This window comes from Dreissena polymorpha, chromosome 6 (genome assembly GCF_020536995.1).
Source record: "Dreissena polymorpha isolate Duluth1 chromosome 6, UMN_Dpol_1.0, whole genome shotgun sequence".
Lineage (NCBI taxonomy): Eukaryota > Metazoa > Mollusca > Bivalvia > Myida > Dreissenidae > Dreissena > Dreissena polymorpha.
Window position 1 is genome coordinate 71,945,989 of NC_068360.1, and position 107,500 is coordinate 72,053,488.

The 107,500-nt window shown below is 34.1% G+C and overlaps 2 protein-coding genes and 1 long non-coding RNA gene across 3 annotated transcripts in view; 2 read left to right on the forward strand and 1 right to left on the reverse strand.

Moving 5' to 3' along the window:
• LOC127835795 (uncharacterized) overlaps nucleotides 1–424 on the forward strand; it is a 563,233-nt gene extending 562,809 nt beyond the window's left edge. The window contains exons 5-6 of the mRNA XM_052362231.1: nucleotides 1–236; nucleotides 400–424. The exon at nucleotides 1–236 is cut by the window's left edge and continues 704 nt beyond it. Of these exons, the coding sequence (XP_052218191.1) occupies nucleotides 1–236; nucleotides 400–424 (261 nt within the window). The remainder of the gene's footprint in view (nucleotides 237–399) is intronic.
• A 26,532-nt stretch (nucleotides 425–26,956) lies between these two features.
• Nucleotides 26,957–29,589, reverse strand: LOC127836587 (uncharacterized). Its single transcript, XR_008028832.1, has 3 exons — nucleotides 29,508–29,589; nucleotides 28,848–28,940; nucleotides 26,957–27,119 (listed from the first exon to the last, which is right to left on the reverse strand). It is a non-coding gene; the product is annotated as an uncharacterized LOC127836587 (long non-coding RNA).
• An 11,458-nt stretch (nucleotides 29,590–41,047) lies between these two features.
• Nucleotides 41,048–71,967, forward strand: LOC127836583 (uncharacterized). Its single transcript, XM_052363244.1, has 5 exons — nucleotides 41,048–41,222; nucleotides 57,573–58,220; nucleotides 61,317–61,475; nucleotides 62,216–62,480; nucleotides 64,043–71,967. Exons 2-5 carry the CDS (start codon nucleotides 57,645–57,647, stop codon nucleotides 67,807–67,809), a joined length of 4,767 nt encoding a protein of 1,588 aa, XP_052219204.1. The 5' UTR covers nucleotides 41,048–41,222; nucleotides 57,573–57,644; the 3' UTR covers nucleotides 67,810–71,967.
• The last annotated feature ends 35,533 nt before the right edge of the window (nucleotides 71,968–107,500 follow it).

Sequence of the window (107,500 nt, forward strand, 5' to 3'; positions counted from 1 at the left end):
AAGCAATTAGTAGTCAGTCTTCAGACTGGTAATAAAATGACACACACTGATTTTATGACGTACGTTAACGAACATCACTTTATGCATTTTTTTACGTCGCCCTGGCTGCAGGAGTTGATAGTCAATGTATGGATGAGCAAAACGGATGTTAAGGGTTCATTGTGTGAAACAAATTGTATTCTGCTAGACCTACTTTTTAAGAAGGCAAATGCGACAGAGGGATCTTTTAAAAACGGGTGCTCGATTGAGTGTTTATCAAGTACGAGATATATAAAGAAACAAATGAAAATATTTGATGCACTTGCAAATGCTGCGTTTCAATTTACATTTTCATCGAACACATCTCTAACGTTCACTGAACAGGAATTAAGGAAATATTTATCTAAAAAACATTTGCAGTTTTGCCTCAAGGCTGGTGTCTTAACAGCAAGGTTCCACTCCGCAAAAGTTGCACAGGGTTCGAAATATTCATTTACGCACGAAACAGTCCAGGAGTTTCTGACAGCATTTCATATAGCAAATTCACAGCAAGACCTGATAGCAAATTTCAAACCTGAACATAAATATAGTGTGTTAGAAATGAGCCAGACGATTATTTATCTGTACGGACTTCAGTGCGAGACAGCTAATAAACTACTAAACCGTTTAGTAGACGATGAATTCTTCAACGACATAAGAAACGGACTGAGTTTGTACATTAAGCACTATTCGGTAAACTTATCAGCATTTCAGAGAGACAAATACACAAAGGAAACCGTTCTAAAATCAAAACGTAATGATATGAATTACGATGCACGTTGTCTTGCAATATCAGTCTTGTTCCAGCACATGGTTATAGCTGGTTTCAATGAGGCAAAAATCAGTGGTCAGAAGGACATCTGTCTATATTGTATGGATTTCACATTTAATACATATCTACTTGATTCGGAGACAAGAGCATTAAAGGAACTGCTTAGTTTCAACAAGTCAAATGTTCGGTCACTTATATTAGAAAGCAATGCTTTGGAATCAAGCGAATTACTGTCAGTCATGCAACAGTCAAAAAATAGTCTTGAACGTTTAAAGACTACAGTGACCCCGGAAATTTATAAAGCCTTACATAATTTGAAAATACAGCAGCTCCATTTTATCGGACAAATCGAAGAATCATCATTGTCCAATGTTCTTCCGTCCTTGTCTAACTTAATTTATTTATGCATAGAAGATTCAAATCTTTTGGAACGAACATTTCTTCCTGGTACAATACAACATATTTATTTGCTAAAATGCACTTGTTCGGCCGTGTTTCTTCGTCGTCTACTCGTGTATTTAGTATCAGTACAACATGGTGTTGAATTGGTTTTGGAAGCTGTAACTGTTACGGATCCCAATACGCTAATTTTCCAGTCAGAATTATTGTTAAGCGATATGACAAATATCGAACTATGTATTAAACACGGCAATCATGCTTTATATGATACACTGCGTTGTACATCTATCAGAAAACTGAGCCTGCAAACTACTGATGATGTCTCATTAGCGTCAAAGATTATGTACACTCTCAAGAAATTGACAAATCTTTATTTGTGGGGTAGTTATAGTGAGCGATGTACTTTACAACTGCCTGCTACATTACAATGCATATCCTTGATGACAGTTGAATGTTCAGCTGAGTGGCTGTGCAGCTTGTTGATCTCGCTTTCTTCATTAGATCATTCTGTAAAGTGTGTGCTGTGGGATGTTGTATTGCAGCCATGTGCAGAAGAGTGTGGAGACGATTCCCAAGCACGGATATCTGATTCGCGGTCTAAAATACCGTTACATGACATGTCTGAAATTGAGCTCTTTGTTAAAAATGGCAGTGTTGAACTGTTTGAAATATTTCGAGGTACAACTATTGGAATCTTGAATCTGAAAGCAGCCGAGTGTGCATCTTTAGCATCAAAGATTCTGTATACTCTCAAATCATTGACAAAGCTTGTTTTGTGGGGGACTTATAGTGAGCGATGTACTTTACAACTGCCTGCTACATTACAATGCATATCATTGCAGGAAGTTGAATGTTCAGCTGAGTGGCTGTGCAGCTTGTTGATTGCGCTTTCTTCATTACATCATTCTGTAGAGTGTCATCTGTATGATGTTGTATTGCAGCCATGTGCAGAAGAGTGTGGAGACGATTCCCAAGCACGGATATCTGATTTGCGGTCTGAAATACCGTTACATGACATGTCTGAAATTGAGGTATTGGTGGAAAATGGCAGTGTTGAACTGTTTGAAATATTTCGAGGTACAACTATAGAAATCTTGACGCTGAAAACAGCTGAGTGCGCATCTTTAGCATCAAAGATTCTGTTCACTCTCAAGAAATTGACAAAACTTTATTTGTGGGGTACTTATAGTGAGCGATGTACTTTACAACTGCCTGCTACATTACAATGCATATCATTGCAGGAAGTTGAATGTTCAGCTGAGTGGCTGTGCGGCTTGTTGAGCTCGCTTTCTTCATTAGATCATTCTGTAGAGTGTGATCTGTGGGATGTTGTATTGCAGCCATGTGCAGAAGAGTGTGGAGACGATTCCCAAGCACGGATATCTGATTCGCGGTCTGAAATACCGTTACATGACATGTCTGAAATTGAGGTATTGGTGGAAAATGGCAGTGTTGAACTGTTTGAAATATTTCGAGGTACAACTATAGGAATCTTGACGCTGAAAACAGCTGAGTGCGCATCTTTAGCCTCAAAGATTCTGTATACTCTCAAGAAATTGACAAAACTTTATTTGTGGGGTACTTATAGTGAGCGATGCACTTTACAACTGCCTGCTACATTACAATGCATATCCTTGCAGACAGTTGAATGTTCAGCTGAGTGGCTGTGCAGCTTGTTGATTGCGCTTTCTTCATTAGATCAATCTGTAAGGTGTGAGCTGTATGATGTTGTATTGCAGCCATGTGCAGAAGAGTGTGGAGACGATTCCCAAGCACGGATATCTGATTCGCGGTCTGAAATACCGTTACATGACATGTCTGAAATTGAGGTATTAGTGGAAAATGGCAGTGTTGAACTGTTTGAAATATTTCGAGGTACAACTATAGGAATCTTGACGCTGAAAACAGCTGAGTGCGCATCTTTAGCATCAAAGATTCTGTTCACTCTCAAGAAATTGACAACACTTTATTTGTGGGGTACTTATACTGAGCGATGTACTTTACAACTGCCTGCTACATTACAATGCATATCATTGCAGGAAGTTGAATGTTCAGCTGAGTGGCTGTGCAGCTTGTTGATTGCGCTTTCTTCATTACATCATTCTGTAGAGTGTGAGCTGTGGGATGTTGCATTGCAGCCATGTGAAGACGCCTGTGGAGACGATTACCATGTACATGTATCTGATTTGCGGTCTGAAATACTCAAATGTGACATGTCACTAATTAAAATATATCTGATAAATAGCAGTGTTGAACTGTTTGAAATATTTCGAGGTACAAATATAGGAATTTTGAAGCTGAAAACAGCCGAGTGTGCATCTTAAGCATCAAAGATTCTGTATACTCTCAAGAAATTGACAAAACTTTATTTGTGGGGTACTTATAGTGAGCGATGTACTTTACAACTGCCTGCTACATTACAATGCATATCCTTGCAGAGAATTGAATGTTCAACTGACTGGCTGTGCAGCTTGTTGATCTCGCTTTCTTCATTAGATCATTCGGTAAAGTGTGAGCTGTGGGATGTTGTATTGCAGCCATGTGAAGACGTCTCTGGAGACGATTCCCATGTACATGTATCTGATTTACGGTCTGAAATACTCTCATGTGACATGTCACTAATTGAAATATATTTGAAAAATGGCAGTGTTGAACTGTTTGAAATATTTCGAGGTACAAATATAGGAATCTTGACGTTGACAACAGCTGAGTGTGCATCTTGAGCATCAAAGATTCTGTATACTCTTAAGAAATTGACAAAACTTTATTTGTGGGGTACGTTTAGTGAGCGATGTTCTTTACAACTGCCTGCTACATTACAATGCATATCCTTGCAGAAAGTTGAATGTTCAGCTGATTGGCTGTGCAGCTTGTTGAACGCGCTTTCTTCATTAGATCATTCTGTAGAGTGTGAGCTGTGGGATGTTGTATTGCAGCCATGTGAAGACGCCTCTGGAGACGATTCCCATGTACATGTATCTGATTTGCGGTCGGAAATACTTTCATGTGACATGTCACTAATTGAAATATATTTGATTAATGGCAGTGTTGAACTGTTTGAAATATTTCGAGGTACAAATATAGGAATCTTAAAGCTAAAAACAGCTGAGTGTGCATCTTTAGCATCGAAGATTATGTATACTCTGAAGAAATTGACAAAGCTTGTTTTGTGGGGGACTTATAGTGGGCGATGCACTTTACAGCTGCCTGATGCATTACAATGCATATCCTTGCAGACAGTTGAATGTTCAGCTGAGTGGCTGTGCAGCTTGTTGATTGCGCTTTCTTCATTAGATCATTCTGTAGAGTGTGAGCTGTGGGATGTTGTATTGCAGCCATGTAAATTCTCTTGCGGAGACGATTTAAAAACACAAATCTCTGATTTGCGATTAGAAATGCTGTCATTTGATATGTCCAACATGACAATTTTTGTAAAAAATGGCAGTGTTGAACTGTTTGAAATCTTACATGATACAAATATAGGGACTTTAAATCTGTTTACGGCAGATTGCGCCTCATAAGCATCAAAAATTGTGTACACTCTTCAGAAATTAAAATAAACTTATTTTGTGGGGAACATATAGTGAGCGATGTACTTTACAGCTGCCTGATACATTACAATGCATATCAGTGCACAAAGTTGAATGTTCAGCTGAGTGGTTCTGCAGCTTGTTGATTGCGCTTTCTTTATTAGATCATTATGTAGAGTGTGAGCTGTGGGATGTTGTATTGCAGCCATGTGAATTCTCTTGCGGAGACGATTCCAACACACATATCTCTGATTTGCGATAAGAAATGCTGTCATTTGATATGTCCAACATGACAATTGTTGTGGAAAATTGCAGTGTTGAACTATTTGAAATCTTACGTGATACAAAAATAGGGACTTTGAATCTGTTTACGGCAGATTGCGTCTCATTAGCATCAAAGATTATGTACACTCATGAAATTAAAAAAGCTTATTTTGTGGGGGACTTATAGTGAGCGATGCACTTTACAGCTGCCTGCTACATTACAATTAATATCATTGGATAAAGTTGAATGTTCAGCTGAGTGGTTCTGCAGCTTGTTGATCGCGCTTTCTTCACTAGATTATTCTGTAGAGTGTGAGCTGTGGGATGTTGTATTGCAGCCATGTGCAGATGGGTGTTAAGGCGATTCCCATACACACATATCTGATTTGCAATCTGAAATGGTGTCACTTGATATGTCTCAAACTACAATATTGGTAAAAAATGGCAGTAGTGAACTGTTTGAAATCTTTCGATGTACAAATATAGGAATACTTACGCTTAAATCGGCCGATTGTGAATCATTAGCATCACAGATTCTGCATACTCTGAAGAAATTGACAAAGCTTGTTTTGTGGGGGACTTATAGTGGGCGATGCACTTTACAGCTGCCTGATACATTACAATGCATATCATTGCAGGAAGTTGAATGTTCAGCTGAGTTGCTGTGCAGCTTGTTGATCGCGCTTTCTTCATTAGCTCATTCTGTACAGTGTGAGATGTATGATGTTGTTTTGCAGTCATTTGAATACTCTTGCGGAGGAGATTCCCAAACACATGTATCTGATTTGCGATCTTAAATACTGGCACTTAATATGACACACATGACAATTTTGGTGGAAAATGAACGTGTTGACCTGTTTGAAATATTGCGTGATACAGGTATAGGGATCATGTCCCTGAGCAATGCAGAGTGTGCCTCGTATGCGTCGAAGATTCTGTACACTTTCAAAAATTTAACTAAGCTGTGACAATACAATGCATATCATTGCAGAAAAAGTTGAATGTTCAGCTGAGTGGCTCTGCAGCTTGTTGATTGCGCTTTCTTCGTTAGATCATTCTCTACTGTGTGAATTATTGGATGTTGTTTTGCAGCCATATGAATACTCATGCGGAGACGATTGCCAGACTTATGCATCGGATTTGCGATCCGAAATACTATCACTTGATATGAGACACATGACAATGTCGGTGATAAATGGCAGCGTTGAACTGTTTGAAATATTGCGTGATATAAGTTTAGGGATCCTGGACTTGAAAACGGCAGATTGCGCCTCATCTGCGTCAAAGATTTTGTACAATATCAAGCAACTGACAACGCTTCATTTGTGGGGTACTTACAGTGAACGATGTACGTTGAAGCTTCCTGCAACATTGCAATGCATATCATTGCAGAAAGTTGAATGTTCAGCTGAGTGGCTCTGCAGCATGTTGATTGCGCTTTCTTCATTAGATCATTCTGTACAGTGTGAGATGTATGATGTTGTATTTCAGTCATTTGAATACTCTTGCGGACGAGAATCCCAAACACATGTATCTGATTTGCGATCTGAAATACTGGCACTTGATATGACACACATGACAATTTTGGTGGAAGTGTTGAACTGTCTGAAATATTGCGTGATACAAGTATAAGGAACCTGGACCTGAGAAATGCAGAGTGTGGCTGATATGCTGCGAAGATTCTGCACACTCTCAAGAATTTAACAAAGCTTTATTAGTGTGGAACACTGCAATGCATATCATTGCAAAAAGTTGAATGTTCAGCTGAGTGGCTGTGCAGCTTGTTGATTGCGCTTTCTTCATTACACCATTCTATACGGTGTGAGCTGTGGAATGTTGTATTACAGCCATGTGAATAAGACTATGGAGACGATTCTCAAACACATATATCTGATAAGCGAACTGAAATAATGACACATAACATGTCCTATATTCAAATTATTGTTAAAAATGGAAGTGCTAAACTGTTTGCGTTAGTTCGTGGTTCAACAATTTGGATCCTGGACCTGAAAACAGCCGACTGTTCATCATCAGCATCAAAGATTTTCTACACGCTCAGGCAGTGAACAGAGATTAAGTTTTGTGTGTGATTTGGGCACTTGACCACTGCCTGCTAAATTGCAATGCATACATGTATCATTGTAGACAGTTTAATGTTTAGCTGAGTGGCTGTGCAGCTTTTTGATCGTGCTTTCTACATTAGATCATTCGGTAGTGTGAATTAATGGATGTCGTATTTCAGCCTTTAACCATCAAAGATATTTTTCATTAAATTAAAAAGGTTGTATTTTGTGGAAGACTTATAGTAATTGATGAACAATGTACCTGTCTTCCATTGTGCAACGCATATCACTTAATGAAGCGGAATGTTCAATTGAATGGTTGCACAGCTTGTCGACTACGCTTGCATCATTATATCATTCTGTAAAGGGTTCGCTTTTGGATTTTAGATTTAAGGCGCCTCAGGTTGTCTGTGGCAAAGATTCCCATACATTCTGAATTGCGATCTTATACACTGGCACTTGCTATGTCCGAAATAAAGATATCGATGGAAATTGGCAGTGTTTAACTCTTTGAAATCTATCCTAAAGGAGTATAGGGATATTGAGCCTAAAACGGCAGATTGAGTCTCAATAGCATCAAGCATCCTTTAAATGATCAACGTGCTTATAAAGTAAATTGTGCGGAGGTATTATATTAATCAATTTACTGCACAGCTGTCTGCTGGTTACAAATACACACACCTAAAGTCCTTGGATAAATTTAACATCATATTTGTTGGATAATACATAAAAAAGTTTTGGTGCGTTATGTACTTTTACCTATGTATTTATGCTTAACAACAACAACATGTCTGAAGAACCGTGTTGATATCTCAAACATAAGCTTTCTTTATTTGTTGCGCGTGTAAAATTGTTATGTCTGTTTTGTTAATATGTATTTTACATAACATTCTGTAATATTGAATATATATATATATATATATATATATATATATATATATATATATATATATATATATATATATATACAGTTTATAGTTTGTTCAGGTTTGTATACATGTTTGTAGACATTTAGAAAATATTGTTCATCTGAATTTATACAGATATCACAAAACTATCGATGTTGATAACGATTCCTAATTTAGTAATATGTACAATATGTATTAATATTCTTTGGTAAAATTGAGTCAATGTTTTATTTTTACTGATTATTTAAACAGTATGGCATGAATGTGAATTATGTTTTACCTTCACAAGGCTTAGGTAAATAAATCAAAATTGGTATCGGGTTTTGGGAAATGAATATTGCGAGTATAGTACGTAATTTTGCTTATGTAATATATTTCCCGCACATGTTATAGGTGCTGAATTGCACTTGTAATTGTTTTCTTGTTGTAGAATGATAAAGATCTATACATTGGGTTTGAATACAGCAGCTCTTTTCTAGTGGAATGTATTGTTTACATTATTATTTTTCGAATTTCGTCATTAATATATATATTTATATGTATGATGTATATTCTTCACTGACCTGAACTACGTCTGTTTTACTATGTGAAACTGTTGTAAGTATTGTGTATGTTATGAACGTATAAAACACATGTTTATTGATATTCAAATTATGTGCTAAAACGTTAATGTTACAATATATATGCATTATGTACATATCACTGTTATGTCTAGCCTTCCTCATGTAGTCGACTGATGCTAACAGTAACATTTATTTAATGATAAAATGTTCGAAATTCGTCAAATATCCATGAGCTCAGCAGTCGTTTCTAGTCAGATTTTTTATAAATAAATGCTCCGTACTATTTGATTAATCATTTTTCAGTGTATTGGCAGAATAAATATATTAATGCCTTTGGCCACATACAACAATATACAAAAAAACAATCTCGCAAATCAATACAAGACATCAATCATGGCACAAAATAAGAGGTACTGTACTTATAGTTCTGAAATGATGCGCTTGTCTATCTATAAGTATTGCTTAAGCAATTATGTACTTAAATAAATCATAGTGTATTGAGTTCTCTGTGTGCGTAAGTTGAATTGGTTACACATTTTAATTAGTTTAAGGAAAGTGTGCCTATTACACTTATAAATGTGTGCAAAATATAAAATGCGTTATTTGAATGAATTCATTGCATATAAAATTAGGCTGAGTGCTACTTTTCAAACATAGACTTTTGATAAATGGTCTACAAATGTGGGTTTGTCTTAATTGTGTTGTTCTGTTACCTGTCCCATGCCATGACATGGTTTATCATTTACGATGTCATTTTCAAACGTGACGAATGCATAGCTTGTATTGGCAAGCATTCAATGTGCAATTTATAAATTGCAAGTTAATTATACTATCAAATAGTAACTGTCAATTATTTTGAATTGTTGTAACATAAACTGCTTTCAGTATATCATATAAACTGTCTCATGTACGATTAATACTTCTATTGCGTTTTAAATATCGTTGCATCGAGTGATGTTATAGATTGCTTAATCAATCAAATGTATGTGCACTCCGAATTCTTATTGATCGCACTTTTATGCATATGCAGTTTAAATTTCTTTTGAAATTCTGTAACTGCAAACGTTTATGTAGTACAATGTGTTACAATGTGAATAGTTTTGGTTGAAATAACATTCAACGGTGTACTGAATATTGGTTGTAAATGCGTTGGTCTTAAAATTATTCATTTTAATTAAAGTGATATTATGGGCATCTTACAGTATATACTATGTTGATAGGTGTCTATCGCAAACCTTGTTTATTTTTGGTGTTTTCACTTCAGTGTATACTTATATTTGTTAATGCAGCATCAACATACTAAAGCAATATCCCGGAAATAGAAAAATAATGCATTTGAATATCAACCGTACTTTCGTTTTGACAACTGACGACAGATATGATTCGATCTACGATGTGAGTCTAAATGTAGTTTTCATGCAGTTTCGTTCATAGGACACAAAGACATAATTTTGTTTTACGGATCTTTTCGGCTTAGATGACTGGGTGAATCATGTAAAATATCGATTATAATATATATTTCTTATAAAGAACTGGTAGCAAGATTAGTTGTAGATAAGAAGTCAGGTACCAAATTTTAACTAACTATTTTGACCTGTTAATTCTTTTCAGCTCAATTAAACAGTGAAAAATGCGCATAATATCACTTTAAGATACAAGATTTGAGAGTTACGCTTTTTATAAGGTTTATGATACAAATATGTAAAACGAACATACATATTTGTATGAAATCATACGCTTGTAAATATTTGTGTTACGCTGCATCGTTTATTACTATAAAATATGCATTGATATAATATCAATAATATGCTGTTTGCACAAGTATTGGATTGTCTTAATTACATAAGGCCATTTACAATTCCATATTTCACAATTGTATCCCACGGCTAGCATAACTGACTTTGGTAGAATATGGCATTAATGAGTATTAAAGGGACATTATATTTATGTTAATGACTGTTTATGTAGATTACTATTTACTCCCAATTACAAATCATGTATATGTTTTCGACTATTATTTGTATTTTATACTTTAACATTTTAGTTTTCTATGACAAGACAAACAATATGTTGAAATGACAACTTACAAGTAATACTTGTGCAGCAGTTTTATTCATTTAATTTTAATTAACAAGTTGCTATTGAATAAAACCAAGTATATAACAGTCATGTTTTATTCTAACATTTCTTTTCTTTTGTGCATGTTGAATGTATTTTAAAAGTAAATAAGCGTATTTATTTTCTTACGCAACGTATGTCTTATTTATTTGTAGTCAGTGTTGTTAATAATTAGAGCAATATTGCTCAGTATAAAGGATTTTGATGTCGTGTCGCACTGTACGCCTGTGTCCGGATGTCCGTTCGAAAATTGGGTAACACCCGTCTACACGCTTAAGGGTGAAGGTCAACATAAAGGTAACATTTGGCCATAAACCAGCTGTAAAATTCCTTTCTCAGCAATACATTCACAATACACAGATATATTTTTAAATTACTTGGAAAAAAATTAAACCATTAGCAGATGACTTGTTGCGTGTTAAATCCGTCTCCATACCTCACAGGTTTAAGTCAAACTTACAGATCAAATGTAAACGTTGGCATTTAACAGTGACTTTAGAAACATTCCTCGTATTACATATGTATTTTGTTCTACGTGTTATGTGTGGCTTTTTGCTGTAGTTTCCATTTTCATGATTGGAGGGTACTTTACTGGTAACTAGTCCTTCATACACATACTATCACTATGTGATATAAGGTCAAGTAGCTAATTTAACTTAGCGATTCAACAGATTCAGCGCCCTAAAATAACACAAAATTAATATAATATTATTTGTTTACCTATGGATATTTTAAAGAAGCTGAAACCCATTTTATAACACTTGTTTTGAAGCAGAAGTACTGGTTGTCGTTAACGATATCCGCCAGATATTCATTCATTTACAAATAATGAAGAAATGTCGAATATTTGTATTGTTGTTAAACCATGTACACGGTATTAACAATAAATGCTATACATGAAAACGCCCCCTCTTGTCTTGTTTTACTAAATTGTAGTTTGCATACTACCTCAGTCGTTAGAGAGATAGACCACATGTTGCACATGCTTCTCACCAATGTGACCCAAGTTTAATCCCCGTTCCCGGCGTATGTAAACTGGGTTGACAGTTGCCTTACCGGTAAAGAGGAGTTCGTCATCATAAATGAAATAGTTAAAGAGGACAGATGAGAGCAGACATCTTTGGCGGACGCCCAATTATGCCCTTCAGAAGTCCCTTTCTGTCCATTTAGAAGTACTGCGCTGCTAGCGTATCCGTAGAGTTATTGTATGACTTGTACCAGCCCTTTGTCCCTTCCTTACATGTCATTGGCCATCATGCAACACCTAGGAGACGCATGCCTGAGGCCAATTGACCATAACATTTCCGTAATCGAGTAAATAACCATGTATACCGGTAGAAAACAATCGCTTCACCCAACAGCATTTTAAATGTTATTTTCCTTTTAAGGAAGCAGTATGTTTAATGTTTGTACTTTTTTTTCTATATTATTTAAGGCAAGATTAAGCAAAGCTGTGAAGTTGTAATTATTGCAAAGTAGAAATACGATTGTGCGTTATTGAGTAATTGATTTTATATCAATATACATTTGTATTTATACTTTTCGGATACTAAATTTGTGTCTCGAAATTTTATGACACCTGTAATTGTTTAATATTTTACGTATCTACATTTTCGGAAACGAAAAAACGTAATTAATTTTAAGTGTCCGAACATTTATAGTTATACCGGATTTAACTGTCATTTTAATCCTGGTCAACAATAACAACAACAATGTTTCTATAATCGCATTTGTCTATGTCAACTACAGGTATCGGAAGCGCAACGTGATCCCCAATTTCACCTTCGTTTTGCTCTAGTCAGGATTGACCATTCTTTGGGCTTGAGATGGTTGTGGCTGTCTTTGTTAACGTCGTTCTCTGATGGCCAGTTGTCGTTGATGTCGTGAAGCGAAGTAATTGACAGTGGCTGGTTGAAGTAATTGACAGTGGCTGGTTGATAACAGCTGTAATATGTGGCAGTGGCTGGTTAATAGAAGCACTGATATGTGACAGTGGCTGTTTGGTACTAGCAGTGATATGTGGCATTGCCTGGTTGGTAATTGCAGTGATATGTGTCAGTGGATGGTTGATAGAAGCTATGATATGTGGCAGTGGCTGTTTGGTAATAGCAGTGATATGTGGAAGTGGCTGGTTATTTATAGCAGCGGTTTGTGGCAATGGCTGGTTGGTAATTGCAGCGATATGAGGCAGTGGCTGGTTGATAACAGCAGTGATATGTGGCAGTGGCTGGTTGATAGAAGCAGTGATATGTGGCAGTGGCTGGTTGGTAATAGCAGTGATATGTTGCAGTGGCTGGTTGGTAAAATCAGTGATATGTGGCAGAGGCAGGTTGGTTATAGCAGTGATATGTGGCAGTTGCTGGTTAGTGACAGCAGTGATATGTGTCAGTGGATGGTTGGTAATTGCATTGATATGTGGCAGCGAATGTTTGATAACAGCAGTAATATGTGGCAGTGGCTGGTTGGAAATGGCATTGATATGTGGCAGTGGACGTTTGATAACAGCATTGATATGTGGCAGTGGCTGGTTGGAAATGGCATTGATATGTAGCAGTGGACGTTTGATAACAGCAGTTATATGTGGCAGCGGCTGGTTGGTAATAGCAGTGATATGTGTCAGTGGCTGGTTGATATAAGCAGTGATATGTGGCAGTGGCAGGTTGGTAATAGCAGTGATATGTGGCAGTGGCTGGTTGATATAAGCAGTGATATGTGGCAGTTGCTGGTTGGTAATAGCAGTGATATGTGGCAGTGGCAGGTTGGTAATAGCAGTGATTTGTGACAGTGGCTGGTCGGTAGTAGCAGTGATATGTGGCAGTGGCTGGTTGGTAATAGCAGTGATATGTGGCAGTGACTGGTTGGTAATAGCAGTTATATGTGGCAGTGGCTGGTTGGTAATAGCAGTGATATGTGGCAGTGGATGATTGGTAACATCAGTGATATGTGGCAGTGACTGGTTGGTAATAGCAGTGATATATAAAAGTGGATGATTGGTAATAGCAGTGATATGTGACATTGGATGATTGGTAACATCAGTGATATGTGGCAGTGACTGGTTGGTAATAGCAGTGATATGTGGCAGTGGCTGGTCGGTAGAAGCAGTGGTATGTGACAGTTGCTGGTTGGTAATAGCAATACTATGTGGCAATAGCAGGTTGATAACAGCAGTGATATGTGGCAATGACTGGTTGGTAATAGCAGTGATATGTGGCAGTGACTGGTTGGTAATAGCAGTGATATGTGGCAGTGGCTGGTTTGTAATAGCAGTGATATGTGGCAGTGGATGATTGGTAACATCAGTGATATGTGGCAGTGACTGGTTGGTAATAGCAATGATATGTGAAAGTGGATGATTGGTAATAGCAGTGATATGTGACAGTGGATGATTGGTAAGATCAATGATATGTGGCAGTGACTGGTTGGTAATAGCAGTGATATGTGGCAGTGGCTGGTCGGTAGAAGCAGTGGTATGTGACAGTTGCTGGTTGGTAATAGCAGTGATATGTGACAAAAGCAGGTTGGTAACAGCAGTGATATGTGGCAATGACTGGTTGGTAATAGCAGTGATATGTGACAGTGACTGGTTGGTAATAGCAGTGATATGTGACAGTGACTGGTTGATAACAGCAGTGATATGTGGCAGTGGCTGGTTGATAATAGCAGTGCTATGTGGCAGTGGATCGTTGGTAATAGCAGTGATATGTGGCAGTAGCAATGTGGTAATAGCAGTTATATGATGGCAGTATCTGGATGGTAATAGCAGTGATATGTGGAAGTGGCAGGTTGGTAATAGCAGTGATATGTGGCAGTAGCTGATTGGCAGTGTCAGTGATATGTGACAGTGTCTGGTTGGTAATAGCAGTGATATGTGGCAGTAGCATATTAGTAATAGCAGTGATATGTGACAGTGGCTGGTTGATAACAACAGTCATATGTGGCAGTGGCTGGCTGGTAATTGCAGTGCTAGTTTGGGTTGGCTGGTTGGGGATAGAAGTTGATGGTGGCTGGTTGGTGGTAGTTCTTGTTGCCGTTTGGTTGGCAGTAGTAGCATATCCATTTGAGCTTACCTTGTTGGGAAGACTTCATGTCTTTCAGATCTACCTGGCTAAGGGCGTCGAATTCTCTAGCAAGAATTGGTTTGACCCCTCCATCCTTTCGTCTTTTAGCCTGTTTTATTCTTTTGGTAGATTTGACAGTATGCCTTGAATAGTTCAACTGAATCTTGGGTTATGTTGGTGTATTTCACGTTTAAATGTTTCAGCATTCTGTCTCTGCCCTCAATGCCCAGTAGCTATGTGAGCCTTTTTGAAAACATCAAAAGTATCTTCTATAGTTACATAGATAGGTTGATCAGTAGAAGACTGTCTTTTTTTGATAAGCTTCTCGACGTCACGACACTTCATGTTCTTGTATTTCTTCAAATTGTATTAATGATGACGTGAGTGTGTGTAAAACGTGTCAGGTGCGATTTCGGTGCGACCGGAAGGTCACGGGTTCGATCTCCACTTTGGACGCATTCTTTAGATCTCCCTAACAGACACCAAGTACTGGTCCTATGCCAAGGAAACGGACTCGAGAGCGTTTCAAATAAGAGCTATAATAATTAGGTTTAAACTAATCCGTCTTTTGCCTTATGTATTTATTTATTAACATTCTAGGTCAAACGCATAAAACAATATCACAATACATAAAAACATAGTTACACCAATTTCATTCTGACAGCTGTTATAATCAAATAGTATATGAATATTTATATAGGTTAGATCTATATCTTTATACCAGTTGTAAAAATTAGTTGCCAATTGAAATGCTATATTTAACCCATGGACAACCCATTAAGCTGAGAGCTTATTTCCAATGAGGTCCATAAAAAGTACGGAAAAGAGTGATCAAGTTGTAATATGATCTAACGTTCACTCATATATATTTTGATGTTTGATTGAGAGAAAACATGTGAATTATTTAGCGTTTTGTCTCAACCCGACAACTAAATCAATATTAACAAAAATGTATAACATTACCAAACATGAGGCTTAATAAAATTAAATAGTATTGCAAATATGGAAACATTTTCATTCAAATAGTATATATCACAGATTCCAATTGATTCTATATCACAGTCATAGACATTTTTCGGGATAAGATGTTTCTCAATTGTTGAATACGTTTTATGTCGTGCTTCTCCGAATTGTATCTCATTGTTTATTTTATCCATGTTGTTGGTTTGAAATCGTTTAGGGAAATACACTCTTTTCATTTACTTACTGTTGTATAAAACAGATGTTTGCAATTTGTGCACATTGACTGTCACATCTACCAAAACGCCCGTGACAGACACCACTACGACAGCTTGTGTATTGCAATAAACATAATCCAGTCCGTATATTAACCCGTTTATGCCTAGTGGATTCTCCCATCCTTCTAAATTGGATCAATTTATTTCCAAAACTAGATTTGGGATGTCTAGTATATTTATTTCTATATTTAGAATATTTCTTACAGAAATTCCTTTAAGCAAACAGCGCAGACCCTGATGAGACGCCGCATCAGGCGGCGTCTCATCTGGATCTCAGCTGTTTGCCAAGGCCTTTTTTCTAGACGCTAGACATAAATGGGTTAATATCTAAGCATTTAATTGAAAGGGGCCTCTTCTATTTAGGGTTGCTCAACTAGAAGTCGACAATATATAGTTGCATCGCATTCTGTCATACTGATACCTTTCATTTTATTAAATATGTTCTTAAAATAAAGATTCACATCGAGTGCGCAAATTCTTCAATCAATTTGTCAAATAACGTTTCCAAGCGCTTGTACACATATCAAGATCTGTTTTACCTGCACTACAGTTTTTTAATGGAATTAAAAACGCCCACGTTTTCAATGCTGTGTACAATTAAAGTTTGTTTTATGAATTAAAATATTGTGAATATAAAGATAATATTTAATTTATGCGTTAACAGTGAAAAAGATTGACATTTTAAATAATAAAAAACTCCTGTATACGGATTGGTCGAAAATTTGAAGCAATTGTCATTAACCCTTTGCATGCTGGGAAATTTGTCGTCTGCTCAAATGTCGTCTACAAAATTTCTAAAATTAGCATTTTCTTCATTTTTTTTCAAAGAATACTATTAGAATAGCAAACAGTTTGGATCCTGATAAGACGCCACGTTCTGTGGCGTCTCATCTGGATCCAAACTGTTTGCAAAGGCCTTCAAAATTCGGTTCCAGCACTAAAAGATTTAACATAAGAATTCATTGTACAATACAATGAGCCTGAAAGATAACTTTCATATGAAATTGAATTGCCAGCAGTTTTGTGAGTGAACGTGAGTAAGCCAAAAAATTATTATAACTTTCTAAATTGATTTAACAAAATGTCTTCCTCATCACACTTAACACATTTAAACAGCCAAATAATTGAATTTGCATTGTTATTAAGCCACTAATACAGACTAAACAATATGACCTGCGCCATGCGAAAATGGGTCGTATGTCATACGCGGCCAGAATAGTCCCAAACAAGCCTGTACATCCGCAGAGTCTGGTTAGGAGCTACACTGTCTGCAAACGAGACCTCGAATAGCACAGGCTGGTCTGCAGCTACGCCGGTCTCATATGGCACTAGTCCCATTTCCTCATACCCGGTCCATATGTCAATAATTATAAGATCATATAAAAACAAAACAACTAACACAATAATCAATATACGTCCCCAACTAGTCATTACACACGAAAATCCCGAATCGTTTCGATTATTTCGTGAAATTCATAGTTTCACAGAATACCGATAACTGTAACATATATTTCATCAATAGATTGCAGCATACTGTTATTATTCCACCAATTGAATGCAGAATTATTTCTAAACGGCTTATCATTGTTTATAAACGGATACGCAAAATCATCGAAACAATTTGGATGTTTATTGCACTATCAATACTTATATTCTTAAATAAATTAAATTAAGAAAATATATGTAAATAATTGTTTCCCTCAATTCTATTTCTTAATATTGCTACGTATGCGATGGAACCGGAAACGGCGATCCTTGCAGCGACGGCTTCTTTGACTCCAATTCCTCTGTGGTTGTCTACATTCCCGGATGTGTCGTCTGCGCCGCTTACACTGCCGAGGCCTTTGGTTCCGATACTATCGTTTGATCCCCCCCCCAAAAAAAAAACAACAACAACAAAGTATGTATATATACATATGACCCAATTGGTCATTGTTGGCTTGGGTACTACTTAAAAGTACCTCGGGTTAGGAAAATGTACTCAAACCTAACTAGAGATGCCTTGTCAAATCTACGAAAGAACGAATGACTACCTTGTCAAAATAAGCGTTGGAACGATTGTCTGTGGGAACGATTGACCGGTATAGGTCCGTTACATTTTGCAAATAGTGCGTTGCATACAATGTTTTGAATAGCAAATTGTTGTGCCTTCGGCGTCTTGACTTTGATTACGGTTGAAATCCCACCCTTAATTCTTATATGTTTCAGGCCAATATTTCTAAAGGAATGGACTATGCTAACATGAGGAAGTATCGAATTCTTATTATATTTACGGACTTGGTCTATAATTTGTGATCGAAGATAATCGCAAAAGTCAATACTCGATAAACAGTGTGTTTTTTATTTCCATTAATTAAGACATAACATATAATATATAATAGGTTTTCGTTCAGAATAAATAAGACTTTAAGTCCACGAGTACACATTCATATACTATACAGTATAATCAACAATGATCACTGGCATACAGGTATACAAATATACTATTTAAACAATATAGATTTAAAAACGTATCATAAAATAATTGTCAACTCTATAGACATGCATATTTAAATTAAACAGCTATGTTTATCATGTATCTATATAAAAATATATATAGCACAGTTCACTGGTACGTACTAATTTAAGGTAAGGTAATATATAATATGCATTTTTTAGAGTCGTATCAAATAAACCTGAATGTTCTAAGAATGTGTATGCATATAGATATTATTGCTATGACTAAAATTGACAGTTACATATGGAAAGAAACTATTGATAATTTAATTCAATTCTCATTTAAGCTGCTTAAAAATGTTAAAAGATTTTAATTGCTTTGACGTTATCAGTTTGCAAGAATTCGTTACATTTGATCATACTTGTGTGATTCCAATAATATCTGTGTATATACTGTTTTCTACGACTATTAAACAATGAACATTCGAGTAGCAAATGGAACTAATAATATAACAAGAAATATATTTTAAAAAAGATATACGGCGTTGATTGCGGTTGGCGTTTGTGAAAGGTAAAGAGTTCAATTAATGAGATCAAAGATAGTGAATGTCTTTTTCTGGCAGTTCTTAGCTGCATCACACTCAGTACGGGATGTTACGCGGAGTGTTCGCGACTTTTTTTACATTATCACATATTGCTGGCCATAAACCTATAGATACAAAACAAAAAACCAAAAGAAGAATGGAAGTTAAATTCAAACATATGAGTCAAGCGTACATATGTTAAATATTTATACGCGCGTTCTTCGAACAAACATGTTTTAGTGGTTTGTCGGGCATTGCTATTTGATTCGACTATAAACAGTATCGAGAATCATCGCGCTCATGCTTAATACATTAGTCAATATGGTGGAATAATTCTTGTTAAATTAATCAAAAATATTATTTATCATGGTATTGTTGAAAACATCATTAAGAATCTATTATTGACATACCATAATTATATCGCTGAATTTCTTCATTAAACATATTTCTGGTCTGAAGAAAATTCCAGTTCACCTAGTTCACGCGATAGCGTCTATATTATATAACGATTATTTTACTGGCCGCGAACTGACCCTGATAAATTGCGGGTTGGAATGCAATGCATTAAAGTGAGGCCACGCTTCAACTGCTGGAACGACGGCTTGTTTTAAACTTTATACTTTCACATGTTTAATGTTCGATTTCGAAAACAATTTGAAATGGTTTGGCCAAAACAAATATCAGGATAGGGAAAAACTTAAAACTTATGACCTTAAATATACTAGTACACAGACAGGAATATGGAAGAAATTACTAAATATGAGAACAAAGCCTTTAAGTATAAACGCTCTTGCGCTGGCAATCCTCTGAAAATAAAAGTTGCACGCACAAACTGTATTGATGTCAAGAGTTGAGTTTGAAACTGTTATATCTATCAAGCCTTTTCGTTAGAGATAAAATTGTTTCATGCTGAACACGCAGTAAAACAGTGTTACAAAAACGCGGTCATTTTTCCAATGTTCTGGTGGTATGCTCAAATCAGCCAATGGAATAAATGAAGTGTATTCATTCGTGTCTAGCCGCGGGAAATTTTATTTGAATTTTATTGGACACTTACAAAGGTCAGGTAAGGTCAAAAGTGCCGTTTAACAGCTACGCCGAAAAAATGACTGCTCGAGTAGACCTTCACGAAAACCATTGAAGTTCAGAGCAACAGTCCGATGACAAATAAACAAAACAACATATCTATTTAAAAAAAATGCATATTGATTATTTTTAGATTTTTTTATCCAATAAGTTTATCATAAATACGTACTAATATCTACTATTTATACCCATTTATTGTTGAAACGTTAAGAACACACATACAATGCCTAATTATATGTTTTTAGACACACGATTCCAGTTTTACAAATCGCACACGTCTATGAAACGCTCACAACTTACTGTACCAACTAATCATTATCAATACTGCGCATGCTCAAATGTTTCTTCGATGGTTTATTGCTATCTTACGGAGAATTCCGGTGATAGTCGATGTATCACGATTGGTTCTTCGAGTAACGATAACGATAAAACTTCTTCTAGTCATAGACGTATGTCGTCACTGTAATCCATCTATCTATGTGTACTGCCAAGCGCCCTTCGAGCATTATAGGCAGATGGGCATTATCGAGTCCGTTTCCTGGGAAGAACCAGTACTTGGTGTCTATGGAGGAGATAATGAGAACGCTCCCCGAGAAGGGAGCGAACCCACGAACTCCCGATCGCTAGGCGGACACCTCATCCACTACACCACCGCGATCCTCCGATGTCTGTACTTAAGTATACACTGCGCATCTACTAAATAAAGTCTTCGGAAGAATGAAATAATTTTCGAAGACTCGAAATATTCGTTTACTGGTTGTTGTCAATCGCTTGCACGACGGTTACATTACATTGTGTGTGTGAGAGCATGGAACGACAACTCTGCGTGGAGATTGTGTTGTTGTATCTATTTCACACATGAAAACTGTACACTGATTGCTTTTAGTTCTTATTATTTACGTAACAAGACCAGTTGACCTGCTTTAATATTAAGAATTAGTGAACTAGGACAAAGAGTGGTCAAACAGGTTAAGTTAAAAGAGACACTTGTTAAAACAGTGAATGTAATAGTTTATCGCTCTAAAGTTGTTAATTACCCAACTTAAAACTATGTACTAAACATGTGTGTTTAGTTGCAAAATAGTTACTACAAATCGCATAAATAGTAATGCCGACATATCATTCTAATGCGTGTTTGATAGAGTTCAAATACTCCAGCGCCGATATCTCGTTATGAGCGGTCGTGCAAATAAGTGCAGTGTATTCCCCAAAGCTGGCTGCCACAAATACACAAATATCTTTCAAAGCTATTCCCGAAACTTTTCTATGAGAGTTACGCTTATTTTCATCACGACTGTTAACTCCGCCAAAACTCTTGAGTCGAGTGATTTTTTTCTGCAGCTCCATATTGTCCGTATTTTGGCCTGCTTCATTAACCCACTCTGTGGTGTCGTTAATAGTGATCTTTGGTACTGACGAAAATGTTTCTTGCATATGTCTTTGTCCGTCAGTATGACAGTTTGATTCGTAAGATGATACACTTCGTCCCTCATTTATACTATTTACCGCCTTGTTAGACATTGATTGTTCCACATGAACAGTCGGCAAGTCTTCAGCCAAATTAGCAAGGTCAAATCCAGCTCTGTCCTTTTCAAGCACATCAATTATTTTGTGTTTGAAAGAGTTGCAATATGCCGTATTATCGACAACCCTTTGACCTTTTATTCCAATGTCGTTGTTTGACGTAATTTCTCTTGTTTGTACATAGTTCATACCCGGCGTGATACAAATACCCACAGGCTTTTCTATCGCTCTTGATCTTCGAGCGTTTCCGATCCGCTTCTCCCCCATTACCTTTTGTAAACTTTCGTATGTTGCTATTGCCTCTTCATTGTTGCAGCTCGCTTCGCCGTTAGAATACGCTTTCTCTGTGGTTGCATCCATCTCTGAGACTTCATCATAACTTGTTTCCCTTACATGCGCGTTCAGTTTACCTATTAATACGCCAGCAACTGTAAGCCGACAAACAAACTGATTACCGAAGATGTTCAGATCCAAAAATCGACCCCTTTTCTCGCGAAGTAGAGCCTTGATTACGCTCAACTCTGTGTCGGTGACTTTTATTTGTTTATTTGCTCTTCCATTCGTGTCAACTTCTATCCCATTTTCATGGAACACGTAAACATTCGGATCCAAAAGTTCTTTTGTAAGAACAGTTTTTAATTGCGTATTCCTGTCAAACCGCGCATCCATATATGCTGAAATATGTTTGCGCAATACGTACACATTTGATGTTCATTAAATTATGGCCTCTTATAAAAACACAAAAACGTTGTCTTGATTATTTCGGTTATCGGATGAAAGGTTCTCAGAAACACGGCTGCGTTTAATGACGAATTATTAATACGCGAGTACATGTCCAATATGCATGTTAAAGGAACATGCTCGCTGCTGGACAAAGTCAATTATTCATATAAAGAGGCGTTATGGACACCCTGTAATGTTATTTATCTGACGATGTACAAAATCGCAATTGTCGTTTTCGTTGAATTTGTGGACAGTCATGTAGATTGTCATGATAACGATACAGAGACAAAGTGTTTAGATGTGTTGAAACGACATGCAAAAATGTTCAATTTATTATTTCAAACTTAAACAATAAATACGATAATATCCCTTTAAGATGGCTTATGTTGAAGATGCTGGTAAGAATACACAAAGTTTTCACACCATCTGTCACCAATTTATGTCGGTAACACATTTTACCTTGATGTATATGAAGGACAAATTCTATCGGTAATTATTTAGTGCCCAGCTCAAATAATATCACACATTTGTCGAGAAGCAAATCATCATAACTGTTTACTAAAAGTTACGTTTATTCAAGAAGATACATGTGTTTAGATCGCGATCAGTAGGATTAGTATTCAGACACATGCAACCTATTCCTGATTGGACCATTTTCAACCTGGGTTCAAATGGTGGTCAATCCGTTGACTTGCAAAAATAATACAATTTATATTAGAAGTTATATGCAGTCAAATTGAAGAAATGACACATTAATTTTATTTATTATAAGTACAATTTGAAATGCACAATTGCTAAAAGTTAGTTACTTTAATCTTGAATCTCAAGACAGCGAACATGTAAGAACCGTAATGATTATACAGTAAGAGTCGTTATGATTATACAGTAAGAGCCTTTATGATTATACAGTAAGAGCCGTTACGATTATACAGTAAGAGCCGTTATGATTATACAGTAAGAGCCGTTACGATTATACAGTAAGAGCCGTTATGATTATACAGTAAGAGCCGTTATTATTATACAATAAGAGCCTTTATGATTATACAGTAAGAGCCGTTACGATTATACATTAAGAGCCGTTATGATTATACAGTAAGAGCCTTTATGATTATACAGTAAGAGCCGTTATTATTATACAATAAAAGCCGTTATGATTATACAGTAAGAGCCGTTATGATTATACAGTTTGAGCCGTTATGATTATACAGTAAGAGCCGTTATGATTATACAGTAAGAGCCGTTATGATTATACAGTAAGAATCGTTATGATTATACAGTAAGAGCCGTTATGATTATACAGTAAGAATCGTTATGATTATACAGTAAGAGCCGTTATGATTATACAGTAAGAGCCGTTATGATTATACAGTAAGAGCCGTTATGATTACAGTAAGAGCCGTTATGATTATACAGTAAGAATCGTTATGATTATACAGTAAGAGCCGTTATGATTATACAGTGAGAGCCGTTATGATTATACAGTAAGAGCCGTTATGATTATACAGTAAGAGTCGTTATGATTATACAGTAAGAGCCGTTATGATTATACAGTAAGAGCCGCGTTCTGCGAAAATGAAGCTTGTGCCATATATGTAAAAAACATATTAAACATATATTTCAATATAACTTAAAATAAAAGTTCAAAAGAACATGTGTCGAAAAATTCGAAATAAGCCAGATATTTAATTCTGAAATCGAAAATGTCTGTAAAGTCGAATTTGCCAGCATGTAAATCATGCATGTACGATGTGTATCTAAATTTAGTTTAACGGTTCATTTTAAGTTCCCGCAACGATATTTATTCGTACGACACACGGACACTTACTTAAAAGACGAATATTTTGGTTATTGTAAGAAAATATGTACGAAATATCTTCGTCACAATCGGCTCGGGCGCTTATTTGTCTTTGCTGCATTTTATGAAATTCGTCTTCAATGTATAATTTGTATCGCCTATTTTGTGTTATTGTAACATATTTTTATCAATATATTACAATTTAACACATATATAAAAAGTCGTATAATCTCGCTTTAAAGCGAGAATATACGATTTTGTCAAATATTTATTAATTAATATAAAATGTGTAAAAAACTTATTAAACATATATTTCAATATAAAATAAAATAAAAGTTAAAAAGAACATGTGTCGAAACATGCGAAATAAGCCAGATTTTTAATTATGAAATCGAAAATGTCTGTACAGTCGAATTCGCCAGCATGTATATTAGCATGTACCATGTGAATCTAAATTTAGTTTAACGGTTCATTCTAAATTCCTGCAACGATATCTTTTCATACGACACACGAACACTAACTAAAAAGACGAATGCTTTGGTTATTGTAGGAAAATATGTACGAAATATCTTCGTCACAATCGACTCGGGGCGCTAATGTGTCTTCTTTGCTGCATTTTATGAAATTCGTCTTCAATGTATAATTTGTCTTGCCTATTTTGTGTTATTGTAACATATAATATCAATATATTACAATTTAACACCTATAACAAATCGTATAATCTCGCTGTAACAGCGTACATTGTAAGTAACGACCAGAATGCGCGGATTTTGTTTATTTATAGCTAATTTAACGAATATTATCAACTGAAGCAGAATATATCTCGTTAATTATTAATAAGTATTTAGTTACTGTGTTGAAATTGATAAACATGATCAATCTGGAACACGAAGCTAAAACGGAATACAATCGGTACGAAACATAGAGTATGTGGGGTAAGTGGAAACAGACAACGTTCTTAACGCCTATTGTTAAAAGCATACATGAAGAGAGAACACAGTGTTTTAAGCATGAACATTGTATCAATCTTTTAATACACCATTAATCCGAGGTCCAATTTGCAAGTTGTTGAAATAGGAACTATCAACAATTTGGAAACAGAATAAAAAAATTCGTTAAAATTATTCCTGTTTTTTTTCTGATATCCAAATCAAGGTGCCTGAACCACGTGACTTTTTCGGCTATGTGTGGGACAATCGGATGTAAACAAAACGTCGCTTCAGGTAACGTTTTTGATAATCTCTTCCTTATTTCAAAATCATTTTCAAAAAAACAAAGACGAGTGCCCGGTCATTGTAAAAAGACACAACTTTGTTAAGTTTGCGCTAAATTAATTAAGTATTTTTTCCAAAAAGTGCAACCGCGTGTTTGAAAACACATGAAGTGAAATGCTATGTGTGGTATATTTTTTGTTCAATCAACAAAAACATTGATTATAATATTTTAGGGTTTAAAAAATAGGGCGGACATTGTTATTCTTCATAGATAAGCTACTTACATTGTATGTTTGCGCAAATACATCTAATTCGGAGTGTGTGTATATAAATGTTATACTGCTATGTGTGGGACACATTTTTTAAATGCTATGTGTGGTATACAAGAATTTGCCCGTCAGTTCTGCATTTAATCTGAACACAGTTTTGTAAGAATCTAGAACATAAACTTTAGTCTGTCCTGAAAATATATCAAATTAATCAAATGTTACATTATTGAATACTGAAGTAATCGTGTAATGATTAAACAATTTATGTTTAACGGAACATAATTCTTATAAAAGCATACATGTTATGTTGAAAAATAATATTTCTTTTGTTTTACTTATTGTCTTTAAATAAATATAATGATTGATATTTCTGCCTGATTATTGAATTTGGTCAATTTTTTAATGAATGACAAAGAAAATAAGATCACATGCTTTAAAATGGGTTTTACTTCTATTGTTTTTCAGACTTCAAAAGGATTAGTCGAACGATCTGTAACGCTTTTAAGGTTCGAAGCTGTGTAAGAACTACATGAACACCATCAAACCACACGGAAGGTGATATGTGGCAAGTTAATTATCAAAACCACAGTGACAGAGACAGGGGCCCCGCTTCATTCTGTGATGTTTTTGGAAAGCTATTTCAACTAACTATGCAAACATACCATTTAACATGTATTTTTGCATAAGCAAAACAAAGTGTGTGTATTGATTTGTGTGTATATTTATGGGTTTTGTATCCATGTTATTACTAAAATTGATTAGATGAATATAAAATCTGATTATGTGTGTTAATAAAACAGGTGTTTCAAAACAAATAACAATTTAAATCCAATGATGCTTGTTTGTGGTCTATTCCAATATCATCTCCATATGAACATCTTCGAATCCATTAATGCTTGTTTGTGGTCTATTCCAATATTATTTCCATATGAATATCTTCATTATATCAAAATAAACACGTCATTAATAATAACATTACTTTATAACTAGCATGCACATGTAACAATAGAAATTAAAGCACCAAAATACATAAAGAAGTGCATTAGAATTCACAAAGAAATTGTATCAGTCAATTTATGAATTTGCAAATCTTGCTATTCAAACATATGAATGCTCCAATTAAGTCATAACAAATGATAATCGCCAAAACGTTTTGACTTGTGGGGGTTATTATACCAACAAACATATTGAATTGCATCAATACTTCATTTACTTAAATTCAAATAAAATCTGAATAACTGAAGATAGTTTGAGATGTTTCATGAAAATACTCATTCGCCCCGGTCATGAAAAGGCGCTGCAAAGTCTTGTTACCACTGCACTAAGTAATTAACATTAAATCATATAATGTTGTTCAATTTGTTGAGATGTCAAATTTTTATGTAATGTTTACTTTGGTTGTTTTCTTTCCCTGCAATACTTGCACCATCTGGTAATAAAACAAACAGTCATTTAAACTTTTGAACATTTACTATACATGTTTGTATATGACAACTTTTCATTGATCAAGATATCAGTACGTTTCTTGAAGGTGCTTCCAAAAATACTTTAATCTCCCTGAAAAGAACAAAATACAAATGAAATAAACTGTTAAACTAAAAAAAATTAGCATGCGTGATTAGGGCTGCAACAATATACCGGTATATCGGTATATATCGCAATACGCAATCCGCATATTGTATTGCGATATGATTTTCATCATACCGGTACGAAAATTTTACAAAAATTCATTCACATTTCGTCCAGAAAAGCCATCCGAAATAATGACAAAAAGGTAAACAAAACAAAGCAGTGTAAATTATTTTTTACGTAAAAATGGCATTCTAAAAAGTGTATTATACGGAGTAGCGTTGTTACATGGGAGCATTCATTCGATGCTTTTGAACAGATAATCGTTGAATTAATTGCGCACAGCTGTAAATGTTTCGTTTGATTCTGATTTGAGCATTATTTGTAATCCGAATTTCGGAAACACGCTTCCAAATTTGAATGCTAACGCGACAATAAAAAATTATAGCATCAAATAAAAAGTGCTTTATCCTTTGTCTCAATAAAAAGCGCGCGAAAATTATACAGACATGTAGAACGTCGCATGGAAAGTATGGGTGTATTTTGTGTTGTATAAAAACGGGAACATCACGTCAGCTGAATTACGAGTGTTCAGTGGGAAAAACGCCCCGGTTGGACGTTATTTCATCACATCTTTAAATAGTAACAATTGCAAAAATGTATTTGATACTTAAGAAAATTTGCGAATGTTTGTGTTTCTTATTATTCTTGAGCACATTTATAGTAAATATTTACCTGAATTTGCTTTAAAATTGGAATTTATGGGATTATCGGGTAATTGGCAAGTTATAATTTTGGTACAAGTTAGCAATATATTGCGATATATTGCAATACAGGTTTTTGAACTGACAATATATTGCAGTACGGTTTTTGGCGTATTGTTGCAGCACTATGCGTGATATATCAGATAGCTCAATAGGATTTAGATACAAATACATGATTTTCCAGAAAAAATGTTATTGATCCTAGTGTCTATTTGTTTAAAAATGCTGAATGATCCAGGGGTTTTTCAGCACTGTCTGCGCCTCCGAAAAACCGAAATTATTTTTTTTTCAATTTCCCAAAAAAAATAATAATTTATTTTTATTTTTTTTTAAGAATGAAGTGTCTTATAACCTGTGTGACTAACCAGTGTTTGTTTTGGTAAAAAAATATCTGCTATAAGGATTTGACTTCACAGGTCTTATCTCAGATTGTAACTGTAACTGAAAAACAAAACTGCAATACTTGAATAAACGTTGAACAGGCCCAATATTGCGTCTGTTTATATAAAGAAGACTGAATAACAAATAAAAACTACTTTATTTGTTAAACCACTGAATTATTTGAGCAAAATGAATTCAAAAAAAATTCCCAAATGAGCCGTTTCATCGAAGCAACAATTCCCATAATGGCCAATTTTGTCGATAAAAAATTCCCAATGTTGTCAGACTCCTTTTCCCAAATTAGGCAGAAAAATCCCTGTGATCTCTTTATGCTTATTTAATAACTATCATTACAGTCAAAAATGCCTACACATTCCTGCTAAAAACATACAACTAACACTTTTTGTAGTTTTGTTGCAATAATATTCACATGACATCTTGCACAAACAATCCTTACGATATTGTGTATTAAACAAGTGCATTAGTTGGCAGTAACACTTCACTGAAAATTCTACATTTTGTAACAATCAATTTTATAGAAACAAACAAGAAAACGTTTGCCCTACGGAACTATTTTCCTGTCCGTGCGTGGGTGGCTTTGTGTTAGGAGATCCCCGACCGTGTTTTGACCTCTCTGCCACACTGTTCGCAAACAAATGGCATTCTAAAAGTAAACAAAACATGAATATAAGTTATCGACGATCATGATAATTTGTAGTAACATGAACGTAGGATTATCATATTTAAGGCGCTCAAAACACTACCAACAATGTTTATTGACCAACTTTTGTTATTCAGACAGACTTTAAATATTATTGACGTTAATGTCAATCTTTCGATTCTCTAGTTTAGTTTGTATACCACACATAGCATTTAAAAAATTTGTCCCACACATAGCATCATTACATTTTCATACACACACTCAGAATCAGATGTATTTGCGCAAACATACAATGTATGTAGCTTCTCTATGAAGAATTACAATGTCCGCCCTATTTTTTAAACCCTCGACAACATTGTAATCAACGTTTTTGTTGATCGAATAAAAAATATACCACACATAGCATTTCACTTCGTGTGTCTTCAAGCACGCGGTTGCACTTTTTGGAAAAATTACTTAATTAATTTAGCGCAAACTTAACAAAGTTGTGTCTTTAGACAATGACCGGGCACTCGTCTTTGTTTTTTTAAAAATGGTTTTGAAATAATGAAGAAATTATCAGAAACGTACCTGAAGCGACGTTTTGTTTACATCCGATTGTCCCACACATAGCCGAAAAAGTCACGTGGTTCAGGCACCTTGAAAATGTTTATCGGGTAATTTAAAGCATGGCGTCACTGCCGTGTTTGTTATTTTGAATGACAGTAATTGAGTGTGTTGATGCGTTAGATGCATTATAATTTAGTCTCAATGAGAGTTGGTAATATTTTAAAGCCATATAAGCATGTATATCTTTGAGTATAAACAGGGGCCTATACAGACAAATAAAGTTTGTATAGCCTAATAATAGGTCCCTGGTATAAGCCATTTAGAGTCATGCGTATTGAGTTATTGCCACTTTGTCTTACTATCAGGGTATTTGTGCACCTGACCTGTTCTACTTTAGCACCTGAGTCAAGGTATTTTGAAAATCTACCGACAAGTAGTATTATTGCAATTTACGCAGTGTAATGTCTCATTTTTGTATTTTATTTTCCTGATCACATACGATATGTATTGTGTTATTAAGGGCCTGAAAGGCCCAAAGTCGCTCACCTGAGATACAAAGGAACTGACCTGTTTTGTGAAGCCCCAAGATATTATTTGAACAAACGTTCTGACCAACTTTCATGAAAAGTGAAATATAAATGTTACTGTTAGATTGCTACCAAGGTCTAACTATAGCCATATTAGGATAAATTCCCTGATCCGTTGCGGCCATGTTTTTTTACAGACCGGAAATATTTTTAAACTGATTCAAGATATCATTAAACCAGAACTATTTTCAAACTCGTCAAAGATATTGTTGTGATAAATCTTCTGACCAAGTTTAATTAAGATCAGGCAATAAATATGGCCTCTAGAGTGTTAACAATGTTTTACTAAAGTAATATATAGACCGCCCCATTTAGGTCATGTTTTTCAATAAACTAGAACCATTTTTGAACTTGTTCAAGATATCATTAGAACAAATGTACTGACCATGCTTCATGAAAATTGGATTATAATTGTGACTTTAAGTGTGTTAACAAGTTTTTACTATAGCCATAAAAGGAAGCAAGGGACAAAATTGTCACAAAACCAGGTTTTCAAATTGAAAAAAAAGTCTGATAAAGGGAGACTACTCAAATTGAACTGATTGTTTATAATTAACCCCCCTTTGTTTCAAAATATATCTATTTTTAGTCGTGGCGACCTTGACCTTGAATATATTGACGTAATTCTTTCGTGCGACACACCGTCCATTGATGTTGAACAAATGTGCAAACGATTTTAAAATCTCACAATGAATGACATAGTTATCGCCCGGACAAGCTCATTTATGGCCATTTTTGACCTTTGAACTCAAAGTGTGACCTTGACCTTGAAGATATCGACGTAATTCTTTCGCGCGACACACCGTCTAATGATGTTGAACAAATGTGCAAATAATGATTTTAAAATCTCACAATGAACGACATAGTTATGGCCCGGACAAGATATTATTTAAACAAATCTTCTGATCAAGTTTCATGAAGATGTGAAATAAATGTGGCCTCTAGAGTGTTTACAAGGTTTAACCATATAAGGCAAAATGCCCTGCCCTCTGGTGGCCATGTTTTTCAACAGACCAGAATCATTTTGGAACTCAATCAAGATGTCATTAGGGCGTATGTGGTAACCAAGTTTCATACATATCAGACCATAAATTTGGCCTCTAGGGTGTTAACATGATTTTACTATAGCCATATAAGGAAAAATGCCCCGCTGAATGGCGGCCATGTTTTTCAACAAACCGGAACCATTTCCGAACTCATCAAAAAATCTTTGGGACGAATCTTGTGACCAAGTTTCCTGAAGATCGGACGATAAATGTGGCTTCAAGAGCGTTAACAAGGTTTAACTTTAGCCATATAAAGCCATATAAGGAAAAATGCCAGAACCCCTGGTGGCCATGTTTTTCAACCAACTGGAACCATTTTCAAACTATTTCTAGATAGTATTGGGAAATAATCTTCATGACCAAGTTTCATGATGATCGGACAATGAATGTAGCTTCAAGAGTGTTAACAAGGTTTTACCATAGCCATATATAGCCATATAAGGAAAAATGGCCAGCCCCTTTGCGACCATGTTTTTCAAACAACTGGAACCATTTTCGAACTCGTCCAATATATCATTGTGACAAATCTTATGACCAAGTTTCATGAGGATTGGACAATAAATGTGATCTCTAAGGTGTTAACAAGGTTTTACTTTAGCCATATAAAAAAATGGTCCATTACCTGGGGGCAAGGTTTTTTAACCAACCAGAACCATTTTCAAACTCTTCTGACTAACATTTATGAAGATCGGACAATAAATGTTGCCACTATAGTTTTAACAAGGTTTTACTATAGCCATATTTAGCTATATTAGGAAAAATGCCCCGCCCCCTGGGGGCCATATTTTTTCAAGCAACTGTAACCATTTTTTTAACTAATCCAAGTTATCGTTTAGGCAAATCTTCTGACCAAATTTCATGGAGATTGGACAATAAATGTGGCATCTATAGTGTTTCCAAGGAAAATGTTGACGCCGCACAATGGAAAAAAAGCGATCACAAAAGCTCACCATGAGCACATTGTGCTCAGGTGAGCTAAAAATATACCTAATGTGAGGAAAATGCTTAACCTCACTTACATAGCTCAACTTCATTTGGGCTGTGCTCTACAAAAGGGTGTTTAATTGACTGCGTCAAGTGTCAGCACGGACTAATCAGGAATGACACTTTTTGCTTTTATGATATTTTTTCATTTAAAGAAAGTCTCTCTTTAGCAAAAATCCAGTTAAGGCGGAGAGTGTTGTCCCTGATTAGCCTGTGGGGACTGCGTTAAACACCTTTTTCACAGAGCGAGGCTCATTTGTATGAGTTTTCAGTTAGGAACTATGTATAAAATAAGTTTTACATTGAAAGGTATGAAATCAGCTGACAGGAGGAGAATACACCCTCGCGAAGGATGAATACATACAGGTAAGTGTAAAATAAAGGACTGCTATATTTATAAAACAAGAGCATCGAATAACGGGTGCCAACGCTTGGCTGCGGGTTCATTTTTGTCATAAATGAAAACTTTTTTTTTTAGAGTTCCGTGACCTTGACCTTTGACCTAGTGACCTAAAAATGGGTGTGGTGTGTAGAACCCCCCCCCCCCGAAAGATAATAACAATTACAGGTAAGTTTCAAAACAAGAGGCCTGAAAGGCCAAAAGTCGCTCACCTGAGATAAAAGTGAACTGACCTGTTATATGTGGCCCAAGATATAAGCTCAATTATTGTTCTTACCAAGTTTCATGACAGGTGAAATATAAATGTAGATTTTAGAGTGCTAACAAGGTTTGACTATAGCCTTATAAGGATAAATTTCCCTCCCCTGGCATCAATGTTTTTCAAGCAACCAGAACCATATTTAGAGTGATATCAAGTTTTTACAAAAGGCATATTAGGAAAAATGACCCTCCCCCTGGTGGCCATGTTTTTCAAGCAACTGGAACCATTTTCGAACTTGCCCAAAATATTACCGGTATTGGAAAAATCTTTTCACCAAGTTACATGATGATCAGACAATAAATGTGGCCTTTAGAGTGTAAACACTGTTTTACTATAGCCATATAAGGAAAAATGCCTGGCCCCTTTCGACCATGTTTTCAACAGACCAGAACCTCTTTTGAACTCTTCGAAGATATCATTAGAACAAATCTTTCGACCAAGTTTCATGAAAATTGGACAAAAGATGTGACTTATAGGGTTTTACAAGTTTTTATTATAGCAATATAAGGAAAAATGCCCCCCCCCTTGCAGCTATGTTTTTCAATCAACCAGAACCATTTGCCAATTCGTCCAAGATATCATTGGGAAAAATCCTCTTACCAACTTTCATGAAGTTCGGACAATAAATGTAGCCTTTAGAGTATTAACAAGGCTCTACTATATCCATATAATGAAAAATGCCCACCCCCCTGGTGGCCATGTTTTTCAAGCAACCACAACCACTTTCGAAATGGTCCATGATATCATTGGATCTTCTGACCAAGTTTTATAATGATCGGACAATAAATGTGGCCTCTAGAGTGTTAACACGGTTTATCTTAAGCCATGTAAGGAAAAATGCCCCGCCCCCTGGTGGCCATGTTTTTCAAGCAACCACAACCATTTTCGAACTGGTCCATGATATCATTGGATCTTCTGACCAAGTTTTATGATGATCGGACAATAAATGTGGCATTTAGAGTGATAACAAGGTTTATTTTAAGCCATGAAAGGTTAAATGCCCCGCCCCATGGCGGCCATGTTTTTCAACCGACTGGAACCATTTTTTAACGCATCCAAGATATATAATTAGAACAACCAGAAGATTCATGAAGATCAGACAATAAATAGAGCGTCTAGAGTGTTAACAAGGGTTTACTATAGCCAAATATATCCATTTAAGGAAAAATTCCCTACCCCCCGGCAGCAATGTTTTTCAAGCAACTGAAACCATTTTCAAACTGGTCCAATATATTATTAGGACAAGTCTTCTTATTTAATTTCATGATGATCGGACAATAAATGCAGTCTTTAGAGTGTTAACAAGGTTTTACTATGGCCATATAAGGAAAAATGCCCCACCCCCTGATGGTCATGTTTTTAACCAACCGGAACCATTTTTGAACGCATCCAATATATTGAGACAAATCTAATGACCAAGTTTTATGGAGATTGTACAATAAGTGATTATGTAGTCTCTAGAGTTTAAACAAGGTTTTATTATAGCCTTATATATCCATATAAGGAAAAATTCCCCGCCCCCTGTCAGCGACCAACCGGAACCATTTTCATTCTCGTCCAAGATATCATTTGCACTTATCTTCTGACTAAATTTCATTAGGTTCTGACAATAAAAGTTGCCTCTAGAGTGTTAACAAGGCAAATGTTGACGCTGCACAAAAGGCGATCGCATACGTTCACTATGATCAACATCTGCTCAGGTGAGCTAAAAAGGGCTGCTATATTTATAAACTAAATTTTACATTGAAAGGTAAGATATCAGCTGAAAGGAGGAGAAATCAACCCCTCCCCCTGAAGGTAAATACACCAGGTAAGTGTAAGAATAAAGGACTGCTCATCACCTGAGTACCATAATGAAAACCAGTCACCAAGACTCGTGTGTCAGATTTATTAACAGTTAAAAAACAGTTGACGACTAGACGAACATCCGGAATATCAATCTGAAAATGATCAGATGTCAAATTTGTATTTTAAACATGAAACATAAAGTTCACGTTATAGACACATAATTAAATAAATTAGCTTAATATGCATAGATAGCATTGTTCTCGTTCAGGATTCGTTCCTTGCACAAGATTGTGGTAAGAGCATGGAACATCGCTACCACCCACACGATCAACATACGCCTGATCACCTACGACCGGATGGTGTACACCGATTTGGACAACCAACACGTAAAGTGGTTTTCATAGATTCGATTTTCGTAATACATTTATTGAAAAAGCAGTTGTTGATGATGATATTAATGAATACATATATATATATATATATATATATATATATATATATATATATATATATATATATATATATAGATATATATATATATATAATATATAATATATATATATATATATATATATATATATATATATATATAAATTTATTTATTTATTTATTTATATATATATATTCTTGTTGAAGAATATTTCATTTAAATCGACATTTGATGATAATATTCAATTAAGGAAGTCACATTATCAATTGCCGGGTAATGAACAGCACTGACTTGTTATAAAACAGTGTTTTCGTTAACACATATTTTTTATTCGAGAAAGCATAACACATATTTTTCATTGACTCTTGAAAACAATAATGATTATCGAATGAATAACATTACGACATGCTCAAGCTTGATCTTTTTGAGAGAATTTAAAAGAACAGCAACACATACATTAAAATATATGTTGCACGGAAATAATCTTTACATTAGAAATGTAAAAATAAATCGACTTTTTTATATTGCGCATGGCGATTGTCACTAAGATACAAATGTAATACAAAACCAATAAGTAAATTAGAGCAGAGTGACCCAAATAGCAATAACCTTATGGCAAAATCATTAATTGATAACAGTATTGTACAGTTCACAACAGAGATCGATTTGATAATTACTGTCAATTCGATAGTTGTCTGCCACTTGGTGTTTGCTAATCAAACATACATTACAATCGCCTTAATGGCACGTAGTTGTACAGATTTGATAACGTTCCAGTTAAGGTAGGTAACGTATTCAATTCAATTTAAGACCTAATCATTATCTCATGTATGGTTCAGTGTGGGCTTCAATTTCAAGGACTGTTATTTTGAATAACAGTAGTATTAATAGATGTCGCGAAAGTCTGAAATTCATTATTGAATTTTAACATTTCATACAAGTGCGCCAACACTATTTATAATTTTATTTAGGCTGACGCAGAAAAATAACATTAATTATCTTACTCTTCAACAGGTTAAAATAGTGCCCATACCTATTGTATTCCGATTAATATTTGTTGTCTTCCGAATTAGTAGTGGTATTTAATATTACCTAAAATGAACATTACTCTATGGAAAACATTGTCCAGACTTTGTCAGAGCTAAAGCTTCAAAACCTTTAGATCATGTTTCTTTAATGTGTCACGTTGATTGGTTCGATTTATGGCTTGTTGGTTCCCTATTGATTTTTGCGTCCCTGTGTCGAAAGACACATAACTATTACAGTGAAAAGAGACGGATTACTCAAGTTTGCATAGCTGTGGACGTTAACAAAAATTAAGCGTCATATTTTGTGCCTATCCTCATATAGTTCAGCTGTAAATTTATCAATGAGGTTATCATTTAGTACTTTGCTCATCACATGAAATATCTCATGTAATCAAACACTAGATAGATAATAAAGTTTAAATGTTAGGATACCAGTTTAATGATGTCTTGTTTTATCGTTCACAAGTGCGTTTAATGTGTCAGATATCACCATATTGACTGTTACATATTTATCTCAAACAAAGATAGTAATGATATAGGATTGTGTTTGACTGCCAAGTAACACACTACATATAGAAGACTTAAGACTGCAGTAATTGGGATGTATATTGACAAAGCACCTTTACCCGTGCCGAATCAGACGATCACGAGTTCGATCCGTACATATAACTTGTGTGCGGATTGGTTATACAATCATTTCTATGGCATTTCTATGGCAATTCTCACACTATATCTTTTTAAAGAATAACAATTGTCAGTTAATGGCTTAGATATATACACTTAGTACTAATAAAAATGTTCATGTTAGTTTTAATTTTAAAGCCACATAAATACTCAAAATTAACGATTATTTCGTAAAATATTTCGTAAAATAAAGTTAACCTATTAAAAGATCATTGTTCCACAATTTCAACGCTAGATGTGGTTTAGTTTCATGGATTAGAAAAGACACAAAATGCCCGTTTGTATAGTGTGTGACAATTTATTCCAGGTGACTTTCCTCCCGCGACGATATCAGAATATTTACGTGCGAATGCGAACGGGAACTACGTCGTCCTTCCAACGCTTCCCGACGCCAATCATAAATGCCTAAAAATAAAAACGAGCATTGTGTATCTCGTTAAATCTATGTTACCATTCCACATCAAGCGTTGACATTTTGGCTATTGCTAAAAGGAACACAAATTAAGTATGGGCTAACGTTATTATACGAAATAGTTTACGAATTATTTGTTGATTTTTAGTATTTATGTGTCTTTTATTTGTTCGTATAACAAAGTGTGTTTTTTTCGTAAACGTAAAATGTACTTAATATGCTACAGGTATAAATATAATAAAGGTAGATTAAATCCATGCACAGTATTATGCAGACACAAACACAGTTTTCACCCACACAGGTGAATGTGTTATGTTATGATAATAGAAACAATTTTTGAATTGAATACCCTAAGCTAAAACAAAAATACAGTCAAAACTGGTTCGGAAATTCCACTAAATATAACAGAAGATTTTCAATCTTGTATACGTTACCGCAAGTATAATTATATATATTATGTCTGATTTATATAAACGGACGCATAACCAATGGAATTTAGACACATAAATACACTTTAAAAAAAATAAACTTAAATTTCGAAACATGTTCGACAAAACATGACATTTAAAACATCGATTCGATACTGGATGCAGATTCTTGACAAATTTCAGTAACATGAAAAATACTCTCCTAGATTTAATGGTGTATTTAAATTGGTTTAAAACTAGTCATTCATTTGTTTACATGTACCTCGTTCTGGAAAAACACGACTTAATGCATGTGCGTAAAATGTCGTCTCAGATAAGCCTGTGCAGTCCGCAGTGACGACACTTTAAGCCTAGACTGGATGTTTGCTAAGATGAAACTTCCTTTAAACGAAAAATTCCATAAAAGCGGAAAGTGTCGTCGCTGGTTAGCCTGTGTGGAATGCACAGGCTAATCTGGAACGACACTTTACGCACATACATTAAACCGAGGCTAATATGAGTGTAGCTCTTAAAGTGAACACTTTCGACCATGAACATGCACAATCTAAAGGTTGTGCAAGGTATAGCGTTTTCTCATAAAAGTATTTGATTACCCAAAAGTATGTCAATACATGTAAACAGTCATACAGGTATTTGTCTTTACATGGTCATTGTTTTGTTTGTAAAATGTACAAATCACGATCGGCTTTTTTAAACGTCAATATCTTTGTTCGTAGAATAATACGCGACCGTCCTATGTTAATGACTAGTTACAAAAAATAAACTTGCATATTCCTGGAGTGCTCTACAACCAAACACACGCAACATCGATGGTGACTGGAAACAAATAGAGTACTCACCGTCGTGCTTCAAATACGCCACCCCCACCCCCGCATGATGCTTTGTTGATTCTCTTTTAGAGAATTTGTGTTATTTATTATACTAGAAGGGGGGAAAGTATTACTTATATAACAAAGGGAAATAACGGTGCAATTATACTAACACAAGTTTAAGTGATTGTGCATACTACAAGTTATCTCAATAGGAGATAACTGACTATTAAGGCACTAGCTGATACCTCTAATAGTGTTGGAGTTAGGCACCGGACACAAATTCAACATAAACATTAATAACTCGTAATACCATTGCACATATTAAATCCAGAATTAAGGTTCTTTGTCCCTGCAATATTCCTATTGCTACATATAAGGGTTTAATTTCATGCCTTTCCTTGTGCTAGACAAAATGTAAAAACAAAAATTAACAAAGGTTATTAACGGTATACATACATAGTAACGCTTTGTGGTTGCTACACTTCCGATAACTGAGATACCTATCCACCCAATCCCAACCCATTCAATTCGTTACGTGAAAGGTACAAACAATAATAGGATCGTATAAAATGGAAAGGATAAATATCGAAAAATGATACTGTCGGTCAAATATGGGTTAAGTGTGTCAAAACAAAATTCATTCAGTCCGATTATGTTTTAGTAGTAGTAATATCTCCTTAATATTTAAAGACTGTGTTAAACATGTAATCTACGGAAGCGCTCTGTACCGTTTACGAATCAAGACGCTGCTTGCGTAGAAGAAAGAAAGGGAAATCACCTAAAATAAAGGGAAATTGTGAAACACAAGTTCAGCAAATCCATGTGTGCATTGTTTGTTAAATAACATTCTATGCATTCTATTTTTCGACCTATTCTTTGCAAATTATAAGGATCAAGATCGTATCGATAGGTAGTGCTTTTTAACATAAAAACCAACAAATAGGTCTCTCTTTTTCAGTCCTCGAATCTTACGAACGAACAAATATATTCACCAATTCACTTTTATTTACATTATATTTACTTATATATTATACTTTTTTCAAATCAGATAAAATATTGATTTTTTACTTACAAGAATAAAGCTTAGCAGATAATGTGTCAGAACATTAGAGTTTTATGCAATTGCAATTCATTTTAAAAGTTGTACTATCCTGCACAACTCAAGATTTGTAACGACGCAGACAAAAATTTAAACTGTTCGGAAACAGATACAAGTAAACGTTGGGAAGTGCTTAGAATATATACTAGTATATGTTATGAATTTCGCAAGTACACGACATTTTATCTATGGTTCCTTTATCCTTTTATTAACGTTTATTATTTTATTTTATTTCATGTACGCAAAAACAATTTGTGGCAAATATTCTCTAAATGCTAGTGCATGACTTATTATAGACCTATTTATTTGAGGTCAACCAGTATATATTCTTTACGTACACTTCAATAAAGTGAAGATATTGCTTCCAGACCATTGTAAAGGTCCGCCCATAGGACATTCGCAATGACGCTTACAGGACCTGTAAATAAACTCTGACTTGCACAACTCACACTCCAGGCAATGGTGAAATATTGCATTAAATGTGCTTTTAAAAATAACGATACTGTTCATGTTTATGTTAAAGATTTTGATGATATGTAGGTTGTTTGTGTTGTTGTCGTTGAAAATGATTATAGTGGTGCTTCTACATTTCTTCTGATTATGATGACGATGCTTTTGTTGCTGCTGTTGATATTGATAATGTTATTATTATGAACGCTATGCTTACTTTATAGGCTGAGCATTCTGTCTTGTATTATTATTTCATAATTCTTTACTTGTTATCTAGCCATTAGTTGCTCAACAGGCGCTTGTTATACAGGCACCCAAACCGGACAAAGCCATACGTGAAGCGACAGCTAATTTGACGGAACTTCGGCTATTGTTGGCAAACAAAGTGCTTTTCGTGATCTAAAATATCCTTTCGTCATGGCTTGATCGTCTCTACCGCGCTACAATCTGAAGCGCACAATGTGCGTGTTGTGATATTGCACAATTAATTACTTGATTCCAATGATATTAAATCTGGTATGTTGATTTTTTAAATGAATGTTTTTTAACATGCCAAATCGATTCGCATTATATCGGCATGCCGACTGTTATAATATATTTAAATTCAAACTACGAACAGATTGAAGAAAAACACGACGAATGTCTTTCATTAATTGTTGCTCCATGGAAAATAAATACTTTTGAATGTTGGACACAGAAATTCTTCAACTCGTTTTATCCATCATCCTTGTGTACTTGACAAAATAAGCTAAAGAAATACTAGACCCCAGTCCCCATTAAGCACGGGTGAAGTCGGCAGTAAATCCGGGACGACTTTGGAGATCTTTGAACGTAAATGATCTTCCAAAGACCATCACCCATGACAAAACACGGACCTTACACTAACAAACCCGGCCGCAACACGCAATCAACACGCTCACGTGGACTGTCACGAACAGTCCCGACAGCGCTACGTACCAACACAACAAAGACCCGACTTATCCCATATAAGCGAGGACCAACACTACATCTTCACGAATCATCCCGGATCTAAACGACTACGACAAAGATAGTTACACGTTCTTTCCGATTTATTTTTAAACTTAGTTTTCCATGTAATCTGGTGAACCTGTTTTAAAATGTTCTTCATACCAGTTTATCACACCTTTAAGATAATAACGGATACTTATGTTACAAAAGCGGCGGTCTCGTTTAATAGCACACAATTCGCCTCAAGTGGCGGTCTTGTCGAATTCTCTATAAATGCAATGTGTATGTTCGAGCTATTAACGGGACAATGTCATGGGATGGACATGGACACTTAAAATAAACTTTGCAGTTTTTAAGGTAAGAACACAGTTCATCTTGAACAATTTTACCTTGCTTATTTGTTTGTATATTGTCAGTTTGAAAGTACAAATTATTATGTTTACATATTGCGATTATATGTATGTTTAGCCAGTTCTTACAATATGTGGATAAGAACGAACGAAATATCTTGTAGATGATATCTTATTTACAACCTAATACGCATACTCATGCATCAAACCATGGATTAAACAAATATATAGTCTACTCAATCATTGAATGTATTTTTGTCACTTATTTGGAGTATTTTATGACTTGTTGTTATGCCTTTCATTGGTAGGTTTTGTAGTTGAAGTTGTTGTTGTAGTTTATTTATTTTTATATAAGCAACTCCTTTAAAGCAACAATATGATTGGTTCCTCTATTAGCGTTTTATTGTAACATCATCTTAAAAAAAAAAAATTGGTTTCGTGGTATATTATTCGAATTCTCCATCTCAGTTTAAAAATGAAATAAAATATCAAGTCATCCAATTCACCACTCTCCTTAATACACCGCTAATATTAAACTTACGATATGGTAACGATTAAGTAAAGCAGAATACTTAACATTTATATCATTTGAAGGCCTATTTCAACAAGACAAATCTAAAGCAATGCGTTATCCTACTTCACGACTTCAATATACATGTAATGTGAGATTACCGGGGCTCATTTCATACGATAGTGGTAGACGGCCGGTTATGACTCGTAATGCTTTCGTAAAGGAGCGTATGGTGCGCAGACATGTTTTATTTTTATCAGAGACGTAAATAACAGCGATAGGCAACTCGCCAAATATCGGCAAACTCTCGAACGTCGCGGGTTTCGGCGGGATAAGCGCGCAACTGTTTGTCGGTTGCTACGGTAGTTAACACGCTTATCAACATTTCTGAAACACGCTTTCGCGTTTAAGTTTTTGCGATTTGAAACAAATTGTTATGTATTATTAAAATGAGAATGTATGCGGTATTATCACACAATTGTAATGTGTCAATTAAAATAAATCACACGCCGCATTGCTGTATTTAGCGATTTTAATCTCCTCCAGTTTGAAAAAAACAACAATGATAGCCGGTATTTAAAGATTGCCTTTGAAATAGGATAAATTCAAATTAATAGGCGATCAGAATCTTACGACAAACAACTAATAATTGGTTGTTTTAATTAGATCTTTGCTTTTCATTTTAATTGCAGCGTTTAAATTTGATAAATCCGAATGCCATTTACAAACATTTTAATTTGAATAAAGCTCTGAACAAATGTGTCTTCTAATGGAGAGTATCTATTCTTGGTCTGCTCTAATCGTCTGTTTGTGTTCATTGTTCTCTTTAATGACCGCTAAATTCAATGCACGATTTTACCAATTATAACATTACCACCTAGAGTATATGTAAAGAAATCTTCCGACCCGTAAACTGTGCCATTCTCCGATAGTAAGCATATCGATCCAGTTATTTAGTCACTTTTCTGTGTCTCTTCACCTTGTCTTAGACGGATTTTGTGTCATGGGATGACGAGGATTTAAGTCTGGATTTATTTCTAGGTATACCGATTATGATGAACATTGTGACAGTGACTTTGTTCAGGACATTACTCAGTCAGTTGTGTATGAGTTTCCAGAATACAAAAGTTAATGAAAAGAACATATGAATTCCGTATGTTGTAGAAAAAGCATCATCTTAACTTGAAAAGTATGTCCTCTTATGCACATTATGATTAAGTAAAAGGAATGTGTCCCGGCTTCTACAGAGGAGCCTATGCAACCATTGTTTCCCGGCTTCTATAGAGGAGCCTATGCAACCATTGTGTCCCGGCTTCTACAGAAGAGCTTATGCAACCATTTGTGTGATACAGTCTCTTCATAAACCTCTGTAGTAACAATTTTAGTCTGTGTAATAAAATAATGCATGAACATAGTTTTTACAGTTTAATGATATTTCATCAAAACTTCATAATTCATTAACAGATATCAATACACCTGGCATAACACAATGTAAGCAATTTATAAGGCATAACACACATTAAGCAAGTTGTTGATATTACACATAACAAATTGGAAGAAAACAGCAAATATTCTGCAGTTATGCAGGCAACACACATGTAAGCAAAACAGCCATTATCGTATGAGGCAGGGTATTAATGTTTCTGAAGAAAACTCATAATCACATAATAATTTTTCATCATGGAGATTGGACTATAAATGTGACTTAGAGTCTTGACATGTTTTTACCATAGCCATACCAGGCCCTGGCCGCCTGGCCATGTTTTTAAACCAACCGGAACCATTTTCGAACTTGTCCGAGATATATTTTTGGGACACATTTTTGACCAAGTTTCATGAAGACGGGGCAATAAATGTGGCCTCCAGAGTGTTAAAAAGCTAACCATTAGCACATTGTGCTCAGGTAAGCTAAAGGGCAAAAAGATAATCACTAGAAATTTATTCACACAAAAAAATGGTCTTGGGCAATTTCTTAACCATGAACATACACAGTATTGTGTCCTGCTTCATTAACACATACTTTCATACTAAAATATGTTTTTTCATTTCTTTGATCTGAATGTAAACAGAGCATGTTCAGATCTCTTGCGTGCATATTAACAATATATGGCTTTGGATCACTTTGTTCATTATGTAACACTCAACCCTCATAGGCACAATGATCTCAACTTGACAGTCTCCAACGGCAGAGTCTAGTTCGGTTGTTGACGATGACGAACCACACTAAGTTGCTTTGTCTTCATACAAATGCGCTGTTGAGAGACGTATCATCCTCAGATCTCAGTTATGGATTCATCCTCATCGAGGAGGAAACCATTGTCAAGTGATGTTCGGGATGATTCATCAAGTAAATGTCAAGATCGCTTGTGCTGCTTCTGCCCCCATAACTCGCTCCCTCCTGGGCATGGCCAAACTGAAAATACAAATGAGCATATCAGATGAACACTAAATCATATGATATGTATTATATGCTATCCTAAATTTAGATAAAAAATATACAGGCCTCATGGAATTTATAAAGAAGGCATATTAGCATGCATTTTATACTGTTTCATAAGTGAATTCCTGTTCTTTCTATCAGCAACCCGACAACATTCAGGCTATTCAATTGACTTGTCACTGCATATTGTAATAATGGCAATTTTTCCATAAGATGTCATAGACTACTGCAGTTAAGGTCCCCAAAAGCCAGTACCTTTAAAATAGGATTTATGTGTGTTACATGAATGTTACATTGTAATTTAAACACACTTTCATGATACAGAATTCCTTTTCTTGTAATAGAATCAGCCTATTTTTTTATAAATTCATTGTCATATTTCAGCAAATGAACACTGAAAGACAATAAACAACCAATCCACCATTTACACCACACAATATCTGGTAATACGACAAAATTTTGTCTTATTACCAGGTATTGTGTGGTATTATATAGTACCTGAGCTAAGACACTTTATTAAATTACCTTCCTTTATTATAAATTAATCAACAAGCACCTGTTTAAAATTAAATTCTTATCTTTAATATTCCTTGATCACCGGATTAATATTAAATTATAAAGTTCTTTTATTAGTTGTTAAATAACTCTTGTATCAAAACTAAATTTATGAATTAAATCATATATTAAATGATCAATTAATTAAAGCCTTTCTTAACTTGTAAAACTGAAGCACTCTTTAATTAAGCATATTCTTAAACGGTTTTAACTACACAATATAAACAAACTATTATTTATACTGTTTTACACAAAGTATGGTTGCGAATGAGAATGAAGTCTAATTATAAATGTTTTTTTATATTAAATGGAATTTAATTGGGGAGGATTAATCTCTTATCTGGTACCATACTGTTTCTGCCATAATACATTTGAGATAAATCCATTAATAAGGCACATTTCAACACCCATATAGCCATAAACTAGATGACACGATTGGCAGTTCTGTATGGAATAGTACACAATATAAGTAACTGGAGTCAATTTGACATCTTTCTTTGGTGGTTTTATGGATTTTAGAGAAAGTTCAAAAAGGAGGAAAGGAATCCATCTCTGTGTGCACTTAAATTGAATCCATATACTGAGATATGCTCAGTTGTCGAGTGATTAAGAAATCAATACTTATGATGCATTTAACCATTATCATATTACATGTATACTTAAAATTACTTAAAGTCACTATCACGCTCACCAATACATACGGCTACTGTATTATGCTTTATAAAACATTCGACAACAAGTAGTACCATACGATGGTTAATTACAATAGGAAGACCCTAAAAACAAGTAACATTGATGTAAAAACGTTATATTACAAGCATTCGGCAAGTTTTTAGCATCTCAATATCTAAATATCGTTCCACGATGTAATCTACTTTCGCTTTCGAGTCAGGATCGGATTCATTCGGGATGCGTTCATTTGCATAATTTTTACAAGCCATTTTCGCATTCGCTAAGTTCCACTTACCCAGAATTCATTTTGATTTCACAGAATGATTATTTATGAGAGCTACGTCATGCTTCCGACGCTTACCGTATCCAATCTCGTGTTCGCCCGTAAATGTTCGGATATTTCACGGGAGATATAAATGGAATTATTTGTGGCCACAAAAAAATAAAAACGAGCATTTTGTATCTCGTTAAATCAATTCTACCAGACAACATCTAACGTTGAAATTTTGCATTTTGCTAAAAGGAACATTGATTTTTTTATGGGTTAGCTTTATTTAACGAAATATTCGATATTTTTGAGCATGATTGTTACTTTAACTGTAATTAACATGCACAGGTTGAATTTGATCTTTAATTCAATTGAAATACTAGCCATAACATTTGTCAACTGTAATCTCCCTCTCTGTATTGCAAGCCTGGGTCCATTTCTGTGTAACAAATTTATTTTTTATTAATTTTTGTATAATTTCAATCATCTTGAGATATAATTTATGCCACTACAAATTAGGGTAAAAAGTCTGTTGCACATTTTTTTATGTTAAGGAATTTTACTAAGCAAATGTTGGCAAAATACAAAAAAAAATCTGCACTTTAGAGAAAAAGTTATGATGATTTAACGCATTTTTATATTTTTGACAATCACAATATAGAAGGTTTTTTCAAAAGTAAAAATGGCTGATATCAAGTATGTGAAAAATGGGGGTTAATTAGAACTTGTATAATTTGATTGTTTCAAGGAACATCATTATAAAATTATGGGAAATAATACTATTTATGATATCATCAATGGTAGATTTTTTCAGTTTTAGTCGCTACAACAATGAGGAGTTTGATTCAAAACAAAATTAGCTTAAAGCATGCACTTACAAAATGGAATTACTCAAATCTGGTATAATTGTCTAGAGCAAAAGAATATCTCTATGAAAATGTTGGACTAAATAAAGTACAATCAGCACTTTATAAAAATATAAGTTATCATATGATACATTACATCATTTTTTAGCTTTGGTCACTCAAAATTTGCATTTTTTTTGCAGAAAATCAAAATAGCTACAGATCTGAAAAAACTGGATAACTTTAAACTTGCATAATTTCATTATTTAAAGGAATATCACAATGAAAAAATCGGCAGCCATAAAACTCAATCTGCACGTTAACATAATACCATTTATGATACAAGCCATAGTATATGTTTTCAGTTTTAGTCAGTACAACTAAGCTTTCTTTGGCTTAAAACATGCTCTTGCAAAATGGGGTGTATAAAATCTGGAGTAATTTTCTTAAGCAAAGGAATATCACCATGAAACTGTGGGGCTAAATAAAGTATAATCAGCACTTTAGAAAAATATCGGTTATTATATGATGTAATGCACCCTTCTTTAGCTTTGGTCACTCAAAATATGCAAAGATTTTGCGGAAAATAGAAACGACTGTATGCATATATTTGAAATACAGGATATATTAAAACTTGGATAATTTTATTATTGAAAGGAATATCAAAATGAAAAGATGGGCAGCCTTAAAACTCAAATTGTGGCTCAAAGCATGCACCCACACCATGGGGTTAATACAATCTGGTGTAACTTTCTTATGTAAAGGGATACAACTACAAAAATATGTGCAAAAATACAATAAAATCAGCATTTTAGAAAAATATCAGGTATGATATGATGCAACGCACCCTTTTTTAGCTTATGTCACTTGAAATATGCATGTTAACATGGAAAACCGAAATGGCTGAAAGAAAGTATGTGAAAAAGAGAACACTCGTATCTCTATTTGAAGACTGATAAACTGTGATGTATAATATGTGAATTACGTGTATGGACTTTAACCACGTTAACTATAACATTAGTGGATATTAAAATGTTAATCTACATATTAACAACTTTAACTGGAGTTTACGTGTTCACATTTTTGGGTTATTTATAGGCTTTTAATTGTAATATTAAACCAATCATTCGTTTGAATATACAATTATACTAAAATGGATCAGATCTTTGAGACATTTAAATACATCACCATCTTAGACTTAAGTAACGTAATCAAGTGATTTTAATGCCATATTTTCTAGGACCATTTCAACAAATTATGTAATCCTGTACGTTTTTTAATTCGTGAACAAATCACATACAGTATTTGAACAGGATTAATAATGAAAACCAAAAACAAGCTCAAATGGAATAGATTACGTTTATTACTGTTTACAACTTAGATTTTCAGAAGAACAATATATGACTGAAATTAAAATAGATCATTAGAAAATCTAGGATTGGCCGTAAACAATGTGTAAACAATTGCTGCCAATTCTCATGTAAACACATTTATTTAGTGACCAGTCAAGAGGTTTAGCAAAGTTAAACAAAAAAATAATTAAGTGTAATGAGCAAAGCATATGAGCACAAATTACATATCACATTTGTCAGGAAACATTCATCTTTGTATTATATTTCAAGAGAAGATTAAACACTGTTACTTCAATGTGATTTCTAAATCAGAATATTATGTTTAACTCTATCTAATAGTTGTACTTTTATGTGAACTTCAACCTTAATATTCAATGTTAATTTATTAGCGTTAGGCCTTATACGCTACACTTGCATCTAGAAATAATGCATTTGTGTTTCCATTACTTCAAAATATAGCTACTCATACAATTATATATAATGCCCCGATTGATGCAGTTTAAGGACAAACAATACCATTTTCTTTCAAATAAGTTGATAAGTATTTATACCCATAACATTTGAATGGAGGTTAAATAACATTTATATTATTTCCAAAGTTTATTCAAAATCTTTATAGTTTCTGCACATATATATTAATTGAGCAAACACTGATTAATCATTGATCAAAACTTTTTGTAACATATATTGTTTTAATCTGTATGTTTTTATTAACTCGTTTATGATGAATTGTAAGTAAAAAAGTACTGAAAAGCTGACAACATTATGTTATTATATATATATATATATATATATATATATATATATATATATATATATATATATATATATATATATATATTATCAAGTGAACATTTTATTTGTTATGTATTATTAAGCAATGTACCAAACTCATTTGCCAAATTATCATTCTTAAAGCAACATTTTATTATATTACACAGAAATAGTACACCTGATTAAAATATTTTATTTGAATCCAGAAAAAATGGACACTCGTTTAATTTATGAATACAATTTAGACATTATAGTTTACAATAAATAATGATTATTATCTTAAATACAAACTCTAGACATATTAAATAAAAATAACAATAATAAACAAAATATTAATTTATAAAAAAATATTAATATTGAACATTTCGTGTTTTTTTACAAATAAATAGAACTGATCATAAAACAACAACAAATACATAAATTATAAAAATAATCCCAGTTATTAATATGATTAAAACTAATATGCATATATAAACTGTTCTCTTGGGAGTTTTTAGCAAGTACTAAAATAGGCAAATAGTCTATAATATTGAATAAATATTCCATTAGTTTTGTTGGATTCACCATTAAGAAATGCTCTACATCCACTTTCACTTTCGGTTCGGATAATTATTGTAAACATCGAAAATTACTTTTCTAAACGTGACTATAAGGTGGTGAAATATTATTGGAGAAGTAAATCTATTTTAACAATAGATCATAATGCAACAAGCGCGTGCTACACAGCTCCATAACAATAGGCGGATCACGGGTTCGGTGTCTCAAGCCAATATGGCTGTAATTAAATACGTGATTAATCGTTCGGTGTATTCCGGAGATATTCGCTGATCACTAAACTACGCACTATTTCAGAAGTTTTGTTTGAGTTTTGAAATAAAGATATCATATTTCAGTTGCACAGTTAAAAAAAAATACTAGAAGATAAACGAATCAAGACAGGTTTTAATGAAAATAACTTTAAAATTACTATTGAATATCAGTTCCCTTTCCAATCTCATTAAAATAAAATAAGACTTTACGTAGTAAAAACTTGTGTGACTCCGTCCGCATCTCATGACATTATAAAATACTTGTTTTTCAAGCAATTTTTTTGAACAACGAGCAACTTAAAAACAGCTTCTGACATTGGAGCATGCATGTTATGTTTATTTTTTTTTAAATGTGATAAATTGTATTGGTGTTATATTGAAATAAAAAAGCACTGTTTTATTGGTGTTATATATAAATAAAATATAAACCATTCTTTTTGTTGTATTGTTACAATAATATTTCAACTGACTCTTTCAATGTGAATAGGAAAATACTGAATTAACCCTTTCCCACTCAGAAGGAAAGTAAAAAGGCCTATGTGCATTTATAAAAAAAACACAGAAAAACCTGCTAGTAACTCGCAGACTGTTCAAGTGTACGCTGTTTGCTGCTCAAAAGTATCAAAAAGTTCTTGAATTCAACTTAACTTTGTAAGGTATACATGCGTCAAAGTTCGTTTCTAAGTATTGTAGAGTTAAATAAGTTAAACCAACTGACGCTTTCAATGTATAAAGAAAAATACTGAATTAAACGTGGGACTTCCAAGCTTTGCAAACTCAAAAAGGCGACCACCCCAACGCCCCATCTACCCGCTTAACCCCAATATACTTTTTTGTGTAACTTATCACAATATTATATTTACAAAAAAAAAAACAGTTTTAATAATTTTAGAAACAGTGTTTAAAAATCAAATTAAAGTTATATGAAACAAGAGATGTGTTGGTCAGAAACACAATGCCCCCTATTGCGCCGCTTTGAAATAAAATTTCAATATATCATTTGGCAGGTTTAGAAATTATCTCCCTATTAAAGCTTATTTCTTCCATTGGATTTTTTTTTCACTTTTGATCTTGAAGGATGATCTTGACTTTTCAACACTCAAAATGTGCAGCTTCATGTATGCCACATATCAAGTTGCTATCTTCAATATTGCAAAAGTAATGGCCAATGTTTAAGTTTTCGGACGATCAGACTGTCTGACTGACTGACAGACGGACAGTTCAACTGCTATATGCCACCCTTCCGGGGGCATAATAAAAACATTTATTACGTTTATTTAAGATAAATAAGATATCATTGTTGACAAATTACACAAAACCTATTCGTGAAATATGAATATGTGTGTAAATTATTTATGTTCCTGTAAGAAAAGCAACTTCAGGAAAATATTCAAAAATTCATTTAACTGAGTCATTTTAAGTTAAGAGATAAAATGTATTGCTGTCAGTATTTTCTTTCGCTGTAAGTATTAGAAATTTCAAAAATATTTAAATGCAAATGCAAGTTTACAACATTGCATTTAATACTGCTAGCCGCTGTTAATTGTATGTTTGCATGCTGTAATAATACGAGCTTGAATGTTAATGCAACACTTGATCATGACTATGACGTTAGCATATGTATAAAGTCGTATTTTTATAATATGTCTTAAATGCGTTATACTTACCAGATACCTAGAGGATGCAGGTGTCTGTTTGTTCAGCGTTTACCGTTTAAGTTATCACTTTTCATTTGCTATTCATATATTCACCAGTGGAATGATGAATAATTTGTGCTTTTATGTGGTTTATTTTTCATTTCAGACATTACAGATTTATGACATAAATCTTCACAATTTAGATGTTTTTACTAATTTTGTGAATATTGCGGTTTTCTTCATTGTTAAGATACTGTTGGTGTTTTAATTAATAGCCGGTTGAGGAGTGTTTTACTGAACTGATGATAATATTTATATTAAAGTGCTGAAGGCACTGAATTTGTCCCCTGTTGTATAATCTTAAGCAACTCAGTTTTCGAAATTATGTTATAGCTTTTTATATCGCAAGTTTGAAATTATCACAACCCATTCAAATTTATAAAGAGTGTGTCTTAAAACACAGGTTGAGAGCGTGTGTGTTTTTTTTCAAATCATTGATACAGCTAATAATTGTGCACATGCTAATCTTATTTGACATGCATTAAGCCCCATTTTCCCTGAAAGCAGCCAATATGTACATATTACAATGATAAATACACACTATGTAGTGTACCAGTGAGAACATGCAGGTGCGGTGGTTAGAGCAGACGCTTTTAACAATCGTCGTCTGCTTAAATTTAATGGAGTTATCCACACAGGCATTCACGGATTATGGTGACGCTCACAAATACTAACAAACAAGTGGTTTTGTGGTAATGTCTCTATACTCAATCAAGCATAAGTAGAACATAAGTGTTGTACATCATGTGCTCAACACTCCTGATTAATGGTCACGTTCTCCATGTATTTGACTTTATCCCTTCGTGTTGTTCCGTGTATATAGGTAGTCATATTCTATATTTGTGGGAGAGTTACAGTACAAAAGTCACTACATGATATCATTATTTTTTGTAATTAAACATATGCATATGCATTTCTATAACATTTAAAAGTACACGTTGTTATCGTTTTATAATATAATAAAATCAATTATATGTCGCACTATTTGATTTTTTTATATTTTAGGCGTTAAAGTATGTAAAGTATTTTTAGTGAACCCTTCTTTATACATGTACATACCCTACAATACATTAAACTGCGTTCGTTAATGTCCTCTATTAATAATAATGTCTTATTGAGTTAAGTTTTGTTCAATCCTTTAACTTTGAAAAAAGTTTTACCTACATACATTTTACATTGTATACATAGTATACACAATAACTTGCTCTGATTTCTTAGTAAATTTGGGAAGCTAGCCCTCCGCCAAACACTCCTTCCTTTTCCAGCAGGTCTAAGTGGAGTTTCTAAAAAAAACTATTGATACAAGAACAAATAATTTGGTCACATTCGTCATTTTAAAGCGGGTATATACGATTTTTATATGTGCTGAATTGTAAAATATTGATACAAATATGTTATAATAACACACACTATGCAAGAAAAATGATACATTTAAGACGAATTTCATAAAATACAGCAAATACAAATTAGCGCCCCGAGCCGATTGTGACGAAGATAATTCGTAATTATTTTCCTACAATAACCGACGCATTCGTCTTTTTTGTAAGTGTTCATGTGTCGTATGAATCGATATCGCTGCAGAAATTTCAAATGAACCGTTAAACTAAATTTAGATTCACATCGTACATGCATGATATATATGCTGGCGAATTCGGCTGTACAGCCTTTTTCGATTTCAGAATTAAATATCTGGCTTATTTAGCATTTTTCGACACATGTTCTTCTTAGCTTTTATTTTAGTTTATATTGAAATATATGTATAATAAGTTTTTTACACATTTTATATTTATTACTAAATATTTGACAAGATCGTATATACCCGCTTTAAGGACATTGGTGTGTGTGTTTCTTTGATTAAGGTTTGTTTCCCAGTTTTATTCGTGTATCTTGACAAAACAAATGAAAACTGATATTACACATCCTAATTGAGTTTCTGAATCCGATTACAATTTGACTCAAGGAGCATGATTTGAACATGCATGATTTAAACATACAACACGATTTCATTTAAAAAGAACTATATTTTAATATGCCGGTATACTTATGCAGCTTGCCTAAATGTTGCGAACCACTTTGAAAGTTGATAACCCAATGATAATTCCTGTTTTTTTAAATGAAAATCTGCACAGAGCTGTAACAGCCTATTATGTGAACGTTATTGACATTTAGGTTTACAACGCTTAAACATTGTGGCGTCTTTGAGTGTTCCGCAAGTTAGTATGCGTGTTTAAATAACAACTATTGATTAAAAAACGTACAATAAAAATTAGTTTATTATGTTTATGTACTCTTAATACACCGAAGCAATGTTTCTTTGGATATTATTTGTGTGTGTTTTTGTGTGCAACCTATCATTGTAAACAATGACTTTCAAGCGAACATCATTGCCCTACTGCATTGTAAAGTCAATAACTAGCTCTGTCATTTTGGAGATGGGGTGTCGTTTGACTCTTGAAAAACAAAGGGTGTTGCTTACTATGCGTGACGAAAGATACATTTATTGTTCATAGCTAATAAGCACCACAATTGGTACATACAGATCTATACAATTTGTCCTTTTCCATACATTCGGTGCTTTTTTCTAAAAAGCATTAGATATATAAAGCCACACTTTACATATTATTAAGTCGTTTGGTTTATAATCGATATGCATCTCTAAGCATTAAACGTACTTAAGAATCTCTAATGCAGTCTTGACACGCAATGTTATGGTACTTCTTCGGAGAACACTTATCATTTTACATCCTTTGTACACTCGATACATACTTGAACGTTTCAAATTGTATAAATTACACTGACACGTCCGTGTCTTAAAACGAAACTCGTGACTTACAGGCTCATGTGTATCTATAACATTTAAGAAGTTCGCACAGGTTGCAATAACCTGTATGCTGTTATATGATTGTTGCGTTATGAGGTTATATATTAAAATAACATTACTCCTCAAAATCAACAAAAATTTCGTACAATATTTCGTAAAATAAAGCTAAACAATTATCAATCATTGTTCATTATGGCAATTGCCGAAATTTCAACGCCAGATGTGGTGTAGTAAAATAGATGTTTGTGGATATAAAATGCTCGTTTTCATTATGGTTTTAACATGGTACCATTTTAGTGTTCGTGTGTCGTATGAATGAATATATTCGCAAGAAATTAACATTGAATTAATTGTGGTCACAAATGAATAAAAACGAGAATTTTGTATCTACAAAAATCTATGTCATCATACAACTTCTAGCGTTGAAATTGTGGCTATTGCTGTAAGGAACACTGATTGTTATGGTGTAAACTTTATTTTACGAAATACTTGACGAAATTTTCGTTGCTTTTGAGCGTTATAGAGACTTTAACTGGGTTTATATTAGTTTCATTGCTATTTAATTTAACTTACACAGCTATGTTCTTTATTCATTTGTATACAAAGAGGTTTGTTTGATTTATGTGTTTCATTAATCCTTTTTCGGAATGAAAACATATATACAGTAAAAGATAAAGGCAACTTTTTCCTACATTTTGAATTTGTTAAGTAACGTCTTATATGTAGATGGCCTTTCATAGTTTTGTAGTACATCGACATTTTGTGAAAATGATTTATAGAAGGAAACTCTGGATGTCGGATAAACTTGCGCTATGTCCTCTTTTATTTATTATGCTTCTTCATGTACATAGCAGAAAACATGTTTTGGCATTTCATTTCAGGTTTAAAGGGGCCTTTTCACAGATTTTGGCATTTTTTAACTTATTTATTAAATGCTTTATATCGATAAATGTAAACATTGGATCGTAAAAGCTCCAGTAAAAAATCAAGAATAAAATTAAAAAAAGGAAAAGAACATTGCCCGAACCAGGTTTCGAACCAGTGACGCCTGGAGTCCTGCCAGAGTCCTGAAGTAAAAACGCTTTAGCCTACTGAGCTATTCCGCCGAGTACACATGCTGGACGTATTTTATACCTTATATAAGCAATCTTCGTAGTTTCACAAAATATAACGACAAAAACAGAACTCTCCAAATTATTCAATCGTTTCGCGTTGCAACGCTTTATAATTTTTAGGTTTTAAAATCGTCAAAAGATGCATATATAGGCTCTATTAGACCATGGTAAATGTTCAGTATTACTGTTTCCTCACAAATATCATAACTAAAACGAAAATTTGCGAATCTGAAACAACTTTTTTCAATTTTGTCAATTTACCAAAGCGTGAAAAGATCCCTTTAAGGTCAAATTAAAACATGTACAAGATTTAACGATTGAGTTTTAAATGTATCAACATCCTCATTAATTGGCTCTTAATTTTCAATATTAACATGCATTGAATGAATACATTTTTAATCAATTTATCGTGTAAGAAAACTAGCCGTTAGTTATTAATCCAATACAGTAATTCGATTGATTTTCCTCAACTGAATGCACAACACGTAGCCAAACTGCGCGCGATTGCCTGTTGGCATTACGTCGCTGGATTGCTTCATTCATTCAGTTCAAAGACGCGAGTGTCTGGGCATTTTGAAACGCAGTTGCAAAATAATATAACGTCTTTGTGTGGTTTTTTATAAAGTATGTTTGTTGAAGCTATAACGAATTCAGGACATTATCATTGACGTAAAAGAGTTTTAAATCGTACAATTGCGGTGCATTGTTCTTTAAAGTTTAGACGGATATTGGCATAAATTATAAAATATAATTTCTTTGATGAATAGGTTTTCCATTGGTTAGTTCATTAAAGAATGTCTATCCACAAGGAATTGCCTGCTTACATAAACTTTTTTAAATGGAAAAATGAGGAAGGCGAAAAACACATGTATCGTGTAGGCCGCATACATATTTCAACTCATCGTGGAAGAAAAATAAAACGTGATGGTTGTTATCCATACAGAAATGTCAGTAGGTAGAGCAAGAGTCAGTAGAGGTCTGATTGTTCGATCCGAGTTACTAAAATACACAGTTAAAGTACAATTTTATATATGGGGTAGAATAGTATTATTGAGTTTAAACCTTCAGTTATCCCATTCCAGAAGAACGTTATTGATTTAAGGGACATCCTTAAAAAGCAAACACGATCGTCCAAGTAAAAATGTTTTAGACTATTGGCAGAAGTTAATGATTATTGAAAGAGAAAAATCACAAACGAGTATCGACGCGAAATTGTTGATATTGAGCTCCGACAAACAATCACTCTTAAAGAGTTCAGTGCATTGTGCAATGAATTTCCTCTTTTCTCATTGCTTGGAAGACTGATGTATGCAAAATCACTTGTTCACTTACGCCGTGACGTCATTGTCATTATAACCCGGTGCGCAAAATGGTAGACACGAATTATTATATTTTTCATTCAACACTATATAAACAGCGACTTGTTCTTGCACTGATAAGACTAAGCGTATTGTTTTCCAATTCTAGTGAGATAGTGTAAACTTTGTGTAAATGCTTGCGGATAATGTCATTGACCTTATTGTTCAGGTCCTCGCTTTTTCTCGCACACATAGTTTCCACTTTTAACACTGTTTAATGACTTTGGTTTGACCTTTTGGTGATAATTTGTTTATGTTAAAAAAGATTGACGTAAAACCTACGAGAAAAAAAACCAGCGTCACAATGGCTGCCATGGGAGATATTATCTTATCATGATCAACTTAACGGAAGTCATACACGAATAAAGCTGCAATAAATTGGTGATGTCAGTGATGTACAAGGAGACTATCGGTCGAGTGTGAAATAATTACTATGCAACGATGCAAACACGTTTTGTGATGCGTAGAACGACACTTTAAATTTAAGTGCTGCCGACATCTTTCCCAAAGTGATGTGGGAAATAAATAAAGGCTGGCATTTTTTTAAATAGCCTTTATGAATTTAAGCCCAGTGAAATACAGTAAACAACAACAGAAGATTGCAATATTGAAATTTTTCAGTTTTTATAAGATTGAAATGTGTACAGGGTACATGTTTTTATTCAGATTTCAAAAATGTTGTGAATTCTAATGATAAGGTTGGGTTTAACATTTTAATGGTTGAACAGGTGCTGGCGTAAAAATGCATTGTCATCAATCACTGTATAGTTCATTGCACATAAACGTGATGCAACGTTGAAAATATATAGCTTTTTATGAGACTTAGCTTAGAATTGCATTTCGGAACAGTTGAGTTCTTATCAATGTTTGTTCTTCAACAAGAATAATAATGGTGTTCGCTCATTTTATTGAATTATAATTTAGGTATTGCACTGAAATTTTCTTTGTAGGTAGCTTAAATTCAGAAATATCACTAATATGTTTATTTTTAATTTAATTAAGAAACTGTTTAATGATAAAACCGTTTTTACAATCACTATTTTTACATCTGCTAATACAAAAACAAACATACTTTTGACATAATGGTTTTGAAAACCTTTTTCTATACCTGATTGTTTTCAATTTGTTTATCTTTCACAGGGTCATCCCAAACAAACTCTTGACTCAAAACATAGATTGTATTGCATTCTGTGATGTGGCTGATGAAACACTATGGCTAGTCTATCCGCTGTGTTCACTGAGAAGGAAAAGACGAACTGGTTGAAGGCTTGGCTTGCAGTTGATATTACAAAATCTGGTTTAGAACAGTTTGTGGAGAACGGGGCTAAAACTTTACACACGAATATATTCAACAATGTCTGGTCGATTAATATTTCGCAAGCTACGTGTTCAGGCTGTCAAATTGCAAATTTGCTGGAATGCCCAACGAAAGGCGTATGCAATAAACATGGAGCACAGAGTACATGCACATCTATGCATGATAACGCGGCAAAACAACCACGACCATGTCCTGCTAATGTGTGTAATAAAGTCCATGACGAAATTGTTAAGCAACATAAATTTAAAAAACCGTCGTGGAAAAATACAATAGCGCAGCAATGGACAACAAATCCATGGCAAATAGCCAAGGCTTATTTTCCCCCAGACGGATATGCCGGACAGTGTTCAGTTCAAGAAACAGACTTCAACGGCATCATCAGCTTTATGATGAACTGCAAAGACTTTGACAACAAGTTTTCTTTTCCGATTGCTACCGGAAAACACAATGCTCCCTGTCTCCTGACTAAAGTAAGTGGATAATTATGGGATTCAATTTGTTTTATTATTTTGTCTGCGATGAAAAGTATGAAGAGTATATTTAATTTGAATCACTTGCCCGTCTATCGAGCAAAAATTGGGTATGATTTCTTTGTATGCTTTCTATAATGCAATATGTACAGTGCAGCTAAATAATCGACAGCACGCAAGCTATAACTTGGTCGTCAATTACATTTTGTATTCGGCTAATGTATGCCACAGGGACTGAATGTAATGAGATAAATTAACTTACATGTTAGACTAAACTTGGGAATCATAAAAAGAAATCACCAAATAGAATAGTGTTTATATCGGAATATACCTCCTCACATCAACGCATCTGAGTGCACATAGCACAGACCACTTTGCAATATTTGTGAGCTCCTGCTGTATGGCTACTCAGGTTTCGTCTGTTTTTGATTCTTCTTCGTAGTCTAAAATGGGTAGAGGTTCCTTTATTCAACACAGTTAAAATCTATGTATTGTTAATTATTGCATTGTTAGAAGCCAAATATCACAGGAAATTAGCTAAAACACATAAATAAGCTTGTGACAAAATCTCTTAAACTACCACTTACCGACCAGAATGTAACCATTTTAGTAGTTTCTTGTAAATGCCTGTGGGATACTTCTTATGTGGAAAGTGTGGTTCGTTTTAATGGTTTATACATTTCAGCTTAAGAGAGAACTACATGCTAATGAAGTTGAGATTGCATGTTTCTTTTTGTGCATTACGCGTCGCCTACATGTACATTGTCAACACTACTTATGCCGAATTTATTGTCCGATTTTCTTGAAACTTATGTGAAATTTGTCTAATCTTTTCTTGGCTGAGTTCAACATTGTCATTGTAGCTTTTATGATTGCTTTTTGTCGATCATTTGTTACGCCTTGTCCGTCATCAACATTTGTCTTGTTAACACATTAAATGCAACAATGAGTGTCTGATCATCACACCATTTTCCTAACGATATCTCGGCTGAGTTGTAAACTAGGTCACTTAATGTCAAAAACTAGGTCGCAAGGTCAAATTAAAGGAAAGGTTTGATAACACTCTTTACATCTTACTGTTAGTCCAATGCACTTTAAATAAGGTCAGGATATTTGTTAACAACATTTTTAAATGTATTTGGACGGTTAAAAAACACGTGGTGCAATCATAGAGAAACTTGCTAAGCTCTTGATATGTTATATCGTTGCCGTGATTTTGGCCGTGATCAAACATGACCCCGGTTTGTAAAAATGGCTTTCAGGGATGGAACCATTTCGCTTATCATGTGTATGGGTATAATAAAACATTGTGCACGCTCATAATGTCACATTTTAGTCCAATCTCCCTGAAAAGTTCTCTGAAAAATTGTTCAAACATAATCTGGCTGAGTGTCAAATGGTGCAGGTTTGTTCTTAAAATGGCCACATTACAGCAGGTCAGTTTTCTTACATGTCTACACCTTTCAACACTATAACCCGACTTTAAAAATGAATCTGGTTTGTAGAAAAACGCGGCCGACATGTGCGGGGTAATTCGTCTTATATTGAAAACGTGTTTACACCATGTCGCTTTTGCATAAAAACAAAGATTTTGTAAAGAAAAACCTTGTGAATACTAGCTGCAACCTATTTTGTTTTTCGATTCAGATCTATTTGCTCTGAATGTGGTTTAAATTATATCTGTTCCGAGTTCCTTAAATGCTTTTAACTTATTGAAGTAACTTGTCAAAAGGGAATTGGGCAGTTTTCCTGTAATAATTCCATTTAACCTTGTAGAAAATCCTAAGTCACACGTTTTGTGCAATCGGCATGTAACTTGATGAGAACACCGGTTTATATGATAGTTCAGCTAGTTTCAAACAGGGTTAAAAGGTAGGTACGAATCCACATTATAAGTATCAACTGTCATAATTTCCCAAATATCAATGTAAAACATAGGGCATAGTGTCAACATTGGCTAAAAATAGCTTGCTTTTTTACATAAACGTAGTTCTGAAACAACAGTGGAATGGGAGGGAATCAGAACCGTGTAGTCATAAGTATTGTTAATATAGATTTTATACACCAGTATTTTACAAAAAGAAATACATTAAGACATATAACGTCCCTAGTGGGATCAACCCTGGTTCAAATTGAGATCTTTAATGAATGGAATAAGCGACCGGTTGTCTTTACACAAGACATCACATTCATAGGAAATCACAGCACACAACATAAAACAACAGTTGATTAAACATTATGACACAAATTATCGTGGGTGGTTGTCAATGATTGTTATAATTTGCGAAATCTTTTTTTTTCATCATCATGAACAGGGTCAAGATTGCTTCTGACAATTTCAACGTGATCTATCTTTTTCTAAATGTTAAGTCGAATATCCAATCATCTAAGCTTTTAAAAGCATAATGTTAATCAATTATATTTCTTTTGGGTCATCTACACATGAATGGTTTCTAGTCTCGAATTGCCATTGCAAGTCTCAATGGTTTTGCATTGAATTTACAAACTTAAAACAGCGGTAACCAGCAACGAAAATTCATAGGATGTTACAGGGACCAGTATTTTATAAAACCCAAGTGTCCCATTATCACTTCAACTGTACTAAAGTTCAAAGAATTGTTTACGTTAATTTATGCCCATGAACAGTGTAAGCGACAAAGCAATACGCCATATCTACATTCTCACTTAAAGATAAGTTGCTTTAAATAAAGCACACACATAAAAGTGTTTGCGCTGAAATTTTGAGCATATTTTTGAAAATGTAGAATAGTTAACAGAAAACAGAAACAAATTAACATTACTCGCTATGATTCCAGTGCTTTACATTGTACAGATTTTGATCAAAATCTATTTTCTCAGATAAGATTTGTATTGATACACACTTGAATTATGACCTGTATACTTTTGAGCTGGAAATTATTGCACAACGACGTAACATTAATTAACAACAAGGAAATTAAAGTAAATACCAAAGATTTTTTGCGTATAGTTTAATTTTGTAGATGTTTCAAACTAGTTCACACAACACTTCAAACATGCATTACAACCACACCAGGCAAAATGTAGATAAAGTACCCATGTTTCGTGTCTTAACAGGCGCGAGAAATTGGCAGAATTGTCCGCCATTCGTCCCAGTGTAAAGTCACCGACGCAGATCTCCAAGACATCTTCACAACACTGACTAAGCTGCTTAGTGACCAAACAAGTCTAACACATGACGTCACTGCACAGGAGGCTGTGAAGAAATTAGCAGAGGTATAAATTAGTGCTTTGTTGTTGTGTGCATTAGTATTCAAAATATAATAAATATAAGGGTCCAACTAACCTTTTATTCGGAAATAAAATATTTAAGCACACAATATTCGCATGAAATACCTAAAAACTGTTTATTTATCCCTAAAATGTATTACGGTCATGTGAAAGGTAAAATTCGACAATACGCTTAGGATTACAACTAAGAGCACTAATGTCCTTAATATGAAGAAAAAACATGCCTGCAATAAACATTCGTGTGTGTTAAATTAAATCCTACATGTATTCAGAATTTATCCGTTTCCGTCAGGTTTATGACTGAGCGTATGTATAATTTTTAATAAGGAATGCATACTCGGTATGCCTTCAACATTAAAAGAAACTATAACCATGTGATGGTTAAATTACCACATAACTTTTCGAATTCTTTTTTGTCGATTGTGACATTTGTCCCCACTGTTTCAAGCAAGTTCCTAGATTTTCTACTCCAGAAATAATTGTCCACGGTGATGTGTATTTTATCAGATCGTTGATATTGCCTAAATAACCGAAGCTTAAATCAGAATTTACGTATCAGGCAGTTTAAACTACTTTTATATAATCATTGTGAAATGCAGAAAAGGAATGACACTAATAACAGTTTCAATAAATCTTCATACAATTGTGCATACTGGTTTTATGTAACACTTGCTGAATGCTTAATATGTTTTTTCCACATTTTAAACATATGAAATCCATTACAGCTCCAAAAGGACACATTAAAGATAACCACGGAGGAAATGATGCATTTACTACAGGCTTCTCAAGATACACTAAATAAAATTCAAAATAAAGCTGATAAATCTCAGAATGAGATGCAGACGTACCTTGAACAGTGCAAAACGGATCTCAATACCTACACGAACAAATGTAAACAGGACCTTGATGACCAAACTGCCAAATGTACAAAGGCTATAGATGAACATGCAAGCAGGACTCTGGAATCGACATATGAGCAATATTGTGAAGGTATGTCTGATTGTGTGTTTCACTGGCAGATGTATATTAATAATTGTACATGCATATTTCGGATATTTAATCAAGTATGTGAAACCGGAATCTCATTCTCTGTTTGCATAGTAAGTTAATCGCATGTTAGACAAAACACAATTTAAACAACTGTGTGTTAGTATGTTTGCTCATTACTTGAGGTTTGAAAATAAAATTGCGATTATCAACGATAAGGACCAACATGACACCATGTGCATATATTGTTTTATGTTGGACATTCATTTAATGTGTCAGTTATAGAGATAATTCTAAGTATTAGATTTGTCTGATTGCAATTACAAAGCACCGCGCTTGTAGCCTAACTACAAATAAACATTATTCCCATGATCAGTCCATGTTATTTTGTGTTCATTTAGCATGTTCAAGTGCGAAGGACGGAAACACCCTTAATGTCTAATCTATATAATGCTAGTGAACGCCAGAGCAATCTTAACTGGATGATATAAAAGCTTACGCAGATCTACACAGTTGAACAAGGATAAGGATTAATAACTATTAAATCCAATTGTGTTTAAGTATCAGAATAAATATATATATTTTTTAGGTGAATACATACAGAAACACATGTTTGCAAGGATGTAACAATGTATAACTTCAAACAAGTATGTCGAGAGAAATGAGTTTCATACAATTTGACAATACTTACTCATTTCAAAAACGTGTAAGTGAAGCAAAATTTTCCTGTGTTTTTGTTAATCGTTTTCATAGCTAAAAGTGCAAACAATGTATTAATATCATGGGCAGTAAAAATGAATAGTATTTCGCTCCTTGAGTTCTGTCTACATCATACAATTCGAATTCATTTTATGTTAAAATAGTGATATTAATTTAGTAAATCGCTTTTTCCTGCATCGATAGTATTGGAATTTAATACCTGCATTAAGCTTTGTTATAAGGCATCGACACCTGCATATGAACGTCTGGAGTGGTTAATCTGTGTTTAGATTTTGAGGTTTCCAGATCCCCTTCTCAGAAGGATGTTTCAATTATATTCTCTATATATATTTGGATGCACTGATGCGTTATGTCTGTACATCAGTAACTGTAGAGCATTTAATAACAAGGAATATCTCTGAACATGCAGCTTTCAAATGACGGTTTTCGTAATAAGTCCATTATTAAAATGCATTTTTAGGCAAAACCTGTTTTAAGATTTTAATGTAGATATTATGAATGAAACAAAATTTGCCGGTTTAATACTTTTCTATAAGCTCATCGTTTTATCATCAGTTTAAGTAGTAGTAATAGTAGTAGTAGTAGTAGTAATAGTAATAGTAGTAGTAGTAGAAGTAGAAGTAGAAGTAGTAGTAGTAGAAGTAGAAGTAGTAGTAGTAGTAGTAGTAGTAGTAGTAGTAGTAGTAGTAGTAGTAGTAGTAGTAGTAGTAGTAGTAGAAGTAGTAGTAGTAGTAGTAGTAGTAGTAGTAGTAGTAGTAGTAGTAGTAGTTGTAGTAGTAGTACTTTTGTTGTTGTTTTTTCATGTGTTTATTGTTGGGAAACAATTCTTACATGTATAATTACAGATTTTCGCGGGCATTTAATAGAGCATTATACGACGAGGATGAACACTGTGTCTGTTTCGCCGCTGTTGGTGGGGCTTGACAAACCCATCTTTGATATTTTCGTTCAACCGAAAATATGTTTTTACAATATTGAGAAGGATGGATCTCGAAAGAAAACAAACAAAACAATTCAACAATACAAGGACTTCTTTTACAGTGATAAAAAGCTCAAACGTGTGTTTGTTCAAGGAGAACCCGGAATAGGAAAGTCTACATTCCTAACTAAACTTGTGCTTGACTGGTGCAATGTAGTATCATTGCACAATCATGATAACAAGGCTACATTTAGTGATATTGATACGTTAAATGACTTCCAATTTCTGTTTCACATTTCACTACGAGATGCAATGAACGAGCGTGATGTGGTAGAAATGATCAAAACACAAATAATCGACAGAATTTACACGGTTGCTAAACAAACTAAAGCATTTGAGCTTTTACAACAAATCCTTGAACGAGAGACTTGCCTCGTTACTATGGATGGACTTAATGAGTGGGCTGATCATTTGGATCAGCACGTTATACCTAGAATACCAACCACTCACACAAAGTGCGTATCGATAATAACAACAAGACCGTGGAAAATGGCAGACGAGCGGATCAAATGTTCTGAAATTGACAGACTACTTGAAATTGATGGGATAACAGAGTCAGAACAGCTATCAAAGCGAATAATACTCAGTCTTCAGATTGGTAATAACATGTCACACACTGCATTTATGACGTACATTAACGAACGTAACTTGATGCATTTTCTTACATCGCCCTGGATGCAGGAGTTAATACTCAATGTATGGATGAACAAATCGGATGTTAAGGGTTCATTGTGTGAAATACATAGTATTCTTCTAGACGTACTTTTTAAAAAGGCAAAGGCAACAAAGGGATTCTTTAAAAACGGTTTCCCGATAGAATGTTTATCAAGTTCGAGATATATTAAGAAACAGATCAAAATATTTGATGCCGTTGCGAATGCTGCGTTTCAATTAAAGTTTTCATCGAACAAATCTCCGACATTCAGTGAACGGGAAATAAGGAAATATTTATCTGAAGAACACTTGCAATTTTGCCTCAACGCTGGCGTTTTGACGGCAAGGTGCAACTCAGTCAGATTTGCACAGAGTCCCCAATATTCATTTACACACGAGACAGTTCATGAGTTCCTGGCAGCATTTCATATCGCAAGTTTGAAGCAAGACATTATAGAGTATTTCAAACCCGAACATAATTATAATGTGTTAGAAATGAGCCAGACGATTATTTATCTGTGTGGACTTCATTGCGAGACAGCTTATAAACTACTTAACCGTTTAGTTGACGGCGACTTCCTCAGCGACATTTGCCACGGACTAAGCCTGTATATAAAGCGTTGTAATGACACCTTATCAGCATTTCGAAGAGACAATTACACAAAGGAAACCGTTCTTAAAGCAACACGTAATGAGATGGATAACGATGCAAGTTGTCTTGCAATATCAGTCTTGTTCCAGCAGATGGTTATAGCTGGTTTCAGTGAGGCAAAACTCAGTGGCCAGAAGGACATTTGTCTAAAGTGTAGTGATTTCACATTTAATAAATATCTGCATGAGTCCGAGTCAGATGCATTAAAAGAACTGCTTATTTTCAACAAGTCAAATGTTCGGTCACTTATATTAGAAAGCAATGTTTTAGAAGTAAGTGAAATTCTGTCAGTCATGCAACAGTCACAACATAGTCTTGAACGTTTGAAGACTACAGTGACCCCGGAAATGTATAAAGCCTTACATAATTTGAACTTAAAAGAGCTGCATTTTATCGGACAAATCGAAGAATCATCATTGTCCCATGTTCTTCCGTCCTTGTCTAACTTAATGTATTTATGCATTGAAGATTCAAATATTTTGGAACGAACAGTTCTTCCTGGCACAATACAAGAAATATGTTTGCTCAAATCTACTTTTACGGCCATGTTTCTTCAATACTTACTAGTGGATTTATCATCATTAAAACATACTGTTCAATTGTATTTGGAATCTGTGATTGTTACGGATTTTAATACGCAAATATTCTTGACAGAATATTTGTTAAACGACATGACAAATATCCATCTAGATATTGAACATGGCAATAATGCCCTCTATGATACACTGCGTTGTTCATCTATTGGGACACTAGCCCTGAATACGGCTGGTGATGTCGTGTTAGCGTCAAAGATTCTGAACACTCTTAAGAAATTAAGAAAGCTTTATTTGTGGGGGACTTATATTGAGCAATATGCTTTAAAGCTGCCGAAAACATTGCAATGCGTATCTTTGCAGAAAGTAGAATGTTCAGCTGAGTGGCTGTGCAATTTGTTGATCGCGCTTTCTTCATTACATCATGATGTAGAGTGTGAGCTGTGGGATGTTGTATTGCAGCCATGTGAATACGCTTGCGGAGACGATTCCAAAACACATGCACCTGATTTGCGAGCGGAATACCTGTCTCATATGACAATTTTGGTGGAAAATGGCACTGTTGAACTGTTTGAAATATTGCGTAATACAAATATAGGGAAACTTGACCTGAGAACGGAAGATTGTGCCTCGTCTGCGTCAACGATTCTGTGTACTCTTAAGAGATTGACAAAGCTTTATTTGCGGGGAACTTATAGTGGAAGATGTACCTTGAAGCTTCCTGCAACAATTCAATGTATGTGTTTGTATGCAGTTGAATGTTCAGCTGAGTGGCTGTGCAGCTTGTTGATCGCGCTTTCTGCATTAAATCATTCTGTAGAGTGTGAGCTGTGGGATGTTGTATTGCAGCCATGTGAATACGCTTGTGGAGTCGATTCCCAAACACATGTCTCTGATTTGCGATCTAAAATAATGTCAATTAATATGTCCCAACTGACAATTGTGGTCATAAAAGGCAGTTTTGAACTGTTTGAAATATTACGTGATACAAATATAGGGATCCTGCACCTGAGAACGGCAGATTGCACCTCATTTGCATCAGTGATTCCGTATTCTCTCAAGAAATTGACAACGCTTTATTTGTGGGGAACTTATAGTGAGCGATGTACTTTACCTTTGTCTGCTTCATTAAAATGCATATCATTGCAGGAAGTAAAATGTTCAGCGGAGTGGCTGTGCAGTTTGTTGATCGCGCTTTCTGCATTAAATCATTCTGTAGAGTGTGAGCTGTGGGATGTTGTATTGCAGCCATGTGAATACGCTTGTGGAGTCGATTCCCAAACACATGTCTCTGATTTGCGATCTAAAATAATGTCAATTAATATGTCCCAACTGACAATTGTGGTCATAAAAGGCAGTTTTGAACTGTTTGAAATATTACGTGATACAAATATAGGGATCCTGCACCTGAGAACGGCAGATTGCGCCTCATTGGCATCAGTGATTCTGTATTCTCTCAAGAAATTGACAAAGCTTTATTTGTGTGGAACTTATAGTGAGCGATGTACTTTACAGCTGCCTGCTTCATTACAATGCATATCATTGCAGGAAGTTGAATGTTCAGCGGAGTGGCTGAGTGGTTTGGTGATCGCGCTTTCTTCATTAGATCATTCTGTAGAGTATGAGCTGCAGGACTTTGTATTGCAGTCACGTGCAGACGCCCGTGGAGACGATTTCAGACGATCTCGAAATCGGATACATTTATCTGATTTACGGTCACTTGGTGTTGAACTGTTTAAAATTGTGCTGATAACACCAGATTACGACACCAAGCGCCATGGACGTATATTTTAAATGGCAATGGTGTGTTCTCTCAAAATTGTTTTTTTTTCTGGTATCGCATTCACGTGATTGTTATTGAGATGTGGTTATTAAAGCGCCAAGTTTATGTTATAAACAGCGGTGACATTGCGCTATTTCGATAGACGCGCATATTGTGTTTACTTATTTTCAATGTATATATTTATACTTTTGTGTTCTGTTAGTTTATTTTTTATAAATGTACAACCATGTTTTCATCTGAATTTGTACAGAAATCAGTTTACTATCGATATTGAGAACTATTCTCATGTAAGTACTATGTTACTAAATAAAAGTTTTGTAAATAATATTATTTGTCAACGTTACATCAATGTTTTATTTTGAACGATTCCTTACAAAGTATAGCCCAAAGGCGAATTTTTGTCTACCTACACAAGGCTTATTGTAAATTAATCAAAATTCTTATTGGGTTTAAACTTACGAGTATGCCACGTTAGTTATGTAACTGAGCCTAAGGAACATATTTCCCAAATCATTTCATAGTTCGTTCATTGCGCGTGTAGATGATTTTTATTGTTAAATGATAAAGATCTTAAAAGGTGTGTATTTTTTCTCTTGGCCTTTTATTTACTTTAATCATGTTCAAATTTCGTCATGAACATTATATGATTTATGTTTTTCACTGACCTGAAGGCCGTCTTGTTTATTATGTAAATGCATTGTTAACAGTGTGTATATAATGTATATACAATACAAACACCTATATTATTTAAATTCAAATTGTATATGAAAAGTTATTATTATTATAAATATGCATTATACATATAACACTTTTTATTCTTGCTATCATCATGTAGTCGAAAACCAAACGTTCGGAATACGGTCATATCCATTTACTGAACATTCGCTTTCAGTCATAGCATTAATCGCATCAAATACTGTTACACTTTCCGTTATGTATCGACATTTATTTACTTTGTAACGTTAATTCGAAAAGATGTCATTGCTTATTCCGTTGTTTCCTTATTGTTAAAAAATTATTCACATTATTAACATTTTTTATGTTATTATTTTATTTTTTTTGGCTTTTGCTTAAAATATATGTGTTGTATGCTATTATTTACATTCCGATACGTGTTTTATAATAATTAGAACTGCATACAATCATTATTTGTATAACCGAACTTCATCTCACTGCGTATATGTATTTATGATATGATTGTCTTTTGCGAAAAGCATGTATTGCTGATTATGCAAATAAATAAACCGTATTATTATATTGTGCGCTTGTATATTATAATTGTTTAAGAAATTATTACTTCAAAACAATCATTGTGTTTACAGTTCTAAGTGTGCGTAATTTGAAACGGTTACTTATTTTATTTTTTGAAGCTTGTGTACCTATACAATAAATTTATGTGTTAACATATAAATGCGTTATTCGAATTTGCTTATAGCATATACATGTGCTACTTTTCAAACATAGACTATTGAAAAATGGTTTAGAAATGTGTTACTTTTAATTGTTTTGTTTTGTTATATGCCCCGTGCAATGCATTCATGTATAGCATATGCATGTAGGCTGAGTGCTACTTATCAAACATAGACTATTGATAAATGGTCTCCAAATGAGTGTTTGTTTCAATTGTTTTGTTTTGTTACATGTCTCATTCAATGAAATGTTGATCATTTACAACATGATTTTGAAACGTTACGATTGCAAAGCCTGTATTGGCAAGAATTCAATATACAATTGATAAATTGCAAGTTAATTATACTATCAAATAGTACCTGTAAAATATAGTTTGCATTGTAATAACATAAACTACTGTCAGTTCATCTTATAAATTGTCTAATTTTCCATTTATACTTGTATTGCGTTTCAAATATTGTTGTAGCGAAGGATGCTATAGATTGCTTTATTAATAGTGTGAATGTATACTACGCATTCTTATTGATTGCACGTTAATGCATATGCAGCTTAATTTTCTTTTGACATTCTGTCACTGCAAACGTTTATGTAGCAAAATTCGTAAATATGTTAATAGTTTTGGTAGAATTAACACTCATCGGCCTACTGAATATCTGTTGTAAATGCGTTCGTCTTCAAAATATTAAACTATTAATTTTAATTAAAATAAAATATTTGACACTTACGCTTTTTATAGGCCTATGAAACAAAGATGTAAAGCAAACATGTATATATGTATGAAATAATTTGCTTGCATATATTTTTGTTAAGCTACATTGTATATTACTATAAAATATGCATTGAGATAATATGAATAATATATTGTTTGCACAAGTATTGAATTGTCTAAATTGCATAAGGTCATTTACATATTGTTTGCACAAGTATTGAATTGTCTAAATTGCATAAGGTCATTCACAATTCCATATTTCACAATTGTATCAGACAGGTAGAAAAACTGACTTTGTGAAGATCGTTGAATATGGAATAAATGAGTATTAAAGGGATTTTTTACATATTATATTAATGTTAATTTCTGTAGATTACCATGTACTCCAAATTACAAATCAAGTATATGTTTTCTACTATTATTGTTATTTTATACTTTAATATGATCGTTAACTATGGTAATACAAAGAATATGTGAAAGGACAACTTACAAGTAATACTTGTGTAGCAGTTTTATTTGTTTAATTTTAATGTATAAGTTGCCATTGAATAAAACCAAGTATATAACAGTCTTGTTTTATTCTAACATTTCCTTTCTTTTGTGCATGTCGAATTTACTTTATAAGTATATAATCGTATTTATTTTCTTACGCAACGTATTTCTTATTTATTTGTGGACATTGATTTTATAATTAGAACCATATTGCTCAGTATAAATGCATTTTACTGTTGTGTCGCACTATACGTCTCTTACTGGACGTCCGTTCGAAACTTGTGTAACTCAAGTCTCTATACCTAAGGGTCAAGGTCAACTTAGAGGTAACATTTGGCCATAAAACACCTGTTAAATACCTTTCTCAGCAATACTTTCACAATAAATAAATGTTTTGTTCATGTTCCTTGGCACAAATTTAAACCATTTACGGATGACTTGTCTCCTGTAACATTGCACTCCATACCTCAAAGTTTTATGTCAAACTTACTGGTCAAAGGTGAAAATTGGCCTTTACAAGCGCAAGATTTCTTGTCTCAGCACACTTCTTTGCTAATATTCATGGACTTAAAGAAAGTTGGCATAAACATAGACCATCAAACGACAACGTGTCGTGTGTACCGCAAATGTCTATGGTCCAAGGTAAAATCTCAAATCTGGTCATACAACACTTTGTAAGGGCTGCGACCAGACCTATTGTCATGCAATTAAAAAAATCCACTAACCACAATAAGGAGACGATATGTCGCCTGTATAACCCATCAGCGGATACCAGAGGTCAATTCACAATTTAAGGTTAAAATACAAATTTGGTCAAACAGCAGCTTATGTATTGTATGTGTTGAGTTTTGAGACCGAAGTTGACTTTTTGAGATCCGTGACTTTGGAAACTTTCTTTTTTATATATTTTGAAGCATTTCAGTTTGTGTTTAACATTTTATGTGTGACATGTTGCTGTAGTTTCAAATTTCATGCTTGAATGGTATCTTATTGGCAACTTGTCCCTAATACACATACGTTCACTATGTGTTATAAGGTCAAGTAGCAAAATCCACTTACAGATTCGACTGATTCAGTGCCCCTAAATAACACAACATTAATATTATAATACCATTTGTTTTACTATGGATATTTTAAAGGGGCTGAAACCCATTGTATAAAACATGATTTAAAGCAAAAGAACAAACTGCTTTCCGAAAACGATATCCGTCCGATTTTCTTTCATTTACAAACAACAGGGTGCATAATCAACGGGGTTTACACATGGGCTGGACAGAATGCAATTACAGCGTTGAAAACTTTATTTTTTTCAAATATGTAAATTAAGTGAAATACATTTGCAAAAATGTTTACAGGCTTTTTAAATTAAGTTATTCGGATGTATTTAACATTGTCATAATCAGCATACAAATATGTATTGTATGCACTAGTTGAAATTGTTTTAAAAAGTTATATGACAGAGGCACTACTTACCGTTGTGTTTATATCCATTAACGTTTCATTGGGAGCCCTGAAAAGTCACGTGATCCTACACCCTGATAATGAAGAGATGTTGCATATTTGTGGACTTGTTTAAATATTTATATGGTATTACAAATAAATGTTATACACAATAACGCCCTCTTTGTACTTGATTAGTATATTATATATTTATTTGTTTATTTATTTATATTTAATTATATATCGATTTAATCAAAACCGATTGCGTACTAAATTTGGGGTTTCCAGGCGAGTGGTTTGTAGGTTTGTAGAACACACATTTCTCACCTATACGACCCGCGCTCAAACCCCGCTCCGGGCACAGTTGAGCTTGGTTGATGGTTACCCTCCCGGACAAGTGGGGTTTTCCCCGGGTACTTCGGATTCTATACAGTAATATACCACACCCAAATTTAAAGTTTTCAGGAAACATACAAAAGCTGGACATTGTTTCTATATTTCCAAGATTGTATGGACACAAGGGTCAAATATTTATTTTAATGCAATAAGTGAACTATAACTGTTAACCGGACATCCGATGAGGCTTAGAAAAAGAAGAGCGAGCTTTAGCACACTACACGTTCAAATTGTTGCCCCTAACATGTTTCGTTACAGAAATGACGTCACGTAATACTTCCTATTTTACTGTAAATTGCGCAATCAGGTGAATGCAAATAAATTGCGGAAAGCTAGTTCTGTAATATTTTTTAAAGAAAATCTAATTCGGATACATTATATAAGCGATAACACACGTCAGAGCGTTGTGACATTCATGATGCGTCTCAACCTTCATTGTTTAACGTTTCAAATGTCAAATACTAGAACATATTAATCGGCGCGTAGAAATACGTAGTGACGGTATATCACGGTCACGTGATTCACTGTCGGAGCTAAACTAGTTAATGCGGCCACTGCTTTATTGGTTCATTGTTTGCAATAGGGTCAGGATAAACACTATTAGGAGTTCAGTTCTTCTGTAAATGCAGTATAAAAACACATGAACGTTTGCTGGTTAATAGGGGTCGATTTCTTTTAAACGAACATGCATTTTACCGAATAAGAATCCTGTGAAGGCTGTATATACGCAGAATAATAGGGTTTCAATAGTTCTCCATTGCAATTGCATTTAAAATCGTTAACGAACTAGAGAAGATTGTATGGACGCAGATTAAAAAAGAGTCCACATTTATTAAATGCAATACAGGCAGTATAAGCACCTCCGATTGATAGGGTCTCGTTTCTTCATCAATGAAGACCGTGAACACATTTACGGATGCTATCTGAATGCCGATTTAAATGGGTCAATAATATATATCATCCAGTTAAGCGCAAACGGCCCCATTCGAAGCTTGTCCTGGTGTATATTTGTAGAGGCTCAAACTTGCTCTCTAGCAATAAAAACCATCTACCTATGGAGGTTCGATTTTTCTCAGCATTCGTTTTCTGGACTTAATTTAAAGACAGCTCATTACATATATAATGCGCTTAAGACAATTAAGCATGTGACGCTGACATTGACTCTAGAACCTGAGTCTGTCCTTTCACACAAAGCAAAAAAAAAAAAAACACTTGTAGAAACAAATTACAGAAATACTTGATACATAGTGAAGTAATGGCTAAAGTATGACTAATTCATCAAATGTGTTTTGTCTTACCGCATTGTGCGACCTTGACCTTACCTTTACCTGATAGGTCTTGCATGTGAATCAGTCTCAAATGTTTGAGAACAACTGTGGTTAGTTGTATTGCTGTGGCTCATATGTTATTCGAGATACTGATAAAAACAGAAAACATCCTATATAAGAAGAGTTTTTTCAAGTCAAAAATGGCCATAACGCCATAAGATATTGAGAAAAGGTTTGCTTCGCAATTTAATTGGAATCATCCTCTTACCCATATACCCTCATAATAAGTTTAATACAATCGGCTGAATCATTGTCTATGTATGGATTCGGACACGTAAGTATCCCGGAGGGAAGGACGAATGGAAGGACAGCGCCGAAACTATATCCCTCCCCCTACGGCGGGAGATACTTACACATTTGCCAATGTCGATATTTAAACTGACCAGCGTCCAGCACCATAAAAGCTCGGCCTTTTTGAAAGACAAACATGCAGTGTCTTCAAGAAAACGTTATGACAGTTAACTTAATTTAATTGAAGTTAGCCGCACCTTATGCAATTGTCACGCTTATAATGCATCAGTCACAATGAAAATGTAATGTACACAATGATAATTCATTACTCTTAATTCCATTCAAGTTATTTAGGCGTATGTATAAATCCTGGAGAAGAAGCGCTTTCTTATTTAAACGTTCTTGTAATTTTTGGAAACGCAATACAAACGTTTACATATTACATGAAATATTTATCTGGTGAAAATGTAGCTATTCTATGGCAATTAAGCCAAGAAGTTTCAGACATCAAATCCAACAACCGTTGTCGTGGAAACAATCTCGTGACTGGCGCTGTTTAAGAGATCGGTGTCACAGTATCAGGAATGTGAAGACAGCAAATCCGACAGCCGTTGTCATGGAGACGATCACCTGCCCAGCGCTGCTACAGAGGTCGATGTTACAGTAGCAGGAGTCAACGGAATAGCCGAACGCAGACATCTCCGTATACCCTTTAGACTGGCCGTTTTCACACAGTCCCGTTCATCACCAACTGAAAACATGACGTATATCTTTTATTGAGCTTAATTGAATGTGCATGTGTGCATTTGTTTATAAACCCCCTAGAAGGGAAGAAAGGTGTGTACACGGTGACAATACAGTCACAGCATGGCGCCCGTAGAGCGACTGAACGATAGTACGAAGAGTACCATTATGACTCCCGTGCATTCACAAGGTCTACGTAAATTGGCCACACGGCGTCCCTACACTGAACTCTAGATGGTAATAAAGTGACCGCGCTATATGTTCGTGCAATGACCGCATCATAAATGCGCGTCAATATTCCTGCCGGTTTCGCAGAACGCATTCCTCCATTATGATGTATGAAAAAAAATACATACTACGATTTTTTTCTTATTACGAACACAACAGTACTTCAAAAAGTGAAGCTTCATTTATTAATGAATACAAAACATTGGGAGTACGGGTTTTACAGGCGATCAGGACTCGACAGTGTGTTGATAAGCGCTCAGCCTTTGGAGAACTCGTCCTTTGAAGCGGTCGGCCTTTGACCAAGTTATAAAAAATATATTTTGGTTTAACACTCATTTTCCTACAGACAACATCAATTTAAGTGAAATATTAAGGCCATTGTAGGTGTAGCATATTGTAACACATGTAAACCTTAGTGGGTGGGGTAATATTTATTTACTATTTGATATTTAACCTATGTTTCGAATGCTGTCTGCAGTTAAGTTATAGTATTGTATGAGACTCTAATGATAACAGACTTGAAAATTTACCTGGATTACCAGCTACGCGATTGTTGGAGTTTAAATCCAGATTCTTGTAAATTTATTGTACACATGTTCACTTAGTGTTATTTAACCCTAGGTGGCGTTGTAGCTGAGAATGACGTCATTATTACGTAAACAATCTGCTGTAAACTGTTTTTATACTGCATCAATTTTTATTGTTTTAAAATACTATGTGCATTTAAAATAGCAATATGCAGGTAATTTATGTAGTAGTATATATTATATTGTTAATACATATTGAAATGTTATATTTTTCATTGAACAATCCAAAGTTATTGGTGATTCTGTCAGTCTTCTGCTGTTCACGTAATGACATTCTAATACTTAGCAGAATTGTGCGGTAACATAATTTCTGAGAGTATAAAAGGCCGTGAGTTCTGAGTTTGAATCACTCTAACCAGAACGGTTGGGTCGGTAGGTGATAACGCAAGAATATGAGAATAAAAGAAAGACAAAGGCTTTGAAAGTTGATGGTTTGTAATTGACAACCTCATAAGAAAAAGAAATATAAACATACAAATATAACAGAAAAACTTGCAGGATTTTAACAAAACACTTGCGAAATTTTAACAGAAAACTCACAGAATTTTATCAGAAAACTTGCAGAATTTTAACATAATTATTAACTTATAACTCTTACTTTTCTCATGTAATGTTATCATTGACATAAATGTATTATGTTCATAAATGTGTGATATGATGAAAATAATAAATGATACGTTTGACAAAATTTATAAAAAGTGTTTATTTTTCACTTCTTAACTAAAAGAAATTTATCTTGACACGATTCGCTACCGCTTCCGAAGATATTTACTTTCACAAAAGTCAGAGTCGTGACATATTTTGGTGGCAGCGAAAACTCCATACTACCAATTTTGTATCATTTCTGCAGAATTTAAATGTTCAGATTTAATGGATTTGCATTAGAATAAATGGATAAATTATATTTGGAAAATTATTTATTTTTTTAAAAACCGTTCTCAATCTTTTTTTAACTATGGACAGAGATATGGTGTTAACACGACATAGAGCTCGTGAAGAAACTGATAACATTCAAATTAGGAATGAGAGGCAGAATGTTGAACATTCAAATAGTGAAGAATTACAAATTATTAACACAGATGAACAATGTTGTTCTTCTTATAATGGACAGTCACAGTGTATGACTAGTTCAAAGTTACATATGAGTGCTGGCGACACTCATGATAATAAAGCAATGAGTCAAAGTATTTCAAACATTGAGGCAAAAGTTGCAAGCCTTGAGAATTCTTTATTACATGTAACCCAGGAGTTAACAAATGCTTTAAAAAATCTAGATTTGCAAAATAATAGGGATAAATCTCTTGACTCGCATAGGCAAAACAGACTTCAAAGTCACAGGTTGGCATACAGTGAGAGTGATACTGATAGTGATAGTATTCCTGACCCAGATAATCTTATGTCCAATTCATCAATGCATGTTAACAGGGGAAACAAACATTATCCGAAATTACCTCCCTTCACAGGTAAAGAATCATGGAATGTTTGGTTTAACCGATTTGAGGATGTTGCAAAGAGGCAAAGATGGACACTTGATGAAAAATTAGATGAAATATTACTTAGATTACAGGGAATAGCTGGTGAATTTGTTTATGGTCAATTGAACCGTGACACTAGGTCAGATTACAAATCTTTATGCAAAGAACTCTCAAACAGATTCAGGATAGTTGAAACCTGTAAAACATTTTGGGTACAATTCAGTCACAGAAATAAAAAATGTGGGGAAACAGCAGAAGAGTATGCTGCTGAATAAAAAAAGTTGTATGACAAAGCCCATGTCAATCGTGATAAAGAAACAAGAAAAGAGGATCTTTTAAGAAGATTCCTTGATGGTTTAATTGATGATAAGGCTCGTTTTCATGTAGAATTCATAAAAGAACCAAAAAATATCGATGAAGCTGATTTTCAAACAGTATGTTTCCAAGAAACAAAACAAAAGAAAAGGTCATATACTGAAAATATTCGACACATATTAACTGATTCAGATAACAGTGATATAGAATGTGATGTTGAAAGAATTGCACCAGGTAAAAATAAAACAAGGCTCATTAAGAAAGAGGTTAACAGTGTTCATGAGAACCTATCAAATAAAATAGAAACCAATGACATGGACAAATTGAGAGAAATTGTCAGAGCAGAATTAAATGCATTGACTGCCCAACAAAACCAATTAGAATTTCACAAAAGTTGCAACACCGCACCAAAAGCCCAATTTATGAAGGATAGGTCACATACAAACAGTTACATTAAAAGCAGAAAGAACAATGACAGGAAATGTTTCTATTGTCATGACCCATCGCATATAAAAAGAAATTGCCCAAAATTACAAAACATGCAAAGTCAAATAACTGAACAGTGTAAAATGCCATCAGCATTCCCATCCCAAAGTAATATGCACAAAGTGAGAGAAAATCATGCCTACACCAATGGCACACAACTGATGAGTCAAAATCAAAGCAATAAAGGCAGTGAAAATCAATGGCACCATCAAAACAACACCAATAGCTACAGTTATGCTACCCCTGGCTCATGTTTAAACTAGATAGGACTGACTTAAATGGCCAAGAGACAGTCCAAAATTTTGAAGGCCAAAGTAATGTTGCTATTCCAGCAAATAATCCTATTAGCCGAGGTTTCCCATTATCAGAAAGTATATATATTGCTGGATGTGTTCAAGGAGTGCACGTTAATTACGTTGTTGATACTGGTGCAGAAAAAACTGTAGTTTCCAAAAATATTTATAATAGAATTGATGATTCATGTAAACCATCTTTACAAAAAAAAGGCAAATTACTACATGCAGGTGGGGAACCATTGACAGATTTTGGAAAATGTGATTTAGAATTGCTAATTGATGGATATAAAACAAAATTATAAGTCATTATTGCAGATATAAAAGATGATGTTTTACTGGGTATGGACATTTTAAAAGGAAGTAACGGCAAACCTGCTGATATTATACTTAGTCAGAACAAAATTTTACTCAATGGCGCAGAAATTACATGTCATCAATACAGTGATAATACTGTACGGAAAGTTAAGTCTGCAGATCATTATGTTATTAATGGCTATACAGAACAAATAATTGATGCATATGTAGACAGATATGAAATGGATGACAATAGAAAGTGTGCTGACATTTTAATTGAGGCATCAGCTAGTTTTAAAAACAATTTCCCTGTTATGATGGCCACAAGTTTAGCAAATATCAATAGTGCCCCAACAGTTAAAGTTAGACTGATAAATCCATTTCCTAATGATGTTTCAATCAATCAAGACACAGTGATTGGTACAGCAGAATTTGTAGCAAATGACCCAGTACAATTACTTGAGTCAGAAAATATGCAGGACCTCAATATAAATTCAATAAGGAGATTACAATTTGTTCAAACACCTGAACACAAAGTCCTAAGAAATGTTTCTCAGGACAACATTAAAATAGCAAAAGTGAGCAAATACCAGAACATTTAAAAACACTGTACACTGACTCAGTTAAAGACAAAAATCAGTCTGATATTAAAAAGATTGCAAATGTTCTTATAGAATACCAGGATGAAGGATCTCTAAGGATGAAAATGACATTGGCCTTACCAATTTAACTGAGCACACTATTGACACTGGCATCAAACAACCTTTTCGGCGTGTTCCAATTGCTTATCAAAAAGAAGAAAAAAAGGCCATTGATAAACTTCTTGACCAAGGGGTAATAAGACCATCAAACAGCCCTTGGGCTTCACCGCTTTGTTTAGTTACCAAAAAGGATGGCACAATAAGGCCATGCATAGATTATCGTTTGTTAAACAAGATCACTAAAGTAGATGCATTTCCAATACCAAAAGTGGATGAATGTATTGACACAGTAGCAGGATCTAAATATTTGTCAACACTAGATCTTACATCAGGTTATTTTCAAGTTCCTTTGCATGAAAATGACATTCCCAAATCAGCATTCACATCAAAGTATGGGTTGTATGAGTTTACCTCTATGCCGTTTGATATGACCAATAGTGGAGCTACTTTTCAAAGAGTTATGGAACTTGCTTTAAAGGGTCTACAATGGCAAACATGTATCGTCTATATTGATGACTGTATTGTATTTGGAAGCACAGTGGATGACCACATAAACAGGTTATCTGAGGTTTTAAACAGATTTAGACAGGCAAATCTAAAGCTCAAGCCTAAAAAATGTGAGTTGTTGAAAGATGAGGTTACATTCCTTGGATACAGGGTGTCTGCTAAAGGTGTCAAACCAGATCCATGTAATGTAAGTAAAGTTTTACAATGGAAGGTCCCCGAGAATGTAACAGAGGTTAAACAATTTCTTGGTCTTTGCTCGTATTATCGTAAACATGTAAAACGTTTCAGTACTATTGCAACACCTTTGTTTGATCTCACCAAAACTGATAGTTCTTTGAAATTGACAAATTAATGTCAAAAAGCGTTTGACAAATTGAAGCATTGTCTTACAAATCCAGATTTCATGACTTTACCAATAAATGATGGAGAATTCATTTTAGATTGTGATGCTTGTAATTTTGGTATAGGTGCTGAATTAAGTCAAATAAGTGGAAAAGAAAAAGTAGTCGCATACGCTAGTCGTACATTGAGTAAAGCAGAACGAAACTTTTGTGTGACAGATAAAGAATTACTTGCTATTCGATATTTTGTCGAATACTTTCGTCATTATTTACTTGGTAGAGAATTTAGAGTGAGATCAGATCATAGGGCGTTACGTTGGCTTTTTAGCCTGAAATCGCCTACAGGCAGAATAGCACGTTGGATAGAAATCCTATCAGGATACACATTCCAAGTTGAATACCGGCAAGGTCAAAAACATGGCAATGCTGATGCTTTGTCAAGGTGTCCCAATCCAAAAGATTGTAATTGTCAAGATAATGATACTGAGGAAATGCTTAAATGTGGACCATGTTTCAAGTGTAGCAAAAGAGCGTTAGAAATTGATTCAAACATCCATGATATTTCAAGTCAAAATGTATGTACAAACAAAATATACAATGAGCCTTTAAAGACTTGTTCAGTTACTGATTCAAAGGTCAACGACATACATGTAGTAAATGAGTCTATGTCAAATGTCAAGGTTACAAATACTGGAACAAATATAGAATCAACAAGAAGTGTTGATTGTTTATTATTATTACTGTTGTTCAGCTGTTGTCTGAATGGAATATATTTTTTGTTTGGCCTAATGAAAAGGTCAATGTTTGAGACAATAAGTCTTGTTTCAACAGTACTTATTACAGTGACTGTTTACAGATTGAAATTCAATTCTGTGTATCGTTCAGTGTGTAGATCAATGACTACAAGGTCAAAAACTAGTTCCTTAGATGATTACATTACATGGTCAAACAGTTTTACTATACAAGACATAATAGATTTGCAAATGAAAGATAAAGATATCGGGCCTATATTAAAATGGCTGTCATTGGGTAGCAAACCTAATGGGAATATGTCCAATTTAGAAAGTGTGGTTACACGTCACTATTTGCATTGCTGGGATGCATTGATTATAAAGGATGGTTTGACTTTTAGGCGTTTTCATAAGAAGGATAATTCAGGAATATTTTTACAATTATTAATTCCTAAGATATTACAAAAAGATGTTTTGCATCAGATGCATAACAGTATCTTATCTGGTCATCTTGGTCGCAAAAAGACACAAGAAAAGTTGTTACAGAGATACTATTGGTATGGTGTTAGGGATGATATTCATTTATGGATTGAACAATGTGACAATTGTGGTGCTAACAAGACACCTACAATAAATCCAAAAGCTCCGTTAGGAACACTCACAGTAGGCAATGTTTTAGACAGATTATCCACTGATTTTTTAGGTCAACTGCCTTATACTCCAAGGGGTAATGGGTACATTTTAACAGTGACAGATCATTTTTCGAGGTGGGTGAAGATAATACCTGTACCTGATCAAACAGCTGAGACAACAGCTCGAGTGATACTAAATGAAGTTATTGCAAGATTTGGATGCCCTATTTTTAATCATAGTGATCAAGGAAGCAATTATGAAAGTAAATTTTCTCAGAATTATGTGAAATGCTTGAAATTAAAAAAACGAGAACGACAAGTAGAAACCCAAAAGACAATGGTCAAACTGAGAGATATAATAAAACATTAATACGCATGATAAGGGCTTATCTGTCTGATAATCAAACTGACTGGGATTTAAATTTAGGTTGTTTAGCAGCAGCATATAGAGCTACTCCCAATGAAACTACAAAATTGACTCCAAATTTATTAATGTTAGGTAGAAAGGTCAGACTACCTGCTGGGATTGCTTTTGGTAGTTTTGCAAACAGTAAAAATGAATTGATCTCCTCTTATGGTGATTATGTCTTGAAACTCAAAAATAAAATGCTAACTTGCCATCAAATTTGTAGAGAACATTTACAAAATGCTGCTAAAAGACATACAGATTTGAACGGCTCAGGAAAAACATTTAATCAGTACAATGCTGGTGACATTGTTTGGTATTTAAATGTGAGAAGAAAAGAAGCAGTATGCACTAAGTTGTTAACACCATACTCCGGTCCATATCTCATCCAAAGTAAAATTAGTGACCAAAATTATATTTTACAATTTTCTAAATCTGTGACTGATGTGAAAGTTGTACATCATGACAAATTGAAACCTTACAAGGGTACTTGTCCCCCAAAATGGATTTCCAAATAAAAGAAATTCAATGCAGATAAATTCTGCCAGTTTTTCTGCCAGAAACAGAAACTATTATTTGCATGCTGTTTAAGCTCATTAATAACAATGATTGTCATGGTAAAAAGATTAAAAATAATTGTATTACAATATTATAACATGTATTAAAACAAAATTTTGTGTATTTTCAGAATGTCTAACATCAACAATAGAGGCAGGATATTTGAATGCCAACATTGCCTTCCAAAATATCAAGGCGAAAAATCAAAAGTTTTTGATCATTTTTGCAAAAAACACGTCGCTTTGGACAAAGTTCCATTTTATTGTGCAATTTGCAAATTTGTGTGTGCATCCGAAGTGGATTTATATCGTCATGTTAAAAAATGTAACTTTCCTCCACATGAGGCAACTGTAAATGCCATGTTGACTAATAATGAAAACGTAAATGAAAATGCTTCATTAATCAAAAATGTCAATCCATATGTTCCAACTTCCTTGGACATTGTTCGCTTTTCAAAAGAAGATTCGTGTTTGATTTTTAACAGTCGTCGTAAGTCTTCAGACATTTTGAAATCTGCAATGGAATCGTCCGGCTTAAAAACGAATTCCATTCACAGTACCCCTACTGTTGACATTTTGCCCGAGATGTTAGGTGAACACGATTTGTCACCTTTTGACTTTCCAGAGTCACCATTACATTCTTCCAATAAAAGAATTTTGTGTCCTACAAAATCTCCATGGAGTGTATCTTCCATGTCTTCGTCTTCTTCATCGTTGACGTCAACTTGTGACACTTGCATAAATGATCTCAAATCTGAGATTCTTGAACTGAAATCAGCGGTTCATACGATGGGCTTAGCGCTGGGCCAATTAGTTGATGAACTCCGTGAGTTCAAAGCGGAGAAAAGGGCTGTTGTTCCAGCTTTTGTTGTTCCTCCCATTCAAAATAGAAAGGAGAATGAACCAGTCATTGTTCGAAGGCCAACAATCACTGAAAGGTGTCATTACCAGCCATCTCCTGCGAGTTCACGTGGTCGAGGGTATCATCCTTACCGGCAACAAATGCGGAGGCCACCACTGTTCCCGCCAAAGCCAGTGAATACCCACATAAGATTTTTGATACAACGTGTTTTGCACAGCAAATATTTTGCACTGGTTTCCTGAAAAACATAATAAGCTAACCATAAGTAACTTCTTTGTCATTTAAAAAAATCATAAATTTATACTAATTTTCATTGTAACATGCATATAGAAATAATGTCTTAAATCCGAATATGCAAATGCATCCAAAATTACTAACTTAGTGGTCGGCTACATTTAGAAACAGATTCAAGAAATAACTAGAATCTTGCCATAGAAACAATTAACGCACTTTAACATTAAATACTAATGAACTGTTAACATACCGAGTTTTGGTATCTCTCCTTCCATTACATGTAAATAATCTAGAAAAAACGAATCGAAATTTGAATAGAAATTCTAACGGCATGGCTGGTAAAGGGAAGTAACTCTTTAAACCATGCAAACTGTGTAAAACTCGGATCAGCAAAGGTCGTAATGCACTAAATAATTCCGACGGTTACAACCTTAATTGTCATTTTTGTTTTTGGCAACCAATAATTGATAGTATGAAATGTGAAGTAAACATAGTCATTTTATTTATTAAAAAATTGCTGCATTATAGCAAGATTAATGATAGTCAAAGAGTTTATTTAACATTTGATGTGTTGTTACTGTTGTTGTAGTTTTATTGTTTATGTTGATGTTCAAAGGTAAATCTAAAGAGCATTGGCTCTTTGCATTGTTGTAAAATTGATCTTTAAAAAGATCGGAATTTCCTCCAAATGTTTTAATCACTTTTGACATGCTCTGTTGTTTGAGATGCTTGTGATAGAGGAGGAAACATTCTAGTCTTATCCATGCTCAATTTTGATATATGTACTTAATTTGTTGGTATAAGTAAAATGTCATGAGCATCACAATGTTTAATATATTTGTTTAAAACCCTTGCTCATAACTTACTTGTTAACATGTGTGTTCCTATTATTGTCACTTGTGTTTTACAGCACTAGGTGATAAGTATTGTTATTATCGGAATGTTATATATGCTGAATATATTATCCATTTGTTAATTTGTATTGTATTAATTGTTCAATGTCGATAGTTAGACATTAAATTAATAAATTTTATTTATTGAAAAGGAGTTATTTATTTATTGTGATTGTTTAAATGATTCTATGAACTTAATAGTTTTGTGAGGACACAAACAATCTTAAGAGGGGGGTAATGTAACACATGTAAACCTTAGTGGGTGGGGTAATATTTATTTACTATTTGATATTTAACCTATGTTTCGAATGCTGTCTGCAGTTAAGTTATAGTATTGTATGAGACTCTAATGATAACAGACTTGAAAATTTACCTGGATTACCAGCTACGCGATTGTTGGAGTTTAAATCCAGATTCTTGTAAATTTATTGTACACATGTTCACTTAGTGTTATTTAACCCTAGGTGGCGTTGTAGCTGAGAATGACGTCACTATTACGTAAACAATCTGCTGTAAACTGTTTTTATACTGCATCAATTTTTATTGTTTTAAAATACTATTTGCATTTAAAATAGCAAATATGCAGGTAATTTATGTAGTAGTATATATTATATTGTTAATACATATTGAAATGTTATATTTTTCATTGAACAATCCAAAGTTATTGGTGATTCTGTCATTCTTCTGCTGTTCACGTTATGACATTCTAATACTTAGCAGAATTCTGCGGTAAAATAATTTCTGAGAGTATAAAAGGCCGTGAGTTCTGAGTTTGAATCACTCTAACCAGAACGGTTGGGTCGGTAGGTGATAACGCAAGAATATGAGAATAAAAGAAAGACAAAGGCTTTGAAAGTTGATGGTTTGTAATTGACAACCTCATAAGAAAAAGAAATATAAACATACAAATATAACAGAAAAACTTGCAGGATTTTAACAAAAAACTTGCGCAATTTTAACAGAAAACTCACAGAATTTTATCAGAAAACTTGCAGAATTTTAACATAATTATTAACTTATAACTCTTACTTTTCTCATGTAATGTTATCATTGACATAAATGTATTATGTTCATAAATGTGTGATATGATGAAAATAATAAATGATACGTTTGACAAAATTTATAAAAAGTGTTTATTTTTCACTTCTTAACTAAAAGAAATTTATCTTGACACGATTCGCTACCGCTTCCGAAGATATTTACTTTCACAAAAGTCAGAGTCGTGACAATATATTTGTTTCTTTATTTCAAGTTAACCCATCTGTCATTTATTACTCTAACCAAATCAATCTTCATCGATTTTTTCAGAAAGACAACAACATGACGTCGTTTTTAAAAGACTAAGTTGTAAGATAACAATATATGAAGAGATCGAGCACCATGAAAATATGTAATCTAGCTGTTTTCTAACAATAACATTATGTTGTACAATTAAGGTTCATTATAGATATCGTTCTCCAAGAGACCCAATAAACTGTTTGTTAGGCGCCACTAAATTAACTTAAAGTAAGCTAAAACTATACGATGAATAAATACTTAATAGAAATGTTGAAGATTTATGCGAGGCATTCTATTATTGTTCATTGCTCTGAAGAATCTGGACTTAATGCATGTATGTAAAGTGTCGTCCCAGATTACCATGAGCAGACCGCACAGGAAAATCAAGGATGGCATTTTTCGCCTATATTAGATTTCTACTAAGCAAATATTTCATTTAAACGAACATATTTACAACAAGAAGTGTTGTACCTGATTTGTTTTGTGTGGACTGTTCGGCTCCACGAGGACGGCACTTAACGCACATGCATTAATCCCCGAGTTTTCATAGCTCGCTCTTATATCACTATTTAAAACTGTAACGTAACTTGGTCAGTCTTTGCTTTAAAAAAACATGCTTTACATCCGCTTATCTGCATGACGGACGCGTGGGTCAGATCAAGCGTGTCATCGTTGCACGCTCCTCCTCTACATTTGTAGCACGTGGTCGCCCTGATCATGACCGCCGACATCCGACCAACTAGAAAACACTATTTTTTGTTGTGAAGCTTATATTCACATCCATACATTACACATTTTATTGTTACTTAACATCTTAAAGCCAAATAAATACTCAAACTCAACGAATATTTCGTAACAATGTCTTAATATAAAGTTAGCCCATTAAACATCATTGTTCCTTATAGCAATAGCAACAATTTCGACGCTAGATGTAGTTTGGTAACGTACCGTAACGAAATATTTTACGAAATATTCGTTGATTTTGAGCACGTATGTGTCTTGATATATTACAGTCATTGAGAATTTAAGAATCAAGTCGCTGCTTGCGTAGAAGAAAGAAAGGAAAATCACCCACATAAAAGAAGAATGTTGAACACAAGTTCAGCAAATCCAGGTGTTTTATTTTAAATAACATTCTACACAGTCTACTGTCTCGAACTATTCATTGCACATTTTAAGGATCAAGATCGTATTGATAGGTAGTGCTTTGTTACATCAAAAGCAACCATTAGGTCTCTCGTTTCCATTTCTCGAATCTTACAAAGAAACAAATATATTCACCAGTTCAATTTTAGTTACATTATATGTTATACCGATCTGACATTTTTCAAATCAAATAAATGGTTTTATTTATTACACACAATAATAAAGCTTAGCAGATATTGTACCAGAGCATTAGAGTTTTATGCGATTGCACCTCATTTTAAACTGTCGGAACAAAGTTAAGAAATCCCCACTATTCTGTGAAAATTTGTTACGACGCAGACACAAATAAAAATGGTTCGAGTAGATTTGTCAGTATTTTGGGAAGTGCTTATAATAAGTAGTGGTACTCGTTATGAATTTCCCAAGTAAACTCAATTTTGTTATGATATGTAACTATATCAGTTTATAAATGTATTTAATTTAATACATTTTATTTTATGTGCGCCGAAACAATTCGCGGAAAATTTATATTATGCTACATGCATTACTTACGATTTGACCTTTCGACCGCAATTTTTTACAATAATAGCATTTATAAAACTATTTTCACACGTTTAAAATATGAATAAGATAATTGATATCTAATATAGTAATCACTTATACACATATTTTCTCAGGGTTTGCAGAATACAGATATGTAAACAAATAAAGAAAGACGATTACAATATGCGCTCATTTTGACATCCAGTGGCGTAGCAACAGGCACATTGAAGCCTAATGTATTGAAGAATGTCACAACAGACAGGTTTGTTCATCTAGCACGTCTCTGGTGTGTTTTAACGCCATGTAAACCACATTTTAACAAAGATTAATCTGAATCCATTTACGTTATGTATGGCAAGTTTAGTAAACGGTAGCTTCCTTCATGAATGTAAATGAAAAACCTGTACTGAAATTATAAACATTAAAAGCGAACGATAAAAAGGTAAGGATCATTTTATGTGGAATTACAAGTACATCTGTATATTCTCTGTGGCATTTTAAACTCACCGTGTTGTGGACTACATTTATGATATCATCACACCAAATATCACTCACGTGATAAAAATATAGATATGTCTGGAGCTACGTTCGCCGCATATGGCATCAGACCCATTTTCGCATGCCGCGATAAATATTGGGTCCAAAAATATTAAACAGTAGTTTATTTTTGTATTTTATTGATGATTTCCTATATAATTGCCAAAAATTGAAACACTCAGGTTATGATTTTGATCTTATTTAGATAGACAATCAGCAATCACACACACACACACACAATTGTTTTGAAAGCAGATCGTTAAAAAGGTAACTGCATGGAACATTATCAATAAATAAACGATCCGTATCATTGTTTACATATTCGTTATATCTAGTAACAAACAATTATAAACCGATTTTTGCTGTGATATGGTTGTATAATCGCATAATGTTAATTTAATAAATAAATTTCACGTTACGCAGATATTGAAAGCTTAGCTTTAGGTATTTGAAAGTTGATGTATAATGCAATTCGACATCATATACCACGAACGTCTGAACGTGTTTCAAGAACGTGAACAGACTACAATCTGGTGTTATGGGTCAACACGAAGAATTATGCAAAAGCTACTATATTATCGAATCATTTGGTGCCGTATCTTTTCGCATGTCCTCGCATTCGAAAACACAATCCTACGCGCAAAATCCTTAACCACATACCCTAAAAAAGTATTCAACCGTGCTCGCCTGACTTGCGGGTGCTTGTACTGGTGTTGTTTCAGATTAGACGTTTGCTAATGTTTATTAAATATTTTAATTATTGTTTACCGTTGTCAATTACTTTAGCTAGAACAAAACAAATACTTTAATAAACATAGTTAAGCCTTGCTTTGGGAAGAGCGTTCCCTTTAAACGTTCAATTCAATTAAGCGGAACGTGTCGTCCTAGGTTAGCCTGTGCAATCGACACTTTACACACACGCATAGAGACCTGTTTTCCAAGAACACGGCGTATTAATTTTATTTTATGAAACAACCGAATGAATATTAGGAATTCATTTATGTTTACATACTGCTCCTAATGAATATTTTTTCAAAGTGTAAACTATCCAATGGTATTGTTTTATTTGTTTACGCTAATAAAGTATAAGTTTTGTTAAAATATATAATGTATAGCGTGTTCCGTTGTTGTTGTTGTTTCGAAAAGTTGAGAGTTACTTTAAAGGCTTTACATGCTTTACATAAAAACTAACATTTGTTGTAATTTGATACCATGTTTTGAAAAGTATGATCTCGACCAGGAGCTTCTCTAGTCAGTTCTTCAAGGCTCGCAAAGCAAAACAATTTCGAAAAAGCTTCACACTATGTTGCATGAAAAGACGATGAGTGAATATAAACGAGATTCTAGGCAAACTGAATACACATGTTTGTGTTTTCTTCTATCTTTCAGATTGTGTTAAAAAGTGATACACATCCGATTGATACACAAGTAATTATACCACATACTCTTGTTACATAAACGCTTGACACACATGTGCTCGACACACATTTTCTTGATACACATGTGCTTGATTAGAATGCTTTTGCTAAACATGCGCTTGGTACACTTACGCTTTTTATACATATACGATTAATACTCAAGGGCTTGTTATACAGGCGTTAAAACGGGAAATGGTGATGTCTGCAGCGACAGCTCATTTGACGCATTTCCGCACTGGTCAGCAACACAAGCGAGTGCTTCTCTTGATCCAAATAAATCCGTTCTCTATGGCTTGATCGTGTCTACTGCGCTGCAAACGGTAATGTGGGAGATTTCGAAATAAATTGCTTGATACAAATGATATTTCATCTTGTATGATTATTTGTATTGTTTCGAGATAAATGTTTTGTTACATGTCGAATCGTTTTAAATTATGTTATTTCGATTTGCATATAGGCATCACATATGTAAATCACAAGCGTGTTAAGGATCAACAAGAACATTTTAATTATTGTATAAACCCAACATATGCCTCTAGTAAACGCATACAACCCCTCTTTAATCTCAAAACGCCGAACCCGTTGGTAAAAAAAACACTTTGAGACACGTTCGGCACCAAAAATCGGTATGTTAAAGTGTTGTTAATAAAGTGCAAGTATATAATTATATAAGTAATGTTAACCATACGGCGTGGTATTTTATAAGCACGTGATATAAGTCGTAAATATAATGGCCGTTATGAATAGTGCGAAACCGTATCCGACCGACAATGCAATATTGTTAAAGTGTCTCTAAAGATTCGGAGAAGAAAACAATATTGTACGTAAACGCGTACTGGTCATTAATAGTTTAAAGGATTATCGGGATTGTTGGTTACACGTGCATATGCCAGCAGATAAGTAACATTTCACCTATCTTAATTGTTTTAAGACGTTGAATGCCCATTTGAACGAACAAATTGACATGTTTGCAAATTGCGAATATAGGTATTTGAAGGCAGATATAAATTGCTACAATATTTGAATAAACACGAACCAAATATTTAATTATTTAGGTCTTATTAAAAAATGTATTCGTTGAAGAATTCCATGTACATGAAAAACATATATATTTCAAATAAAATTAAAGGACGTATAAATATGTCTCTCGTGGTAAACAACATATTCCGGCTACTTAAAACCATGGTTTTTACACATATAGTCTACTCTATCATTTAATGATGTGTGTTGCGTATTTGGAGTACATTTGTATTTTATAACTTCAGTCGTTGTGCCTTTCGTAGCAAGTTGTGTAGTTTAAGTTGTATATTTATTATATGAGCAAGTCCTTTAAAGCAACAATGTGACTGGATCCCCAATAAGCGTGTTTGTGTACACGCAATCATGAAAAAACTTGTTTTTTTCTTCATATATTTCGAAGTCTAGAACTATAAGAAACATATTTTTATTATGAAATAAAATGTCAAGTCATTCAATTCAACACTCCCTTTGATAAACCTTTGATATGAAGGTAACGATATGGTAAAATCGATATGGTTCATATTGCTTCGAGCTAGGGACGATTAAGTAAAGCAAAATACTTACCGCAAACCAAATAAATGCCTAAACAATTTTGCTTTTTCGAGTAAATGCTTTGTAAATTTATACGGTTCTTTTAAACCTACCCAATCCTTTGTATCATTTGAAGGCCTCTTTCAAATTACAAACCTAGAGCAATGCGTTCTCATATTTCACGACTTCAATTTAATGTGGCATTTGCCCGGGCTCACTGCATTTAATAGTGGTAGACGATCGGGTATAAATCGTTTTTCGTAAAGGTGTGTTTGGTGCGCAGGTATGTTAACTATTTTTATAAATCATCATAATAATAATAAAATTTGTTAACTTGTACCACTTTTTCTGTACCAATTCTTATTTAATTGAAAAATTAAACTTTGATGTATAATATGTGGAGTATGGTTATTGACTTTGAGCAATGAAATGAGCTTTTTAAACTTTAAGTTTACAACTATATAGAGGATATTTGTTTGATTCGGTGGAATATCGATATTACTTCACGAGTGATCATCTCAAATATCCAAGGTATTATCTTTTTATTTTGTTCTTATAAATAATTATTTTTGTATTTATGCCATTCCGGACTATATGTTGGGCGCCCCGAAATCTAATCTCATGAATGTTCAATGGAAGATACTAGTAATCCGTATGCTGTTATACACATTCAATGCAGAGTAGTTGCTAATGGTAAAATTGGGAGTCACAATGGGGAAACCAAACAAATTAAAAAATAAATAGTTGCGGTCAATTAATGAAAATTATCAATAATTTTCATTGTTAGTTTTCACTGTTTGAAACCGTGAATTAAAAACTGATATTTCTCTATAAACCACTGGAAAGCATACAATAAAAAAATGGTCTGGTATTTTCATTGACTTCTTTATTGTTATCGGTGTCAAATGTAGAGGGCTAAAACTTGTACTCGTATAAAAATATTAAAGATTGCATTTGTCATTCATTTAAAGATAACATATCACATAGTATCCCCTATCATAATGCAACATTCAGTTGTCATTTGATTACAGCATTATACTATATGTCAAAGCACAAACATCATTTATTTAATATACTCCGTTATGGGGTGAATTGCCCAGCGAGTTGCCATTGTTGATTTTCCTTGCATAAACTTGCTATTGAAATCGGCAGATACACGAACATTCCCGTGAATACACGAACCTGCCGATCCTGTAACATCAACCAAATTGAAACATAATACCATGGTTTCCTGTCTTGCCAAAGTATAGGAGATCAGAATGAAAAAAAAAATATTTCTGTCACTGGTCTACCCTAACTAAATTCGAATTGCTTCAAAAATCAACATTTAGTACCATCTTATATAAAATTGCCAAAATTATATATAATGTCGAGAAATTAAGAATAGAGTTTGAATAATAATAAAGACACTCTTTATATACTTTTTTCGCTAGTATGAAACAATCTCACTTTTCATTAACAAATACTATATGTATAATGCTTCATCATTATAGTTATAAATGTGATGCTAAATACTGTGTTGTATATTATGTCGACTTTGTACTTCTCCATGACGATATTACTTATTGTGCTTTGCCATTGTATAATGTTTATGCAATACATTGATCGCTGTTACTACATATAAACAGAGCTCGATGCTTACACATCGCGTTACGTGTGTTACGCCTGTTCGATTCGATTTTTAAAATCTCACAATTCACTTTGTTTATTGTGTAGAATGGCGGACGTTTGTGTTTGTGAAATTCTTGAACACATTTATAGACAAAATTGGTCACATATCGGTTTGATCATAGAAACCGTGATTAAATTGGGTTATCGGTTAATGGACGGGTTGGAAGACGTGTGTATTAAGCTATAAAATCTTAAAGTAACGTTAACCAAAGATCTTTGGTTTAACTACATATTTAACTACCACTCTGAATCAGCAGACGATTTCTTGAATAAATCAATATCCGGTACAGTAAGCGACATACTCATGGGCATTGAAATTTACATTGACAACTGGCAGAGGTGATGTTAGTTTAAACTTATTTATTTTAGCTCGATTGCATCGAAAGCCTCAGGCTTATTGAAACGCCCTCGAGTCCGTTTACTGGGCCTAGAACCAGTACGTGGTGTCTTTGGGGGAAATATAAAGAACGCTCACACAGTGGGGATCGAACGCATGACCACCCAATGATAGGCAGACACCTTATCCATTGCACCAAGGCGACCTCGAGTCTTCACGACTACCTTATGTGCTGACCTTCCCCTGTGATCTTTCTGGGGAAAATATTTAATTTTGGACCGAAGTAGGTCGTATTTACCCCGGTTGTAAGGGTATTCGCAAAGAAGAAATGTTGATCCAAATATACCAATGCACTATTTCCGCGATTATTACACCCGGTTGCCATAATCAGTCTCCTCGGTAACTGGCCGCGGTTGTATAGTGGAGGAGCTAAGTAGTGTGGTGCGTATAACATATCTCCTCAAAACCCCTGAAACTTGCGACTGATAATGTGAAACGGAGTCATTCACGCATGACTGATTCACAAACGTTCGCGTATTTATTGCTCAGGGCCTTGTTTCGGGAAAATCATGAAGTAAGATCGTACAATTAATAAATCGGAATACTATTTTTGTCTTGAATTGTGTATGCGTAATTCTTTTTTCTTTATTTTGTCTATATATTAGCCACACCGGAATATAAGACGCTGGCAACTTTTGTCTTGTAAAATGTTGCGTCTTATACTCCCAAAAAACTAGGTTTGTCATGCTGTACAGTTGTTGAAACAGCATGAGACTGAACTGGAAGATTTTGAATGGTACACATTAATAGTAATTTTTAGTTAAATATATCAATAACTCTTTAATGTGTTTGCTTATATTTGTAAATGTTTTCCCCAAATTTCCACTAACGCGGTATATATTTGCGACCAAAACCGGTTTTTCGTGCTATCTTTTGCCCTTTTTGAATATACCTCTCGTAAAAATTCGTATTTTGAATTTATTGCGGCATTTGCCTACCTGGAAAAAAATACTCTAACTTCACGTGCATACATAGTGATGTTATCTTTTGAACAACTATGGTACCCATGATTTATGTATCATAAACTTTTCAATGCATGTATGAAAAACAAGTTTTATACAGCATAGTTTGCAGTTCGAAACATCATCTTATAAAAAATGTGTGCTCATCTCTTTAACTGTTGGGCGGATTTTGCTCAAAGTTTTAATGCTGATGTCCATTTTATTTTATATGTTCTAAGATGATTGTTAAATACGGAATTCATGCTACGGCAAACATTTGTAGTATTATTTTCCTTTGTCTTATTGCATTTAAGAAAACAGTACAGCATGACTTTGAGTTCACCCGAGTTATATTATCACCAAGTGTAAACGGTCTGTCTCGATCCCCCACACGCGAAAATCAGTCTTTATAAAACCTGGTTATAAAGTCCACCTGTCTTAAAGGCCAGTAACAAGTATATTTCACAACGAGTCATTCTTCAGCCCGCCTTAGGCGGTCCCAAGACAGTCATTCGAAGAGAGAAAAGTAAACACTAAAATCGTTCTACATTGTTGTTTCTTCACACTGACGTCATAGCGTCTATTGTAAGGTTCAATAATCATCCAGCCGTAACAGCCCTAAATATAATAATTGCTGCCCACTGTAAGATAACTAATTAAGGGATGTTTAGAAGGTTTGTTTTATGGGATAAGTTTGCAGATATCTTAACAAATATGTATGTAACAACTTTTTAATTATTATCACAGATTAAATGATCACTAATTTACAACGTTAAGCTAATCATTCAAAATAAAATATGGATTAAACAAATAATGTTTGGATCATTTTTAAAGAGAGATCTCTAGCGTTCATGTTAATTTTTCCTTCGAAAAACATTATCAATCATGAATTAAAATGAGTTTCAAACGCAAAATCCCTCACATTAGAAGAACAAATCAAATTTGTGAAACTGGTCGAGTTTTGACAAAATGAGAATGATTATTTATTGTTTTAGATATGTTTTTTTTTCTAAAACGATTATCGTATGCAGGATAAGTTGTGCTTAGCTAAGGATGTTCCAATTAAAATGATGTTTTCGAACCAAAAATAATTCCAAGCCCTTAGTGTTTGTTTCTTTGAAAGATAATGATAGTACAGCTGGCCTACCTTCTAAAAAGTTTTCACCTGACTATAGCCATCCGCCAAAAGCATTATATTTCACCATTTTCCTTGACTGGCTTCTGAAAATATGTTGGACTCTATAAAGGTCTTGAAATTGTTTGTTCTAAACTACTATTTGACATAATATCATAGTTATGTTTCTGGCAACTCATTAGGAAATGAAGAAGTGAACCAGTCTGAGGTTAAGGTCACAGGGCCGTTTAACACGAAAACAACACTCATATCAATACAATGTGTTAGCCTGTTCTTATTTACATAAGTTCACCACTTTTTGATAGCAGGTATTTGAAACTACAATTTCAAAGATAAATGCCTGACAGCACATTAAAAAAGTCTTAAAGACAAAAGGCTATAGTGTTTATTCAATGTATTCACCTGTAACGTATATTTGCTCTTCGTCGTTTATTCTCTACATAAATTACGTACCTTAAAACGGTATCATTCCACATTCAATTGTCTGTTCAATTTTCATTATTTGAAGATATTCAGTTTCCAAATCATGTTAACCATTAATCAAAGTATTTTCAATAAGCATTAATAACACGAATTATTTTAAGTTTGGATCCATCCAACAATCTACTAATAGTTTTGAACATCATGTATTGTTAATTGCCAAGGGAAATAACTGTGGTTAGTGGCCACTGGTTATACTTAATGAGTGAGTGGGAATCAGCTTAACCAGCTGTCATTTACAACAAAAGCTACACAATTTGGTGATTTCAGTGATTTACACGGAAACTATCGCTGTGTATGTCGAGTGCGAAATACTTACTATGCAGAATGGGTGTCATTGATGCTTGCAACGTACTGACACACATACGAAACTTTGAAAGGTCTTACCAGCAAAGCAATTGTTATCTTTTACATTTGTTTACATGTTTAACTGTTACCGGCTCTTTTCCCAATTTAGAATTTAGTGAGAGGAAGAAAAATAAAAACGCTCGTATTTGCATATCAAGTATGTGTTATAAATACAGGCCCGTAGCAGTAAAAGCCATTACTGAAAATGTTAATGCTACACGTTTGTCAGGCCTACTGTGAGACCTAGCTAGGATTTGCATTTCGGGCATGTTGAGTTCTGATCAATGGTTGTTATAAAATAATAAGCAAAATAATATTCGCTCAATATATTGAATTATACTTTCGTCGTACCTATGGGTACTAATTGTGCGCCACTTATAGCTGATCTATTTTATATTGTTATGAAAGCGTGTTTATGTTAGAATTATCTAAAACTAAACAACTAGATTTGATTTAACGTTTTAACCTTACAAGTAGGTACATTCATGATATACTTAATTTAGATAATCCATTCTTTGATCAATATATATCCACAAAATCTACCCGAACGAAATAGTGTTAAATAGATCGTGTCAATCCAATACAGATGCTGCGTATTAAGACTTACATCTTACTATTAATAATAATATGACTAAGACAGGTTTATACACCAAACGGGACGACTTAAACTTTGAAATTATGAAATTTCCGTCCCTAGATGGTTTCATCCCTAAAGGTCCATCCTATGGTATTTACATTTCGCTGTTGGTACGTTACCCCAGAGCGTTCATGTATTAAAGATTTTAATGATCGTAAGCAAATTTATATATTAAACTTTTCAATTTAATAAACTCATTTTTGTGAAAGGATATGATGTTAACGTAATTTAAAACACGTGCTTGTTGGTTTTCGATTCACTATATCTTTCTTCTCTTAAAATTTGGTATCATTAATGGAATTACCATTTTAAACGTTTGATTCTTAAATATTTTATTACCTAAGCTGGTTTTATCATTTAATCAATTTTACAGTACCGCCTCTTTTTTATTTTTATGTTACAGCACTGCCCCTGGATTTTGTTCACGTCATCGTGTCTTCGCTTGGCAATTACGTCATACGATATTCTTTCTCTTTTCCCGCCAACATAGATTTTTGTGACGTCATCGCTTCATACTTTCACTATTTTAATGTACATGCATAGGTCATTCAGTTTAAAGCGTTCAATTTTTATTGTGTTTTCTCTCTGGCAGGCGTTTCTTGTTTGATTTATTTTTTTGCAGTCACATAAACAACCAAGCTATGTAATATTGACGTTTTACACCAATTATTGCTGCTTCTTTCTGTATTCGCGCGATGATGATCTGAAATAGCAACTCCATGACGCTATATTCTTAAATCTTTTTCTATAAAGAAGGAATGTAGTTGACACTTGTTCATAGTTTTATTTCATCGTTTCTCAAAAAGTTGTAACTCTCTTGCTCTGGTATCTTTCCTACCATTGAGTAATTAAATGGTAATTATATTGAATACGTTTTAATTCCCTTTTATTATTGTATTATTTGAGTTACAATGCTATGAGGTTAATTTTGATTTACACTTAAATGTATCATGAATATTGCTGGGCCAAGTGTGAGGATGAGGTCTCTAAAACCGGTTTAAACCCCCAATGCTTTGCATTGACCGTTCCAGGGCGGTGACCCCAGCTTTATTCTTATAAGTGTTTATTTTATTTTGTATTGTGCTGTTTTGTGCTGTTTTGTACTGTTTTGGCAATCGGTCACTTGCCTTAAATAAAGGACCAACTAATTGTTTATATTAAGAATTCAATACTGCTCCAGCAGCGACTGTCACCGACTATTTTTGTGCTATGATCAATTACCTGAGCGATCAATGTATATTGCTGTATGTGTAGTAATTTAATGGTCAATCGTGTGGCTACAATTGGACTCCTTTGTAAATGTGTTCCTCAGTTACAGTACTTATCAAGGACTAAATGTTTGCCCCTGTGTGTTGATGCAGAGCCAAGAGTCGTAAGCATGCTGGTTCATGCTGTTTTAAGTGCCTTAGATACTGCTGGCAATTTACAATTATCCTTATTAAACACAGTTAAACGTCACTTAAGAATTACATTATGGCTTTGAGAAAGTGCATATAGAAAATGCACTATGTCTTTACAGTTGGCTGATCCAGTCCTACCTTCGCTTGTGTTCTCAAAATGTGCAACATAGGTTGTATATCCAATCAAAAGAACATCAAAAAACGGCTGAGATGTGTTACCTGTCAGATTGACTGGTTTTACCATTGGTTCGTCCATGACATCAGTAAATAAAAAAACTCTCTAAATCATCGTAAATCTATATCAAGAAAAACATGCCTTGTATGCACAATAACTGTTAGGTATGGAATCACTATTTTCATTCTAATTAACTTGTGAAAGAAAGTATTTCCTTTGCAATAAACTATGCTGAATTTTAAACATGAATTTCAAACATATAAGTCATCGAGAAAGTCACTGTTTGTTAAGTCTTTTTATGGCACTATCCATATGGCCACGAACAACGTGCATACAAGCTTTAACCCTTGATCAAAGACCTATAGAATACAAAGATTGGAGACTTCTCCGCTATAGCTATATTCAATCAAATATCGCGGCGGGCGTGACTCCGCGAGAGTCACGTGACATTGATTTTGGACATGCTGGCTACTGTCGGCCATTTTGTCACGGATTACGAATTATTTCTTCGTAATTAATCGTAAATATGTGTTGTCGTAGGGTATTCAGGGCATAATCTGGTAAGTTTTTATTATTTTGATATTGTTATTCACAGTCTTAATGTGTTAATTAATGTTTATAGCGCTCGATTGGTGGTTTGCAGATCAATATATGTCTGATTTAAGCTCTTTTACCCTATTGTTCACGCCTGCCGTCAAACGTGTTTTGGTTCTTTTTGAAAAACTTTTTCATTTCTCATCCCAGATTGATGAAGTATGATTTTTATGCTAGGTGAGATGTTTATCTAGGTGTGAGTTTAACAACTGGACGAAATAAGGCATTATAAAGGATTTTGCCATTGTGAAATTGGTACAGTTTTAGACTTTAATTTCATTCAATCATTTTTTACACCTGTCGCCAAAGTGTTTTGTTTCATTTTGAAAAACAATTCTTTTTCTTATCCCGAATTGTGCAGTAAGATGTTCATGCTAAATGAGATGTTAATCTAGGTATACATATAAAAAAAATACATGAAAATATTCAATTTAAAAGATTTGGCCGTGTACAGCGTTGGTACAATTTTAAGCTCTTTTACTATGTTGTACACGATTGCCGTCAAACGTGTGTTGGTTCTTTTTGATCACATTGTCATTTTTCATCCAAAATTGATGAAATAAAATGTTTATGCTAGGATATATGTTAATCTAGGTATGAATTTTAAAAAACAACATTTGATGAAAGTAAGAATTCTAAATGATTTTGGCCTTGTACAATGTTGGTACAATTTTAATAATCTTTTATGGATTAATCAGTTTTAATGTACACACATGAAGTCAAACGTGGTTTTGTTCTTTTTGAAAAACTTTGAAATTTTTCATCTCAAATTGATGAATTAAGATTTGTATGCGAGGTTGGATGTTTATCTATGTATAAATTAAAAACCTGGATGAACATATTCATTTTAAAGAATTTTGGCCTTGTACGATGTCGGTACAATTTTAAGCTCTTTTACGCTAGTGTACACACCTGCCGTCAAACGTGTTTTACTTTAATACAGTATTTCACGGTGTTTATAATATACTATTACAAACACGTGTATTAGAATCTAAGACATTTTCAACAAGTACTTACCTAAATTAGACATCACAATGACAATTCAAATATGAATTCGGCGGCTGCGGCCACTGATCACACAATTAAAATCAATCAACAACGTAAACTGATAATTGAAGTTAAGATCCCTTCTTTTAATTAATTCCGAAGATTAAAGAAAAAACAAACAAAACATTTCTTACAGTTTTCTAATTGATCTGACAATTAAAACGCGCGTGAAATGTTTTTTTTCTTTCGCGAAATCTTAGTCCAGGAAAGCTTTTATTAATTATGAAAAGAAAAAAATCTGGGTATTACAAACAAAACTTAAATAACCTATAACTCATGAATAAGATCTAAATAAAATAAAAATAGAGAATTAAAAAATTGAAAAGTCTACAGAATTAAAATTGTAATAAGTCGGACTGAAACCGTTTTGGGATCGAACGATCATAGAATTTATTATACTGTAATTTTGTTTTTATCAGAAACCTAGATCTATGTGTCCACATATATATATACGATTTTAAATAATATCATTTTATTTTATAAGGTATTATATATTAAAAAATGTATACGAGAATATTTTATCAGCAAAAGCCTTTCAAATAAACTATTCAACCGCATTCTCGCCGTGATTTGGAAATTCGTATAGCGCTATTTCTTTAACCATCGCGGCATTATAAATTCTTATTCTAGCTAAATAAAATCGATATTTTATTAAAGCATAATTACTTATGTTTCTATGAAACTTTATTTTATAAAAATCGGATCATTATTGACCAAGTTATAGCCACATTTCTATAGCGCCGTAACATTTTTGCATTACTTTGCTCGATAATCGTAGCCATTGCTACTGACGCGTCGCTATCTTATCGGTTACTTGACCAAATGACCCCGTCGCGAGATAGAACGATAAAGCGCAAAGTTTCCAATCTGTGTATTTTTATAGGTCTTTGCCTTGATTAATTAAGGTAGCGCACCGCTAATGGGCACATATCCAAATATAATCTAATTAATTATTTTCTTAATCAGCATCATTTCACTGAACTACATGCAAATTTGTAGGTAGGCTTTCCATGCTTTTTAAAAAAATATACCGATTTTTTCAAAACCACCCCCACGCTCGGCTTTTGTCCAGTTTATTTTCACCCCTGGGGTATATAAAAGTTCCATAATTCATTCAAATTTAAAATACTGGCATGCATTTGGTGTGTACAGATGCTGTAAAGGTGTTTAAAGTTTAAACAAGATGAAAAAAGTATTCTTTTACAGACATTTATTTTTTACAAATTTTTATCTATGGAAGATCGCCATGAAATGTAAGTGATTTCAGCCAAGTAAAAATTGGGTCGGTTAAAAACAAAGTGTCATAAAATTCAAAATAGTATCATTTAAGTCATATTTTAAACTTAGTTTTTATAGAAACACTATATACAGCAAAAATACCAAGAAATAGACAGATTTACCGTTTACTTTTTGAAATAAAAATAAAAATGCAACATGCATGGTTCGTATTTTCAACAGTAAATCACCCAATTTCGCCATAACGTTGTTTTAATTTTAATAATTGAAGAATGTGCATAAAAATTGCAACATATTTAACAATACATATAGCTTATATGCCATATTAAATCAAATTACGTTAGAAAATAAATAAAACGCGTCGCAAAAAAGTATACGTTGTCGGCAGGTTTCGAACCTGCGCGGGAATATCCCAAAAGATTTCTAGTCTATCGCCTTAACCACTAGGCTACGGCACCTAATAGTAGGCTCTCCAACCTTCGAAGAAATCGCGGGAAATCATTAGAGGTGCGCTACCTTCATACGAACAAACACCCACATTGCCAGTGTGTTTCGTAAAACTGTTAAAGAAGAGCTTTTTAATTGTTTAATATAATATGTTTGCCCATGTCTCTCATGCTTTGTACAGTGTTACATTTTAGAGCAATTGTCCTATAATTACATGTATCTCTTCCCTCGACAAACCGGTTGATCTTCTGTGTGGTATACAACACGTTTTTGTTTTGTTTTTCTTCATCATAGAGCCAGGAGAACTCACGCTTCCATTTTGGATAAAATGACGTTTTCGTTTCTCTGCATATTAACGATTATTGCCATTTTGTACTATCCAATGCACATTCATTCACGAATTTGTCGGAGGTAAATCCGAACTTGAAAAGATATTCTTTTTAAAATTATATTGTCTTGTATGCTATGCATACATTTTCCAAGGGCGATACGGCATTCCAATATAAATCGTACACACATGCGCTTAAATGTACGACACCGAATCGTCATAAGAAGCTAATAAATATTTATGTCAACTTGACAAATTTGAACCAAGCAATTTATTCGGGACGCTCTCTCTTGCGTCTAATAAAAGCGATAAATCATGAAAAATACTCGGTGTTTGTTTTATATTTTATTATTTTGTTTTGAATAAAAACATTCAGGAAACAGGTTGCTTAGACGTTTGTGATATTAATACGTATAAATAGCTGATTAACTAGTCAGAACTTCGCTATTACTAGACAATTTTGTTTGGGCCAGCCTTATTGTTGAACCCTGTATAATCATACATTTTAGAGTTAAAGTATGTTCCGCACAAATACCTGGCTGCCATGAGTTAATGCATTTGTCCTAGCATTTTAGTATGTGTACCAGACGTTTATTCCATGATTTAAAAAGTGATCATCCCATCACAATCCGACACAACAAGTAGCAAGAAAACTTGGTCAGAATTTAAGCTATTGCACAAACATTACAAAGGCCATTTTAATAAATTATTTTTCTTTTGATTTCAAATACCTGCAACAGGACCTTCTGTCATCTTCGTATAATTATTTAGATCTAAGATTTTGTATTGTTAATGGCGTGTTTTATTTATGTACATTTCCATACAAACCGCTTTGCCTGAAATTGGTTTAACGCTGGCCGACATTTCTTAATTGCAATACGCCCCTCGCATAACGCAATATTCTTTAACTGACATTAATATACTGGATAACGCTGTAAATTGCTGTTTGTGTTTAATAGATGATGCTCGAGCAACAGCGTGATCCTTTATAAAACTCGCATTTGGCTTAAATCATAATGTCGAGTCTGGTCGATGTTTTCACTGATAAAGGAACGACAAACTGGTTGAAGGCATGGCTGGCAGTGGATATTGCAAAGTCAGGCTTAGATCAGTTCGCGGATAACGAGGCTAAAACTGTACATGCCAATATATACAACGCTGTCTGGTCAAGTGGTCAGTTTCCAGCTATGTGCATTGGCTGTTGCACCGCAAACTTGCTGAAATGCCCAACACCAGAAATATGCAATAAACGAGGTACAAACAGCTTATGTCAGGGTATGCATGATAACATAGCAAAGCAACCTCGACCTTGTCCTAATAACGTGTGTAATAAAGTTCTCGACGAAATTAAAACTCTGCACAAATTTTCCATTCCTTCTTGGAAAAACACAAGTGCAGAGCAATGGGCACGAAATCCTTGGGAAATTGCCAAGGCGTATTTACCTAAAGACGGATATGCTGGAAAGAGTTCAGTCCAAGATACAGACTTCAACGGAATCATCAGTTTTATGATGAACTGCAAACACTTCGACAACAAGTTTTCTTTTCCTATTGCTACCGGAAAACACAATCCTCCGTGTCTACTGACTAAAGTAAGTTAACAATTATGTGTATCGATGTATTTCATCATAATTTTGCCTGCGATAAGGAATATATTTAATTTGAATCACCCGCCCGTCTATCGAGCCAAGCAGGGTATGATTTATTTTGACTGAAAGCAAAGGTATTTGTTTAAAATATTCAATGCCATAATTGCTATATCAACAGCAAAATAAAGGAAATCAATCAAGCTATAACTTGGTTCTTATAAGATACCCTTTTTTATTCGGCTAATGTATTCTTCAGAGTCTAAATGTCATTAAACTATTTTAACTCATACAAATACAATCAAACTTGACAATCATAAAAAGGAACCACCAAAAACGCTACTTTTATTTATGAATATACTTCATGATGTCAGCGCAACTGAGTGCACACAACACAGAGCGCATTTGCAATATTTGTGATCGCTGTTCGTCTATAGAGGATAAGATAAGATTTGCATTGATTAACGCTTGAATTATGACTGTTTTGTTACCGGTTAACTGTCTTGTTAATATATATGCATACTTCAGGGCTTATATATTTGACTCCATACGACCTTACATTTTCTTGTCAAAACGAAAATGGAAGTATCTGACCTTTATTATACGTACTTAGTAAAAGTGTGTAGATGTATCAAATTAGTGAACATACACACGTGCATTAGATGTAGACGTTGGCACAACCACGTCTGTCAATACTTAGATAAAGTACACAAGTTTCGTGTCTTTATAGGCGCGAGAAATTGGCAGAACTGTCCGTCATTCGTCCCAGTGTAAAGTCACCGACGCAGATCTGCAGGACATCTTCACAACACTGACTAACCTGCTTAGTGACCAAACGAGTCTTACACTTGACGTCACTGCTCTGGAGGCTGTGAAGAAACTAGCAGAGGTATAAGTTAGTTTTCATTTACAAACTTTTGTGTTGCGTGCGTTTGTATTCAAAATATAAGGTACATAAGGGTCGAACAAAACTTCTATTCAGCAATAAAATATTAAAGCACGTATGATTTGTATGAAATACCTAAAAACGGTGTATTTATCGCAATAATGTATTACCGGCACTTGAATTTTAAACTTCTGCAATACGTTTTGGATGACAACTTTAATTATACGTATTTGAAATGCACTAATGTCCTTAATATGTAGAGACAAAAAAACGCAAAAAAAAACATTCGTTTTTGTTGAATTTAAATCTACACGTATCCAAAATGTATACGTTTCCGTCAAGTTTATTACTGAGCGTATGTATTATTTATAATACGGAATGCAGGTTGGGTATGCCACCAACATTAAAAATCAACTATAACCATATAATGGTGAAATTGCCGCATAACATCTCGAAATCTTTTTTGTCGATCGTGACAAGTTTTCCCCACTTGTCAAAGCAAACTGCTAGATTTTCTAATCCAGAAATTATTGTCCACGGTGATGTGTATTTTAATAGATCGTTGATATGACATAAATAACAATAGCTTAAATGAGAAGTTATGTATCAGTCATTTTAAACTACTTATATATAATTGCTTTAAAACGAAGAATTACAATTACAAAACTAGAACTTCTTTATACAGTTGTACAAACTGGTGTTATGTAAAACTTGCTTAATGGTTAATATGTGTTTGTTGTTTCACATTTCAAAAATATTTTATCCAAAACAGCTGCAAAAAGAGACATTAAAGATAACCACGGGGGAAATGATTCATTTACTAGACGCGGCAAACGATACACTCAAGAAAGTTCAAAATAGTGCTGATAAATCTCTGGATGAGATGCAGGTGTACCTTAAACAGTGTAAAAAGGATCTAAAGTCACACACAGACGAATGTAAACATGAACTGGATGACCATAAGGCCAAATGTACAAAGGCCATAGATGGACATGCTAGCAAGGCTGTGGAATCTACCTATGAGCAATCTTGTAAAGGTATGTATGATTTTGTGTTCACTGTAAGTTGTCTATTGATAGCTCCGAAGGCATATTTCGGATAATTTATCAAGTATGTGAAAGCCCATACCTAATCTCAGTTTGCATAGTTAATTAATCGCTTGTTCGACAACAAACTATTTAGAGAAATGTTTGTCGGTATGTTTGCTCATAACTTGAGGATTGAAAACAATTATGCGATTATGAACGCTACGGGCAAAACAGAATTAGTGTGTACATAGTGTTATCTATTGAAAATTCAGTTATATGTATAAGATTCGCGTATTCAATTTCTCCGACTTGAATTGTAAAGTACCGCGCATTTAGCCTTTCTTCAAAAAACAAAATTCTTACTACATTTGCACAATGTTTCCCTTGTGCATTCCACGATATGTTCTGTTCATGAAGAAAGTTCAAGCTTGAACGACAGCGCACAACTCATTTTCAGTTTTAAATGTTGTTAACGTATTCCAGACTCATAAAACAGGATTATATAGACACCTAAATCTAAACCATTGAACAAGGATCAGGATTAATTTCATATCCAATTGTAATCAAGTTTCAGAATAAAGTATTTAATTCTTGTTTAGGTGATTTAATTACAGACAAAAATCGTTTTTAGAGATGTAACAATTTACAAGTTCCAATATTTATGTCAAGCAAAGTCAGACAAAACTGCTGATTAATTCATGCAAGTAGGTTAAATTTTTGGTGATTTTTTTGTGAGCCGATATTATTAACAATATCTTTATACCATATGCCGTTGAACGTTATGGTAATTATTGTACAGCAATGACAGTTCTTCCAACATTATTAACTTCAATTACATATATTATTACGTTATTGATATTTACTAGTAAAGCACTATTTCTTTCATTATCAGTATTGGTATTAAATACCTGTATTGAGGGACAATTTTGTAATCATTTAACATAGGTATTTACAACGTAATAGTACACATAATCTGTTGATGGATTAGCATAGCGTGCCCTCTTATTTCCAAGTAATGCATCACACACGCGTTTAAAATGTCTATTGATACGTTGCTGATTTGACATGTCGACCAATTGAAAAAAGACTATGATAGACGTGTGTTTCTTCGTAAAAAGTATGTCAGGATACATAACCACAATTTAACTGTGAAAAACGGTCAGCCATATGCCATACCGTTAATGTAAAACATAGATTTACACACACCAGCTAAAAATATGCTACATACACGCCAGTATGCTGACAGATATTCCTTTGAACCTGCAAACGTATATATACAGATGTTGAAAAAAGTTTGAATATTCTTTTTTTTTTAATTCGCCAACTTATGAGCATTCTTTTTAAAACATGAGTTTGATTAATCAATTTAAATTTGTTTTTTTTTGCAAGAAGAATCAAATAAACGGTATTAAATGATGATTCCTAATTATGCCCCCCTTCGAAGAAGAGGGGGTATATTGCTTTGCTCATTTCGGTCGGTCGGTCGGTCGGTCGGTACGTCGGTCGGTATGTCGGTCCGTCCACCAGGTGGTTGTCGCATGATAACTCAAGAACGCATACGTCTAGGATCATGAAACTTCATGGGTAGATTGAACATGACTTGCAGATGATCCCTATTGATTTTGAGGTCACTAGGTCAAAGGTCAAGGTCACGGTGACCCGAAATTGTAAAATGGTTTCCGGATGATAACTCAAGAATGCATACACCTAGGATCATGAATCTTCATGGGTAGATTGATCAAGACTCGCAGATGACCCCTATTGATTTTGAGGTCACTAGGTCAAAGGTCAAGGTCACGGTGACCCGAAATAGTAAAATGGTTTTTGGATGATAACTCAAGAACGCATATGCCTAGGATCATGAAACTTCATAGGTAGATTGATAATGACTCGCAGATGACCCCTATTGATTTTGAGGTCACAAGGTCAAAGGTCAAGGTCACGGTGACCCGAAATAGTAAAATGATTTTCGGATGATAACTCAAGAACGCTTTTGCCTAGGATCATGACACTTCATAGGTACATTGATCGTGACTCGCAGATGACCCCTATTGATTTTCAGGTCACTAGTTTATTCTGTTTTCACACTGTCCAGTAAAGAGACTTACAAATTGAATTTTTGACACATGTTCATTCATAATGATGTATAAGCCTTTGTTTCTGTGCCAGTAAATACTATGTTTATGGAAATGACGTGAGAATTCAACATTTAAAAAACCAATGTAATATGATATGTAATATTATATGGCAACAGGACAGTTGTGATTTGCTGGGTCAATTCTATTTTGCTTGACCATCCAAGCGGTTCATAGCTTTGACAAACTGGTGGTCTGAAACATTGAGAAAATGTCACGATTCACTGACAATAAATCAAACATGTAATTCTTGCTACGCAACTTGCATTTAATTTTGTCAATTCAAATTATACATAAAAATATCATTAATTTTTAATCTGCTTGTTAATTGAAAAACAGCAACACAGTTTGTATGTATAAAACAATGTTAATACATGTACATAAATAGGATCAAGCATATTAAAATATCAACTTAGATTTAGTTTCCTTTACTGTACAGGATTTGTAAAGTTAGGTTAATATT

Bases quoted from the DNA above. Each gene is read 5' to 3' on its own strand.
- LOC127836583 (XM_052363244.1), top strand. From the start codon at position 57,645: ATGGCTAGTCTATCCGCTGTGTTCACTGAGAAGGAAAAGACGAACTGG. The intron at 58,221-61,316 runs GTAAGTGGATAA...GTGTCTTAACAG, and splicing joins CTCCCTGTCTCCTGACTAAA to GCGCGAGAAATTGGCAGAAT. The intron at 62,481-64,042 runs GTATGTCTGATT...GTATAATTACAG, and splicing joins ATATGAGCAATATTGTGAAG to ATTTTCGCGGGCATTTAATA.